Raw genomic sequence first — 115,452 nt, 5'->3', positions numbered from 1 at the left:
ACTGACAGGTTACTATGCTGTATCACTGTTGTTGATGGAGCACACTGCAGAACTCTACTCATCCTCACCAAGGGCTTCTGGAAAAGTTGGAATATGGCCCAAAATTCTTGGCTTTTTGCCCTTGACTTGGCATATGCTAATCAGAAGATATTCATACATAATCTATTTGTCCTTTGCAAGAAAAAGTTCAGTTTATTTCCCTAACATTTAGGGGAATTAATAAAATGAAAATTAGCTGTGCTTGTCCTGATCTGAGTACTAGAACTGCTACTGTCTGCATTAAAAATATTGTCTGTCGTAAAGAAAAGCTACTTTGGGTGAGTATACAAAAGAATATTAAAAATATCAAAGACAAATAAGTATTAAACAAATTCTTGATAATTTGCCCTCCAACCTGTATGAAGCAATGAAAGTGTTTTGGATACGTGAATTCTGTTACTACGGCGACTGTGTTCTGAGTATCAGGACAACTTGTCTAAATGCACTGCCTCCATATTGTAACCTGTCTTTTAGGATGAAAGGCAGCTCTTGGAATGCTTTTCCTGCTGTGCCCTTCCTAGATAGAAGTTTTCTCCAGTTCATCCCTAGTTGCTTGTGGGTTTTTTGGGGTTTTTTTTTTGGTTTTTTTTGGGTTTTTTTTTTAATAATCATCATACAGTATCTAGTTTATCATGGAACCAAAACTGACCTATTCCCAGAAAGGCAAAAAGAAATCACACCCTTTGTTTTGCTTTTCTAGTTCAACCTTAATTATAAATATACCTACCACCTGTAACAATATTTGAGATTTTGTCATATTTAATGATGTTTACAAAGTTCAGTCCTCTTACTGGAGATGGAGACTTGCAGCCTCATATGCAGGGTTTGAGATACGAACCTCCTCTTTTTCCTCTCTGGGTCTTCTAGGACACGTAACACCAATAGATCGTAAGATCAACTATGGTTTGAGATATCCCTGCTAAGCCATTATTATTAACTCTTGGGTGTGACAGCCTCATAGAAAACCTTCACTGATTCCACGTGGACAAGCAGCAGTAAGGAGCCTGTTCCTGCACCACTTTCAAAGTCATTTTATGTCAATTTGTTACCAAATGCAGAGCTGGACAGTCTCCTTTCTTGGGCTCTTCTGAGGTTGTAGGCAATCTGCAATATGGGAAGCTGATAGCAAGTCAAACTCTGTCAGCTATTAAACATACACACTCTACTGTAGAAATAAATATTGGCGTAGTTATACCTAGCTGCTTTCCACACATCATTATTCGTAGCCAATATAGTTCCTAATACAGCAAAAGCCAGATTTTAGTTTAGGGAGTTCTGAGCTATATTGTCCATTCTACTGCTTTCTCACTGTCATTACTGGCCTTAAATACTCAATTTGTGGGTGTAAACATTCAGTCTCCTATTTTTGCTTCAATTCGTGGTCTGCACCACCTGGAAAGCACCATACATTCCAGACACCACTATGGTATTGCATTAGCAATTGCAGGATTTATGTTAAAAATTCTAACATACCTAGAGTTCAGCATGCTTAGGGAGGAGGCAAAAACACACGTGGTTCACTGGTCTATTTTCTATCTTTGTCTTCAGCTCTTACCTGTAAACCACACTGCACCGTTAGTACACTGAATACCAGGAAAAGTTGTTCTTAATGCGACAGTAAAATGCCGTGCTCTGTAAGCCTCAATAAAAACCTCTACTGCAGACAGCAATTCTATTTTAGCAGAAAAATCTGTCAGTTTGAACAAGATCAGATTTGTTTCTTTAAACTTTCTTGTAAAATTTTACCACCAATGAAAACCTGATTTCAACATATATGGGTATCAGGAAGTTGAAGGGGCCAGTAACTCTCTCTACAGTTCTTACAAGTTAATCAGAACACAGGAATGAATCCCCACATCCTATTTAAATGAAGAAATAAAAAGGGATGGGATCGTGAAGGTAATTACACTCTCCTTAATTTAATTAATTAAAAATTTAATTAAATTCCCTATTACCAGCAAGTATTCAGGTAAAAAATGGTGACCACAATATTAAAGTTTTAATGAGTTTATTTAAAAGTCATCCAGCTATCCTTGTTTACAAGTAAACACGACACAATGTATGCAGGAGACTTGACAGACGACCAAAAAGAAGCAACAGTAACAGCACAGGTAACCTTCTTTACAAGGCTCAGTACCGTAACCACCTTCTGTCGGGTTAGACATTTCAAACCCGGCTCTTTCACTGAAGGGGGAAGGCAGCAGCAGGGAGAATTACGCTGCCGTGAAAACGGCTGCAACTCACGGCTATAAACACCCGCAGGTTTTAACACCGACTCTAAAGGCCCCCCTTGCTGAGCCCCCCGCCCCGGCCAGGCCCGAGCCCGGCGAGCACGCCCCGCCCCCCGGCAGCCCGTGCTTCAGCCTCCGCGGGCAGCGCTGCTCACTGAACCTGCCCCGCCTGAAGGCGCTCCTGCTCCCGCGCCCCCCCGCCGAGCCTCCCCAGGGCCCCGACACCCGCACCCGCAGGGAGGGCGCCATCCCCCTGCGTCCCGTCCAGGCGGCGCGCTCAGCCGGGCGCCGAGACCGGCTCCCCCGTTCTCGCGGCCCCGCCGCGCTGACCCGGGCGCTCTCAGCAGCGGTGCCAGCACCACCCAACTACCTGCGGGAAGGAGGGAGGACAAGGACGCTCTCTACGGAGCATTTGTCTCTCTCATGACGCAGAAGACAGGCTTCTGTGGGGTTACAGAATGGCTCAGACTTCCTAAGCAAGGGAAAGCTGGATGACAGTTGCATCCCTGTAAAAAAGCTAAGAACAACTCCCGCATTATCCCTCTTCTTCCCCCACCTCCCGATGGTACCGCCTCAATTGAAGGCGGAGCCATGCAGCTACCGCGAGAGTTCAGTGAGTTGGTCGTCATGGGAACGGCAGCGGCGGCGGCCCTGTTGCCACCGCTGGCCTCCGCGTTGCCGCCCTCCCGTGGTAAGGACGGGGCGGCCACGGGGGTGCCGGGCCCTGCCGGGGGTACCGGCCACACGCCCTCCCGAGCGGGGAGGGGCGCCGCCCGCACTCCCGCCACGTGGGGCTGTGGGAGCTGCGGCTCTGCCGGACAGCAGCCCCGTCGGGGCAGCGCTCGGGGTTCCTCCTGCGGGCACGGGAAAGGGCGGGCTGCCCGGCTGCCGGTTGAAACCTCTTGTGAGATTATTGTTCGTGTGTGCGTTTGGTTTATTGTTCCTTTGGGGCCCACCTGTTGCTTATCGCTGGCTTCTTCGTTTATGTTACTTTGGGTCTTTTGCACTCACTTTTACCCCCGCCCCGCGAAAGTGAAAGAAGCCCTAACAGCCCTCGGGCGCCGCCGTTGGCAGAGGCCTGGGGGCGGCCCCGGCTCGCCCGAGGGTCGGTGGGTTCGGGGCTGCCCCCGCGGGGGGGGGCGGGGGCGCCGCTGCGGGAGCCGGGAGCGCTGGGGTGTCGCTGCCCGCTCTGCGCTCCCGCCGCTCCGCGCTGTGTCGCGTTACGGACCCGCAGACGGGAGGCGGCTTGTCCCGGTTTCTTGGACTGAAATAAACGGTTGTATTCACTTGGGCCTTCTGAAAATTACCAGTGCCTGTCACATACTCGCGTGTCTAGTTCACGTGAATTCACGCCGTTTTTTGCAGAAAGCCATGCGTTTCTGTTGTTAAAACTCAAAACTGAATTGGGACTGGGAAAGTGACTCTTTGGATTCAGGAGCTCCCTCCGCTTACAACTACCGACTATAAAAAGCTTTCGGCTGCTTTATCTGAGATGTTTACAATGTCTATAACATACCCTCACTCTTTTGTTGATGCCAACTTTGCCAGTCCCATGCTTTTTTTTTAAAAAAACAACCAGAGCTATGCAGTTTCCTTTGTTGTGAGATTACTTTTAATATTTAAGCCATTTGAAGTTTCTTTGACACTAAGCAAATTTGAATACTCTGATTGGCTTGATGATACGAATATGTTTTTGTACAAACATTAAAAAAATTATACTTGAGTGGCAAGCTAGGCTATTCTAGAAGAACCTCTCAAATTGCTAGAAAGGATTTGAAACTTTTTTAATCTGTGTCTGAAACATTACTGTGCTTGTGTTGCTTTATTATGAAACCGACAGATTGGAAGGTTGTGTTTGGTTTTTTTTCCCAATTTTAGGTCATAATGGATGTTACAAGGGTGAGCTTGGATAAAATTTCAAGGAGGCCTGCATGTAGCTCAAGAGCCTGTCCTATCTGTAGATCTTTACATACATCCCTGGAATTATTAACACCAGAGCCATGTGTGCCAAAGGTAATTCTTTTCATTGGGTTAGAAACTCTATGCCTAATTCTTCTTAGTAGAATGCCAAAGAAGTAAGATTCTGCTTTTTAGCTTCATGTAGAGTTCTGGCTCTGCAGGTGTGCTGTAAGGGGTTATGGGAAAGTTCATGAATGTGGGGTGCTCCCTATGCATGCGTGGAATGATGTTTAATTTCATTTTTCTGAACCTGTGCTACTTTTATTTGCCACAAAAAGGGTTATTCAGTACTACAACCTAGAAAACATGGTTGTCTTTACAGTTAACCAGATTATTAAATAAACTCAATTTTAAGAAAAAACTTTTGACATTCTGGTAACAATGTGTAGATACACAGCTATAGGCTGTTGATGCATAAGCCAGTATGTATATAATTCCACTTCCATCCCATTTGTGCTTTTAAATTTAAGTTGGAATAAAAAATATTTTGCTTATTAAAAGAAAGCATTTGAGCAATCCTCACAAGTTGAATTTTTGACTGTAAGGTGGTCTCAGGTTGTGTTTGAATCAAGTTTAAAAAAAATATTTCATAGTATTCCAAGAAATATGTCAGCTCCAGAGATTCAACGAAGTCCATTGGGAGTAGATGTTCATCCATCCTCTGAGCAAATTAATATTGGGTATTAACTTAATTTTGGGAACGGGATGTATGATATGGTTGTTGGGTTGTAGGAACTGGGACTTGGGAATTTGAGATTTAGATTGATTTTCTTGAATTAGTCCAATTGTATTGAACCTCTGTTCACCTGTCTGTAGAATGGGCTCATACCTAGATGCTTCACAGAAGTATTTTTTTTATAGGTTCACAGTCAGGTATTAAGGTTAGCATCAGATAACTCTGAATCCAAGTTCTGACCTAAGCATCATAGGCTATTACATGAAAATTTAATCTCTTGAGATTGAGTGAAGCAGAAGCTTTTCAGCCCTTTAAATTAGACTATAAATATAGTATGAGCAAGAGATTGGGATGCTACCTGGTGCAGAGCACTTACGGTGTCAGGAAATGGATGGTGCTGTTGTACACACAGACTCTGAACTAGTTGGCTGTGCCGTCTGCTGCAGCAGAAATGACGTACACCTTTGGAATCATTCCTTACCTTGGCAATTCCAAATCTGGTAGTCTGTGGAATGACGAGCTTGAGAATCAATGTGATATCTAAGAAACAGAACTCTGTATCAAATCTGAAAATGGTTCTTTTATTTAAGAAGTACTCTGCAGTATTGTATAGAATTGTTGTTAGCCTTTGTGATGGTATATAATAAATTCCGATTATCTTTTTTTCCCCTGGAAGATTTCTATTTTTATGGTAGTAATTAATTTGCATTTCATAGGTTGATTCACCTGTCACTTTGGCTGCTAGTCATCAAAGAGGCAGTCTAGAAGACTGCTGTCCAGAAGAAAACAAAGGTGATGACAGAGAGAAATCTGATGTCAGGAAAGTAAGAACAGATCAGCAAACCATAGTGGAGAGTACAACCGTCTTTCTTCACATGTGTATTCTGAAACCCAATGAGTTATCAGGTGTGGGAATGGCTAATGCTTTCTTGTGTTGTGGCTAGACCAAACATGATGTCTGTATAGTTTCAGTAAAATTTTGTTGATGGAGGCAAAAGAGGATGCAAATAGGTAAAATTCTAGAAGAGAAGGAAGTGTCAAAATCTATACCTTGACTTCTTTCAAAGATGGGATTCAGGATAGTGAAGAGAAGATGCCTGATGGAAAAGGACCTGGGGGTGCCAGTTGATGACCGGCTGAACATGTGCCAGCAGCGTGCCCAGGTGGCCCCAGCAGCATCCTGGCTTGTGTCTAAAAGAGTGTGGCCATCAGGACCAGGGCAGTGATTGTCCCCCTGTACTCAGCACTGGTGAGGCCACATCTCGAATCCTGTGTTGTTTTGGGCCCCTCACTGCAAGAGGGACTTCGAGGTGCTGGAGTGTGTCCAGAGGACATTGAAGCTGGTGAAGGGTCTGGAGCACAAGTCTTACAAGGAGTGGCTGAGGGAACTGGGGTGTTCCAGCCTGGAGAGTAGGAGGCTCAGAGGGGACCTTATTGCTCTCTGCAACTACCTGAAAGGGGGTTGCAGGCAGCTGGGTGTCAGTCTCTTCTCCCAGATAATAGGCAACAAGACAAGAAGAAATGGCCCCAAGTGGCTCTGGGGGAGGTTTAGCCTGGATATTAGGAAAAAACTCTTCACTGAAAGGGTGGTTAAGTGTTGGAACAGGCTGCCCAGGGAAGTGGTAGAATAAGAATTCCTGGGGATATTTAAAAAATGCATAGATGTGGTGCTTAGGGTCATGGTTTAGTGATGGACTTGTCAGTCCTGTGTTAACAGTTGGGCTCTATGATCTTAGAGGTCTTTTCCAACCTGAACGATTCTATAATTCTAAATGTGTTATTACTACTGTTGCCACTACAGCATATGTCTTGTGGCATCTAAGCTGTGACCCGCACCTTGGTGATTACCTCAAGGATCAGGACAAACCATGTGCATGTGTTCCATGGAACTGTCTTAGAAAGTGTTTTCAGTAAGGTGTTTTTATCAGACTTCACAGAGATCACGATCATTTGTTAGAGACTTTGTATCCTATTAATGGTCCACCAGTCCAAAAATTTGGAGATTATGGTTGTAAGTTATTGCATTTAACTGAACAATGCTAATACTAAGAATATAATTTAATATAAATATGCAGTATCTCGTTTTAATGAAAGCGTTTTTAGAAGTGCTTCAAATGGCATTCTTGTGGAATTCTATAAATGGTAATAAATTAACTTTCTAGAACTTCTGGCTATTTAAAATCAGAGGAGCAAAGGCCGGTATGTGAAGCAGAAAGTTTGGATACCTTCTTCAAGTTTAGATAAAATTTCATGACAGAATTGGCGTCAAAAGAAATCCCTTGATTCCTGCTTCTGTGTTGAACATGAGTCCTGGTGTACTAGCACATACAGTTTTTTAAACAGTAACCCACTGCAAAGGCTCTGTGGTGATCCCTAACTGACAAAAATGTATTTTTGTTTCTTAATTGTTAACATTTCAAACAGTATATTTAAAAGTTTATCTTATGTCTATTTTATTGTGAAAAGCTTTTTCCTGTGTTCTTTCAGGATGTATCTTTGATTTGGATTCTGGAGATGATAGCATGGGAACACAGACTTTGGAATTCTGTGAACCTTCCCAAGGAAAACTAAGTAGTGCAAAAGCAGGTATTACTTTTCAGGTGTATAAAATGAACAGTGCAATAAAACCTTCCCTGTCTCCACCCCACCCACCTTTCATTAATCCTTCTAGGAGAGTTTGGGAGCATAGTGTATTGGAGTGTATATTATATAGTTATAAAAAAAATTACAAACTAAAAATGTATATGCATTATGATATTCAAGAAGTGTTGGATGAATTTTTTATTTAAAGGTTATTTTATTAAAGGGTATTCACTTTCTCTAATGATATGGTAGTATTTGAGTTTTGGATAGATTCAGCCAAAAGGCAGAATCCAGTGGTGATTCTATCTAGTGCATCTGTGCTGGTCATCTGAGGTAATACTCATTGTTTCAGAACAGAAATTGGACATAACTCAACTTCAAAGCTTCACTCAGTAGTTTTAGGTTTGAATCAACTGCTGGGCTCAGGCCAGTTGGAATAAGTACTCTTTTTTTTTTTTTTTTTAACTTCTGTCCTTGGGGCTTCCCTGGAGCTCAGTTAGATTTTTATAGCTCTCCCCTTGGTGTATTACTCATCTCTTTCATTGGTATGAAGTAGACCAATGCATCATAGTAAATGCCTGGGATCCATGGGTTTGTAAGGCATTTGACATCAAAAGACAAGAAAATGGAAATGTATTGCTGGACTCCAAAACTTGGAAGTCTCTGGGAACTGGACAGCACTACAAGTGTTTGCTCTTGCTATGAAAGCTAACTTTGACCAGAAGAGAGGGCAGAGCATGAGGATGCTATAGGAAGGGGAAAAGCCGAAAGTAATCAAAATTGTGATCTGCATGTTCAGGAAAAAAAAGAGGCAATAGAGAAATCTATTTTAATTAAATAATGGAACTTTCCATAATTTATCACTGCTTGTATTTCTCAAAACAACATTCTTCTAGAACCGATATCAGAATCTGTTTGGCTGAGATGTAAGTCGAGACTGAAACTTCTGTAAGATTTGAAAGTAGAGATATTACTGAGTCTCTCTCAACTCCAGAATTATTAGTTTTAATAAATGACATTTCAACAGGTATTCTACTGGTCAGGCTAAAGAAATTATTTCTGACTTTAAAGCTTATTTTGTCTGTAATTTTTGATGATACTGCGGAGATGTTGAAACTTTTCCATTATAAATTTGAATTTAATAACTTGCCCAAAATTCAGGGTCTCTTCCTCCCCCACACCATAACCAACTGTTGCAGCTCGGTTTGATTCAGCATTCTGTTATAAAGGTTTCTATGTTTTTCCCTGCTACAAACTGGTTTAGAACTGAACATGATATATATGCTTGAGAATAATTGTACTCTTGTTTATGGTTTTTATCAAATTACTTGTACTGCTTTTTACTTTTGCTTTTTTAAAAATTTTGAAATGCTTCAAGCTAGCATTAATTTTAAGTATATTCTACAGCAAACTCTTCCAACCTGGAATATTCTGAAGAAACAGATGTAGATCCTCAGATTCAAGCATCCAGGAAGAAAATGAATGAACTTGACAAAATACTGGCAAAAATACATCTTAAAGAGAGAGCAATTAAAAACAAAGGCAAAGAAATGAGGGCAAAGCTCTGGGAAGAACTTCAGGTTAGAAGTGTTCTGCCTATTTTGTAAATAGTATACCTCAGAGTACTGTCTTCCAGGATTATCATATTTCACAGGCACATTGTTTTATTAAATAACTCAGTTGGCTGATCAAAGTGAATAAATGGATCTTAAAAAGTACCTTTGAATAGGTTTTAATATATTGGCTTGGCTGGCTTTGAAAGAAGGCTGTGGTCCTTAAAAACTGAGATGACCAACAGCCAAATATACGGCTGTCTAGATGTGGTTTACTAGCATAACTAGTGTTAATGCTTGAGCTTGCTGCCTTGCAGGTATGATAAGGCATGACAAGAGGTAATGCCTATGAACTCAGGACTTTTTATTCTGCTCTAGTGTGACCATTCTTAGGCCCATCTATTTCAGTACTGTCTGTTATTGAAGAAATTAGAGATGCTGCCTGAAGAAGCTGTAAAAATACTACAGCACAAATTTCTTCACATTATTCCTATCCTGGTCTCTGGCAGTTAAATATCAGTTTAAGCCTTGAAACATGAGAGTTAGTATTTCTTCTGAGATTAGGCATTGTACAATTTACGTGAGTACAAATGTCTGCAGTTGATTGGACTGCATCTTGTAGTTTCTGTGGATTTGGATTCAGAACCATATATACATCACAGAACTTTGTCCTGTGAAATGTGTTTTCATGTAAGAGACAATATATAACAGAGGCTCCACCATGTCTTTATCATAACTTTAGTATTGATTGTTCAGATAGTCTTGAGAAGAAAATAAAGTGTTAAGTAAATGTTGCCACTGAACAAGGAATTTTAATAGGGTCTGAGTTCATTAGACCTGATAAGCAGACAACATATTTTGCTTTACAGTATTTGAAGTGAATATATGTATGTATCTGTATATTTATGCTTTATTTCTTTTGAATAGTCTATCAGAACCACTGGAAGCCAGATGGAGGTAGAAAACACAAAACTTTTTTTAGCTTTGAACTCATCATGGCAGGATACAGCTAGTAAGTAAGAAAGAGAAGTAAGTCCCTGATATAATTATTGTGTATTTTGATTAAAACTCATATTTTTGTTGGATATTATAGAAATAAAGCTTTCAGACCCTTACAATAAAATAGTCTTCACATGTGAAAGTACATCAAGGAAATATTTGAAACATTAACTGAAATAATGTTTGCGTTATCACAAATGTAGAAGTTGTACTTTTAATTTTGTTTATAGAAACTGAATTTTTTTCAAAGAACTGGTGACTCTAGAAGGGTACAAATCCAGATAAATAAAGCTTGCATTTTGAAAGTTGATGGCAAACAGATATTTCAGGAAGGGTTCATGACTGATAACATCGATAAATTAATGATAGCAGGTATAGGGAAAGTTAAGAGTGGAAACCTGCTGAAAAACTTGACGTCTTTACCATTTTTGAATATTTGGCATTAAGTGAGGAATTCAAAATTGCTGTGGTAAACAAACAAAATTATGAAGTTACTGATGTGTGATTGCTGGTGGTCATAGAGGGTTTGTCAGGCTGGAGTACTTGGTGTAGGAAGGTCAGGCAATTAAAAAGTATTAGGCCTAAAAATGTTACTTAGAAGTTCTAAGGATGTGGGCCCTGCCACACATGTATCTTGGAGAACATTTTCATATGGAGATGGGTGAGAGAGTGAGAAGGATGCAATGTCAATATCATGGTAAGGATCTCATAATATGACAGGTCCAGAGGGAGGGGAGACCCCGAGCTTTTTTAGGAATTGTTAACAGAAGAACCAAAAGAATGGGACCAAATTATGATACAAACTACTGAGTTATATGTTGGAAAGTAATACAGGAAGATGCGTGCACAGCCCAAGTCTTGGAAGATGGTCCAAAAAGGAGTATGTGTCATTTACGTTAAATTTGATACTGATTATGTGGCATTTAATTCACTTCTAAAAGAATCTCAAGATTCAAAATGTGAGAGAGAATTTGAGTAAAAGGGATCATCAAATCATATAAAGTGTGATTCTAAGGAAAAGGTGTGAATATGAAACATGAACTTAGGTTTTTTTTATCAGCTTTTTTCCTGAGAATTCTAGGAGAAGAAGTTTAGGATAGATGGCAGTTATTTTAAAGCAAATGTTAAAGACATGCTAGCAGACTATTCCTAGGAAGAAAAGACCAGGAAGTCTGATAAGATAGTTTATGAGTTTTACCATGATATGACAATAAAGACAAAAATATTCAAAGTAGAAATGAACACACCAATAAAAATATTTTTTTTCATTTTACTCTTTTAATAAAAATAAATTCCATCTTAAATAGCATTTAAACCAGCAAATTCTATAGCTGTATTAAAAGCAGATAAATAACTAATGAAGGATTGAGTTCTTTAATAGGAAAAGTAAACATATAATGACACAGAGAAATGTGAAATGTGATACATAACAAAAAAAGACTATGATCAAAGTTACAGTGAATACCAATAATGTAAAACTATAGATAGAATTGCGAAAGAAAAGTTAAAAAACTACTTAGAAATGTTTTCTCTACTGAGTCGGAAGGACCCAATTCTGTTGGAGTTCTAAAGCCATTGAAGCGTGTTCTGACTGAAGTATTGATAACTTTCTTCAGGAACGCACAGAGGATGTGCATGCTCATAGAGACCTGGAAAAGGAAAACAGTGGGTATTTTTAAATGTCCTTTTTCTTTCTGTGCCTAGGATCCTGCTGCGGGAGACACTGGAACAAACTGTAGACATTCTGATCACAGTGTCTTTATGGGGAGGGGCAGGGGGAACAAAACCAGGCCGTGTCATACCTGCTCAAGTGTGGTTTTAAAAAAAATCTGCTGTTTGAATGCTCTGGTGCTGGAGTTCTCAGAGATGTGTCAGTCATATACACATTTTGCATCCTGTCCTTCATCAGTATACTTACTTCAGTTGAAAGGAAACCAAATTGTGGTGCATCTTGTTTTTTCTTGTTTGGAGGAGAACAAGGATTTGAGATCTGCATGGTTATTGTTGAGCAACAATCTCAACTTGAATGTTGGAAATATGTGCATAATAATGGTAGCAATGTGTGGTTAAAACATTTAAACAAAAATTATTACAAGGTAACCTTTTATTTCTGTGCTAAAGTTTGGGTTATTAAAGGAAGAACACAGAACTTGACATGTGTGATATTTAAGAAGTCTCCAGTAGGTGTCAGGGTATAGTAAAAAACCAGTAAGCAAGCAAGACTGGTTAATGAATTCGTGCTTCAATTCCTGTTTTATTTCAAAGGTAACTCCTTGCTGTAGAGATAATGCACATCAGATGGGTTCTGGTGTACCGTACAGGCAAAACTGCATAGTTTCGATTTATATTTTTCCTCCAGCTTGATCTTTATCTTGAGTTTTCTGTGACATGCCGGTGCCTTACTTTTCAGGAATTATTTATTTAAATGACTGCCCTGACAGCTACCCTGGTTGATACTGAAATGGAATGCAATTCATGATTTGTGTCCCAGCCTTTCAGGCATAAAAAAACCTGCTGACATACTCATGGCAAAAATGTAAATTAGGAGTTAAAGGGCCTTAAATTCATTCCTCTCTATTCTGTGTAACAAAACCACACTTTCAGTTGAATCGACTAAACTTCATTATTACAGGATGTTGGTGGTTTTTTTCATTGTGAAAAACACATTTTTCATATGTGATATATATGGTTCTTTGCAACAGAAGTCCTTTTCTGTAAGTGGTTAAGTGTATAGACTGCAAGTTAATGGTCTAACTTATACTTTTCAGTTGATATGTGTCAAAATCAGTCATGATATTTTATTTGAGTAACTGAAATAACTCTTGCATGCTAGGATGTTTGAACACTTTTTTTCCCCCTAGATTATAACCTTGACATAAGCCACTGGAAGTCTAATAATTCATGCACAGGCAGACACCAGCTGTGAAAATGTGGATACTTTCTTCTCATTCAAAGTTCTAGATGGCTTACCACATGGTGTCTGTAGAGGCTTTTGAACTTTAGGGCCTTGGGCTGTATCTTCTAGAATGCAATCATTTATTCTGTATGGGGACTAGTTGCTAAAAACAAAACACAGCCATGTGAAACAGCGTAACTATTCATGAGACACCTTATACTTTCACCCTGTCTTTATTTCTTGAGAAATGTGGTGGTTATGTAACTTACCCAGGTAAATTCCTTTTAACTTTCACATGTGAGACCTTATAGTATGATACACATGAAACTAGATCTTCTTGAAATAAATTTTAATTAAATTTTACTGAAAAAATTCTTTGCAGATCCCTCCCATGCTAATGAAGATGAAATATGTACTTCAGTATTTCACACAGAAATTAATCCAGAAGATTATGATTGCCATGAAACCCACCATAATCATGGTAAGCTTTATTAATTGTGTAGTTTATATTTTGAGATATGGCAAAACAACATGTACAAGGGTTGATAAAGATGACTTGGCCTTTGTGGCTAGGCCAATGAAATCAGAAAAAGCAAGACTGCTTAGTGGAATGGCAACAGTTTTTATTTTACAAATGATAAAGGAGAATAATTTTTTGTGACTTATAAAATGTTTTATTTGATATGCTAAGAAAACTTACTTTTCTGTTTATAAAAATCTTCCATTGTAAAATGATGAGGTGTGTAACCGATTCATTGTAAAATGTATCATTGGTTCTTCACAGAAATTCTTTAAAAACTTGTCATTGCTGTTATTCTAAGGTACTGCAACTTTCATTAATAGGCTTATATTCAAGAAACCATCTAAAAATGAAGAGTGGTGCTGTGTACAGTTTCAACTGTTCTGTAACTTCTGTTTTTAGGGGAAATTTGTATGGACATTGTGAGAAACCTAGATCTTTGTACAACTTTATATTTTGTTATGGTGATTATTGTAAAGGCTGCATTGCTTTTATGGATTAAGTACTTTCTGGCAAAAATGAAACATCTGTACTGATTCTTTTAGACATCACTTGTTTATGTGCACCGTATAGAGGTTTCAGATGCTGGTACTAGTGTAGTGTGTCCAACATTTTAAAATAAATGGAATTGTGCTTTTGTGCCTCTGTTCTTTCCCTATTTGAAATTCAGATTTGTATGGTTGAGTAACTTCTCGCATGTGTTGTGACATAAGAAGAATAGCTTCAGCTGCCATTGCTATCAGCTGCAATTGTTTATTTCTTTGTCATCTACCATTCTATGTAAACAGAATGACTCTATCTTCCTGGTGACTGGCTAACATGACAAGGACATAATACACAGGCATTCCTTAAGGTTGAGCCATTGATGGCAGCAGAAACTCTGCACTTTTTAGAATGTGACTGTATGTTTTAATTCTTAAACCTGGACCTCAGCTCCCTTATCGTTTTATCAGTTGTCTTAGTTCATCAGTATGTTACCTCTGTGTTATTAAATGTTCTTCACACTGGGTCAGAGCAACACTGTGCTTTGATTTCTTTGTCTTCCTGCCATGTGTCTTCATTCCTCCCTTAAAACAAAGCTCAACTCTCAGCTTCCACCTTCACAATTTCTGAGTTGTGCTGGAGTGTACTTGAATAGCAATGGCAGGTTTCATTGCTAGTATGCAGGACAGCGATGACTTCTGAAGTTCCTGGTAGAGGCATGGTTGGGAGTTGCTGTTGTTTGCACCATTTTGAGATGTTCTACATTCTCCTGGTGTGGGAACACATGTAATGGAGAGAACTTAGAACAATAAATTATTGAACTGACTTTTACTATTTCTTCTGGAGACTTTTGATATAGTTTCTGAATAGCTAAGACATGTTTTTGGTGGCTTTTGGATGTCTAACAGTTGTCATAAAGACAGACCCTGAACAAGAGGAGCTTAACTTGTGAAGAAGCATGTATTTATTAGTTTTATAATATTACTTTAGCAGCCTCATCAAGATTTGTACCAAATCTTTGAAATTTGTACCAAAGCTACCAAAACTCATATGCAAAATTTGTTGAGCTGCAGCCTCTCTTTTACTTACCCATGGCGATCTTCAGAGTATTCCTTGTCCCAGTGATCCCTGTATGTCCCTTCTTTATTGAATGTTCTGAGTTGTTCTGTGTGATACATCCCTCTAAAAAAAAAGCTTATTCTACATTAGAGTAGCTTAGAAGTAACGTTTCATGTATGTTGCATGTTGTGTTGGTGTTTGGTGTGGTGTTTTGCTCATTTCAGGATAGAAGTTGCCATATTTATATTGATTGGTAAATTCTTAAATGATCCAGTTCCTTGATAGATTCGCGATGTTACCTGGTAATGTTATAGATAGTTTGGAATGCTCTCAGTAAACAGTTGTGCATTTGAACTGTGACAGGGTGTTCTTGGTCAGATCCAACACCTCAGTCCTTTAGGGTTTACTTGCAATTTGAGAGTAAGTCTGGTTGGTAAGAATGTTACACAGATTTTTTTATCCATAGCGTGTAAAAGGATACATGAAATTTATTTAACAGCTTTGGGAGTCTGCTTTCAATCTCCTCACTCTGAGAAGTAGTTACTTCCATGTAAACTTCCGTAGTCTATCTTCTGTTATCTAACATGTTGAATTGGGGGGTTTTGTAGGCAAATACCCCACCTATTTTTCAATTCTCTACTTTCCATAAAAGCAAAATGTACCATCCTACTTTTGAAGTAGTTTTTGAGACTTAGAAGTTGGTTGTATTTGCTTAGAATTTTTATTTAATATGATATATATTTGTTGTTTGTAAAGGGAATTGCTGTTTTAAAACTGGTAAAAGTCTCTGAAAAACAGAACTTGTACGCATTTTTGTATGATGGATAGAAACCCATTGTTGAAAAAAACCCATACATGTGATGTTGTCAGAATATCATGTGGCAGTTTAGTAGCTTTACAGCTCTATGATGAATTTTATTTTTTAAAAAAAATGTTTTATAAGCTGTGTTATAATAATATCAACTATATCATCTGTTCTTCAGCTGTTTTATTTTAAAAAATGTACTTGATATGTCTCCAAATAGTTCTGTGGTTTTCAAAAAAACTATTGTCTGATTTTGTACTGATGATAAAACTGAAACAATGATAGGGTTCAAAGGAATGCTGTGGCTTTTAAAGCCACCATGTTTAACATTTTTGAGGTCGGGAATCCAAAAGTATTTTAGCCTTTGCAACACTGAGTGATCTCATATAATAAAAGCTTAAAAGTGAGATTAGATTTTGACAGTAGTTATGTTTTAAATATAGCAATATAGATTATTTAAATAATGAAAACAGCATATAAAAGGTTTATCTATCCACTTTATATGTTTATTAAAGATTTAAATGGGATTGCTGTTATTATAGTGCTCATTGAATCAGAAAAGGAATGATCATAACTTAGCAACTTTTCTTCCTCAAACTTCAGATTACCCAAGTGAATTAGAAAGAAATGAATTTCTTAATCAAGCAGAAAACATGCATAGCAAAAATAAAGGCAATCAGGATTTCATTAAAAAGAACGTTGAGGTAAGCATTAAAGCATAACTTCATAAACATTTTGGTAAATGTTAACTAAAAAATAGTATATAAGTATTTCTGAAGACTTTTTTTTAAACCAGGAACTTAAAAGCTAATTAGGCATAAATGAAAAAAAATCTTGCTGTAAAAAGTGTTGTTCATAGTGGAGTATTGTATAAGATAGTTCTCATCCTGAATGTTCATATTGGTGGGGATAATACTGCTTCTATGAATTTGCTAGAGTACTGGAAATAAAATTATTCTGTTTGTGCCTAGGTATAGCTTGTTTTGAAGGCAAATATCTCCTAAGACTTTCCTTAAATGTATTTCCCATGAAGTTAAAGGCAGATGTTCTTATGCATAGGTATGCAGATTGTTCATGTATAGTAGGTGTGGGACCCTTATTTACAGAGGACTTCTGTATGACAGAAAATAGATGTCTTGATTTTCATGCCCCCCCCTTTTTTTTTCCTGTAAGACCTAGTAGCTATAATGATTTTTCATCCAATGAAAAATATCTGCCTTCCTGCTATGTCAAAGACTGTTACAAGATTATCAATTTATTATATGTAGGCTGCTAGATTTTTCTGTCAGAGGGATAATTTCTATTATGCCAATAAGCAAGATTTGGATGTTAATTTGACAAGCTTTAAAAATCTTTGTTCTGGTGCTGTTTGAGCTAATGGAGTTCTAAAGTCTGTTTTTTATTTTTCTAAATATTTCAGCTAGCAAAAGATCCAGGAAACCAGGTTGTTATGCTTGAGAGAGAAAGGAAAAGGCTAGTTGAACTATTGAAGGATACAGAAGATGGAATTGAATTTCAAGGTCTTGAGGTATGGCAACTTTAATTTGTCCGGTCCTGTTGTATTTGGCTTATTTTTGTCGTAAATCTAAATTTGATTTGATTTTAGTCCTACCATGAACTAATCTGCTGAGATGGGAGAGAATAGCTGAACAAATCCAATTGGCATTGTTTCCAAGAATGAATTTTCATTGGTGGCTTTGTTCATTTTACCAGCACTTGGACACACTTGGCCTCAGAAAAATAGCAGAACTTAAAAGTTAGACACAGTGGAAGGAGCCTTAGAAGCACACTTAGAAGACAATGACCTGTTTTCTTTACATAAAAAGTGAAGTTGGGGCCTATCAATCTGAGTAGCTAGCCTCAGGTAGAAGGGCCAGCAACTACTTATAAAAAACTCCAAGAGTTTTGTGAGGACATGAACTTCAGAATGTAACAGTTGGGGAAATATGGAGCTTATGTGTCCATTTAGAAAGATAACATATCTTTGTGGAGCTTCCAACTCAGTCTTAAAAGTATACAGAAGAGCCAAAGTCTGCTTAAGTATTAGGCATTTATGCTTTAACGTAAAGTTGTTAAACAGCATACAGTCTGCATACTGCAGTGGATAGCAAGAGCTGAAGTAGATAGAAATACCTTTCCCCATAGAGAGTAAAAAAATGCTTGGTTGTCCCACCAGTCACTGCTTCTAGGAGAGTCTGTGCCACAAAATGATTCCCAGTAACATAAAGACATCAAACGGTCTTTTGATCTCCCAGTTACTAGCAGATGGTCTTTATTTCTTACTGCTTTGAGGGGACTATTATAGTGAAGGTGTTCTTGGGGGCTCTGTTTTTCAGAAGTAATCATAAGGCTGCCAGGATGGGAAGATAAAATTTAGTTTGAAAAATGAATTCTGCTAGGAACTTACAGTACTTTTTAACTATATATGTTATTAAACATGCTAAAGATACATGTTTTCATAGAATGAACATCCTCAAACATGTAAACTTGATATAATGCTTCAAGAAACCTGCATTTTAATAAACAAGAAGAAATATTGGGAAAATGCTTGCTTTGTGTCAAGAAATTAGATAATCATTCTAAATTGTTTTACATAAAGTGTACATTGTGACATCTATAGTTATGTTACAAATTTTTTCACAGCATTTGTAAGTATACACTGAATCACAGTGCCTAAGAAGAAAGATGTGAACTCTGTGTAGAATGAACAAAATATATCCAAGGTCCTGTTTATGTTTAATGTATATAGCTAAAAATGATCTGGACTAAATTATTTTTCAGTATGTTAAATAAGAACTTAGGCGTGAGAGAAAGAAACAAAAGCAAATACAATGTATTATTTTTTAAAATTATCTCTTCCCCTATTTTATTTTGGGTTATTTTCTAATAAGGAGGTAAAGACATCCAAGAGGTGATTCTCTTCATTACTCTTTTCTAAAATGAGTCTAAAATCTGTCCTTATAAATTACCATTTCAGGATATGGGGTAGGGAGGTGAGCTCAAGATTATCATTATCTGAATCCAAACTGGTTATGGAAACAGAGAACTAACCAACCCATGGTTTGTGACCTTAAACAAATGTGCAATTTACCCAACTTCAGTGTGATTTCTAGATTGAAACTCATTTGGTCTGTGGTCCAAAACTTTAATCTAGGGAAACTAGTAAATGTACACTATGTTTTGGTATTTTCGGAGCTTTGTAGGGCAGATAAAAGTGGAGTCTGTCCATATCAGTCAGGAAAACCTAATGGACAAATTACTAAGATTATATAAATGTGCAGTATTTTAAAAGTAACTGTTCTTTCACAGTTAGTAACATAAAGTAGAAGCACAGAAGACATAACCTCTGCTGATCATTGGTATGCAAAGGTTTAAACTATCAGTCACAATGAGTACTTGTGTTCATGAGATTAAAAACTTCAACTTCTGTAAGATTGCACCAGTTTTCCTGTTGTCCTGATGTTTATTCCCTTGCTTTGCATAGCTTATTTAATATTTGTGGGCATGAACAGTAAGCTTGCAGGTTGACTTATTTATCTGTAAAATGCTCATCAGTTAATGACATTGCACAGAGATGTTTGGCTTGGCAGGTGTGGTTTAGTGTTTAAGAAAATGCAGTGGAAATCTCTTTGGTCTAATGTAGACCTACTGGTTAGGAGAGTTGATTTTTATTGTACTTTTAATTTGTTGCGTATTAGAAGAAGTTAAAGCTCACTGGATCATTATTTAATTATTTAATTAATCTTTTGTCTGCGCATTTAGGAGAAGATTCAAGGTATTCTATTAGATCTGCTTGCAACAAGTTTGGCATTATGATCCCATGTAAGGGTGAAAAAATATTCAGCTGAAATTGTACTTCAGCCTTTGAATAAGAATGAAGTGTAGGGAGAGGGTTGTGGTGTTGGGTTTGTGATGTTTTTTGTTTATTTATTTTGTTTTCCTCCTCTTGTTGGAAAGGTTGGTGTTTGATTAATTATACTGTCTCTTCTGTTCTTCTTTCCTGATCAAGGATGTGTTTCGATTTGAGGAGATGGTCCTTCATTTGATAAATATCAACATTTAAAGATCTGAAGATGTTTTAAACAGCCTTCTGTTAGTAAACATCATAGCATTCTGACCTAGAGAGGAGTGTCTTTTTTAAAATAATTTATTATTTTACTGATTGCAAAAGACTTCTCTCACAATACATAGTTTTTAGGTTTTCTTTTTCTTTAAGCTAGTGTCCTTGACAAAATTTAGAGGTACTTAACCAGAATAGGTAATGCAAATTCTGACTAGCAATGTATGCCTTTTTTTCCCCACTAATTCTCAAGGCATCAAGGCAACGGAAAAGTATAACACTTATCTAAATGTTTTATTTGATTCATGTCACTATCCTGTGGGCATGTATCTGTAGAGATTTTACTATTTATATCAAGTATTAAATAGATCACTACACAGGATATGTATGTTGCTGTATGTTCTTCATACAGTGGACAAGAATGGGAATGGTAGTTTGTGGATTAGTCTAGTCTGTACTAGATCATCTCTTTAAAGAAAACAGCTCTTAAGTCTACTGCCAAAGGAGAATAAAAGAAAGGATAATAGTTACTTAAACCTGTCTAGTCTGGAGATGGTTTCTTCCTCTCCCATATTTGAATTATATTATGGGTGAGGCATTTCCTGTGGCTGCTTTATAACAAAGATCATAAGGAAATTATCAGCTAATGAGTAATCTAGACTGCTTCAAGCTGGCCCAGGTAACTGTCCAGCTGATGGCCCCTTTCTCTGATTTCATTCTGCCTTTTAAAAAGCTGGTGCAACCACATTGGCTAAAGCAATGTTTTGGAGGTTATCAATCAAGGCAGAGCTGGCTGTGTTGTATGAATTCCTCTGTATAGTGGAACATGGATTAGATAACTTCATTTGACTTGTACTACTAAATATGTCAAATATCCAAACAGCAATTCTCACTTTTTTTAAAGAAGTGTTTTACGAGTATTTAAAATATTTTAGAAGTACATAATGATGCTGACCATCAAAGCTGTAGGGGTATAATTTGTTTCAGATGTTCCACAGTAATAAGCACTGACTGTGCTATTATAAAAGTATTGTTCTGAGTTAACACACGGGAAACATTGACAGGACAGAAGCTTATTTTCCAAGCAAAGTCATCTTGAAAATACAAAAGGGAATGTGTGAGTCCATTTAACCATGGAGTGAAGTGGCTACTGGAGTAATTTGGTTACTTGGAGCATGGGATATGAAAGCATGGGATATGGACACTGAGCTGTAACTAATGAGCCCAGCTGCAGTTTAACTGACTCCCGTACAGTCATTTTTGTGTGTTTGCACTGTGCTCTTCGTTAAGAGAAAGTAGTTAACATGGCACAAGTGTAGTACCACACTGGATACTTGTGTTATGATGGTCATTGTCCCATCTAAACAGATGCTTCCACAAAGCTGGCAAGCTTCTAGAGACATTTCTGAGTGGCTCTTCTTGAGTCGGGTCATGTCCAGTCAGGCTTACTAGTTGTGTCATCATCATACTTGTATGAGACAGCATTAGAAGAACTGATTATTTTTTTTCCCCACAAAAGAGATGACTCCCTTTTCTTTTTTTTTTTTAATTTTATTTAGTATGACAGGTGTTTGGGGTATGCTTTTTTCTTTTTGCAGCCAGTGTGCTTTAGAGTAGTGAGAATGAACCAGGAATGACCTCATAGCAGTGGTATTGTGATTAGAAGCTGATATTTCCTGCTCTTGTGTGGATGTGGCTGCTTGAGTAGCCAGAGGACTAATCTGGAAGCTGTAAAGGAGTGGTGGACATGAATCCCTTGCAAGACAGATGTTGAAGTCTCAGGGCAAGGTGCTGGCCTCCTTCTGTTAGGAAAAAGAAAGAAAACCAGCAATACACTCATGTCCTCTCCCCACACCCCTGCGCTGCCCTTCTGAGGTCTTACTTGGTGTTTCTTTGCAGTCAGGACAGAGATGTAATCTTCTAGTGTCATTCCTGGTGAATGGTGGTTGTGCAGACTTTCTTCCCTGAGTGTGAGACAGTAGTGCCAGGTTGCTGTGGAGAACCTGCAGCTGTTTGTGAATACAAGCTCATTTGTTTAAGTGGGCCAAGCTTACTCATAACATGCAACTGTCTGTGCTAGGAGCACATATTCATGTTGGTTAGTCAGATGTTACTGCTATCAAGAGGAAAAAGTCATGTAAAGCACAACCAGGAAAAGAACTCTGTGCTCTGTCTCTCCCAGTGTTTCTGTGATAGCACACTGAGGGTGGAGAAGGGCGGCAGCTACTTCTCTCAGAGCAGTTCCTTCACTTTCCTATGGATGCCATGTTTTCTTCTTTGGTGATACGTTGCAAGTGTCACATTATGTCTTGTATCCTCATTTTGAGATTTGGCTCCAGGTGGTTTCTTCCATAGCATGAACCTCTGCAGTTTCATTCCAAGTCTGGTTTTGATCAGGCTTTCTCTCTTTTTGACTCCTTATCAGATGGAAAGCAGTTGTCCTATTAGACATAGCTGCTGGTTTTATTTCCTTCTTTGACTTGCATGGGAGTCTGTTGCTTCCACTTCTTTCAGAGGACAGGAGGGAGTAGTGTACAGGTGTGATTGGGTGTGTACCGCAATAGGTGAGTCTCTGCATTTGCTGCCAGACTGTGAGATGCAGGTTCGTTGGGGGATTCTAACAAGATGTGTTCAGCGTGATTGAGAATGTCTCATTTTTATGCCTGTTGACTTGCATTTGTCTTTTAAAAAAGCAAAAAATATCTTGTTATCTCAAGTTCAGTATATGGTCAACTCTCTGTACAGTTCCTTGGACTTAAGCTGTAATATGGTGCCTCCAGGTACAAACAAGGAGTGCTGAGACACAAGGCATAACAGAAGTGATTTAGGATGATGTTGAGGACAGTGCAGTTTGAGGGCTGTGCTTTTCCACTTCCATATTAGCATTGAAGATGTGAGTGTATAGCATATTCTTTGTATATTGTGTCTTAGGACTGGTGGATCTATGTCTGCCATACACTTTCCTCCTCATCTCTATCTTCTCCTCCGTCTTGCAGAAGAGCACAACACTCCTAAATTGATTTTCATGTCAGTGGCATCTAAAAATGATGCTTTCTGTGCAGCACTGAACAGCAAGGTCTATATGCAGGTTAGACCATGACAAGCAATTAGCCGTTCAAAAGGGAGCTGGGACTGCCATGCTGAACATACACAGAAATTGCAACAAGGGAAGAATTGGCATCCATGGAAGGGAGTTACGATATACATGGCCTGAGGCTGTTCTAAAGGTTTGACTTAAAAAAAAAAAAAGAGGTTAGCTATCCAAAGTGTCTCTCTTGGGCATAAGAGAACTTGATCAGGAGAGTTGCATACCTTCAGAAGAACGGATGGGGAACTTGGGACCTATCTGCTCTTTGGCATGGAGGCAAAGCATCTGGCTTTAAGCCATTTCATTTTGGGGCTTCCGAGTGGCTAGTCATTGAGGATACAGGCTTTGGACTTTTATAGAAATAAATAAAATAATAGCAGAAGTCTGTTTAGGTCAACACAACACCTTTTTTGCTGTGACATTTTAATAATGCATGTAGATGTAGATAAATGGATTTTAAATATGTATATTTAAGTTGCTGATTGGTTATATTTAAAAATGAAAAATTTATGTCTCTAATTTTTCTGTCCACATCTGCTTTTGAGTCTGCTAGGTGCATGAATATTTGGCAGATTTCAGCTATATACTGAGGTAGATGAAAACTATAATTTTGTTCTTAAGTACAGTTTATTTGAAAAATACACTTGATGTGTAATTGCCTTTACAATCTGTTTCCTGTGGGAATGAGGATTAAATATTTTCTGTATCTTTCAATAGGAGGATTTGTCTGGCTGGCTAGCACCAGGAGAAGGGTATACACCTGAACTGATGGATTTTCACCTAAATGAGATAGACATAAAGCTTCAAGTACTGCTATCGGATGGGGATTTTTCTGCAATTTCCAGCTCTTGCTCAAAACCTTCAAGCCAGATATATCAGGTATAGTACAGAACAGATTTTATGTTGCAGATTTCTTGTTTGAAGTGTGTGTTGAGATCTGATGTAAATGAAAATACAGCATGCCTCTATATTTGTAATTTTTTTTGTGTTTTTCTTTAGTATCGTCTGTTTGTTCTCAAATGTATGTGTTAAAAGTGAAATCTTTGGCTACAGAAATCATATGGAAAAATAATATGTTGCTGTTTTAAGTGGTATATAATTCAAGGACTGTCTTGTTTTTAACATTTGTTGATTCCACACTTTCAATAAGAAATTTAATATGCAGGAATTGGTAACTCAGATGTTTTTTTAACTGCATGAGGGCCTCAGTGGTTTAGTGAGTATAGCAAGACATTGCCCATGATAATTCAGCTTTGGGAATTAGAATTAGTTTTTTTTAATCTCTGGATTCCAAAAATGCCTCTTATGGTCTGAAAGATAAAGAAGTGATGAATAAGCATGTTGAAGACTGTAGAAAATAGATTGAAATTGTATGGCCTTTGTCTTTCCCCCTTGCTAGCAGTATGAAGAACCTGTGAGGTCACAGCCTTGAGAAATGATTGTTTTAATTTTGTGCATAGATGACTCCAGTTTATCCCCTGCTGCAGTAATGTTGCCCCTGCTATAATGGGGGAAATAAAGATCAAATACCACCATTCTTATTTTGCACTAATTTGCAAAAGACTTGTTTACTTCTGTAAAATTTAAAGTTTATAGCCAAAACAGGTATATCATAGTGTAAGAGTGTACATTGGCAAAACTGTGTTTTTAGTTGCTGGTGTATGAGAAACACACTTTTTTGTATGAAAAACATCTCTTTGAATGGCTAAAATACCTGTGCGGTTTTTTTCTTTTTCTAAAGACACTTTAATGTCATTTTTTTGTATTGACTTCTTTCTGAACTTCAGGTTTTGTTTTACTTATAGTAGTATTTGCTGTTGCTCTTGACAGTTCCCGAGGAGTCCCATCTTGATGTTGATAACTAACCAAGTGGGATATTTAATGTGTGAGACGTGACCCCCTCTAGTGGTTAATGGCTTAGGGAAGTGCAGTTACCCGGTAACCAGGTTCAGGGACCTGAGCTTGCCGATGATTGCTGCTGGATTTGTGTTCGCGGTTGTGAGACATCAGGTTGAAGTTAATGCGACTGCCTATGATAATGAGCTCTCTTTGGGCACATTTGTCCAAGTGGTGGTTGTTGCTTCCTTTTCGGGTAAAAGCTGAGAGGTATTTGAATAGAAACTTGGCATTTATGTGTATGCTTATTAAAGAGTAATGCGTTATCTTTTTGAATAGTGTTAAACTTAACAACCAAAAAGAGATCATTAATTCTGTAATTTGCCCTTCATTAGTGAAAAGCAGTTGCCCTTCAACTTTTGCTTTGCAGCATGTGAAGGGTTTTCAGACACTGTAGTTCCAGGAAACACAGGATTCCATTTGTCTTTTTTTTTTTAATTTTTTAGTTTTTTGTTGTTGTTGTTCAGATAAGCTTAAGCATGTGAGTCATTTTAATAAAGGCTGCCAAAGAATAGGACTATTTAAAGGTGGTTTTATAAATTTAGAGAAAGAGCTAAGCAGAAGAAATATAAATTGAATTGAGTAGGAGGCTTTACTTGTTTAAAACTGGATTTATAAAGACACTAATTGCATAAATGCAAAACTAATGTAAAAAAACCCGACAAAATAAACAATAAAAGCAGACCCTCCCACTCTGCAGCTCTCTAATTCCAGAAGTGTCTTGAGTTCCAGGTGCCTTCCCAGTTGACTCCAAAATCCCGGAGGTGCCTTCATTCCTGTTTCTTTGCTTGTCCAGAGCTGCTCCTCTCAGCAGAGGACAGGGTGTCTAGTGCTTGTCTTAGTTTCATTGTGGTCCAGATTTTAGGCAAGCCAGTGTTAAGTTCTTCATGAAGTCTGATTCGATAGGTGCAATCTGCTTGTATCTAGCACTGTTCATATTTACATAGAATTTCAGCTGTTAACTTTATTTTTTTTTTTTTTTTGGGTGGTAAGTGGAGGATTAAATAGTTGTCTGATCTTCTGATCTTGACAGCCTACTGTGGAAACTTCATACCGGGTCTAGCCTTTAGTCCTGTGTTCTAGGTTATGGTTTTTTTTTGTTTTGGTAGGTAAAAAAATCACTTTTCATAGATAGCAATAAAAACAGGTCAAGTTCTGAATTTGGTTATGTGAGTTAAATCTCAACACCTTTTGCTTTCAAATTCCTTTAACAGTTGCTTTTTCAAAAAAACGGGAAGTAATGTGCAGTGGTAGCTGAGAAATTAATGACTATTTTGAGTTTAGAGAGCTTGTCAAAAGACAGGAAAAATGACCTTTTTTTTTTTTTTTTTCAAGAAATTGTTCTAAGTTCATTGCAGCTCATGGCTATTTTAAAACAGGCTTGTTTATCATGATCAATATCCCCTAATATTGTTATAAAATGGAAGTTTTAATTAATTTGCTTTTTAAAAAACTTGTTCTTGAAACATCAGTTCTGGTATCAGAAAATAGGTAGGTCACAAAAAGATACTAGAATTCTTTGTAATCAATGTCTTTTGAGTTACCTGAACAAAGGCAACTGATACCCTACCAGAAAGGGTCTGAGGAAATAAATTGAATGATGGCTTTTGCTAAAAGAAGGTATTGTATTGTGATATGTTAGCATGAATGCCTCATGCAAGACAAAGGCACTAAGAGTTCTGGTCGTCTGCACTTTGTTGGGTTTAATTTCCAGCGTTTAATGGCAAGACTTTCAATTTTCTTCAATTGACCACAGCAACTAAAGGAGGAAGTAAATGAGCTGTCAGCACTAGAAGGCTGTTACACTCTGTAAAAGCAGTTAGAAGTGGGACACATTTAACTTACTAATAGAATGAATTAAATAAGTGGCAATTATCCTTAGTTATTCACCCTCACACATATTCTGTGAACACTGTGAAAGACAAAATATTTGTTGGTGAGACTGGGAATTTGTAGTATTCAAAACTGATAGTGCTAGTCTAGTATTGTTGAAGTCTAAGATAAATTTCTATTGATTTCTTTTATTCAGAGTTTCAGCTTAGATTGTATCACTGCTTTTCCTCTAACTGAGGTAAATTCCATGAACCTAATTGCTAGATAAAGATGTTTGCACAGATGCAATTGGGGTGCAAATTTGAATGCACTGCAATACTGGTTTCTTAGGAATTTGTTTTTTTTAAAGTTTGGCTTTTTAAATTAAGGTGCCAGGAGAGGGCTGAAAAAAATCCTGAATGCACAGAATTTATTTTGAATGAGTCTAGTTGTTATGGGACACAAGTCTGATTTGGAACATGGATGTCCTTTCCTTTGGAGATGAGGCTGATGTAAGTGACATTAATCTTTCTTTTAAAAATTTGTGCTGAAATTCATTCTGATTTCCCTGAATCCAGATATGGATTTCGTCTGTTGTGGTGGTGAAGGATATAATGCATTAGTGATGGTGAGCATTGGGAAAAATTGTTAGTGTGTAAATCATCTGCTTGTATTTTCCTTTATAATTTAGAAGTAATTAAAATTAGCTTAGTGTTGTGTATCATAAAGCTATGCACTCTTTTCCTCTAAGAATTGCATTAGGTATAACTTTCAAAATGCGAATACTTGATCACCACTGGCTCAATGGGAGAGCTGCCTTCTGCCACAGATAGATGCTTTGGCAGGGTATAGGAACTATGCTCTGACTTCGAAATCTTTAACAACTGACTTTAATTATCCTACAGTACCATAACTGAGCTGTTACAGATTCATCTTTTTGTGCAATGAGTCCAGCTGGATTCAGAATGCTTTTCCATGACTAATGTTCTCTTTTACATGGAAATGTTTCTCATCAGAACTGTATTTCTCTCTGAAACATTTCTTTGTTCTGATGCCAACTTAATTAAATATTTAAAAATGCTTCTGTCTTATTTAATATTTCTGGGGAAGAACAAATTGAGTTGAATGTAATCCTGAAAGAGACATGAAAATGGTAGGATGAAGAATATGAAGTGTAAGACTGTGTGTGGAGTACAGTTACCAGCTTGAAAAACAGGGAAACTACCTGAAAATAAAAGAAAACGGAGATGGTATTTAAAGAAACATTAATATCTCTCTGCTTGATTGTCTTATAAAGGTAATTACTTTAATGTTGTGTATTACCTTGATGATTTCTTTCATAACTAACTGGGTTTCGTTTATCAGAAAAATACTCCATTTTTCAGTTATAGCAATAGACTGTAGTTAACAGTTTAAGACTAAATAAATACTCAAATGATAAAAAATTCTGAAGATACACTAACATTTCAGTTAACAAGCTCTCTGATAGTGTGTACTCTTCTGCCTGCACTTCACCAAAACAGATGATTTTAATGATTACGTCTATTTCAGGACATGGTTAGAAGCAGATTAATAAGCTGATCAGCCAGTTTTGTGGCTCAAAAAGATTGTAATGACACTAATATCTTTGATTAGGTGGGATTTTGTTTTTATTTATGGAATTTTGGAGAAAAGGGAGTGCAACAAATAACTTCAGCCATTTCACATACTGGATATTTCTGTTTTGCATTATGATTGTTATGGCTTTCGCTGTTGCTTATATCTTTGCTTGTGTAACATATTGAAGTTCACATCTTTATTTTCTACTTTATCTTTAAGATTTTTAGATCTTTAATCTCAGATGGACTCCTACTATGTACACATGCTATATAATGGAAAATTAAATGTTTGCAGTATTTGAAACATTGACAATAAAATGTTCTCCATTATACAATACTAACTACGTTTATGTAATGCTATCTTAAGAAAAATATTTAAAAAATTATTTAACTGGGAAAAAGTCTTAACTCTGCTTATGTGGTTCTGGTCAGTTACTATTCAGGAATGAGAGAAGTAGTAGTCTTCCATTAAAGCAACAGCTCAATGCTCCATACTGGTCAGATATCAAATAGATTATTAGGAACAATTATGAAAGGGAATACAAAATGAATCAGAAAGTATCACTGTGCTTTCCTACACATCTGTAGTATACCATATAGCTTGACTATTGTCCAGTTGTGATCCCCAGATGTCATAACCAATACAGAAAAAATGGAAGACTGATTACCAGAATGCTCAGATGTGTATAATGGCTCCTATGCAATGAGTGATTATGGAGAGTTTGGAAAAAATGAGTAAGAAAGAATGTGACTCAAGTGTGCAAAACCATGCTGATAGAGAGTAAATAGTAAGATTTATTTTTTTTACCATCTCATCTAAATAAATTGTATCAGTAGTGGATGTTGATGTTGGAGAAACGTTGAACCAAGTACTTCTGTTTCTGGTAAATGTTCGTCATTCAAGTTCTAGCCAGCACTCTCTGATAAGAATTGGTTAGGTATCATGGCAGAGCTCAATATTCAAGAAAAGTTTATGGAGAATAAAGTTGTCATGTTTAATCCCATTTAAGAATTTAGTTTTATATTGTCTTGCTAGAGAAGCAACCGGCTTAAAATCATACTGAGTGTGATAAAAGGTAAAATAACCGGTGATACCTAGTTTTCCTAAAGTTTGAAGAGGTTACTCATAAGTGCTTGCAGCGGCTGAGCTGTCTGTAAAATGAAACATGTATGCCTGAAACTATTTGAAAGACTAGGACAGAGATTTGCATAAAGCTTTGCTTCAGAAATGTGTGGGAAAGAAAGTAAAAAATTTGAAGTTAATAACTTTTTTGATTTTGTGACTCCTCTCACTATCACCTTTTTTTAATCTAGCTGGTACTGCAGCATAATATTTTTCAGAGATGCTGTGTGCAGTTTGAGCTCTGTTCTTCATTGAAGGCTGAGTTCATATAAAAATATCAAACAGTAGTCCATGCATACAAATCCCAAAATAAACACTGAGAAGTGTAATATAGTATATAGTGACTTCTCAGTACCACTAGTTGCATATTCTTATAGGTGTATTCATAACATTACTCTTTAAAACAAATCATAACTGCAGTTCTAGTCCATGCAGAGCACTAACTGCTCACATGGTAATGTGTCTATATATGCCCAGATGATCAAAAGATTGGATTTAGAGATATCATTGCAGAAACAGTGATAACTGTTTTTAAAGAAAAAGAAATAGGCCATCATCTTCCTCCTTGCCCTTCCATGAACAGTTAAACAATTAAAGATGTAAAATTACTGGAAGAACAATGCCATGTAAAAGCAATTCTCATTAGCGGGTCCTTCAGTTGCTATATTTTGAGCTTTTTTGCGAACTCTATATTTATATTGCAGATATAAAGGTCATATCCTTGTTTCATGTATTAGTAAACACAAGTTTAAATAAATCCTTTGGGTTTTTATGTTCTGTATAGATGTCAGTCATGCAGATTTCTTGCCATTGGGCATCATATTTAATGTAAAAAACTGTGTATTTAGAAGCCTATCTTTAGATATTCAATATTAAGAATTTGGCCTTAGGTGGCCCACATTAAATGTCAATCCAGTTTGGAGAGATTCTAGTCATTAATAGGTGGTGCTGTTGATATCTGTCTTTCATAGGAAAATTTACTGACACTGTGGTACTGCCAGCTATTGCTGATTGTAAATATATATTCAAAGATTTGTACTGTGTTAAAAGTAAGTTTATTTTCAGGCAACTAATATGTTTAAATATCAGAACTCATAGATTTGTTTGATGTTTAGAAAAAATTGTTTACAGATGCTGACAGTTTTTTTCTATATTGTAGTTGGGAATTTCTGTTCAATGTTAAATTGCAAAGGTTGTTTTTCTTTCCAGTTAGACACACTATATAAAAATCTTTTCCTGTGTGTTTTTATTAGGATTGCTTGAGCTGCTCCTAAAAATAAGAATAAATAGAGTATATTATTATTAGATGGTTGCTCATGTTCCTTTGGGTTGAATTGACTAAAAGGCATGGGTATTTTTTGTTTTTTCTCCTCTACCATTATTTGGATTCCTTGGGTTCTTTTATAGGATCTTTGGTTTGCAAGAGAGAGCCCTGTTTTTTTTTCCAATTAGAACATAACTTTGCTGTTTGGCCAGTCCTTGTTTTCTTAATGATCTAAATATGTGTAATATTAAACCTTGAATGTATTGGAGGCTCTCCTCCCTGTATGAGGAGAAGGACTTGGGTGTGCTGGTGCACAAAAAGCTCAACGTGGCTCAGTAGTGTGCACTTACAGCCCACAAAGCCAACCATATCCTGGGCTGCATCCAAAGAAGCGTGGTCGAGGGAGGTGATTCTTCCCTCTACTCCCCTTTTGTGAGACCCCACTTGCAGTACTGCTGGAGCCCCCAACATAGAAAGGTCATGGACCTGTTGGAACAAGTCCAGAGAAGGGCCATGAAGATGGTCAGAGGGCTGGAGCACCTCTGCTGTGAAGACAGGCTGAGAGTTGAGGTTATTCAGCCTGGAGGAGAGAAGGCTCTAGGGACACCTTATAGCAGGCTTCCAGTTCCTAAAAGGGGCTTATAAGAAAGATGGGGACATACTTTTTAGTAGGGTTTTAAACTGCAAGAGGGTAGACTAAATATTAAGAAGAAAGTCTTTACTGTGAAGGTGGTGAGACACTGGAACAGGTTGCCCAGAGAAGCTGTGGATGCCCCATCCCTGGCAGTGTTGAAGGCCAGGCTGCATGGGACTTTGAGCAACCTGGTCTGGTGAAAGGTGTCCCTGCCCATGGCAGGGGAGTTGGAACTAGATAATCTTTAAGGTCCCTTCCAACTCAAACCATTCTGTGATTCAGGACTGATACAAACTTCAGGATCTGATCCAAAGCTACTGAAGGATGTAAGAATATGTAACCCAAATCTTTACTAACAGTTGTGCATCCAGCTCCAACTTAGAGAGGGTTATTTCTCATTTACCATGGTCTCTAGTAACCAAAACACAGAGTCATTTCAGTTCAGTTCTTCCTTTCCCTTCTGGCCTAATTGTGATCCCAGTGTGGTTAATAGGAGAAGGCTTTGAACCCCTCATTCAGTCTCCTCATGTTTTTATTGTAGTAAAATTTAAGCGTAAAAATCTTAGCTCTGGAGACTAAGAAATTCCTCTTAAAATGCGAAGAGAAAGAAGTTTTTTATTGAAATAAGTCCAGCGTGGTGTTTAGTTATTGTATTTGAAAATGTGCATAATGAAAATTTAACATCTGTGAAATTTGAAATTGACACATTATTCTAAACATTTAAATTTTTTCCTAATAGAAATAAAAAGAACATTTGTCTGGTTTTGAAGCAGTATAAAGTCATATGTTTAACTTCTGCCTGGTCTTCCTTTTGTTAGGAGCCTCTGGTTTATGCAAACAGAAGCTTAGAAGCAGTTCCAGGTGAAAAGGTTCTGCGAGACAATAAGGAACAACGGGATCAACAAAATCGTCTGAAAGAAATAGATCATCAGCTGAAATCCCTAGAGAGAAATCTTGTAAGTCTCCTATTTTTGTCATATTTTTCTCCTCTTGGTTTGAGAACTTTGGAGTTTACCATTCCATGTGTCTTAAAATAAAATCTAATTCTGCAACCTTGTGTAAATTCCTGAAGGAATACCCAAAGAAATATACAAGCAAAAGTCTCAAATATATGTTTCCCGGACTAAGAAAAATTTTTTCAGTTGTAATGCCTGTTTCCCATGAACATAGTGTTTTAGTGTTTTTCAGAGTGAAAGAAGTTATTTTCCTCTCTTCCTCCCCAGAGGGAGATAGCATAAACAATCATATATAAATACATCCTAAAAGGATTTTTTTTTTTTTTTATGGCTCATATAATTGTGTTCTTTGAAGAACCAGGTCTGGTGGGAATGTTGTATACACTAAGTTATTGGGTGATTTAGCTTTGCTGAATTCATTTAGTGTATTTTTGTAACTTAATTTTCATTTAATACCTGGATTTCATAGGTGCAAGGGCCTATAAATAGGATCACGTAAGTAAAATGGTAGTAAAAAATCATTACTGTTTTAGAATAAGTACATCGCATCTCATTCTTCTTACTACTTTGAGTAAGAGCAGGTAAGGAAAGGCAATTTAAAATCTAAGAGGATCGTTAAACATAATTTTTGCCTCCTAAGTTATTTCTAAGTCATAGAGCCAGGACTCACAAACCAAAACTTATGGGCCTTTCTCAGGTAATATACTACTATTCTTTTCTCTTTCAGCGAGTATAATTTATTAAATTACTCTCAAGTTACAATAACAAAATCTAACTAAAAAGTAGCGCTGGGGAACCTGAAGGCCTTCAGGAATCTTTTTATTAATTTTTAAATATACATTGTAAACATGCTGTTTGATCTGCGCTGAAAGAGCTACAAAGCAACCCGTACAGAAGAGAATTAGGGAGAAAATGTATACATTAAAAACAGATGAATTCAAAAGGAGAGTCCTAAGATGATAGAGTTGTCCTTTGTTTGGCATGAAAGGCAATGCTGGTATTTGTTTTTTTATGTTGGATCTCACATAGATCTTAAGAGCACAGGAAGAAAATCTCTTTCAATTTTTAATTTTTTTTTGCTTTTTTTTAATAAATCTTTGAAGGTTTCCCTTGCTTAGGTGAAGTCAGGAACGAAACTGCTGAATACTTAAAAGAACATCACTGCATTAGTGTAGCTTGGCAGTAGTCATTAAAACCTGGATATATATATGTATTTTTAAGATTTTAACGTCTTTGTTTAGTGTTATTTTTCTGCTTTGGGATGAGAAAGCTTTTGTTTCTCTATGGAATGTGCTATGTGGGGAAGACAAACTAGTATAGTTGTGTACAAGAGGCAGGTGAGATGACAGCTGGTATGGGTGACCTGATGAAGCTGCATTTTTACTAGGAAACCCCAAGAATTTTGGTACATTAGCAAGAGGCATCAGTATAGGTAATTGACATAAAAGAGGTGTGCAAATGGAGGTGGTGGTGACTGGAAATAATGAGCATGGATTTACCGAGAGTAAGTCATGCTTGACCAGCCTGATTGCTGTCTTTGATAAAATGACTAGATCTGCTCTGTAAGCTGGAGGGCAGGGCTGCCACTCACTGGGAGTTAGGCTGGAGGAGGGAGCTGACAGGAACAGTGTGAAATTCAAGGACAAATGCGGAGTTTTGCATTAGAGTGAAATAACTCCCTCTGACAGTGCAAGGTGGAGCCTGCCTGGCCGGGGAGCAGCCCTGCTGAAAAGGACCTGGCATTGTTGTGGGCAGCGGACTACACATGAGCCACCAGCAGTGGCTTAACAGTTAAGATTAACAGTGGACTTGGCTGTACGTACCTACATGAACTTAGCCAACAGATGAAAGGAATTAATTACTCCCCTTTGCCGGGTACTCATTAGACTGGTCTAGAGTATTGCATCCAGTTTTGGGCTCCCCAGTAAAGAAAGGTGTTGACTTACCTTAGCAAGTTCAGCAGAGGGCCACTGAGATGATCTGGGGCTAAAGCACTTCACCTGTGAGGCTAAGGAGACTTGGTTTGCTAAACCTGGAGAAGAGATGGCTCAGGCAGACGTAACAGTAGCTTCCTATTAATAAAGAGGGTGTTACAGAGAAGACAGAGCAGCAGTATCTTTACTGAGTTACATGGTGGGAGAACAAGAGGCAATATTAATAAATTGAAATGGGGAAGTTCCAACTGAATTTAAAGAACAAGAAAATACCTCTGAGGGTAACTGAGAATGGGAAGCAGGTTGCATGGAGAGACTGTGAAATATCCGTCCTTAAAATTTTGCGGACCTGGCTGGTCAAAGCCATAAGGTATTTGATCTGATCTCATAGCTGACCCTGCTTTGAGCAAGAGGTAGGACTAGAGACCTCTTGATACTCACCCTTCCCAGTCTGATGATTTTTTTTATTCTACAAGGAAAAAGATCAAGATATTTTATGCATTTCTCAGGTGGTTATCTTTCTTTAGTATAACTACACTGAAGGAAAAATAGTAAGACTGTGCATTTTAGGAATGTGTTTTTTGTGTGTAACTGATGTTTAGTGTTTTTCTTGTGTATTTATGGTTTTATGACTACGTTTGTTGCGTCAGACCAAAAAAATCTGTGTAGGCTACCCTTGGCTTGTGGAGGTCTTTATTCAGCAGTAGGGCTACCTTCTGCAGTAATCAGAGTTAGGACAAATACTGTTCTAGTTGTCTTTTATTGCTCTCAAAGTGATCTCCAGTGCAGATCAGAAGCTTTGTAATTCAGACAGTGCCATAACCACAGTGGTATAATCTGAATTCCTCATACAACTGTTGCTACAGCTGCAAAAACTTCAGCCACTATCTACATATGCAGGGTTTATGCTGGCAGTGCTTGAACTGCACAGCCAATATGGAGTACTTATGGAGTATAGGAACAGACTTCAGATGTCTTGGTCTTAGTGATCACGAGATGATAGTTTTTGATTTTTGGAGAAGTAAGAAGAGGGGTCAGCAGAACTGCTACCTTGGACTTCCAGAGGGCAAACTTTTTCCTATTTAGGAGCCTCGTCGACAGAGTCCCTTGGCAGGCAGTCCTGAAAGGCCACAGGGTCCAGGTTGGCTGGACGTTCTTCAAGAAGGTTATTTTAAAGGTGCAGGACGGGGCTGTCCCCATGTGCCAAATGATGAGCTAGTGGGGAAGACCAGCCTGGCTGAACAGAGAGCTTTGGCCGGAACTCGGGGAAAAAAGGAGAGTTTACCACCTCTGGGGAAGGGGCAGGCAACTCTGGAGGACTGTAAGGATGTCACGAGGTTATGCAGGGGGAAGATTTGAAAGACAAAAGCCCAGCTAGAACTCAGGCTGCCCACTGCTCTAAAAGATAAAAAAAATGCTTTTACAAATCCATTAGAAACAAAAGGAGGGCCAAGGAGAATTTGCATCCTTTATTGAATGTGTGGGGGAACATTGCCACAAAGCATGAGGAAAAACCTGACGTACTTAATGCTTTCTTTGCCTCAGTCTTTAACAGCAAGCCCAGCTTCCCTCTGGGTACTCGGCCCCCTGAGCTGGAAGCCAGGGACGAGGAGCAGAATGAAGTCTCCACAGCCCAGGAGGAAACAGCTGGGGACCTGCTGCTCCGCTTAGACACACAGAAGTCTATGAGGCCAGTTGGGATCCACCTGGAGGTACTGAGGGAGCTGGCAGAGGAGCTCACCAGGCCACTCTCCATCATTTATCAGCAGTCCTGGCTAAGTGGGCAGGTCCCAGCAGCCTGGAGGTCAGCCAGCGTGACACCCATCTACAAGAAGGGCAGGAAGGAGGATCTGGGGAACTACAGGCCTGTCAGCCTGACCTCAGTGCCGGGGAAAGTTATGGAGCAGATCAGCCTGAGCGCCATCACACGGCATGTGCAGGAGAACAGAGGGACTGGGCCCAGCATGTGTGGGTTTATGAGGGGCAGGTCCTGCTTGATGAACCTGATCTCCTTCTACAAGATGACCTGCCTAGTGGATGAAGGAAAGGCTGTGCATGTTGTTTACCTGGACTTTATTAAAGCCTTTGACAGTCTCCCACAGCATTCTCTGGGGAAACTGGCTGCTCACGGCTTGGACGGGTGCACTCTGCGCTGTGTAAAAAGCTGCTGGACGGCCGGGCCCAAGGAGTGGTGGTGGATGGAGTTACACCCAGCTGGTGCCCGGTCACAAGTGGTGTTCCCCAGGGCTCAGTGCTGGGGCCAGCTCTGCTTAGTATCTTTACTGACAATCTGCATAAGGGGATCGAGTGCACCCTCAGCCAGTTTGCAGATGACACCAAGTTGTGGGGGAGTGTTGACCTGCTGGAGGGCAGGCAGGCTCTGCAGGGGGATCCGGGCAGGCTGGACCCATGGGCCAAGGCCAGTTGTACCAGGTTCAACAAGGCTCAGTGCTGGGTCCTGCACGTGGGTCACAGCAGCCCCACACAGCGCTATGGGCTGGGGGCAGAGCGGCTGGAAAGTGCCTGGGGGAAAAGGGCCTGGGGGTGCTGGCTGACGGCCGGCTGAACGTGGGCCAGCAGCGTGCCCAGGTGGCCAAGAAGGCTACTGGCATCCTGGCTTGTATCCAAAATAGCACGTCCTGCAGGACAAGGGCAGTGATTGTCCCCCTATACTTGGCACTGATGAGGCTGCAGCTTGAATACTGTGTTCGGTTTTGGGCCCCTCACTTCAGCACCTCAACACCCTTCTTGAAGTGTGTCCAGAGAAGGGCAGCAGAGCTGGTGAAGGGTCTGGAGCACAAGTCTTATGAGGAGCATCTGAGGGAACTGGGGTATTCCAGCCTGGAGAGGAGCAGGCTCAGGGGAGACCTTACTGCTCTCTACCTGAGAGCAACTGAAAGGGGGTTGCAGGCAGCTGGGTGTCAGTCGCTTCTCCCAGATAACAAGCAACAGGACAAGAGGAAATGGCCTCAAGTTGCACCGAGGGAGGTTTAGCCTGGATATTAGGAAAAATTTCTTCACTGAAAGGGTGGTTAAGCATTGCAACAGGCTGCCCAGGGAAGTGGTGGAATCACCAAATCACCATCCCTGGGGGTATTTAAAAAATGCATAGATGTGGTGCTTAGGGTCATGGTTTAGTGATGGACTTGTCAGTCCTGTGTTAACAGTTGGACTCTATGATCTTAGAGTTTTTTTTCCAACCTGAATGATTCTCTGATTCTATGACAAGGAGGCAGTGATTTCTTTAGAGGCTGTTCACTTGGGGGTGTGTGTGTCACTAAAGTTAGGGAGCGTTTTTAACTCTGATTTTTTCACAGTTCCAAAATAATAGTAAAACTTCATATTAATACACTGCTTTAATACATTAAACAGGTAAAAGATGAGGGGGCAAATAAATAGAGGAGTTCTGTGTAACTTCAGTATATTTTATATGTTAATAGGCAAAGAGGTAAATCAAGTTGGCTCATTGTCATCTTTTCCTAGTCATTGACCTTTATATCACTTTTTGTCACTGCTGACCTTGTTCATGAGGCAAACACAATCTGAGGAAGTGTGTCTGGGACTGTACGATAGTCTACGGCAGGCCTGGGAAATGCAGTGGGCTGCTGACTCATTCAAATATTTTGTATATAAATGGGTCAGTTCCAAGTCTTGGTTGGATTATAGCAGTATTGTTTGGTTTCACATTACACAAAGAGTCTTGCAACATACCACACGTTTTTCCTTGGCTAGATTGTGTGTATTTAAAACTCTGAATTGATAGAATGCAATGCTAATTTACAGTGCTTATAAACATAGGGTATGTTGTCTGTACCAAAGCGTAACTCATGGCCAGACTAGCGTTGCTGTGTGCTATGCAGCATCGGGTAAGGCTTCTTCAGGGGGACATACTGTGTCATCTTAATCAGCTGCTGCTCTGTAGCATGACTCTAAGATCACACAAATATTTCATATTCATATGTTGTATTAGGTCCTCCGTGAGATACTTTGATTGCCAGTTTAAATTAAGAAGTATTCAACTCTAAATGTAGGTAGGTTTTTCCTGCTAACAGCAAAGTAAAACATATAGAAAATGTACACTTTTTTTTGTGTGAACAACAAAGAGCCACCAGAAAATACTGTTGGTTTTTTTTAGTTTCGTGTCCTTGATACCATGCTGTTTTGTCCAGTCTTCTTTAGAAATAACTGTATTTTCCAGAAATAAGAGTAGAAGGTATCTCCTTCTGTTGCAACATACATAATTGAATAATGTTTTTGTTATTTGGTGTGGGAACGTCTAAAAATCAGGTGACTTATGCAGTGTGGATTGGGCACCTTGTTTCTATACTAAAGTAGTATTTTGGCCATCAATTCTGTAACAATGTTAGCAGCAAAACTGCTCTCTGCCAGGAAACTGCAGGATGAAAGGCTAAATAGAATGCTTGGGTTAAGGACGTGTGTGTGTGGGAATATGTAGGTGGCATGTTTCCAGAATAATTTAATGATATCTGGAAATACTGTTTGTTATTCAATAGGTGGCACTCTTTGCTGTAGGTCAGAGGAAGAATGCCTGGGCATGGTTCTAGGAGATATTATTACTGGTGAAAACATTGCAATTTCTGTGGTATGAAATACAGGTTGTGAGAGATTGCCTCTCACTTTTGACCAGACTCCAGGTATGCAGCTTTTAACATTGCTATTTTTCTAGCTTAGCTAATTAAACAATTCAATTGTCTATTTAAAATTAATGTATTTAAAATTCACATTGCATTTCAATTTCTCCTTTACTCTTTCCTAAACCACTGTAATTTGCTGTGTAAAACTGGAAATAAATTCTCTGCTCTGAGTAGAGGAGGTGATTTGTCACCAGTTAGGAACGTTATTTCTGAATACGTGGTTATACTGGGCTTTATAATTTTAAAATATAGTATTTTACAATTTTAATGTTTGTGAGACAACTTATTTTAAAATGTACTTCAAAAAAAATCCCTCAGATAGAAGCTTTTCTTGTTGTTGTTTCTTTTGTTTGTTTATTTTTGTTTCCTAGGTAGAAATTATGGCTAGTTTAACTAGAGCAGAATTTAGCTCTGTGTGTTAGGGAGTAAGTTACAGTAGATATAAAGATAACTTTATTAATATATTTTTTTGTGTATGGTAGAATGCTGTATTTCCTCCACTACTGCAAAATTAATTATTCAAATGTATTTGTATAATGGTAGCTTTAATCTGACCCCTTCAAGGGGAACACATTCATCATATTTCTTGAGCAGTCTTTTTAGTAGGTGCTGGCATCTGAAATTACAACATTTATGAATTCCTCCATTACACTTTACCTCATGTATGCTGTGGGACTTCATTGTTTCAGGGAAGTCTGGGACTGAGCACACAAAACAAAGCTGGAAGATAAGACCTTAACATACTTTACAATTGATATAAAAACACAGAAAGTCTGCTAAGTATTATGCTTGAAGTAATGAGACTAAGGGCTTTGGACTCTGAGTTCCTCCTTTATTTTGAAAAAACCTGTCCCCAGTGAATTAATATACCAAAGAATGTATTGTATGCATTGAAATTTCAATCCAACTCAAATGTATCTGTACCGTGGTTTCTGGGCCCTTGCTGAATTTCTTTTAGGTTTTAGTTTGACCTTAGTTCACTACTTCTTCATTTGAAACCATGGCTGACTCTCTCCACATTCTTTCATCTTTCAGTTTCCTGGAAACCATTGAGCTTATCTTTGTTTTGTGAATTGCATTGTTAACTGCTGCTTCAAAAAAAAATGTTCAGCTGCCAAATGCCTGTTGCTGAGCATTAAAGAAAAGAATTTTATATAGAAAGAATAATAAAGGTAGTTATTTTTCAATTGTGGCTTCTAGTAGTTGGCCATTTGTGATAATCCAGTAGCGTGTTTGATGATGTGTTGAATTTCTTCATGGCACACAGTAGGTTTAGATACCCATCCAAGCGAGCTTTTCAGTAAGATAGTTTCACCTTTGTTGGCTAATATATGTGTTTTATTTCAAATGTCTTCAAGTGGAAGCTGATTCTTCCCTGCCAAAATCTAGCCACAGATGCCTGTTTTGTGGTTTTGGTTAAATATATAAATTTAAAAATATTTCAAATGCATATTAAATATATATGCATGTAGTTGTATGTATATACACACATATGTATAAACACTGTTACCTCTTAGCATGACTGAGATACTGATACCTACTTTAAAAAAATTAGTCTGCTTATTTGTGGTAAGTAATTTTAATACACAAGCTAAATCTGGTTTGCCTAGTCTTAAATTTAAATTTATCATCAGATGTCCATGCATCTCTGGAAATTATTTTTTCATAAATTTATGCAATCTAGTGGCCAAATACAGTATGTGATTGTCAGTTATTGAGGTCTTTTTTTTAATATATCTGATAATATGAAAATAAACATATTCTGTTACCTGAATAGCTGAACTTTGCAGGAAGGTGAACAATTGGTGTGGATGATGCAGGAAAAAAATTAGTAAATATATTGATGGTGTCAAGAGCCTTGATCACCTGCAGGAGCTTACTCTGAAAGGCATGATTCTTATCTTATTGATCTGTGGGGAAGGAAACCTTAGGATAAAATTAATTAATGTTTAGTGCTGGAGAAATTCTCACAAACCTTTTCATCATTTACTTGCATCAAGATGATGAGCGGGTTTGCTGTTGTACATGATTTTATTCCAGCGTTTTCCCTGAAACTGATTGAATTCAGTGCACCTGATCCTGACTCTGTATTAGGCATCTTTGAGAAAAGGAGAATAATTTGTTTCTGACTTCTACCATAATTCCTATCTTCCCCTTTAAAGGGAAGAAGAGCGCAAGGTGAAGTCCTACCATGTATTTGGGGAGTAATTTGTCAGCTAGACAATCCTATAATATAGTTTTCAGTCACAGTGTCTGCAGAAATTAATTGCTAATACTTTTGAACACAGGAATATAGCTGTATTTTTTGACCACGTTGTGCATTGGTAGTCCTCTAGGTTCTTCTGGGATGCTGTGCCGCAACATACAAATAGCAAACAACTTTATTTGAATTCACATAATATCATGTGGTGGCTCATTTCTGAATAAGCATACGTTTGTCCATACAAGCAGAACTTGTTTAATAAAACATTTTCATAACATATTTCATTGCACCAAATAAAGGGGAAAAGGACAACTCACCAAAGGAAGGCTGAGATGTACCAATTTCTACGTTATTCCTTCAGAAATTATCTACCAGGTTCTAAAGTCACTTGCCAAGTTTTTCACAAGCTTCATACAGATCTTCAAGTTTTACAGGAATTCATTCTCATTATGTGATTATCCAAAGTTGTTTCAGAATAAAATGTGGTAGCATTTCCATCTGGGAGAGAATGTTAGTGTGAACACCTTATTTTCTTAATTTAACAGCTACTACATGCATGAAAAGAGCAATAAGATTAATAGCAGATTGCTTAAAATTCAAATATTTCACTTACGATTAAAATAAATTTCCTATCTGATTGTTTTTCACAGTACTGTGAACAAGAATGAAGCAGCTTCTGAAAGTATTTATGATAAATAATTTGAAAACTATATATTGCATTAAGACTTAATAGAATCCAATAATTTTTAAATGAATGTTAAAGTTTTATTCATCGGTTACAATCTTAATGATGCTTCTAGTTTATATGGGAAATTATTAAAATAATATTTATATACATGCTGGAGCCTGTTAAATTGAACTACATCCATATGATGGTAAGTAATATTGCCAACTTGCATCGTAAGTATTACTTATGCATTGATACTCTGTATAAGAAATCATTGCTGGAATTTGATACCTGAAATGAGACCTCTTTAAAACATCCTGGGTTTCTAGATAAGAATGATCAAATTCTCTGTCCATTCAATGTACTGATCCTCCTCTGAAAATGTAGAGAGTTTCCAGTTAAGATGATGACTGTCAATCTACTTGCCCCAGAATATGTAGAAGAAAACTGAGAAGCATTTCCCTTCTTGTACTTCTCTCAGCTAATTTTGAACAAAGGAAGCCTTTTTTTCTTCCCCCCTCAACCTCTATATTTGTTCCTCTTCTGTTGCCCCATATCTTGCATATGATCTCTGTAGAGTTGAGCTTTCCCATCCTTTTTTTTTCTCCTCTATATTATGATGTTTGCCATCTTGAAATAACAAACCATCTTTGACTACCCACTATCTCTAAATTTATGTACTGCTATTTATAGTGATTGTTTGATCTTCCATTTTGTCTAACATGATTTAAATTTAACTGTAACAGCACTACTTTCTTAATTGTCTTTTATAAATGGTATTCAACACCATCAGATTCTTAGTAGAAATCTGTTTTGTCTTAGACAATGAGAGAGTTCATGAAAACCGATTTGCTTCTATGCTTTTATATTATTCCTTCAGTATATCCTTTTGTCACACTCTCTGACCTCAGCAAATATGACATAACGGTGTTCTTGTATTTGCATATTACTGTTTTTACTGTGCCATCCATTTATCTGCCCCCAACCTCTCCCACAATTATGTCTAAATGAGGTTATGTGTATCCACTAGCAAGACCCTTTTTCATTTCTTCTTAACTCTCCTTTCTCCCAAACTGTCATTTTCAGTTCATGGTTGAGATAAATACATGGCTTCAAAGCAGTACAGTGCTCTTCATCACTCAGTTGTTATATTTTTAAGCAATTGCATATTGCTCCACTTCCCTCATGCCTAAAGTCTTTTCAAAATACTTTTCAGTGAATTGATGAGGACTGTATTTCTGTTTAAGACGGTCAAGCATATTCAGTGGCGTTTCAGTGTTTTCCTAGTACTTGACTATCTGTGTATACGTAGCTTTTGTATGAATATACTTACAGGTTTGTTTGGGATTTTTTCTCCTTTCTCTTCCTGTGTCTGTACATCTAGCATCACAGTGCAATGCAATGACTATGGCTTCTAGCTGCACTGGTATTAAAATAATAATGAACAATTTCTCTGGTTAGTACAGGTGTCCACAGCGTAAGATTTTTATCACTGAAGTTTGCATGTCCTTCTGAGGCAAGGAGAAGGTGTTTACTTGTTACACATCTCAACTGGCAAACTTAGGAGTTCCTCATTCCTTGCTGCTAGTTAGCACTGTTCTTTAATCTCTGTAGGAAAGAAGCCTTGGTTTTGTTGGCCTGCTTGCAATCTGTGTACTAAAGAGAAATAGTCAGGAAAAAGCCTCTTTTTCTCCGCAAGTGTTGTAGGGGAAGGCTATGTTTCTTCTTTGCCCTAAGATGTCCCATTCAAAATGAGAGAAGAAAAACAACAGGACAGTGGTGGAGGAAACCTTCTGCAACATGTATGCAGGTGTAGTTTGTACTTTGTGGGTGAGTATTAATGTCTTGATCTTTTGATAAGTAGCATACAAGTGCATCTTTCCATCTCAGGGTTGGTGTTTGTGTAACGTAGTCTGCAATAAATGTAAACATAGGCATTTTTTGGCTGTGAGTCTCTCTTATACATGTGTGTCTGCATGTACAAACTGTGTAGTGGAGGTTTAATCTTTTCTTGAGACACTTTAACTTGTTAGGCCAGGATGGATGTGTAATCAAACAGCATCTCTAAAAGTGAAGGATGTAAAGCACATAGCAAATGACAGGGTGCTGATATTCTTGTAAATTACATCAAACTATTTGACAGCCACATGGGACTTCTAAGCCAAAAAACATCTTAAATGTCATAGCACAATGTGACTTTTATAATAAATACTTGTAATATTTTAGTGTTGACTCTCATATTTCAGTTTAAGCTATATAATAATTTATGCATGTTCACCTTAAAAGACAGTAATACTAAAGAAAAAAGTTATTTTTGGTATGATTCCTAAGAATATACAAATTCTATTAAATCTATAGATAAGATGGATATTGCAATTAATATATTAACACAAACTGATGGCATACTGTGATAAATCCAATAATCAGAGTTTTACAACAAAGCTTAGTTGAAAACTAGAAGTATTTCTGATGGATTTTTGGCTCCTACAAAACAGATTCCTGAGGTGACAACAGCAGTATTTCTAGCATGAATGCAATAATTTTCTTTTCAGAAACACTGTAATCCTGTTTACAGAGTCAAACAAAGTAGGTTTCAGAAATGCTTTGAAAGTTTTGTCTCATTGATCTAAATAGTCTAATTACACAGCATATTTTTTAGTTATGCTGCACAGTGCAGGCCAGTATGAAAAAGTACTTAGGAAGTTGGGATGTCACTTTTCCAGATCTTTACTTAAAATATTCCTCTCATTAGGAATCTGAAGAGCTAAGGGCATATAAACTTTTGATGGGAGAAATACGTAGATACCTAACACTTTGCTGCTGAGTGTTCATACTGGTTGCCAGTTTGGCAGAGTTGAGCATCTCGTGGCCTGTCTCATGCCTAAGTTTATATTTTTTTATTCCCAGATCGAGCATTCCTTTGTCCACAGGCTCCGTTTACTAGACGGGCTCAGAGCATGCCAATACGCCCAAGCAGCCATAAGTACAAAGCATGTTACCAGTCATGATCACGATTATGCCCGTGTTCTTTCAGAAACATAACCTAGGAAGTTAGCATCTGCCTTACAGTATTCCGCCACTTCCTTCAATGTCAACAATTTCATCTAAGTAGCTTGGTCTCCATTTTTCTTCATGCAAGAGAGTGACCTAACCTTCACATATAGTTTTTGTAACTTTGAGATGAGGAAGCATGTAATCTCTCCAGTGATAAAGTTAAGATATTCATCTAGGAACACAAAATTCAGGGCCAAACCAGCACAGATTTGAGGGACAATATTTCTCTAGCCAGTGATGGGGAGGAAGCTCCTCTGGAAGAAAAGATAACATTCTGAGAACATTGTGTTGTGCAAAATACATAAACAGATTATTGTGTGGGGAGTAGGAACTTTTTGCAGGCGACCATCTCATTTTTCATCTAGATGAATGGTTTCTAACACCATGAATTTTGTTTTTCCTAGTGGTTTGTTTCAGGGCTGTGGTAGAGAGTTTTTTTTCCAGACTTGCCTATATCCTTGTCATTGAGGTGTCCCCTCATAAAAAAGTGGACGTATATTGAGACTTCGAAATCACTTTCTGGGCATGTACTTTTATAACTACGAAGGGCAAGTGTAATTGCCATCACACAACTGAATGTGTGTACCTAAGAGGCATGGCTGCATACTTTGTGATTAATCCTAATCTTTTAACACAGTCCTCTGATTCTGGAAGAAGCAGGGTTGTAGGCTCTTTTCTTTGGCTGTTTTTTCTGTTGTCTGATTAGTTTCGGGTTTGATTTCCCTTCTCCCCATTATCTCTTCATGTTGGCACTGTCCTGCTTACAATTATTGAGAAATGTACTTTGGTATATAATATTGCATGATAGCGACCGTTCTTTACAATTTTTCATTTCTAGAGTACTTATTCATGGAGATATGCTTATTAAATGGTGTGTTACCTTTATTTTCACCTGTTTGGGTAGTACCTAAAAAAAGAAGCCCATTATAATAAGTTGACATTGGAAGGCTCAAGATATTGACTGGGATTTGTAAGAAATGTTTTCCTCAAGTTCTTGATATGACCCATTTTTATTTTATTACTCTGCCAATTGTATTTTAGGAGAGAATAGGTTTATTTTAATTCCTTCCATAGAAGTGCCACGCTTTTAAATTCTTCATTTAAGAGTACTTGCACTATCTTCATAGGCTCTTTTTTTTCTTTATTTTTTGTTATCATTTAAAGATTAAATCAAATAGTGTAGTCAATTCTTTTTCCCAAATGCAAAGAGCAGTCAAAATTAAACACACCTCTGTACTAAGACTCTCCCTTTGTATGCCCCCTGCGACTGCCCTCTTTTTAGAGCACGTCCGCATTCTTCATGTGTTGTCTTAATTTTCTGACATGCAGGGGGCTCCCCATCCCTTTCTGGTGGGATCTAGTCTTTGTTCATATCTTGGTCATGTGGTCTTTTCTGCCTGGACTATTGATAGTCTTTGGTTAGAGGGTATGTATTTTTATTCTGTGTGAATTTATCTTCTGTAATGCCTTATTGAAAAACAGTGTAATTATACTGTGGGGTGTGTGTATATATATGTATGTATTGAACACTAAACAATATTTGTTGCTGAGTATTCAACTCTAAATGTTCTGAATGGTTTCAGTTTCTGGGATGTTCATAGAAAAAAAGATTAAAACTGGATAACTGCTTATACAAACATGAACGTTTGGTTGTAGCAGACCTTTTTTGTCCTAGCTGCTTTTCTTTCTGTAAATCAAAGCTTTCCCTCAAAGAAATCTCAAGGAAAAGTGGTGTCTCTCAGCAGGGAGTCTTCATTCTACAGGAAATAAACATTTTGTGCCTGTCCTCAGCTATTGGCTTAACTGTAATAGAAGCTTATTAAGAGAGTGCTGGAAGCCCCTGGTTTGTGAGGAGCAGTCCACAGGACTTCACCCGTTTTGTTGGAGCCACATGTATTACTTTCTCAATTTCACAGAATCTTATTGAAGGATCTCTTGTCAATGCAGACTTTCGTAGTTAGTACTATTTCTATTAAAAAATAATAATCTGAAGATTCACATATTAGGATAAGGTTTCCATACAAATGTAGCACATTTAAAAAGTTTTTTGATTTATCATATATTTAACAGATATACCTGTGTAATTGGGAAAGTAATTAGAGTTGTTTATTGCTAGAATTGTCACTCATGCAATATCTTATACTAATTTTTTGTTTAAGATAATTGATTTGGGATATAAAATCCAGTGTAAATACAAGTGGTTTTATTACTAGTATTTATAGGGACAAAGCTAGAAAGCAATAATGAGGAAAGTGACTTTAAAGTGGTAGCAACATGCAGATAGAGTTTTTAGTGTAATAAAGCATCAAAAGAACAGTGACCTTTTTGGTATTGTGTACAAAGGAAGGCATTATGGCCTTGTTTGTAAGAGTAATTTCAAGTACATTGTGATAATGGGTTCAGGGTACTTTCTCAGAAAGGCATGTCTTTAACTTGAACTTACATCACAATAATAATAAACCTGAATTATGTGAATTCAAAAAATGACAGAAGTCTTTAGAATGTAGAGATTATGGACTGGTTTGTGGAGAAAAAATATAAATTAAAAATTATGTATATATTAATCAAACTCTTTATAAGTGATACACAGAATGTAACCTGTAGATAGATCAGGAGCATTGATATGAAGTGAGAAGTGGTGTGTAATGAATTTGTGCAGACAATCATTATGCAAAAAAATGCCTTTACAGTTGTAAATAGTAGGAAAACTGAATTATCAGTGTTAGAAATTATTGTATGAATAATTTGATAGCTGGTTTATTCTGCCTTATTACCAGGTGACTTTCTGTAACTGTCTTGTTTCTGAAGGCGAAAGTGTTGCTTGCTTTTGAATGGATACACCTAGCAAATAATTTGGAGGAGGAAGAGTTGTGCCATGTGAATTAATCTTTTAGTATAAGTTGTGATACAGAAGTGGCCTTTTACCTTTTCTTTGTATTCTTTATTTTTCTATTACCCATATTTCCTTATCTGACAATTTGGTTTTTAAACTTTTATAATAGAATGTTTCTAACTTGTTTAGATGTTTCTAGGTTTGGTACTGAAGCCAGAGTTGCAGGTGCAATATATTAAAGCTAAAAACAAACAAACAAACAAAGCATAGTATTGGAAACTGAATTGATAGTATCAGCAGGAAAATCAGCTGCACATTTAGATTCCTTACATTAATGGCATGTTTTTAATCTCATAAAAATTAACAGAAGATAAATTAGATTCAATTTGTTCTATTGTTACATACTACAGGAATTGCTTTTTTTTTTTAATGCGAGTGTTAATAAGAGGATGTTCTTAAAAGGAAAAGTAGTATCTGTATCTTCCTTGTTGTAATACCAGTGGCTTGCAACAGCATTTAGCTACAGAGAAGAGTGAGTGAGCAAATCTTTTAATTAACCTCCATGATTATGCATCATGCCCTCTTCATTAAATAGATCTATCAGGGAGAAAAGCCAGTTGTTTCTAATAATTTTCTAGTGCTTTTGTGGTTTGTATACTTCAGTGTTCTGAAGGTCGGATAGAACTACCAGACCATAAAATCCAGCCAGCGAGAGATCTGGAGCTAAGAGAGCTCAAGGATTTATTAAGTGATGTGAAACTCTATTGTTTTGTGCATGTGTTACATAATTGCTGTCAATGCAAGGCTGTTAAAATTCCCTGCTAGTAATAACACGAATACCATTTTATAGCTTCAAGAGGAGATAAAAGAAGCTTCTTAGTCAGCACTTCAACAATATCACAGCACATGTCAGTTTTATTATTCTGGGGCCTTCAGTTTTGGCAGATGCTCTCCATTCTGGCTGTGGTGTGGTAATTACCATATAAATTAAGCAGTGAAATAAGCTGAGTGCAGCCTTATCCCTGCTGCCTGTAACCAGGTTGCAAGTACTGCAGTGTGAAACAGGCATAATTCAGGCTGATTATATTTAGAAGGCCACATTTTGAAATGCTGGCCCTTTATCTCTATTCAAGTCAATTTTAAAAGTAAATTGAAGCTGTTTAGTTGCTGTGCAAACAGAAGGATCATTCTTTCTCCACAAGGTACTCGCCATAATAGCATTTCAGGAATTAGTTTAATCCATCCAGGTTTGATTCATAGCCACTAATTATATTGCAGCATACATTCTAATGCTTCAAATTATATGTGTCCTTACTTTAATGAGTTATAACTAGTCCTTAAATTAGGAGCTTTGCACTTTTCTTTTATATCCAACAGGCTTTACTTGGGATTTCATGGGATTAAACTACTATGGAAAGTCTAGGAAAGTGAGCTAAAATGACTGGATTTGGTTTCTTTTGCTTTGTGGTTTTTTTCCTAATTCAGTGAATTTTGCTCATTTGGGAAGCCTTGGAAGTTATAAAATCGAGTCCAAATGCAAATTCCTCTGGTGATAGTGATAAACAAGACATATTTCTCCATGCAATAAGTTAACTGCATGTGTCAAGAGTGGGCAAAGAAAATAAAGATGATGTGAATGACTGATGCTTTTTAAAATCAGAAAAATTGTGTTGGAATTTAAAAACCTCAAAAGAAAAATAGTGTATTATATATTTTATCCCCCCCCCCCCCCCCCCCCCCGGTATATTATTACAGAAGTCAAAGCATTTTAGAGAACTGGGTATGTTATGAATGGTGGAGTGGACACAAAGAGACATGGCCAGGGTCTTGCTGAGCTGGTGGCAAAGCTGATGATGTCACTGCAATCTTTTGATTTAAATTCTTCTTTTAAATTTGGTGTCATGGAAAGAACTAGAGCAGAAGTTCATGCCATCAGTGTCAGGCTACAATTTATTATCTTTTGCTTTGCTAGACTATTTTCTCTATAGAAAAATGTGAATCTGCAAAGCTGCTGCTTCAGAGATAACTTCTGATCTTTTAAAAAGATGGAAAGTAAAATGAAGGATTTTGATTGTTATGCTTGCTGTTCACCTCTGAGGGATAAGTTACAAGATATTAGTTGCAGTTATTGCGTTTATAAAAAAATATCTTTATTATAGTCAAAACAGAATAAAATTACAGTTCCTATCTTTTCAAGGTACTTTTGGAATAAAACCTGTTTTCCCTGGTTTGGTGACTTTTTTTCAAGTAAAACATTTGGATTTCCTTTAACATTCTTGACATGGCAGTGTGAACAGTGAAACAGAACTGAAATAATAGGATTTTTAATCTTTAAATATCAGAATTCTATTTAACTATAGTAGAAATAAACACCAATGCCAGAACCAATTGCAGCTCAGTGAATTTTATTATTCCAATTTAACCTCTTTGGTGTCAGGGTTTTTTTTTCTGCCAGTTGTATGTTGTTTTGTTTGGATTTTTTTCTTTTCTTTCTTTCTAATGATATGTGTTGCTCAACAGTTGATCGACATATGCTTTGAACTGACAGTTTAGGTAGTTTCATGCAGCACTTCAATAGCCTATAGGAATAAAGGTGCTATGTAAAATTAAGCTGTTATTTGAATAGCTTGATTTTGAATTGTTGAATATTTGAATTCTTAAATATTAGGGTCACCTCTGTGTGTGAGCATATTGAACACATTTTGATATACGTAAACAAGGAGAAGAGGCACCTCCAATCTACCAGACAGATGGTACATGACATTAAATGACACTTCCTGTTTTAGAGAATCCTATCTTTTTCTCATTTTTGTAAATCCTTTCTGAGGAAAAGAGAAAATTAGAGAAACTCTTTAAATAGCTTCTGTATGTGTGTCTGCTCTGTGCATTGTTATTAATTCTTACCTTCATTAGAGCTCTTTATTTACATTTTCTTAATGATTAAATCAATGAAGGCATGCTGTAATCCCACGGAATCTTTTGGGAATTCATGGAGGAGTATGAGTGGTCACAGAGATCTGCCTGCGCAGAATAATTTTAAAATTTAATGCTGAAGATGCTACTTGGTTTTGATTCTCAGACCTTTCAGTAAATGGTTAGTTTAACAGCCATGCTTGGAATGTCTGGTTTGGTAAGACCTTCACAGAAGTATTTTCTGTGCTTGACAGAAATCACCTGAGAACGCAGCTAATAGTGGATAAAAACAATGAACTGATGCTGAGAATATAGAAAGGGGATACCTTAGTTAACCATTAGAGATGTGTTACACTTAGTTTGATATGCTGTTGAGCTTGCTTCACAAGCAAATATATACAACAAAAACAACGGCGAGCTACTAATTATATTATACTACTTGACTTACTGTCTGGATTTTTGCCAGAGAGAAAATGATTAGGCTAAATCTTGTACTTTCACAGTTGACCTCCCTGTAATCCCATGGAGGAGGGAAAAAAAACCCCCAACAAAACCCAAAACCCAGGAAAACATAAAAAACATGGGAAATAATGTTTATTGGGGGAAAATGTGTTTAAGTATTGGCAAACTTAATATCTGGAGTTAGCATGGAGTAATATTTTTTTACTTTTATAAATTCCATGGAGCATGCAAAAACCTGAAAATAAATGTCACTGTGAGGACAACAGGTTTTAATGTACCATTTTAATCTCAATGTATAATTTTTCCTCATGTTATTTCTAGAAGATAGCATGCAGCAAACACTTTCTAATTCAATTTTTTAAAAAATCTTCTGCATTTTAAAGCATTTCTGTAGTTTACCTAGTAATAAATTATTTGAAACTGTAAACTGCCAGGTGATGTGTAAATTTACTATGTAAACTTTAAGGTTAGGTTAAATTGAGTATTGTTGATATACACTTTTGATACAGGATACCAGAATCTCATGCAGAATACAGTGAACTTACTTATATTTTGATGAAAGCTAGAGAGAACAGTCAAGTTTTGTGTTGATTCATCTCCATGCATATTTAGGCCTTACTAGGCCATTTTTCACAAAAAAAGAAAAATTGTTGCCTAAAGTCTACACTCCTCTTCTAAATGGGGCCAAATGTGATGTAGACAAAAGGAAACAAACTGTGCAAAGGAAAGATGGGAATGACTTTGAGCTCTTTAGTACAATGAAACCACTCATGTCTTTAATAGAAGCTCTAAAAGAGGGTAGAAGCAAGTAAAACAGCATCGTATAATATATTACGCAAGATTGAAAAATGTCCATTCTTGTGGGTTTTGTGGTATAGCAAGCTAAATTTTGAGTTTAGTGATTTTAACAATTGGTCTGACTGAACTAGTTAAACATTATCTATAGGACAGCATTTCAAGTGCAGTCTAATTAATCATTAACACAACTTTGTGAAATGAATGCCCCCTGCAATGAGTTTGCTTCATCTACACAACAGCCTGTTGTCAGCCACCGTGGAAAATTGTAGGTATTTTACTTTGAAGCAAAACACTCAATTCTTATTATGTGTTATTTTAGGAAAAAAGAGAAAAAGCTTCCTAAAATCACACTTAAATATTAATTTGGACTAAAATGGCAGGAAAATTCTTTGAATCATTCTTGCATAGCAGTCTAGTGTAAAATGCTTTAAAGTAGTTAACATGCATATTTCAGTGTGGTAAACTAGTATTACATTGGCATGAAAAAATGCAGTCTGCAAATAATTAAACAAGAATTAAAACAAGAATAAACTAGATTTCTTTTAGTACTAAGATCATACTTATGAAAGCTGATGTTCTTTCAGCCTTTTGAGTTTGTTTTTGTCAAGAAAGTGGAATTCTGCCCAAACTTCTCTGTACTGCCAGATCCTTCACAGAACAACTATGTACAGAAAGCGAAGCGGCTTATGCATATTGCTCTATTTGGAAGGTTTTAAGTGTAGATGTAGAGAGTTAGGCAGGTGTCAGTGTCAGGTAAGTTCAGAGAGGGAGATCCCTTAATTTGTAAGTCTGTATATTATTTTGTTCCCATAGATTATTAAGATTTTTTTTCCCCGGAATGATCTGGTAATTCATATTCTATTAAAACACTAAATCTGTTTCAGATTATATACATATAAATGCTTAAATCATAATGGGAATGATCGCTATAGAAAATCTTGATATATAAGCAAGCTCACAATGCAAGAAAGTGGAATTCATTTAGTTTAACGTAGCCATAGTCCTGCATGTGCATTCATATGCTGTCTGTGAATGCTCTTTGTGCTTGGGCATCAGGTTGCCTAAAAGGTATGCAAAAAAACCCCCAGCCTCATGCAGTTTCATAGTTTGTACTTGATATGTTTAAGGCGCCTGCTAAAGTCTAAGTCAGTTTACAGTTCTAAGCTAAAGCTAGTCATAATCTATGCTCATGACTGCCATTAGTAACATTAAAAAGTCTGTTAGACTGATTTTTACCAACTTAGCTTCTGAAGAACTAGAAAGTAGAGAGCTGCCCTTTCATTTTAAGCAGAATACTGTTATTCTATGTTTTGAGTACAGGATGAGTATTATTGCTTGGATAAAACAACTCTTTCATTCTCGGGCCCATCTAGTTTCAAGGAATGTCATTTATGTGGTAATTTCCTTCAACATTTATTGCCTGTCTAAATCTTGAATGAATCAAATGGAATACATTACCTGTGGCACAGATTTTAAAATAAGATCATCTTGAATATCTTGCAGGGGGCGGGGAGAGGGGGAGCGGGGAGGGTAGCCAGTGATACTCTGCTGATTCTTATGCTTTCTTAAAGCTTTGTAGATTAGTCATTCAGAATTACTACTTCTTTTGAAAGCCAACAATTTTATTTACTTATACAGGCAAATAATCTTTACAGGTAAACTAGCTAATTATTTGATGGGCTGTAATCTTTGTGGGTTTTGGGACAGAGTTCATCATAAATACTCAAGCTGGAGTTTCAAAAGCCTTGTTCTTTGTTATGTTTTTGTTGTGATAAAGAGCATAATATCTATGTGAAAAAGGAGATTCCAAACTGAATAAATTTTCTTGAGAACTTTTATCTTCTTCCTCTTTGTAGGTAGGTTGTTTGAGCACAGTAGTATTTACAATGAATTCTGCAACACGAATCTAGTGACAACAGAAACAGTGGTATCGTATCTTGGCCTTCTCTAGTGAGCTGCTAACATATGAGTTGTTCAAACATGAAACATCACAAATATTTTGGTTCAACATAGTATCAAATAAAAAAAAAATACGATTGGTTCTTCTTCCATGTAGTATGTTTTTGCTAAGAATGTTTTCATAGAATCATTCACATTGGGAAGGACCTTTAAGATCATATTGTCCAACTTTAAACTTAAGCCTGCCACGTTCATCACTAAACCATGTCCCTAAGCACCACATCTATGTGTCTTTTAAACACCCCCAGGGATGGTGATTCCACCACTTCCCTGGGGAGCCTGTTCCATTGCTTAACCACCCTTTCAGTGGAGGAATTTTTCCTAATATCCAGGCTAAACCTCCCCTGGTGCAACTTGAGGCCATTCCCTCTTGTCCTATTGCCTATTACCTGGGAAAAAGAGACTGACACCCAACTGCCTGCAACCCAACCCCCTTTCAGGCAGCTGTAGAGAGCAGTAAAGTCTCCCCTGAGCCTCCTCCTCTCCAGGCTAGACAACCCGTTGCCTCAGATGCTCCTCATAAGACTTGTTCTCTAGACCCTTTACCACCTTCAGTGTTCTTCTCTGGACATGCTCCAGCCACTCAATGTCCCTCTTGAAGTAAGGGGCCCAAAACTGAACACAGTATTTGAGGTGCGGCCTCACTGGTGCCCAGTATAGGGGGACAAAGTCATGCTGGCCACATGGATACAAGCCAGGATGCTGTTGGGTTCTTGGCCACCTGGGCACGCTGCTGGCCCACGTTCAGCCGGCCGTCAGCCAGCACCCCCAGGCCCTTTTCCCCCAGGCACTTTCCAGCCGCTCTGCCCCCAGCCCGTAGCGCTGTGTGGGGCTGCTGTGACCCACGTGCAGGACCCGGCACTGAGCCTTGTTGAACCTGGTACAACCGGCCTCGGCCCACGGGTCCAGCCTGCCCGGATGCCCCTGCAGAGCCTGCCTGCCCTCCAGCAGGTCAACACTCCCCCACAATTTGGTGTCATCTGCAAACTGGCTGAGGGTGCACTCGATCCCCTTATGCAGATTGTCAGTAAAGATACTAAGCAGAGCTGGCCCCAGCACTGAGCCCTGGGGAACACCACTTGTGACCGGGCACCAGCTGGGTGTAACTCCATCCACCACCACTCATTGGGCCCGGCCGTCCAGCAGCTTTTTACCCAGCACAGAGTGCATCCGTCCAAGCTGTGAGCAGCCAGTTTCCCCAGAGAATGCTGTGGGAGACTGTGTCAAATAATAAAGTCCAGGTAAACAACATGCACAGCCTTTCCTTCATCCACTTGACTACATTGAGGTCAGGCTGACAGGCCTGTAGTTCCCCAGATCCTCCTTTCTGCCCTTCTTGTAGATGGGTGTCACGCTGGCTGACCTCCAGTCTGCTGGGACCTCTCCAGTTAGCCAGGACTGTCAATAATTGTGTAGTTCCATCCCCTTTGCCACGGGCAGGGACACCTTCCACTAGACCAGGTTGCTCACAGCCCCATCCAGCCTGGCCTTGAACACTGCCAGGGATGGGGCATCCACAGCTTCTCTGGGCAGCCTGTTCCAGTGCCTCACCACCCTCACAGAGAAGACTTTCTTCCTAATAGCTAATCTAAATCTTACTTCTTTCATCTTATAAGCTATTACCTCTTCAGTTATTTTTCTTCACCACAATAAATGGAACAGCTCTGTTTAAAATATGTGGTCAGTATTTGTGTATTTGAATGCTTCTGTTGTACATGTTTTATAGATGTTTCCATGATGTACTGGCATTTACTGTGAAGTGATAAAATGGGTGTTTTGTTTGTCGTAATTATGTGCACATGCTTAAGGTTGTTCGAGTACACAAAGAAAGCTTTACTTATTCCATATTTTTAGGGTTTGTCACTCTTTCTTCACTACTTAAATTGATATTATAAAGCCTGATCCTGCAGGTTCATGCTTGTAATATGAATTCAAAGAAATATTTATGATTGAATTTTGTTCTGTGTGTATTTAGCATTAGTTCTGTAATTTGCATTACTGGAAATTATGGAAGTGACAGAAAAATAACATAATTCATTACTGTGGCTTATGCCCAGGAGAAAATATTTTTATATAATTCAAGAAAAGGCTTAGACCTTTTCAGAGATTTCCTAACATGGTAAAAATGCATAATTCTAGGAGAAAAGTGTAATTTTCTTGTTGCATATAGTAAGTGCAATAGTTTGATTTTACATTTTCTTTACGACAGTAACTTAATTATGAGCTTGCTCCTGTTACACTAAAAACTGGACAGAAATATCATGATGGTTCTATGTGTCAAGTCTGAGGTGTTTGTAGTTTTAAATTATCATCAGATGAGATTTGTACACATATGTGTGTATTTAGGTGTGTATGCTTGCTTAGAATGCCTAGTCAGGCAAAAGAAACCGAGGCTAAATTTTGAAAACATCCTATCACTAAACTGTGCATAGTGCACATATGCTGTGTGCAGAGTCATATTCTCATGCAAATTAATGTTTGCATATGTTGTTACTGCTTTTAACGTAGTAACATGGAGATTTGCTTTCACAATAGGAAAGTGGCCATTCTGTATACATAATAAATTAGATGCATAACTCTAATAATGTGAAAAGAGTTTTTACATGACCAAATGAGACATTGCAAGGTAGCTATAGCCCCTTGAGATGGCTGGCTATGAAAACAACCAGTGAAAACAGTGAAAAAGAGAGTGAAAGCAGGATAGATATTCCTTTGTTTCTATTTTGGTAGTTGTCTATTATATTCAGTCATTTTGTACATCTGACTTTAAAAAGTTTGTTTTATCTCTTTACTGGTCAAGAAATATCAGGGTTATGATATGTAAATAATATCTTTGCTTAAATAATTGTTCAAATGCATGAATTTCATATAAAAGAATAAGAAACATTTTTGCTATAGGTGTATTGTTTGGCTGGATGTGGTTTCTACCTACACTTTTTAGATGGACTATTACTGATCTACTTTAATACCAACTATTTTCTACTTTTATGGGAAACAGACGGAATGTCTGGAATTCCACTTACAAAAAGGAATCTGTATCCTGCTGAGTAATAGCAAAATGGTTGTCTTTTTTTTTCCTAACTGCAGATGTAAAATTCAATACCAAAGGCATGCAAAATATTGAAGGTGATTTACTGCTAAGATTTACTATTGTTTCTGAAATTACATAGCTATAAGGAGTATATGTGGCTGCAGGATTAATTTCAAGAGACATGGCATAATCTTTTGTTGCTCAAATATATTTTGAAAAGGTAGAAATAAAAGTAATAAATTTAAATCTTTCAATCGCTCATATTATTAGCATTTTAGATTTTGTGTACTTGTTGCTGTTTATAAGCATTCATTACATGCATGTGTACTTCCTATGACTTAAACAAGTTTAGGTATGTAGTGCAAATAAAATTGCACCACATTACTGAATGTGTTTTGCTTATGTTGATGACAGCGGAAACTGGAGATGCTCAGAAACTTGTTGAGAAGATGTTGGCTTATCATATTCTGAAGGAATTTAAATAAATTATTCTTAACACTTAAATATCAGGTACTTATGAAAATAGCAATGAGCCAAAATGTAGGTCCACTTGCATCACTAACTGAAATATAAATAAGCAGCACATCTATAACCTCTTCTTATGAGCTAGACATGTGGCATTACTTTAAGGAGATGGTAGTTTATATTTAGCCAGCAAAATCCCTGACATTGTTTTTATTGATAGATGTTGGAAATAATAGATTAAAAGAACTTGAAACCATTACTCAGTGAGAAGCGGATGTACTGTGCTGAAACAGCAGTTATCCTGTAGTTAAAACCTGCTCATGTTTTCAAAGTCATGTGGATTTTGCATAAAATTAATATGAACTCTGTGACTGCATCCCCTGGATTTGAAAATTTTAGCAAATTATTAGTGTTTTTATAATTAATTTAACTCTTCTTCTTTAATACAATACTTGAGTTGGCAAGTGAGGAAATATGACCAGGTTTTATGTTACTGGCATTAAAAATATTTAATTGAACACCATTTTTATGTTAGCAGATACCCAATTTAAAATTTGAAGTTCTATATAAAAAGTTTTGAGCACCTGTTTGGTTTTTTTTCTTAATATTAATGACAAGTAGAGACAAAAAATAAAACAGACGAGTTGTTGACTACTGTTCAGAAATACTCCATATAAATACACAGTCGATAAAGATCTTTTTTGAATTTAGATGGAAATCTTCAGAAGTAGTTTAGGTTTTGGATAAGCACAGGAACAGCTGATCTTTTGTCTACAACCCTGTGGTTGTAGAAATCGCAGTAATCTGTTAAGGACATCTAGCAGTTGGAAAAATCCCAGGTCTCTAGGAAATAGAGTTAGGAAACACATCTTTTGCATGTTGGGAGAACTTTCAAATTCACAGTATTACTGTAAACTCTGGTTATAAAGTGCTAGTACAGGATCATGATACACTGCAATGCATATTGTGTCAAGTTTCTAATAAAACAAGTACATAAATCATCTTTCTTCTATTATTGTCTGTATTTTTAGGAATCCTTTTAATAACATCTGGAACTTTTATAAACGTTAGAAATAAAAGTGTGTGAGAACAAAATTGGCGCCAGTTATATAGGTCTAAAGTCAAACACTTCATGTCTCTGAAGAAGTAGCAATGAGATGTATGCGTGCACTGTTTTAAAAGGGGAAATATGATTTCTGGGGCTGGAGGTTTTTTGGAGTAATTAAAACACACAGCTCACACTGAAGTATTTGGAATTTGGTTGCCTAACTAGTTTTTATAAGTCTTATTGTATAGGGTTAAAATACTTGGTTTATAGACACGTTTCTTTGTGTAATTGAGAATAATCATTCTATTAAGACTGACTTACTGAGTCATCTAGACCCTATACTTAGGTCAGAAGGTTAGAACATGAATACTTAACTGGTTACCAGTTTGCCTTCTTTTTGTAGTTTGATTTGTCATTTTTGGACTGCTTCCATAGATTTTGGGTTTTGCTTTTTAGATTATTTCAGGGAAATAAGTTTATTTTACTCCTTTATTTGTGACTTGAAACCGTGAGTGTATTACCAGGACGGTAAATCATGCTCAATAAATTGATATGGTTAAGTCCAGAAGGAGGAGTTCTGTGTAGGTGCACTTAAATAAAGAACGAAACTTTTGGAGAGAATGCTGTCATATTAGGAGAAAAAAACACCCAAGCACCCACCACATTTTTTTTTAGTGCAGGGTTGCCTCTTGCGCTTTGTCTTTTTTTCCTAGGTGTGACCTCATGTGGTAAAGTAGCAGGGCAATCAAGGTAAGCAGAGCTGTGGCTTCTGGTTCGTGCCTTTTGACAAAATTTTGAGATAAACCAACTGTTTTGATGAAGTTGAAAATAGGTTTTATTTGTGTTACCCCCCCTCCCTCCTTGCTTCTCAAATCTGAGTTGTTCTATTTCTTAGTGTTTCCTACATCAACTTCTGATTGACCATTCTGATGTCATATTATCATCCTCTTCCCCTCTTTCTCTGTTTTCCTCGCAATAGTGAGAGTCTTTTTTGTGTTGTTATCAACCCGTTAGGATGGTTGCAGCCCACTCATCCCTTCATTTCTTACAATATCTTTCCGTCATTAGCACTGGCTCATGCATGTTGTGTCTCCTTTACTTGATCCCTGTGTGTTCCTTCTCTTCCATGTCACCTGCAAAAAATTTCTGATTTTTAATCACTGTAGAAACTAGTCTTTGTAGAGAAGATAGAGAGGGAGTGTACAAATAGATGAGCAAAGCATAGATTGTCCTTCAAGCTTTTTCTCTCCTTGTGGCAGAGGAGGCAGCAGAATCAGAATAGGAAATTCTTTCCCTGCTCTTACCTTCTTAGAAGCACTTCTTTCCCTAGTAGAGAAACAGAAACAGCTTGACAATCTGTACCCAGACCAAATAAGGAGGCCTGATTCCCTTTTCCAAGTCATTAAAAAAAAAAAGTTCGAATTCTGTTTCAAAGGTTTGGATCTTCAAATCAGCCAAAAAAGCCAAAAAAATCCACCAAAACCAAACCAGATTACTAAGTTAGGAATAAAAAATCGTAATCTATTTTGTAAAAAATTTGCTTTGTGCAATGACTATTATAAATATTGCTCTCACAATTTCTTATTGCCATTCAACTGGATGATTTTTTCATTGCCATTGACACTGGAATTCTTAATATTTATTTGAAATTATAAATGTCAACATATTTGTGGGTGTGGTAAAAAGAGGAAGAGAGTTAACTGAAGTCTTGAAATGAAAACTGTTTAAAAATAGAAGTTATGATTACTGTATCCTTCAACAAGGTATAAAAGCATTCTATCTCATAAATCAGAGACATTATCTATTACAACTGTACTTTATATAATTGTTTTGCTACTAGATTTCTAAGAATAGTAGAATAATTATTCTGCAGTTCTTGAAATTTAAAATCCTCTCTTCAGGTCAATCCAAGCATGCCACTTCCCGTGCTTCTTTAAAATACAGCACAAATCCCTGTTTGGTTAAAGCTCCATTGAGGCTGTATACATTTATTCCACTTGTAGTCTGTAAAGCTTTTAAATTCAAGAAGCTTTTAGTTGCCATTAGTGAGACTGGATTCAAAACCAGGTGGCAGAGATGAATAGACAATGTCTGTGGACAATACTTTGTTGAATTCCACATCACAATACCTACCCTGATGAGATTCTTTTCTTCATACTAAAATAAGAATTAAGTAGCACACAGTGGATCACTGAATAATGGTTTAAGAAATATTAAAAAAAAAAATATGTGAAGTTATTCTTTTGGTATCTTTGTCTGTTTCTTTGTTGTCTAAATTCAAACTGTTTTTAATCCTTCAACCCCTGTTGTTTCTTGCATTGCTGCTCTCAATGCACCACACATTGGTATTTCTGCCCAAGTTCCCTTCAGTGAGGAAGGCTTGGTCCGTTGTCACTTCTAACTTCACATTGTGAGGAAGTGTGACTATGAACTACAGAGATATTTTTTTTATGTGGAGTACTACTGTGATTATTAATATAGCTGTATTTTTTCTTGCTTCTTTTCAGTCTTTATTGATATGAACCTGCAACTGGGTGCTGAATTTGGTATTTGTCCTGAATGCTCGCCTCTCTAGAATATGTGACTCCAGGGGAGGAAAATTCCTCTACTGTGACATCAATTAATGGTATTGTGTTGTACAGTAAGCACGAAGAGCAGAAATTCAGCCAGTCAGAGAAGGCATGTAACTTCAGCTTCTTTTGTAATAGTTAAGAGTTGGTTTAAGCTGGATGTAAAGCTTTGGTTAGTGCATAAGATTACATGACTTTTGAAAATTAAATATGATTTAGCTACTAATTAGAGATAGGAGTGGATATGAGAGTCTAGAGTTTACTTAGTTGTGGGCTGCTTAGCTTGGATAATGTATTTCCAGAGAATAAGGTGAAACTGGGAAGCATTATTTACATAGGTGACCTACTTTTGTTCATAGTGATTATAAAGCACAGTATAAAAAGTGTTCTTGGCAAGTTTGAAAGTGATACCAAATTGGAGGGGGGAGGCAGAGGGGCATGACACCAGTCAATACACTTGAAGGCACTGCTGCCATCCAGAGAAACTTCAGCAAGCTGAAGGAACGGGCCAACAGAAACGTTATGAAATTCAGCAAGGGTAAAAGCAGTCCTTCACCTGGGAAAGAGGAACTGCCAACAGCCATACAGGTTGGGAAGCAGCTGCACTGAACAGACCTGGGGGTCCTGGTGGAGGGGGCCTGTCAGGCTGCATGCGGGCCAGCAGTGCGACTTGGGAGCAAAGGCAGCCAACAGCATCCTGGACTGTATTATATCACTGGGAGAGTGAGAGAAGTGATTAACACCTCAGCTCAACACTTGTTAGACCACATCTAGACTTTCTATACAGTTCTGGATGCTTCAGTTCAGGAAAGACATCACTAAACTGCACAGACAGAAGTCTGGGGGCTGGAGTACTTGCCCTGTGAGGAGCGGCCGGGGTAACTGATCTTGTTCAGCCTGGAAAAGAGGTGGCTGCTGATAGTAACCTTTCAGCACCTATGAGAATTCAGACTCTTTCTTCATGGTGGTAGGACAAGAGACTGTGGGCATAATGTGGAACAAGAGATTCAGACTGGATGAAAGAAAGCTTTTTCATAATGAGATCAGTCATGCGCTGAAACAGGTTGCACAGAGAGGTTCTTCCACCTCCATCCTTGGAGGTTTTCAAGACCCAACTGGATAAACCACTGAGTAACCTGGGCATAAGTTTCATTTCAGCAAGAGCAAAAAAGAAAGATTATTCTGAATACTGAGGACTAACATACCACCTCTGCTAGCTAGGTGAGGATCAAGCAAAATTGAGAGCTCCTCTCATATATAAAGCTAAAATCAGAAGCAAGAGGTTGGGGCTCTGAGTATATATTAAATGGCAGCTGAGGAACTTGAACAACCACTTCCATAATTGTCTTGAATTTGCCTTTTGGAGTATTCAGTTCTTCATGTGTTCACATCATCTGAATATGATTGAAAGGGTAGTCTTAAAATCTATTGAATAGCTAAACGTATGATGTTCTTTAACTTATTTCTGAAATGCAAGTTCATTTCTTTACCTGTTTGTTTGGAGGTTTAATTTGATATGGAAGTAATTTTAACATCAGGTTAGTTTACAATAATTGATAGATTTTCTTCATATGATTCTTAATATTTTCTCGTTTAAAATTATTTGTCTGTCTTGCTTTTGTATACATACACAATGAGAACATTGTCTACTACCATTTATGTTACTGTCCACTTTACAGATTTTTGCTTCTCCAACTTTGGGCAAATTTCCTTCCTTTTTGAGGGCAAACATTTGTATGTATAAAAAGTATTGCTGCATTGCAGCATATTCACTGGAAGTTGGGAATACTTCACATGAAATTATTGCCTCTCTCCCAGAAATAATTCCTGTTATTCTAAATTTCTACATCTTAAATTGAGGGAAGACGTATTTGCAAAGTGTCAGTCCACCATGGTACTTCATTTTGTGTTTTGCAAAGAAAAAGCTTTGTTTGAATGCTTGCCCATTTAACTCCCAGTAAGTAGTTGCTGAGAAATGCTGCAAGGCTCTTCAGGTGCTTTTTAAAAAAGTAAAAGACTGTACAGGTATGTAAAACATGTATTGGGTATTCTTCAATAGTAATCGACTCTGAACTTACTTAAACTCAAATCAAACTTAGTAGTTGCCCTGCTAGTGACTGTCAGCCTAGGGCATTACGAGGGTGAAAACATCCCTAGCAAATGAGAACCAAGCTGGATAGGAACAGCTTTCCCCACATTACTGCATTCATATGTTTATTGATGTGTTTTATATACAAAGATTTACCCCCTCCCTCCAATTTATAACACTTCTAAGCCCTACTGACCTCTATTTTAGTTAGGCTTAATGCCTGGCACTTTTAAATCACTTTTACTGTCTTTTACCACATTTAACAAAAAACTCAAACCAACCACTAAATGTAACCCTTCACAGATGTTAGCAGGGTTATATCACAGTTGTTTTAATAGAGCACAGCAACAGCTTTATTGCAGGAAATGAGGGCAAATATCTTTTCAAGTGGAAACTATGGGAAGAATTTAAATAGAAAGAATATCACCCAAACTAGAATTTGATTTTGTAGGTGGTAAACCTAAAACCTGTGTGCTTAAATTGCCAAGGGATCCTCTAGCACAGTTGTTAAACCCCGCAATTTTAGGTATCATTCCAAATAACGCTGGTCATATTACAGAACCTCCATATGTCTCCACAGGACAAAGATCCATTATTTATTCAAAAATCCAGCTCAGTCACGAACAAGGAATTAATAGCATCTCTCTTGTATGAATTCTGAGCTGAAGCTGATTCTTCTTATAGCATGCAAGATAACACAGATGGGGGTTTCTTTTCTGATGTATTTGTGTCAAATAATGTGAAATCTTTGAATTTGAATATTCTCTCTGATGGCATCCTCAGGTTTGTGATATCCATCTTTAGCTTCCTTTAGGAAGAAAGATTCCAGTATAATTTACTATCACTTTAACCATTTAGTCTTTCTAACTATTTTGGCATCTTTCTCATTAGTAATAGGTGATGCATTAGTGCAGAAAAAGCCAAGGTATGGTTGATGTTTTACAAAGAAGTTTAATAAACTGCCAAATTTTAAGATATCTTGCATATGGCAAAGTGGTACTTTTATTAAAATATTAATTCTGATTTATTCTTCTATATTCCTACTAATTAGTAAGAGAGTCACAAGGGGAATTAGGTCACAATATATTCATGAGTATATCCACAGGCATAGCATATTCAAAGAAGAAAGATTCCAGCCGGTTAGAAAAGTTTGTAATATCAGTATTAACAGGAGAAACTAGCTACTGCAATTTCTGATATCATCATCTTAGATCTGCATTGTAGATGCACCAAAAGATAATGGTGATTGATGTTTTTATCCTGAGAGGAGACCCACCAGCCTAAAGTACTCAACTGGCAGGTGAACTGCTTCTTTCTGGGATACTTAAGGTGAGGTAATCCTGAAAGGCTGTTGAGAGCCATCAGGTGATCCTTGCTCTGTGCTTATCTGTATAGGTTGCTGTTAGTGCTTTTAGTTTTTGACCTTAGGATGATGTTTCACAAGCTATGCATAAAAAAAAGTAATGAGGGGTAGAGCAAGCAATGGAAGTCTGTAGGTAAGCAGAAATGGCAACATGAGGATTAGTCCAGAGTGGATATGTATTTTGACAACTGTCAGGGGTGTGTGTGCCCAGGAGCAGTACATGGATAGGTAGGTGGATGTTAGATAAGAGTACTGTTGTAAGAATTATGCTGAATAAATAATATAGTTGGAAGTCAATATATATGATTAAGGTATGTGATACAATTGATGTGATTTAGTGAGAACTCATATGAGTGGAATATTACTATAATGAGATACAGCCTTTTCAAAGATAGGGCAAAGAATCAGCAGGAAAAAACATATGTATAAAAAATTTAGAGGAACATAGAATTATTGAAGATCTGGTAAAGCCTGAAGGGAAAATATCATAAAGTCAAAATGAGCAGACCAGCACAGAAGAGCAATAAATGGATGTAGCATTTTGTGAGAAGTTAGCAAAACAATGTAGAATTTGGTGGTATGAGGAAATTTTTAATTACCCAGATATCCTTTGAGAAAGGTGTAATAGAGTAAATTTAACAAGCATTCACTGGTGACTATATTTTTCTTTTATTGTCATAGTCCTCTCCCTCCCTTCCCCACACCCTTTTTTTTTTTTTTTTTTTTTTAATAAGGAAAAAAGAACTTGCTGGAAAGTTTCTATAGACATAATTTTAAATAGTGAGAAACCAGCTAGGAATGGGTAAGTGAAAGGCAGTTTGATTGATATGACAGTGAAATGATGGTACTTACATTGTTTAGTAAAGAAAACAAAATAGAAACACTGGATGTCAAGAAGCAGATTCTGAGAACTAACAGAACTAAAGATCTCAGAGGAATAATGATTGAAAGGAAAGGTTTTTAAAAAACAACCCTCCCCCACCCCCCCCTCCCCCAACTTTTGAACTCATTTGAAAATGTAAAGGTCACAAGTGAAGGTAATCCAATTCCAAAGGAAGGATTGGGACTCGCTTGTTGATTTCAAACACGCTAAAATAGCATGTAAAAAGAGCTGTGCAGATCTGCATATGCTGTGCATAGACTGAGTGTTTTCAAATGAGCTGTTTGATGGACCTCATCAAACTTAAATTACTGCATGAAGAAGTCTCAGAAATATCAATAACCAAAATGAAAGATGGCCATAAGAGTGGTTACTGAAAGACTGGAAATAGCAAAAGTAGTGCTTATTTTTACAAAATAAGGAAAAAATAACAAGATGCATCAGCAAACAAGTTTGTCAAGAAAAATAGTATCCAGACAAAGGACTTCTTCCTATGACAGGGTAGCTGACAGAGACCATTTAAATAGAAATAATACATTGAAGTTGGGTTCAAATCTGTCTACACAAGCAGGCTAGAAATATTATTGGTTTGCTGTCAAAATGTCAGTGCAATGTGGCTCGGAGGATTTGTCCTTGGCTCAGTTTTATTCCAAATTTTCATTTATGACCTGGACATTGAAATGAGCAGTATGCTTATTAATTTTGGTAGCACGAAGTTGACAGATGTGTCAATATCATGAAAAATTAGGGTTGTATAGAAATGGTCTAAAAAAGGTTAGGATGCAATTCAGCAAGGTGCTATGATTAGAAATAACAGCACAAATACAAAGCAGAATAACTGTTTAGGTGGAAAGATTCTCAGGTTTATAGCAGATCATGAACTGCATGAGTCATCATATTGCAAAAAATGTGAACAACATACTGTGGTGTATAAAAATTAAGATATATTTCTGCTCTGTGCGGCTTTGTTAGGTCTCAGTTAGAATCCCACATTTTGTTATGTGAACCTTTGTAAAAGACCCGTGGACATTCTGGCGAGAGTGCAGAGGAGAGCATCAAACAATGTCGAGATGCCTAGCTCACAGTCCTAGAAAATACCTAAAGTAATATGGAAAGAATTGGAGTGAGTTGGAATGAATGAGAGAACTCCTGGGAGGATGCGGTAGCAGTCTTCAAGTATGCACTTCTGTGAAGTGGAAGGAAAGAAATTGTTTTCATAGTGATAAGGCAAAAGAGCAATTGTGCTTGATTTGAAGAAGAAAAAAATCCAGGCTAGATATTAAGAAAACAATAGTTAGTGGTTTTATGTAACCTTCATCCTCTAGAGGCCTGAAAAGAGATTCAACAACAGTTGTATTGGAAATGGCATGAGGATAGGTTAAATACTTCTGGAGGGCTTGAAATAGGTGATCTTCTGTAGCATCTTCTAGTTGATTTTTCATGTCTGTTTTCAAAATGTCTAATATTCTATATGGGCAAAAGGAGATGTGACAGAATTTCTTACAAGCTAGAGCTAGATGCACTCACAACATGGCAGACAGTAGTAAAAGGGAAACTGCAATCCTCCAAAGAATTAGTTACTACAAGACCTGGAGTGGATATGCTGTGTAAGACGTTGTGGGGAAGCTATGGTTTCCTCAGATTGTCAGTACAGCTCTAACTGTAAAATGCTGGAAATGAACTGTTGTACATCTGAAGGCAATCCAGTAACAGTCATCTGTGAAGTGCATGTAAAATATCCTCAGGTAGTAAAGGAGAGAATTAAGATAAGCATTCTTTCACTAAAAGAAGACAGATCAACATGTACTCTGTAATGTAATTTATTTTATTATGGCATGTTAACAGTCTGGATAACATTGTCAAGTAGATGTTTTCTTTGATGTATTTTATCTTTTATTCCATTTCTAATTCTGTTCCATTTGAAAGCATTAAGTATGGATTTGACTCTTTGTGCAGTCATGAAGCCTCAGTAAAAGCTTTGCATTTCAGGATATGTAGTATTAACTTAACCTGAGACCTGGAACTGGTTTCATAATGTGAATACCTTATTGTTATATAATGAATCACTTAGGAAAAAATGTAACCCTGGTACAGAACAGTATTTCCCCACCCTGGTACAGAACAGTATTTCCTGGTTCATTAAATAGAATTATTGGTCTACTAAGGCACATCTGGTAAATTTCTCATTGTCAAAGAAAACTCATAGAATTAGTAATCAGTGAGACAAAGTTCTTCTACTAATACTTAAAAAAGGAGACAGGGAGAAAAGCAACAGGGATGATGACTTTGCGCAAATTAATTGAGTGTTAGTATTAATTTATGGTTTTGTGAATAAAGTAAGAGCTTCCAGCCAAGCCTGAGAGGTTTAAAATAATCTTTGAGCTGTATGATTCACTTGGATTTCATGATGGGATATAGCAAGCATCAATTTATTTTTATTGCACAGATGTCATATGTCTAGACTCTTATACTAGAAATCTCTGGAGTTTTTCCTAACTTGCAATCTGGGGCTTGTTCTTTGGTTGAAGAAAGAAACACTGTGAACTGGAGGAGACTGCAGCTGTTAAGGCACTTGCCTGTACGCTATGGGAACAGACATGATATTTAGCACAAATCCAGTAAGTGTCTGGTAAATTAGCTGGCCCTAAAAATATCTGGAGGAAAAAAAAAAAAGTGTATTTGAGGGTAGTGATTAGCAAGATTGGCAGACAGGACTCTGTCCCAAGAGGTTTGGGAGGTAAAGTAGAAGTATGCAATTTCTGTATGGATTAATGCAACACTGAGAATGTAAGTGTTGTGTTGTATCACTCTGTGCCATCTCTCACTCTAGAGGGTCCAGAAGCATGGCTGCAGCAGTGGTACTAGCGCTGGTAATGGAGCTGTTGTTAGAATGTGTTCAGCAGGGACTGCAAATGCTGTTCAGGAGATCCTGAGTAGGTCCACAATATCTGGCCCAGGCTGAGTTCTCTGTTCCCACAGTTTTCCTGCTAACAGCGGTTTTGAAGATAGTTTATGTATGGCTTGACAAACAGCACCCATTCCATTGGATGGCAATCCAGACACAACTTTAGACTTGCACATGCATTTGATATATTTGACACAGAGCAGTTTTGTGCTAAAAAGTTCTTGGTAAATGTTTAACTTGACAGCAAACTGCAGTGTAAAACTCAGATGAATTTCATCTATTCTTTCATGTACTTAGAATTTAGGAAGTCTGGGGTTTTTTTAAGCTTTGTTTTGCTAGCCATCTTGTGTAACACAGCAATTGGCTGATACTTTTGGTTTTAGAGTAGTCAGGAAAATAGTAACTTTAGCAAGCCCAGAAAAAGATGTTAATTTTGTTAACAATGCATTGTTAAACTGTTATGATGATTTACTGAGACTCTTAAAGGAAAATTAACTTGATGTTAGAAGATAAAATGTGAGAAAGGTAATTTTCCTTGTGCTTATTGATTGCGACACATATTGTTTTAGTTTTTTAAGAAAGTACTTTCAAATCTTATGTTGGTTAAGATTATTGAATTCCTGGCATTGTGTGAATTTTTTTCAGATGCTCCTTTGTAAGTATTCAAGTTTATTGTAGTTTAACTAGAATCAGAATGCAATTGGTGGAAACGAGCTCACAAGTCATGCTTCACAAGCATCATTTCCCTATCTTTTCCTGCAGAAAAAGAGAGATGTGTGCAAATTGAAATACAAAACATTCCTTTTAAACATAAGGGGAAAAAAACCCCAACCCTGTAAGAGTGATTGAACACTGGAACAGGTGGTTAAGAGGCTGTGGAGTCTCTATCCTCAAAGAAAGTTCAGAACCTGACTGGACACAGCCCTGAGCACAACTTCAGTTGACTCATGTTGAGCAGGGTGTTTGGACTAGGTAATCTTCAGAAGTCTCTTCCAACCTCAACTATGCTATGATTCTGTGATTCTATATCTGATCAAATGTGTTCATATCTTTGAAGAAATCTGACTAAATATTTGATATCTACTTACATTAGTTTCTTTGAAACAAATTATTTTTGTATTTCTGTATCTTCTTTATACTTTTTAAATTTTTTTTTATTGGACATACTATATTAGTCAACTGTTTCATGATGAATAAAACCAGACAAGACCAGTATTCTTAATGATTATCAAGAAAGGAGGAAACACTTTAAAAGCATGAATGTGAGGCTTTTGTTTACCATGTGTATGAACAGCATACTTCACGTCTTCCTTCTACAAATTTCATCACGGTAGTGTATAATAATAGTGATCCTTGACTTTTGGCAAATTTTGGATAGGATGCATGTCTGAAAACTGAAGGTGGTATTTTGTCTAGATACATTTTTCTGGGGAAAATACCCAGTAAAACTGCCAGAGGATATACAGGCCTTGTGTTTTACAGGAAGAAAATCCTCTCAAGCAGGGAAATACAAGTAGGTATTTAGTACTGCTTTAGAATAATTTCTTTTGTATGTGGATGTCAAGGGAGGTGATGAGCAGGAGGGGCAAACTACAGTGGGTCATTCTGTAATGGTTCTGAAGGACCCATCCCCCCAGCAAACCCTGGAACAAGCCAAAATTAGAAAGGAAAATAAGTTTTTTAGAACCTTTTGCCCTTTACCTTCCATAGGCAGTGAGTTCCTTGATACTATTAGATGACCATGATACAATGTCACATCTGGATGTTTTCTATGGCTCTACTCAAGCTTCTTGCAGTTGTATGACAAGAATACTGAAATACACAGGTGCAAAGAACATATCAATATGCCATTGCATTACCTCATAGTATTTTCTATCATCTGAATTGTTCATATGTTCAAAATGTAATGTTCTCTTCAGATAGTACTGTAAAACATGCAGGCTTATTGCATTCAGAAAGCTACCTTTGGCAGTCATCTTTAGGAATGGTTGTAATATGCTTAGTAATGCTGTAATTTTAATTACAGTTCTGTACTTTTATGGGGTCAGACATACTGTGCAATAGCAGCTGTGTAGATAGTTGGCAATAGTAGGATATATAGCAGTCAGGATTAAATAGCAATAAAGGATTCACTGAACTGCACTAACAAATCAGACGTGATTACAGTCTATGTCAATGCAAATGCAGAGATTAGAAGATGTGTGCTGATGAATAGGCTGTGGTCCGTTTGCTTATGTTATTTTTCTTTGTGTGAGGTAAGTGAAGAGAAAATGATAGCCTAAGTATATGGTCCTAAATTACATGAAATATTTTTTGAAGGCAATAATAACTGAGGCTGGATTAAACATTCCTTCATTTTTATGATGTATGTCACCTCTCATTTTTTGCTCTGTTCATCGTTTTTCTCTTTCCATTATTTTTTAGTAATCTTATCATTATATGGTTCTCAATATAATAATTTAACTTTCAAATAATTTGCCATTTAATTACTTGTGTCCTGCTGTTTCTAATTTCTGGTTTCAGAAGAAATACAGAATGCAGTTTTCTCTTTGTTGTTTGACTTTTTCTGTGCTCACCTTTATCAAACTCTAATATATGCTTTTTTCTGTAATCTTAGTGTTGCAATCACTTGTATGAATAAAAACAGCATTGTGTGAAGTGATTTGTAGGTCTGAGTTCTCATTCTGAGCATATACAATTTTTCATAGCTTGCCCATATTAGTATTCTTTCTTGCCATCTTATAATATTTTTTATTCAAGGAACTCAGAGCTCTCCAGAACTTCAGGCTTTTTGACTGAACCATTTTGTCCCTTAAATAGCATTTTTTTTTAGATAGGTAAACTGAGATACAATAAACGATTGAACAAAAGATCTTCAATAGAAAACCCAGGAGTAGAAATTGGATGGTAAATATAATTTACCCTTTTGTGATTACAGTATCTTTGGTCTTTGTTTCATGCATGATAGAAACTATAGAACTTCTAGCAGCAATTGAAGTCTAGCAGGTTAAACTCCTCTTGTCTAATTTTCAGCAGCTTCAGAATAGCCACAGATGTGTTTTAAGTTTAAGATCAGGTTCACTTTTGTGTTAGGATAAGAGATTGAGTAAAATAGGCTGTTAATTCCCTGACTGTCAAACTGTTCTTGTCCCCAGATCTGTTGTCACCTTTTATGCAGTGCTGTAGCTTTGGACGGGCATGGCTTTATACTGTAGCTATGACCAGATGTAAACCATCTGAGCAGGGCAAGGCTTTCTCTCCCCTCGTTGTTACAGTATGCCTCTTGTTGCATAGGCACTTGGCCCTCGAGGCTATCCAAAAGCCTCAAGAATCCCTCCTGGTAGAGCTTTCAACCAAGTACTGCTCATCAGAAATAAAAGAGGCTTCATTTGGAGAAGCAAAGCTGTCCTTTTAGTTCTTATCTCATTCTATTTGTTGTATGAGCAAATATCCACCGCTCCTTTCCCCCTCCCCGCCCCCCCCCCCCGCCCCCGAGTAACCTTTTAAAGTTTTCAGCATGAACTTTTTTCCTGTTTCATGAGAAAATAAATCTGAAGTTCCTCATTATAGAAATTACTAGAATTCTTTGATGACTGTCATTGTTATTCCAGGATATGTTTTAAAAGATGGATTTTTTCCGTATGGTTCGTTTAATGAACATAGGGTCTGTTTTGTGATTTTAAGAAATGCTATGATCCAGATTTTCTCTGCATATTCTAGAGTCAAATATTGGGAATTTTAAATTTAATTATATAATTGACTACCTAAACCTGCAGAATAGTTATTTGCATTATATGCATCCGCTGCACTTACTAATTTATTCTTAATACTTTATTATTTTGAACTGTTTTCATTTGCAGCCTCTTCCTGTGCCTGTCCTGGTATTTCTGGTTTTGTGAATAAGTCAGTAAATGATTAAATTAATTCATTAGGGTGCTAGTGGGTATATGCATACATACTTCACACCCTCTTCCCCACTCCACGTATATAAGTACAAATCAAGTGAGTAAGAGAGACTTAAATCACTGGTTTCTTGTCACTAGTGAGGCTTTTGTTTTGTGGCAGGTTTTTTTGTTTGTTTTTGTTTTGTTGTTGTTGGTTTTTTTTAACAAGATGTTAATTTCTACCAAATAGGCCCTAGAAACATCATGAGAGAAAGGTGGGTACAGTGGCTGAGCTATCTCTCTGCCCTCCCACCTTGGGCAAGTCAGTTAAAGCTGTACTGAGTGAATGCATGTTAATTCCTGAGCTTTCTCTGCAGTTCAGGGTGAGGATTATGTGGGTTTAGAATAATAATTCAGAGCAGCCAGTTTACTGAGCTGGGAACAGCCTGAGGCTAACTTGTAAAAGCAAAAAAAAACCCCAAACCTGCCTGGACTGATGTCAACCTTTCTGGAGCTTAGGTATATTACGTGGGTTCCAGTCAGGTGCCTTTGTCATCTTAAGATCTAAAATCTAGAGGAACTTTGTAAAGCAACTTTGTAAAGCTAGGCACATTTAAAACATTTTTATTTCAAACAGGGAAGAGATCTTCTAATTACTTCATATAAACCAGGGTTCAAACATTTACCTAGCACTGGTAGAACTAAATTTAATGTTCCAAATGTAAGAGAAAACGATCCATCCTTAATAAACTATAGAATAGATTCAGTGCGGTACTATTCATGGCTGTTGTTGAAACTGGGCTCTACTATGTGAGGAAAGCCAAACCAAAGACAGCATGCCTGAAAAGGTGAAAGATGTTATGACCTAGTGCTCAGTGCATCCAGCTCTGAGTAGGGAGACTGAAGCACTTTAATCCCTTTTCCCAAGAGTGGTTTGAGGATAAAATACAAAAATACCTATGTCCCTCACCTTGTTATTCTCTCTGTACTCCATTTTGTGGCTTTTTAGTATGGGGACCTACAGCCTTTTGCTCCTGCTAGGCAATATTAAACTGGCTCATGTGAAACTACAAATGAATGACCCACGTAAGGAATTTACTTCCAATAATGCATAAAGTAAAACATAGACTACATCAAATACATCAGGTGCATTAAAAGAATTCCCATATCAAGTTGTGCTTAGCACCGTTCGGGGATGCATGTGTGAACAAATTTCACAAGGCAAGAACAAGTTGGTTGCATCTCCTGCCAGGCAGACCAATTACAGTTGAATCCACAACAATTAATTCTTAAAATTCCAAAAGGAATGGATTTCTGATGTCTCTGAAAAGGATAGTATATCACTGTGTGGCTCAGAACCATGATGTGTCTTTCTCAATTAAAACTCACTCATTTTGGCAATTAGGTATAGCTCTCAGTTTGTGCCGGCCAAACTGGTATACACACTTGTAATCCCATTGCAGAGGCTATACCACTACACAGCATCATCCTTCCAGATTGCAGTTGTATCCTGTCTTGGTATTTATATAGATTTTTATGTGTCTAACAACAAGAGGTTAGAAAATTATGTATATTTTTATTATTTTTATTAACATAAAAAACCCCAGATACTTAGAACTTCCATCTCTTCTAGTGTTTTCTTACTGCATCTTACGTGTATAGTAATGCCAGAAACTGCCACTGAACTATGTGTTTTCAGAGGTGTATATCTTTCTATGAACGTCTGTTGTATTTGTCTTAGCTTGATATATGAACTGTATTTCAATCAGAATCTTAGTACCTTTAACTTGAGTAATTTGCCTGTCTATCCTGAAACTCCTTTAAAAGTTTGAAATATTTAAAAGCTTAATGGAAAAGCATGTTAACCTAAGCAGTGAGTGTCCTTCATTGAAGAAGTTATGACTTTTAAATATTTATCATCCACCCTAAGCTTCTACTTTTTGTTTCTGTTATGATCTAGTCTTTTTCTTAATGTATTTCGACATGAACTCTCTATCTGGATTAGCCTACATGAACAAGTAGCTTTCTGCTAACTGCCTGGGAGAAGCACACAAAACACTTGATTCTGTCGTTGTCTACTGATTCAGTAGCTGTGATTCCACGTAACTGAGAGTAGTGTAGTGTCTTCTAAAAACAACGTCATCATTAATTCATCAGAAACACAGCTGTGAACTTTAGGTTTTGTTTTGTTTTTTTTTTTGTTTTTTTTTTAACCAAAGCAACTGGGCAAAAACATTCCAAAGTGCAGTAAAGAAAGTTCCAAGCGCAACTGGGGTGCACAGAGCTTTGTGTTTAAGCCATTGACCTTGTAATGTGATCACACAGACTTTTTGTAAATTAATCTTTCAGATCTTATGAGTGACATATGAACTTTGACTTCATGGGCAAAAGAAGACAGACTCCAGCTCCAGAGGAGTCACCTGTATCCCAAATGCATGATAAATTTACATAAATTTCTTTTGAAAAACATAAGTCTTTTGGTGCTTTCATGTCTTTTATTAGGGGAAATACTAGATTTTTTTTGCTTTTTGTGCAGTGGTGGACATCATTGAGTATAAAGGAGATTTTCCCAGGCTTCATTTAAAAATATATTTTAGCTATTCCTATAGCAATTATGTGTTTCAAACTGCAAAACATTAACTCTTCTGTAAGCTACATGAAGCTGTACCATTTTACATTTTGATAATTAGTTTGTTGTTTCTAGGATTGTATTAATTTTCCTAAAAGCAATATTTCTTAGAATCAGTGTTTATGCAGCTGTTCTGAATTACATTTTATATATTAGCATGTTCTGCAGAAGATGATTTTTTCATTCAAACACTAAAATATTCCTATATCAAGACATTATTTTTTTAAACTGTGTCTTTTTACTATAATGCCTTTAGATTTCTACATGATCATAATTAGTATTTTGCCCCTGGTGCAGGAAAGCTGGTATACTTATGATTAGTGTATGCTATTTGAGCTGTCTGGTTTCCTGTACATCTGTCACTTGGCTTGTGACATTCTCTTTGGTGATGAGGAGTAAGTACAGGAGCCTGCCCAGTGTGGTTGTGTGACCTGTTGAATGCCATCATTGCTTCTAGTTACAAACATGTAGCCATCTCTTACTTACCAGGCATGGGTTTATCAGGAAATAAGTGGAAGGAAGGAAACCCGTGTACTACAGCATTAAGTTATGTACCTATTGGCCTATAGCTTCCATAGTCAAATCAACGCACTGTCTCTGTAAAGCAAGTAAAGGCTTTCTTGCTTTTTATCTGTATGGAGATACCTGTGCTTCTGCTTACATGAACCAGGATAATAGCTATAAGGAACTGCAACACTTGGAATGCGTGTACTTTTCTAGATGTTTGTTCTGGGACATGAGAAAGGAGCTGTGGTTGAGAAAAAGAACAACAGAAGATGCCGAAAGGGGTTTTTATTTCTAAGGCCTAGAGAATTTAGAAGTATTATAAACTTAGTGGCACAAAGTAACTGTGAGGTTTTTCCTCGTCACCTCAGAAGGAGGAGGAGGAGGAGGAGGTTGGCTCTCCTACCTGCTCTTATAATGTTTATTCTGTTTCTAGTTTGGCAAGGGAGTATGGTCTTTGGAGCTGTTGCTCATTTACTATATGTTAGACAAACCTGAGGAAAAACAATCAGGGTTTTAATAAACTATCAAAACTAAGGTTTACATTAACAGCTAGACTTTCTGAAGAGGGGCCTTTGTACTTAGACAAAAATATTAATAATATTATCATTTTACATTTCTAATTTTTTAAAGACATTTGTCAAGCATCAAGTAATAATAATAGATCAACACTTGTTTTATCTCAGTCTTAGCTTTTTTATTGTTATGTGGTAAATTTAAATTTTCTGGTAATGTATAGCTGGATGTTTCAAGGTTTAACTCCTGTTCTTGTACTTACGGAAGGGATTTTCCCCCTTGCTTCCTCAAAATCAAGAACGGGTGCAGGCAGACTTGAAACTCCAAATAAAATGTTTTCCCTGGGGCAGTATTGTTCATCACATTCTTCCTAAAGGCTTTTGGGTTTTCGTTTTGAATGGAAATAGAAGAGCCAGATGCAGGGTATCTCATTTCAAAATACCCTTCTGTTCTTTAGAATAGATTCTACATTATTCTCTTTCTTCTAAAAAAATGTTTTTCCAGCTCTATGTAAAATATATGCCCACACCGACAAGCACAGCTGCAACCTGACATTCCCTATTGAAACTTTGCACTTGCCGTGTGGCAACAAGGCCCACCAAACACAAAAGGAAAAATCAAATTCTTTATCATATCAAATTCATAAGCAGAGACTGAGATGTAGCAAAACTATCCCTACCCTTACTCATTTATCTATACTCATGAACAGTGATTCTCCTCTAAAAGGCAATGACAGTTTCATAGATTTTAGATGGGATGTTCCTAAGTGAGTGTGATTATTCATGCCATGAATTGAAAGGGTCAAAAACGTTTCATGAGCAGTAAATGGGAACTTGATTTTTTTCTTTGGTTAAGATACTTAATAGTTCTGCCATTGTGAGGTAGGATTACATATTTGCAATTCACATAATACAAATATTGTCAACTTCTCTTTCCCACAAGTTGTGTAATTTTTGGTATGTTAAACCTCCTGATTTTTGCAGTGCCATAATTGCACTAAAATCTTTGCTTCTATTAAAAAAGAGACAAAACCAAGCCTTTCTTTAAAACTGTAACAATTAAAAGATCAAAAGAAGAAAAAAATTGCAGTTTCAGATGTACTAGACCTGGTATTTTTGGAAAGGTGTCCTGGCTCGCAGTGTTCAAGTGCTTGCATTTGCCAGTACATGGCAATACTGTACATGCTCTTTTATTGAGCTTGTGGGGTGGACTACCGCAGCAAGACAATGAAAGCTAAGCTTGTGTGATACATTATGGGCCTTGTTATTTAAAACTAGGTGTTTTTACAATTCTGTACTTCAACATATTTCTCAGAAACAAGTTTCTGAAAAGTAGTCTTATATACCTTTTTCTAATCCTCTGTCATTTTGCCAAATTTCTGGTGTAATACTGATCTCTACTTCTTCCCTTTTCTTGTCTTTTTGCTTAGAATCGTTTGAATCATATTGTCAGAAAGGCTTCAGTTTTAAAACAGTAATTTGTAAGCAGAATTCTAAGCATTCTGTCTTTAGATGTTAGTTGGGTTGAATTACAATCTGAGGTGTTGGTGTCTCTCTGCTGCCTGTGAGGACCTTGGGGAACTACAGCTGACATTCACACTTGGCTGAGGCTCTCTATTTAGGTGGCATGACCGTGAATCAAAGAAAGGAATACTATCATCTGTATTTCATACAGAGTCAAAAACTCTGTAAGAAAACCACATTTATGAAAGAAACTGCATGCTTTGTTCCTTGACTTGGATAACTGAGATTGTATACTACTACTCCTTCACTAGGAAACGCTGTGGGTTTCTGTATCTTGTTATTCCACATATAGCAGAACTTCCTTCATATCATATACTTCAGCTATTGGGAGAGAACATTTCTGTCTCCAGAATATATATCACAGGTCAGGTTTACCATATACATATATATGTTAACATAGAAAAAGTCGGTATTCAGAGGTGCCTGTTGCTATTGATACACAGGGCCAATTAAGGAGGGTCACTTTAAAAGATATCCCTAAAGAATTATCAGAAAATATGGCCTGAACTCCTGAAATACATAAACTATTATTTTGTTGTTTTTTTAAGCTTCTGACTATAGTTACTTTTGATGAGTCTTCATGCTTACTGCTTCTTGGGCCAGTCCTTGTTTTCAGTGAGACTGAACTACACCTGATAAAGGTCACTACACAGGTCTTCTAGATCATGTGCTTGTGGCTTCCTTCTTTTCCTTCTTATTGGATGGAGGCATTTTGTTAATTTTATTGGTGTTTTAGCACTTGCAGTGAAGTTTCTTAGGTTATGGACAAACAGATCTCCATGCCCTTAGTTTTATTACTATTTGTATTTTCTGTTCCCCCAGTAATTATAGACCTGTCAGTATTCTTAACATCTCAAGATACTTTGTTGCAAAATTTTAAAGTCGCTATAATAACATACTGTAGTACCATTATGCTACACTGTATCCATTTCTTGGAAAAATGAAAGCCAACGTGACCAAAAAAAGAAAAATAAATGGAGTTTTGTAACAGAAAACAGCTGCAACCACATCAAGGCATTTTTGTCTACTCTGCTGGCTTTGCTGAAAATTAAAGCCACAACTTAATAATATTCAAGGAAGATATTTCTATGGAATGAAATCTGTTAAATGCTTAATAATAAACAGTTAAAAACACAAAATGGGATGTTTAGGAAAGTAATTTTGAATGCTAAATCGCCTAGGCTGCAGAAATTCTTCTTCTTCAGTAGAGGCTAGAAAATGAAAGTCTTATTCAGAATGATGGATTATAAATACCATTTCAGGAATCTGTCTTACATTTTTTCACACATTCAGTGTGTTCATTTAAAAGCAGCTTGCTTTCTAACCTAAGAATACTTGCAAGTGTATGAAATGAAGTGCTCTAAACCCAGGGAGCTATCCATTTGTTGAGAAAGATTTTAGAAATGAGAGAAAAAGTTATACAGTGACTCATATAAAGTACAAATGCATAGATTAGATGAGCTAAACATTGAACTCATCTGAAGCTAGAAGAGCTGAGTTCTTGCAAAACATCTGTTGACAACCTTGGAGTAAATGGATTTTAAATTCAAAGTGATCTAAATCAGAGACTTCTATCATAGTCTAGTATTTAAATCAAGGGGGGTTTTACATCATTATTTATGCAGCTTTTAAAATTCTTAACCTTTTAAATTATTTTTCTAAATAATATTTTTTTTTAGAATTTTCTGTTATTGTTTAGTTACTACCAGGATATGTTGATTTTCAGTTAAATATGCCCATTATATTAAGTTAGTACATCTTTGCCCTAGCTAGGAAAATATACTCTATGGACGCTTAATTACACACTTTAATGTATGTTTACTTAGAACTGTAGTTCTTACCTTTTGTTCTATTAAAGGTACTGAATAAAAACTTCTTCCTTTCATGATTCCCACTCTACTAGAAATTTGTGCTCTGCTGCTTATGATGGAAGCTGGAGTATAATTCAGCAGCAAGACAACAGTGTTTAAAAACTATTGAAATTTAACTAATGATTTTTTTGAATAATACAATATATACACAACTCAAATATGCTATACAATTACAGCTAGGGTTTGGAACTTATGGCAAGAGTACAAGAACACTACAAACACTGGTTGCAGTTAGGGGGGAGAATAGAATAACATTATAACTTCTTAGGATATCTCTTGGGCAGAACCTGATATCATTATGATCTTGGAAATGTTAAAAGCAAACAAACAAAACTGTTTAAAACTACTTACTTTCTCGTTAAAAGTACTGCAGTTAGTGTATTGATCCTATTGCCAGGAAAGTCCGTGGTTTTACAGTACCGAATCACTTTTTGCATTTGTTTTTATTCATCGTCAGAAGATCAAAACTAGTTGCTTGTCCTGTTTGGTTTCTCAAATTCAGATGAACCAGGATTGAATTAAAGAAAACAGAGTAAATTCAAATGCATAAAGTACCTCTTAGTACCTCTGAAAGAGAAGATAATTATAAAAATTTGACTTATCAATTCATTTAACTCAGCAGACTCAGCTGCTTAGGTAGTAGCAATTCCCAGCCACTAATAAAACATTATGTATGACTTGCTTTTGCTTGCATATAGTTTTTTATTTAATGTATAATAGTTTATGTTTTAAGAAGGTCAGACTTTACCAGATTTAGCGATAGTTTCATACTCACCAGTATTTTTTGAAAGATTAGGTAAATAGGAAGAATATGTCTAATATAATTCTAAATAATTTCTATTAACCTTTATTTGCTTTTGTATTTAGGTATTATATACAATATATTCAGAATTTCCTTTGATATTGCTTTGTGAATCATTTGCTTTGTTGTGTAAAACCTACTATTCATAAGTTAATTGGGTAATAAAATATAGGAGTTTTTGTAATAATTTACTGTTTTGTAACAGTAAATCAGAACTCACTTAGCTTTCTTTTATAACATGATGCCTAAGTTTTATGTTGTATTAGCTCCTAAAATGACAGAAAAAGCCAGCATGCTGATGGCAATACAGATATTAATGAGTTGTGTTTTCGTATTTTAACTGTTTAGGTTTGAATCCAATACTGGTAAACGTCTGAAGGTTACAAACACCATATATGGTTCAGTTGATGAAAGCAGAGCTTCAAAATCATAATATTCCTCTAATGCATGTATATGCAATTAAGAAATTTAAATTACTATAAAAATAATTTTTTTACTAATAAATACATGTCTGATATGAATATTAGAAACTTTAAACCTGTGTGACATTTCACAGACATTTTCAAAGTTCTTGAAACTTTGGTGAGGACACACAAATTTAGATTTTGGTATCCATAGGTGAAAACTTCCTTGCTAATAATATGCAGGCACCTAGAAAATGTTATACAACTTGTAGATCAAAAGCTACCTTGAAATGAAGCTAAAATTGGAAGTAAACATCAGAAAATTAAGTGTAAAAAGTACAACTTGTAGCAATTCAGAAATAAAGCTTTTTGGGTCTTTAAAAGTCACAAAATTATTTCCATGTGCTTCCAAGAAGAAATTCATACTTAAAGCCACCTTCATTAAACCCTCTTCATTATATCCTGGTGCAGTACCATGCAAACTCTGCACCTGTGAGTAATGTAGCTTATTGTCTATGGTATCAAATGAGAAGAAAAATATCTTGTAAAAGATATTTTAGCTTCCTCTTTTTTTCTACTTCTGTCACCTCTGGTAACCAGTTGGTTTCTCCTCCTAATGTCTACAGGGTGTGGCATAGCTGATGAAGCATAATTTTTCATTATTTGCACATTAAAACCACAAGCATTGACTGGATATTTTTAAGAAAGATCAAATAAAAGCAAGTATTATGCCTCTATGTAATGACTAAAATATGCATGTTTAAATTAGTTCTGCCTGCAAGAACTTGTCATAATTATTTTTACTTGTATAACCTGTGGGCTATCTTAAAAAATCAAAAAGAAATGAACTGCTGCACTTACTGTGTCTCTTCTTCACAATTTTCACCTACTTTGCTACTGTAAATAAGAGCAAAATTGTATAAACTCATGTTTCCTTTTGATTTCTGTTAAGATGTCTCTTTGCCAGAAAAGGGGAAAAAAATCCTTTAGGGTTTTTATTTCCAATGTATTATGAAGTTCATTTTATTTTCTGAAATTTTATACTCTTTTAAAATTACTTTTGTAATAGAGATTTTTTATGATTCCATGAGGCTGATAATGGCTTTGATGTTGTGGTTCTGATGGCTCATGATTGTTACAAGTTGAATTTTCTTTTCAGACAGTGATGTTACCAGATGCTCACTAATCTCTTTTTTTTCTGGTGCTTTTGTTTTCTTGCCTAGTTACTTCTGTCCTTTCTGCTTTCTGGCTCTTAGCAGCAGCAGTGACAGAAAATTGACTACCAGACCTTTTTATTCTGCCTTTACACAAACAGAAACAGTGGAAAAAAATAAGGGAAAATTGTAACTAACAGAAGGAAAGATAGCAGAAGGAAAAGAGCAAAAGCAGGAGAATTTCTCTGTTGGCTCAGGAATCCTGTTCATTCTGAAAGATTTATGTCTTTCCTGAAACGGTATAGAAGTCCCCAAACCAGACATAAGCACAGGGCCACCAGATGGTGAATCATGATCATAGCACAAGGAGCTCTTAATTTCTGAATCCATTATTCAGCTTCCAGTCTTAATTTTTGACACCATCAAATCAATACACATTACTGTCCTCTCCAGAAATATGCTCTACTGAGTTGTAAGCATGTTTTCAATCTACTCTAGTTACATTTTCTCTCATTACATTCTGAAATAAACCTTCTGAAATAGCCTTACAGAGGAAAGGTTAACTTTTCTTTTGCATTTGTTAAGCTCTTTCTCATGAGGCAGTGGTTTTAAAACAAACAAACAAGCACTAAAAGCCATAACATGACATGATGGATACTTCCAAATTTTTGTAAAAGTGGATATACTGCGTCTGGCTGGGATGGAGTTAATTTTCTTCATAGCAGTTAGTATGGTGCTGTGTTTTGGATTTGTGACCAAAACAATACTGGTAAGACACCCCTGTTTTAGCTGTTGCTAGACAGGGCCTTCTGTTTCTGGTTCTGCCCTCCCAGTGAATAGACTGGGGATGTGCAGTACCCTGGGAGGGGACGTACTATGGCAGATGACCCAGACTAACCAAACAGATATTCCCTGCCATATAAATTCATGCACAGCAATAAAAAGGGAAAAGAGAGGGTTCTAGAAACTTACCCATCTTTTTCTCAGGAAGTGGCTGAACACTGGTCTTTTCCTTTCCTCTTTCCCTGTCCCACTGTGGCAGGGGGGTGAGAAGTGAGCAAGCAACTGTGTGGTGCTTAGCTGCCTGCTGGGGTTAACCCACAACAGTCCCATGAGGACATATTCCCATAACTGAAATTAGTTTACAAGTTATGAACAGCAATCCTGACTTTCATGGTGCCAAAGAACTTTGGGCCTTTAACATTTCTGGAATGTAAGAAGCTCTTCCACAATGACATGATTTGTCTGGTTTTGTATGCAGCACGATAACATCCTACAATAACACTGACCAGTACTGTTCCTAGGCAAGTGCTTCAGTGTGATGCTTAAAGGTGATGGTACATGCTGAGTTGAGTAGCGTGGAGATACAAGGCAAGGGTTGCCATTTCAAAGCTGTTTGAGAAGTCATGAAATAACTAAGACTTACAAAACCTTCCTGTCCTGATATGTCAAAAATGTGAAGGTTGTCTCAATACATCAGTATACTCTTGAAACTGAGTCTTTTTATCAGGAGAAGAGAGCAGTTACTTTAGAATTGACTGTTGCAGTCCTACACATCAGTAAAAATGTAAATTAGAGCATCAAAGTAAATTGTTTCAAGCAAAAAAAGTATCGTGAGAGCCGTTGATTGTAATACTTTCTGATTAAGCAACAAAATATACGTTTGTAGACGTGAGTCCTTAAATAGTCCTGGCTTTCTAGTGCCTGTTCATTTACTGTGTATCATTTAATGATTATTTACTATAATTAGAAATAATCCTGACATATTAACTTTCTCCCCATGCTAAAATCTGATAAGGCCTTTCCATGTTAGTCTGTTTCTGTATGTGTAGATGTGGAAAACAGGCCCAAAGCTTGAACTTGGAGCTGGTAGTCACAGCAGGTCTGTCCGCAGCAGTCTATAAGTTTGCATTCCTACCACATGCGGTAAGATTTTCTCTATAGACCCATGTCACCAAGGAACAAGAAATCTTCAGTCAGAGAAGGACTACAAGTGTGTGGAAAAACTAGCCACACATAAACAGTAAAGGTCATTAGCAAGCTCCTAAACTCCTTAGTTTTTTGGATCATTAACGGTAAAAAGCCTAGGAAATGAATAGGGCTCCATGTCCTATTAAAAATTAGCCAGAATAATTAACAGGATTTCCAATTTCTGATGGGAACCAGACCTGATAGCTCATTTTCCCTTGTCTAGTGGGCTGTTTCTGCATTTTGAATTACATTAATTTATATCCTTGTATTTTTAAATAAATAACTTGAAGTATTTTTTCTGTATAGGAGTTATAAATTATTTACAGTTTGGGGCAGTAAAAGCTTGGGAGAAGTAGAATCTAGTGTCTCCCTGAGACTGTGTTACTCATTCCAAGTCTTGTGACTCTAAAGTAGTACAATTAGCTGTGACAGGATTTCTTCTGGTGTGTGCAAACGTATACTTTACAAAATCCTAATACAGTTGCTGTATTATGTGACCCGTGAGCTAAAATGCTCATTTGCTTGCAAATGCACAGCCTTTCTTGGTGTGAGATGTCTCTCCTTAGGGTATTACATGTTTCCCTAAACTAACTTTTCTGATTTCAACAGCAGCCTTTCTGCTTCTATTGCAATGTAAATTTCTTGCTGCTGAGTGGATGACTGATGGCTATTTGCAAGCTATCTTCTCCTCTGCTGTATATTTTTCCCTTAACCCTGAAACGACTTTGGCACAAGAAAATTGTGAACAGTGAGCCTTTGATACTTTAAAATGTAATTTCTGGAGAGGTGTGTTAAATACTTTCTCTTTCCTTATCTTTGCATTCTTGCAAGCATGACTTAAAAAACGATCCAAAGGGAGGAAGAGATAAAGAAAGAACAAAAATAAGTAATGCTCTACACTGTCTGCTTTGCCTGCAGGCCTGCCACTCTGGAGGAAAACAAGCCCACAAGTTACCAAACTTTTTCACTCTATAGCTGTTATACTCATTTCCCTCCCCATGCGCCTTAGGCTCTAAATCTTCCCCCATAGCCCTCTGGTAATAATCACAGTAATCTATGAACTAATTGTCAATACAAGCCCTATGATTTTCCTGAAAGGAAAAAAATAAAAAAATAAATTTGGACAAGGAAAAATAGACTGCAGATAAATGGGGTGGGGATGAGGGGAATAAAAAGACAAAAGAAAAGCAGGACCAGATGATCTTCCTCCCTGTGCTCATTTTGTACTCATTCATTTGCTCCAGATGCAGAATTCCTTTCTGCAGTGAGTGAATTGCCCTGTCATTAACAGAAAATTAGAAAATTGGCACCAAATGATCTTGGCCAAGAGTTTGAAATATGTTACTATAGAACCACACACTCAAAAACAAGTTAGGAATCCATGTGGGTTTCCAGATGTGAGAATCTTCTGTGATACAAATATAGTTATGTTTACATAGCATAATGTTCTGCTCTGTGGATTACTCTAGATGCAGCTGTGCTTCCAGTAGTGGTATAACTATGTTACTGTGAAGCTCTGCCTGAGTGAATGCATCCTGTTTCTTTACAGCAAATCCATTCTAATAATGACTACTTGTAAAAAGATGTTGTCCTGCAAGTTAAAATACTCCTTCAAGGAATGTAAGGAATTCAGCATGGGCTAGTAGATTAGACTGAGAGTGAAAATTTGAAAAATTCCATGTTTCATTTTTGATTTGTCATGAGTTTTGCTCCTAATTGTTTTTCCCTGTCTGACTTATTTTTCATCAGTGAGTACTTTCTGCACTAGGATTAAAATTTAAAAGCCTGAGAAAAATTTGAAGAGGTCATAATTTTTTTCGTTATTACCTAAATAAGTGCATAAGGTTGTGGTTTGATTTCAGTTATATTATCAGAAGTACTTTGATTGATACCAAGATAAGCTGAATCTCTACATAATTATGTTCATCTAAATAAAGCTCTCTATATGTAATGATAGTCTGTCAGTGCTCTTTTTTTGGTTTGGTTTGTTTTTTTAAAAGCCCTTAACATATCAATTTCTTTAATGCAGTTGTCTTTTTTTGTATGTGTAGAAAGTGAGCTCCAAGTATCTTTGGGAAGGAAGTTGGTCTTTGGAGGAAAAGACTAATGGGTTAAATGAATCTATAAAACTGAGTTTAAGTGCATAAGCTAGTGCCTGAACTGTAATCTATGGTAGTGGTAATTAGCTGTTATTAATGATTGAACATGTAAATACAGAATGATGACTGAAAGTAGCCTAAAATGGCTTTCTTGTTCATTGTGTAGTGTCGCCTTGTAATTTTTAATAGCCACAACAAGTTTTATGAAAAAATACTATTTCCTTCTTGACTGAAAACTGTCCCCATTCATGAACAGTTTTCAGGTGTAATCCATACATCCTGTGCTACTTAGGCTGTGATCTCTGCATGTCATATACGTCCAACATGGTCATATCATTCCTGTGATGTCACTCTTGTCCAACTACAGGATATGACCTATATACTCCAGGTCATATTCTGTAGCTGGATAAGAGACCTTTAGGGAGAAAAAAAATCAGCTAGACATCTGATACTGATCTTTCCTCTGAAATTACAGTAGCTCCATGCTTTACACAATGTGAGGTAAATTCTAATAGTCATTACACAGTGAATACAATTGTTGTTTGACATAAATCACTGAAGTGATCTGATCCTTTGTCTCTTGGAGGCTGGGTAAAACCAAGGTTTTGATAGTAGAAAGCATCTTGTTACATTAAATGTTGCACAGTATCTATAATATTTATAATATATATTATTATATCTTCTATATCTCATATTTCATGGGCAAATGTGTTATGCATATCTAAAATATTTCTGGTACATTCCATTATAATCTAAATGTTGCACAGTATCTATAATATTTATAATATATATTATTATATCTTCTATATCTCATATTTCATGGGCAAATGTGTTATGCATATCTAAAATATTTCTGGTACATTCCATTATAATCTTTCAGTTGTCAGGGGATATTGTGCGTCTGTATTACCAAGGAGCATTAAAGATTATAAAGGCTAGAAATAACTCCCCATTGCAGACTTCCTTAAGCAAAATGTCATTTGATATTCTTCACCATTACCACCTAATATCAGTCATTATCTTTAATATCAAATTTTAAGAAATGTCCAGTAAAGAAAATCTGCATGATAAAAATGATGAGAGTGTGCCACTGTCTGAATAAGAAACTGACTGAAAAGATAAATCTGTGAGCTATCCAAGCAGTGACAGCTTGTAGAAAGCACTAAACCTCTTGTACAGAAGATGAGGCTTTCTTCTGTCACATGCCATGGGACATACTCGACGAGGTAGGTCCTGTAGATGAGTAACTGATATGCTTTTTGTGATATGGTTGACAGAGGCTGTGTTGCATTTCTACAGCGAGTGGCTGGGTATACTTCAGTTAATATTTGACGGTCTTTGTGGGCTGGTGCTGTCTAAAACCATTTTTGACCCCAGATGTGTTGCCCCAACAGCTGAAAGTCTTTTAGCAATGTGCTGTTTTGCTTTCGGTAACTAAAGTGTGAGTGTGTGTCTGTATGTATACGCAACACACCGAGCTATGTGAAAAAGTATGTGTTTTGGTAATTAAAAAGCAGTGATATCTAGCGGAAGACTGACCAAAATCAAAGGCCTCTCAGTGTCTTGTGGGCATCAGACTTCTTTCCTAACTTTCAGCATCTAATCTGTCTAGAACCTAGTGAAGATGTTACATAAATAATGTAATTGTGTAAATGTGTATGTAAATTCAGTTTGAATTGAAAAACATTGATATCAGTTTAAGAGTTCTGCCAGTGCTTTTGTATCTCTCAAAGTGTTTTATGGCGCTGCTTTTCATTAATTATATTTTGACAGAAGAAATTCTTGCCCTTTTTTTTCAGACTGAAGAACAAACGGGCCTCTCTGAAGAGCAGCTTAAGACCCTTCTGGAAGAATGTATGCAGCCTCAGAGAACAATAAGCAACGTTACCATGCCAAAGTCTCAGGAATCTCTTTCTTTTGGATTAAGTCCCCCTTGTTACACAAGTCAAGACTCCACTCTTCACTCCACATCTACTCTTTCCAAAATGTTAGTTGAAGACCATATTGTAGGGATGTTAATGGCTCAGGAAAAGGCTGGACTTGGAGACAAAAGCTTATGTGTTAATGCAGAGAGTGAAATCCCTGGCTACTATATCAGCAAAGCACTGGCTGATAGTCACTTATCAAAGGATTCACTGGCCCAAACAGAGGAACCTGATGACCTAGAAGGTTTACAGAAGATGGGTGATAAGAGTGTTACTGAAGGTTACTTTATGTCAAGAGCACTCAACACAAAAAGGTTGAAGAAACCTTCTTTCTTGGGTGAACCATTATATTGCATCAGCATGAACAATGAGCCATCCACGGAGGCTGACATTCTCAGCATACCACTGCAAACCAAAGGAGGTGAGACTCTTAACAACCCTTTAGAAAAGGCTTTTGATTATGATGAAAAAAAGCAAGCAGGTTCTCACCAAAGGTATGCACCAATACACACTGGTTGTTATGGTGAGGCAAGGATGTAATTTTATAAAACATAAAACTGGCCCAAAAATAATACACACAAAATAACAGAATGTTTATTAAAATTCTTGCCCTGACATAGCTGACTATAAGACTAGGACTCTTATGAAATATAATATTGATGTTGATTAATTCTGTCAACCGGAAAACAGTGTTGACAACACATACGGATTACCTTTTTGGTAGTCGAAAGTCATGTTCACTGTTATGTGGAGAGCAAATATTCTCCCAGTAGTTGGTGTAATGATGCACACAAACATCCAAGTGTTTCTTGAATTTTTTTAATAAGGTAGACTTGGTAATATAGAAACAAACATGACCTACCTACATTAAAAATAATGAATTTCTTTCAGGGAGTTCAAATTTACACATAGAAGATACCAAAATGAATAAATACTGCATAGTTTCTTTAAGTTACTTTTAGTTCAATGAAAGAAAGAATAGACTTTAACCAACAAAAGATTAAATTTACTCTGTCTGGTACTATAAAAATATTTTGGAAGTGTCTCTAGTTTTTATGTCCTTTACTTAAGTGCAATTTTTAATAGTGATTTTTTAAATTCTATAGTGATACTGTAATCTAAATCTACATTTATATTTTCAGCATAAGATCACTTCTCTTTCTAGAAAGCAACTGTTCATATAAGCCAGATTTTAGGCAGGTACATTGACATCTTCCATTTGTTTCATAAAATTTCTGACAGTATGAAGTTTGTGATTAAAGTGCTATAGTTTAATTGTATTAAAAATCAATAAATTTTGCTAGGTTTGTCAAGGTAGACCTTTGTTGTACTGGTAATCTATTCTGAATTTGGAGAAACGCTTGTTCACATTCATTGGTAATTTAAAAGAACATCCTAATACCTCTTTACCACGTTGTAATTTCTTAATTATGATTACAAATGCTTTTTTGATTGTTCACACTTAACCTTTCTACAGTGAAGGCAATGTTAATATTTTTTTCAGAGTGATTCCACCTAACCAAAAACAAGAAGGCCTGTTATTGCTCTTTTTACACTGCTAGACAAACTTGGTATCCAGACTCACCTGCCATATTTGCCCATTATGAGATTTAGGCCATAGTTGCAATAGGAAGAAAATAAGAATACGATACCTCTAGAGAAGGTTGCGTTTGGGTTTTTTTTTTGGTAAGTTAGTTTTCATCTAACTCCACACGGCAGCTTTGTACTTCATGAAGACACAAGCATCAGGAGAGTGGAGCAAGGGAAGCAAGAATTGGTCTGTCCTAGAGGAGGGTAAGGTGGCAGTGGTGGTAACGAGCAGCACAGAGAATGAGCTGTGCTGGGGCGACCTGATCTTATGCAGGAGTAACATGACAACGTACTGCAGCAATCAACAGTGAGAAAAACTCAGGTTTAACTTGCTGCCTTCACATGAATTAAAGTTTTCCTTTAGTCTGAAGAGATGTAGTACAGTCAGAGTCAAGTGTGACTGAGCCCCAGCTACCATCTCTCTTTCTTAGTGTATTTTAAGATGTGATGTGTTAAATTGAGGAGAACACCATGCACTGTAGCCACTATGCAGTGAAGTGAGCAGGTAACTGTTTATACCTGTTGGGGTAGACATAGTCACTATGAGGTAATTTTATTGCACAAGAGAGAAAGGAGATTTCAGCTATTAAGTAAATTTCTGTATAGGACATCTCATGGTAAAAGTCTTTAAAGTGAATGCGTTAATGTTTGTTGCATAATAATCTTTGAGCCATCATCATGCATTGTGTCATAGCAATGCAATAGGGTGTTTTGATACTCTGTATTCACTAGTGGCTGAGTAATGTTCAAGCATATAGACCTCAGATCTGTATGGCTGATAAACATCTTGGGTTCATTTTGCTTACCTTTTTTTTATTTTATCTGGGTGGTGGTGGGGAAGTGTTCTGAATTTTCAGTCTTTACATCCTTTTCACTAAAAACCTGAAAAGAAACCAAGGATATAATTACAGGTATGTAGCCTCATCAGGCTTTGGGTCTTTGCATCAGTGTCTGATTTTTAAAATGGTGTAAACAGGTAATCTTTAGGCACAGAAAAAGTAAGTGGAAAATAAAACCCACTTCAGAGGTTTGTAATTGTTTTTACATTAGTGCTAAATATTTTGCAGTTATCCATAAACTTGCTTAAATTAATTATAGTCAGATTTATTGTATTCCATTAATAACTCTCATGCTAAAACATACATCCAATATTGGCATTTAATTAGATAGCAGTCCATTCTTATTATTTTTGTCAATATATTGCTCATGAGCAAGTGTACAGCGTAAAACGTAAAACCCCAATACCTTTCCACAAAATTGTTTCCTGCAAAGGTGACTCAGTTCTGTCTTAAGCAATTATTCCTGGCCATAAGCAAAAGGTTGTGATGTTTATCAAATTTATAAAGCTGCCTAATGTATTCTATAGGTAACCTTGTTGTTAGTTCAGACATGATTAGATGTGCCAGTTGCATTGAGGAAGGAGATCCCAGTGGAGTCCAGTTTAAGGCAAACACATCTGCAGATGAAGGTGTGAGAAGTGTCAGGTGTTATTTTTATCTTTAAGAGACATTTACATAGTTGAACTTTGTTATGGTCTTAATTCTAAAGGGCATTTAAATATGTATGCACAATCTTCTGTAAATAGCTGGATTTTCTGGCCTGCTACATGTGGTTTAAGCTGTGTAGTGCTGCGTAAGCAAACAAAACTGTGAAACTGGTTTAGCAGAATTTAGTCATTATGGTACTGTACTCTATGATACAGATTTACTGTAATACATTGTATGTATTTTAAGGAAAGCATAATTATTAACATAACTCATACACACACACACTCTTGTGTATGTATATTTCTGAAGGAAACTCTCATGTGCCTTCAGATATAAGTAATTCCTGTTTCTTCACAGAAGCAGTAATCTACATCAGGGTCATATGCATGTAAATGTAAGCGATGTTTACTGAGATAAACAGAAGACAGACTTACCTACATACAGATACGAAAAGGCTGCTATTTCTCAGTTATATGAACCAATTGGTAATTATTTCAAGGTTTTTTTTTTTTTTTCCTCTCGTAAGTTTTAAGTAGTAGTTGTATCACAAACTGTTGTTGCTGTTTCATCTTGCAAATAAGTATTGTGCTTACAGCAGTTCACCATACGATTCTTGTCTTTTTTACAGATGATATGAAGATTGAAAGTTGAGGGGAGAGTGATTATATACTTCTTTACACCAATGTTTTTCTGAAAGTGTGGTTAAACCTCCATCGGTGATATTATGCTGATGCAGTATCATTTCTGACAGCCTGAAGGGAATGAATTATTGTCATTGAAAACTGTTCCATTAGCTGATTTATTCTTGAGAGATAATTATTATTGTCATTATCATATGTTATTGGAGTTTGATTTCAAAATGAACTCTTGCATTTCCTTAAATGTCCTGGGAGAGTTCTATCTAATAAATTAATGTACATACACATTTGTGTAGCTGTGCAGCTGATAGATGTGTATGTCTTTCTTCATGAAAAGTGTAAAATAAAACTTGCAAAGTTCAGTTTCTTCTGATGAGACTTTACTAGAGTGGATGTGAAATGAACATAATTATTTTTCTTCCCTTACACACAATCTACTTTTTTCATGAAGTTAGCTAAAACCTGGCCTCTGTTATCACAGTGGTTTGCTGGAGCTTGCAGCCTGTCTGACTGCTGAGCCCTGGCTCAGTGAAGGACCCAACATGTACCCAGTTTCCTGCCCCAGGGCTGTCTGCTGGACCACTTGTTTGATTGAAGGAGACTTGCACAGGTCCTCTGCTGGATCGGAATATCAGCACCCATTTGCTCAGCTGTGTCTCATTCTAGACCCTGTGAAGATGGTGACCATATAGCAGTCTTATCCTCTAGTTAAGAAATGGAGCTGAATGATGAAAGATTGCAGTCCCTCGTGAAGGCTTGGTGTGGTTAAAAGTGAAGGAGTTTGCCCTAGCAGTTACTGGATTGTGAAACCTTACAGTGATGCCTAGCTGGGGGTGGGGGTCGGGGGGGTGGGGGGTGGTAATACAGCTGTTTTGTGTTTGGGATAATAATAAAAAATCGTATACTCTTTACCTAATGTTTCTCCTGAATTTTCTACTTATTTACTGAGCTGATGGTTAGTTTTTTATTTGATGCACTGTAGTGTCAGAAAAAGAAGACATGAAAAAACCCACAACCATGGTTCTCTTTAAAAGGTTGGGGTTTTTTTTGAGGGGACAGAGATATCCTAGCAGAGAAAACTCAACAGATTTTCCTATTGACAAACTCTCATTTGACACAAACTAAAAGGACAAATTATTTCTCAGATACTGTACTAGCCATTTAACTTTCAACAAGAAATGATGTATGAATAGAATGTTAACTACACAATGGCTGTGTTATGCATAGGGCTTACTTGAACTAATCTGAATGTTTAAATTAATGCACATATTGGCACAGATTTTAATCTCATTTAGAGTTGCCAGTCTGAGTGGATGTACACTCCTGAGGAAGTGGTAATTCTCTGGATATGTCAGTGATCAGAATCTAGCCTACTTTCTTTTAAATAAAAACATCAATGGGGCATTATATTTGTGACAAGCAAGTGCTATTTATTGTTTCATTTTCTGATATTTTTACCTGTTCTGCAACAGCAATAACAAACCCATTGATACTGGATGTTCTGCCTAGTCCCATTGCTCTGCAGAGGATTTCTGTAAGCATGTTTCATGGAGCTCTGCAAATCTCACCTAGATGTATTTCTTGTCTTCCTTAAAAATTTTAAGCCTGGGTCATAATTTCTTTACCATATATGTAATCAAAGCAGTACCAACAAGTATTTTTTGAAGAGTATTTTCTGTGCCTGTGTGATATTCATGCAGGACTGTCCGCTGGCTGTAATCTTTCCACAGTCCAGTTATTTTCACATGGAACTTGTGTTTTATAGAGTCCTCCTCAAAAACAGTGTTAAAGTGCTTGGATAGTTTTTGAAGAAAACTAAATTCTATTTCAAGGTTTTATGTAGAATATCTACAATGTATATGAAGGGAAATACTACTTAATTCTTACTTTTCTGGTGTATTTGTTACCTTAAATCTCTCACTGTTGCAAAGAAGCTTTTCCCAGCACCCTCAAGGAAGAGCCTGTCGCTGACTAAGTCCTGAAGCCATGAAGCCAACTTTTTATTCACATCTGGCATTTCAGGGACAAGCAAGTAATTTTGAATGACTATTGACTTGAAGTGTATATTCCAACAGGGACTCTGTTACTTCACTTCGGGACTTGGGAAGTGCCGAGCACCCTGCAGTGTTTGTAGTCACTGCAAACCACAGGGACCCAGTGCTCATGAAAAGCTGTTCCAAGGGTGCATAGGACTGATACCCAAACTCGGACACTGTCAAAAATTAGTGACCTAATATTTGTTGTGCTTGGTTTCTACTGCATTATATTAAATGGCAGGTTCTCTGGGAAGATTTTATTTGTTGCTTGATGTTACAGATGAAATATCAGTTTCAAGCCCTCCTTTATTTTCAGTTTTAAGTAAAACTGTAGGAAAAAAAATTATTTAGGAAAACATGGTCGGTCACTGGTATGAGGTACAGAATAATGGAGGTACTATCTAAAACACAGTGACAAGGTCATTTGCTGAAACATCACCAATATCAGGGTAAAAGGAAAGTTGAGCCCGGGAGGATTCATGGGTTTTTCTTTGTTTTTCCAGTGTCTCTCTATTGTGACCTGCAATAACCCCTCTGTCGGGCTTGCCACTGGAATTCCAGCTGCACTGGAATGTGGCGGCTTCTCGGGGTGTGATGCAGCAGTGATGATTAGGATATTCAAATGAATTTTCATTTGCAGCTTAACTCAGGAGTTGGAAACAGCTTTTCCTAAATACATGCCTTCATTCAGCGTCAGTTGTATTTGGTAAAAGATTCTGATAACTAGCTTCTTTACAAGTCTTCCCTAGCTCTGTTTGTCCCGAAACAGCAGAGCGTGGCAGACTGATTTTTAAAGTTATCGTTCTCACTTTTGGGCTTTGGGACGTTTTAAATTGAGGAATAAGAAAGGTTGTGTATGCACGGTAGTTTTGTGCTCGGTATTTCCCACTATGATTTTACAGTACAAGGTAGATAATTTTGTTCCAAAAACTTCAGATTGGTGAAAGTAACATACCTATGAAGTGAAGATTGAGGTGTGCTTGCATCTGTTTGCTGAGCAATATGTGACCAAACTAGTCTGTCATTGTCACTGAGACTCCTCAGAGATATACATACAGTGCTGGTGTTCATAGCGGTCAGTGCTCAGCTGTTAGTACTGATTTAGTTCAGTGTGTATATTTTGATCCTGCATGTTTGTATTTTAAATTACAAACCATGTTTTCATCTGAAAGAAGAAAATAAGGCTGAGTCAACCATTTTAATGAATCATATGTGTATAAATATAAATGTATATAAATTATATGTATTAATATATATTATATACAATATGTACTATATATACGTATGTTTGAGTAGGATGATTTAAAGAGCTATAGTTTTGATTTACTGCAATGGTACTAGAAGTTCAGTCCAGTTTTACAGTTATTATGCAGATTTAGAGCTGTTGAGGGTCTTTTCCATTTCAAAGAGAAGTGACAGACTAAATATCCTGATTAAAAAAAAGTTTGTTGACTATAGACAGCAGTGATAAAAAGAGTGAAGTTGTTCTTGTACGTCCTGATTTCCAGTTTAAATTAAAGTAATTCTATCAAGGTGTGAAAAAACTTCCAGCTTCATCATAAAAAAAAAAAAAAAAAAAAAAAGGAAAATGTCCCATAAAAATTCTCAGCCAAATGCTTTTTTCCCAGCCAGGCGATCTCTACTTTGTGCATCTGTAGTGCATGCTTTCCCTCTCACTTCCCGAGCAGAACTCCTGCAGCGCCAGTGGACATGCTGCGCACAGAGTGAAAACAGGCTGTGGAAAAATTATCTGCTGCATAGATCAGAGAGGAAAGGGCTGCTTAAACATGTCATCAGAGTAGTGAGGGCTGGTCTAGAAGTGCAAAAAAGTATGCCAGTAATTCATGTGCTAGAAAGGGTGCGATTTTACCTCCAGATCAGGGAGGGCTGGTGAGAGGCTGTGGTTTGCAGCTCAATTTCTGTAATTTCAATAATGATAAGAATTTTGACATTTTATTACCCCCCCCCCCATTTTCTAGACAAAATTTCAGCAAATTATGACAATGCACCTCTTCTCTTTGTTACACTTCTTAGAAGGACTTTCTAACCACAGCTTTAAATTACATCTCTCTTTCTGGCTTTTTAGGTGCAAAATCTGCTACGATGTTTACACTTCCAAGATTACTACCTCCCCCAGTTACAAAAAAAAAAAAAAGACCCTTACCTCTGGGAGTCTCACAGTTTGAAGGCTAGACGCAGAAGGACAAGGTGGTTTGGCAGATGCTTGGGAAGTTTCTAAATTATGAAGGGTTTTGTAATCTAGGAAAAATAACAACTCATTTTTTTTCTTTTTTAAAAAAGTTTCAGCAGATGTATTTATTGAGAAATAATTGCTCTCTTATTTGTAGCAAGATTTAAAGGTCAGGAAAATGGTTTCCTTTTTAAATAGAATAGAGATGCTTGAATACTACTAATGCTATAACCTACAGTTATCCAATTATACGTTTCATTGAGGGATTGGCTGGAATCCAGGTGCAGTAGTTAGAATAAAAGGCTCCCTGTCATTTAAGTCTATGTGAAATAGTTCACTGCTTGGAATTGAATCTGCAGTACCTTATCTATTAAGCTTTAAAAAACCCCAGCAAACTGGAATATTCACAAGTGTGTATTAATTTTATAGAGTGCTGAAGTGCATGAATAATTGAGATTTATAGGCAGGTATTCTGTATTTAGAACTTCTTTTCCCACTTAAAAATTTGCTGTCTTCTTGTGGAAGTACTGTTCTATGCTATTATTTTCCTATTGTTTGCTTTGTGTATTTGGTATGCATAGTTTTGGTGGGAAGGGTATTGCCAGAGGCATTCTACCCTAATTTTACAATAATAATGTAATGGTCTGTCTGTAAGCACTTTCTGAGTGGAGTCATCAAGGGAGACTGGCGCAGTATCTAAGCAGCTCTCGGTTTAGCTCTTGTATGTGTTGCCTAGGCTAGCAGTCCCTGAATCTGAAAGCAGTTGAAATTAAAGACAAATGATAGCTGGGCTTCCTGGGATTCGTCTAAATTTGAAAATCCAAGTTTCTCTGGGATAACTTGACTAATGTTATGGATTTCCTGTGGAAGATTTTGTCTTTAAGACTTTTGCTTGCCAAACACTTTTCTCTAATGAATTCTCTTCTTCTGGTTATAAATCCACTTAAATATTCACACAACTTGTGCACCTGTTCTTTCTGTCTTGGAAAAGAAATAAGAGCTAGAACTCCCCCTGTGAATATATTAAGATGCTTTCTTCTATGATTTCAGAAATCCTTTCCAAAATGAATTTATGTTGAAAATCAGCCAATTACCACGCTATGGACTTTTTTTATTTACTACAAATTCATGGCAGTATCAGTAAAAAGTGCACTGTTGTCATTAAGATGCAGATCTTGCTATGGTTATCTCAGTCTTTATCCCCGTAAGTTATTAATATCTGCAGGTTAAACTACTGCACCTCCTGAACGTAGGTTTGATGCAGGTGACCACTTGAAAACTTAAGCTACTGCATTTGCATGGGCTCCGAGAAGAGCGTGCTATGGTAAGAAAGCATTATACTCTCTGCAATAGCATGAAACTCAAAGGTTATTTATGGAAAAAGGTTGGCCAAGTACCCGCTAACACTGGAAGTGGCATGCATCAGCTGGTATGCTTACGTGTCCTGCCGGTGAGTCCCCAGGGGGCTGGGAACAGCATACTGCCGCCAGGCTTCACCTGTGGAGGTTTTGCCCTGTGAAACGTGGCCACCTTCCATGCTTTCCCTGTTTAGTTTTTCTTTGACAGGGATGTCTTTGGGCAAGCACAGGCCTAACTTACCTCAACTATAGCTGTGTCCCACTGTACGCACGCTCCCCAAGCAACAGGCGGGTGGACTTAACCTATGAGTTAACACAAGGCATACGTCTTGCCTTTATAATTCTAAGTTATGTATCTATCATTCCCAATTCAGGTTCTGCACTGATATAAGCTACATAAATGTAAATTAGCCTGAGAGTCTGGCTTGGGCTCAGGCGGGGCCTTTGGGATGGGCTGCCAAGGCTGCCTGCTCCCACCAGCAGCAGTTCTCTTTTCGAAATTGCTGATCAGACCGATATGTATCTCCAGAGATAGATACGTCTGTCCATGTAATTGATTGGCTTTCTAAATCCTGAGTATCTCATTTTACCTACAAGTCCCAAGAGCTTTCTCCAGGTGGCAACTTTGGGTTTTTTTGTGGTTCTCATTCTTCGTGGTGCCCCTGGGAGGCAGGCGGAGAGTCCGAGGCCGCAGCAGCAAGGCGGGACCCGGGAGAGCTCACAGGGTCATGCCGGCGGTGCATTCCCACAGGAGAATGTCTGTCTGCAGAGAAGTGAAGCAGACAAGGGCAGAAATTCAGCAGCTGCTCATGTTTTGGAAATGACAGGTCAGGAGTTCTTTTTCTTTTTTTCTCCTTGTTCTCAGTGGAATAAAATAAAAGGGACAGGACTGGCCTTAAAAGTTCAGGGACAGAAAAAATAGACCCCCCCCCCCCCTTCATATAACAAGACTTTTTCATCCTTAGGTAAAGGAGATGTAAAAATTAATTTTGAATATCTGCAGATTCCCCTAAATGTGCTACTTATGGACATCTAGCACTCCTAGTACTGCACCTAGCTTTGCTAAAGGGCTCATGGGACAAACTGCTTCTGTAAGTAGAGACTGAATAACTAGTCTTAACTGCTTTTATTTTTAGCAGCATGTTTCAGCAGTTGGTATAGTGCCACATCATCAGCTTTTTGAGCACAGGAGCAGCCTCAGCCTAGAGGAGATGCGAACAGATACTCATGTACCCCTGCAGACAGCCATCACCCTGCCTCCACTCAGGTGAAAGAAAGAAATAGGGGCTGAGCCTGGCTGGGGAATAACTGAAATCCCTCAAGAGTATTTTGCCCGTGGCTGTATTAAGGGCAGCATGGCTGGGCCTCCAGTATTGAATTTACCAGCTGTCCATGCCATCCAGCTGCAGCCTGTTAGCAGCCAGGGTGAAAGCTGAGGTACAGCTCCTTAGCTTAGTTTTAATGTAAAGAGTACAGACGTGTTTTGCTTCAAAGCAAATTTGAAATGAAGATTATATCAGCAATACCAAAGTGTTACACCACATGAATAAAACTAGAGCACAAATGTGTAAATATAAGTGTTCTTGTTGGTTTATTGTTCTTTGTATGTAAAAGGAGCTTTATTGTACAACTTACACAACTTTAAAATGGAAAAATGGTTAAAAATGTTTACAAAAAAGCATGTTCTTAGAAAATGATGCTAGCAAAAACATCAGGAGGAGGGAAGCAAAAAAAAATCTTCAGTTCAGTGTGCAAACATTTTATAAAAATAGAAATACTAACTCTACAGGTAGCATTTCATGATAAATTATTTAAATAGCATATCTACACCATTATGTGATTAACTATTACAATGGCAATGAGAAAAATAATTTATAAAAATACAAGCAATGGTATACAAGATGACAAGAAAACATATAACACAACATTAGAAATTGTATTTGACATTTTTTCTTTTTTCCAATGCCATTTCCTTACTGGGAATACATCTGCAAAGAAGTTTTGACTATGTACAGCATTAACTTTTTAGTACTACAGTAGCTTTAAAGTGTTAGACATTTGAACTCTGCTTAATCCAAAGGTTTTTCTCAGTCACACAACAATGAGGTAATATTTGTACGTAAAACTTTCACTGTGTTCATTTCTTTTCCTTTTTTGAAAGGACAAGGAAATATTATAGGTATAAGGATGCTGCCCCTTCTGTTGGGGAAAACAGTCTTTTCTTGTACAGCAAGCCCTCTCCCTCTTTTTGCAAGGAGCTCCTGAAATTCTCTCTAGTCCATGAAGAATTCCTTCTTCTGTAGCTGCGCATCACTAGTTAACAATAATTAGTGTGCAGTGGCACAAATAGCTGGTTTGAATGGTTACAGATTGTGGTCATTGTGCCTCTCTGCAATCTCCTGGTTTTGTGTCAGGCCCACTGACCAGCGGTCAAGCACTGCAGACATTTCACAGCACTAAATAACCGCCAAGATGGTAAATGGCATTCCCTCATCTCTAGCACTATGGATGAGATGGGAACTTCTATGGTCTAAAGGGATGCAATTTTAGCACTGCAGGACAGCTGCCTGCCAGGCTACCAACTGCCTTGCACAAAGAAAGGAAAAGCCAACACCGAGCTCAGACTGAGAAAAACAAACATCCCATTCCCCACCCCGCCGCTTCTCCCTGCACCTCAAAGCCTTTATGGGAAAATTGCTCTTTGTAACAAACACATCACCACTATCTGCTCCAGACAAGATTTTTTTCTCAACTAAACCCCCTCTAGTTTCTATATAGAACAGACTTAATAAATAATCTATATTTACAATCTTACAGTCATTAAGACTTGTAACAATGATTAGGTGGATAGTCTTGACGCATTTCTTATTGTTTTAATCAATAATCCCTCAGTCATTATAACATCAAGGATAGGCAAAAAATAAATATTTTACAATTTCAGTATTTTATCTACAGGCCCCTTTCCATCCCCTCCAAAGAAGGAAGGGGTTTAAAGCATCTGTGGCATGTAGAAAAGGAATGTTTTTCATTACTATTATTTTTGTGCCTTTTTAACCATAAAAAGTGATGCACATGCTGGTTTCCTGAAGGACAGCATAGTGCTAGCTGAGATGGCAGTGCTTTCTGGCATCATGTCTGAAAGAAAACATTTAAAAGGTAAGAAAGATCTGCATCTAATCAGGAAAAAACAGTATCTAATTGTAACTCATGGTTTTCGCAAAGCTGATGTGATCCAGTGTGCCAGTTTTTATCCTCTTTCTCCCTCCCACCACGGAAGTCAGTTTTAGGATATCTGTTTTGTCCTGTGTAATAGAGCAACTGATCTAGCTCACCACAAATAGAATAAAAGGCTGCGTTTTCACGTGAAAGATAAGTCATATAAAACAATAATTTCTCCAACTGATGTAAACCAAGGTAGCACAGCCCTCATTAATAAATTCCTCTCCCCATAAAGACTTAAAGAGTTCACCCTCCCACCCAAAACCCCTTTTCCCCACACAATGAAAGGTCTTCAGTTTAAGTAGTCCACAGCACATCCAAAGATGTTCTTTTTACAAAATGCTACTCCATGGGACCTCCAGTTAGAGAGGCAGTGACACTGCACTGTGATAAACAGCAAACAAGTGTCTTTCCTACTGAAAGAAGTGTGCTTGTTCAGTGAAGACAATTCTCATTTGCAAGACACATTTGTTTCCTTCCACTTCAGCAGAGGTCAGATACCAAGCACGTTCTCACTTTCATTCTCTCAAAAGCATTCTCTTGAGGCAGGTCATGTGTTTCGAGTCCACTTTTATGCAGAAAGAAGAAAGGAAGGAATAATACAATGGTCCCAGGATTTGTAAGGCTAAACGTTTCAGAAGGTGCAATACCAGCATTTTTAAATAGTCTCTGGATCCAATAATCTTGTGATTATGGATCTGTGAAAAGAAAAAAAATAAGATATTGAAGTATTTGTGTGTTATGCACGATTATCTTAAAGACAGTAATCCCTAGAGATATTTATGACTTTGCTTTTGAGCAAATCAGGTTTTTTTGCATGTCAGACACTACCCTCTTGCTTGCTGAAGTCAGTTTTTTATATTTTCACACTGGACAGTCAGCTCTATTGATTTATTCTAGTCGGCATTTTAGAGGAGAATCAAGATCATTTCATATCTGGACCTTAACAGGTATTTCCGATACTTTGAAGTAACAGGATAGAAATATGCTTAGATTTCATATATTTAAGATTTTAACTGTGAAGATTGTATCAAGATGTCCTGTTTCTGCCTTCAGAACTTGAGATTTACCCATGGTCTTTCATGACTCACTTTCCCTCTTAGCTCATGTTTCTTGATCTGTACTATTTTTCTTGAGAACAGCTTTCTTAAACCAACTAACTTAGGTAGCATATCTTAAACCGAGACTTTCCTTACCTCTGCATTCATATTTAAGATCTGAGAAAAACACCATTTCTTGGGAGAAGACAAATAATCCTAGCCGACCGCCAGCATAGGTTTTATCATAGATTGGTCCCGAGTCTGCCATGATTTTCTTCCCTTCATACATTACAACCCTACAAAGAAACAACAGGTCAGCCATCTTCAGCAAGCTTTGTCTTCGGTTCATCTTTACAGACACCTAGTTTTCTTGTTATAATTACTGAAGATAAGAGGATGATGCTCACCTGATGTAACCAGTCTTTGGTCTATGGCTAAGACGCCATCTGTATGCAGTGAAGTCTTTCCAGCCTATGTGACGAGGGTCATGCCACAAGGTTCTCACCTGTGAAAGAATATTTTTTTCCCCCCATCAACTGAAGGCCTGAGACAACATAGCCATTATTTTGACATGGAAGTGTCTTGGTGGTCATCATCATGATTAGTAAAGGCTTAAATAACTCATTAGGCTCTGTAATAGGGTCTTGAAATCAACTGCATTTAAATTTACTTTTAAATAAGTAAATAGGACACTACTCCACAATTCCAGAAAGAATTGACTCGCTGCTGCTGGAAAGCCTGTCTGAAGCATGCAGTCCTGTTAGTTTTATACAATATTTTGCATGACTGCGAATAATTACAAAGTTATTGTTCTTTGTCAAGACTACACCATTCTGATCAGTATGTACAGACCCCCTTGTAAGCATCTAACTTGCTGAAAGAACAGCCTGCCTCACAACGCAGAAGAGCAGGTTATCAAAGCACCACTCTTACCTGGCCAGGTGTGTTTCCTGTGTGCCACAGAGCATTACGAAGGTGTTCTCCTGGACCGGTGGTGGAATTCACAACTTTGATGGAGAGACCCGAGTAACCTTGAGCTTTGGTTGGTGTGGAGTCCCAGTAAGATTGGGTGATCTGCTTCCACATGACAACATAGAAACGACTGCTAGATTGGTAGCCAAATACAAAGCCAGCATAGTCGTCATCCCTTTCTGTATTGATGAAGAAGGTGCCACTGAAGTCCACAGCATTGAATTCATCAAAACCTACAGGGGCATTAGAGGAGAAAGTTTTAGGCGCTGCTCTTTTACAGTTCTTAAACAGCTTCTTAATGGTTTCCCATGTTCTCTTTGCCCCCCTGCCCCCAACCGAAAACCCCCCAAACAGTGTGATTTTCACCTTACCGACTGCAAGGCCAGGGTCACAGTTGACTGTCTGAACCAGTTCTTTACCCTGGTGACGAACAACCCAGTTTGGATCGTTTTGGGATGTTCCTTTGGGATCCAAGGGAATCATCTGAAATCTTCGGAAATCAGTCTCACTAATGTCCACATTTTCAGGGCAGATATCATCAATGTCTGGCACGCTGTCCTGGTCAAAGTCATCTTTGCAAGCATCTCCACGTCCATCACCTGAAGGACACACGTAATTTCACCATTACATCATCATTGTTGTTTGCTTCTGAGTCTTACAACTTTGAGTTTAAATTTTAATTGCAGATCTCTAACTGCTCAGGTACTGCTAGCAGACCCACTACAGAAGCCACAGCTGCTACTGTATAAATGCCCTTTCACTCCAGCCTGATAGCAACTTATTTCTAAGTTGGATACACGGTCGTTTTCCACTGCTTGCTACTCTTGAGGTGCACTATAACAACAGTACAGACATTCTATCTTTGTTACTTCAAAGTTTTGTCCAATCCTAAACAGTGTGGAAGACAGTATCAAACTATTAGAAGTTGCTCTTAAAATGTCACTATGATACTGGCCATCTTACCATCAGAATCAGCTTGATCTGGGTTGGCAACCAATCTGCAGTTATCTTTGTCATCAGGGATACCATCGTTGTCATCATCATGGTCACAGGCGTCACCTTTTCCATCCTTGTCATGGTCAGCTTGGTTGGCATTGGGCACATAGGGGCAGTTATCAAGATTATTTTGATGGCCATCTTCATCTATGTCCTGGTTGTTGTCACACTGATCACCTATGCGGTCAGAATCAGTGTCTTCCTAAGGAAGGTGGAAAAAAAAATAATCCTATTTTAGCTTTTTAAGTGGCTTTTGAAGACATTCTTAATTGCTAGAATTAATTGGGCTTTCTGCTTGCTTTAGCAAGAGCAGAGGTGGATGTAGTGAGGTATTAGGATTAACACATGCTTACTTAAAGCTGCCTGTGCCAATTGCTTTTGGGCTGCTTTAGCATTGCCCTGGTTTTAGTGTGAATACACGAAAGCAGTGTGGTCAGTAGCTTCTCCTCCCTTCTGCCACATGATTCTTCTGTCACTAGTCTACCATACTAGACACAGGGTACTCTACCTTCCACCTCCTCTAGCAGCTCCCTGGTTCCAAGGGCCAGATAAGGCAAGGACTACTGCATATCTAGCCAGTAGAAACTATAACATTAAAATATAGACTACCAAGTCTCGGTTTTTACAGCTTCCACACCATATAATTTTCTTCATCAAAAAAGCCTACAATGCTCTTCATGCCTGTGACTGATCACACAAGACAATTATTCCCTTAGTGGTCAAAGACTGCATGAACTGCTGTCCTTGCTGATTACATATTTTAGCCAGTCATTTGCTTAGTCAGCTTATGAAATAATTAAAACAATCCCGACTTCCCTGAGGCTGCCTCAAGGTTTAGTCTAGTAGTCTTGTCAGCGCACTGGTGGATGACCCTGGTGTTGGTGCAGACAGAAGGCATACCACACAGTTTCAATAGCTACCAATTCTGCCATTTGAAATCTAGTATCTCTTCCAATCAAGCTCTAGAAGCAAAGTGTTCAAAACCAACATTAGAGTCCTATACTAAGATTTCAAAGCGTTAGGAGAAACGTTGCCTGAAAGGATCTTCAGGCAGTTTCCACTCAAGTGGGGAAGCAAAGCAAATTATGAAGACCAAGAAATCTTGTATTATTTGTTTAAATCCTTTAAGTAACACTGATTTTAGGCTACATGACCATAATACACTAGGTTCCACTGATCTGCAACAGCTTTTCTAACCCTTCAAACATTCCAGTTATAACCATGAATTATTAAACTTACAGCCTTGTACTTGACAGGATGGCACAGGCTTTATCTACTTCTGCCTTCAAATGCGGTTTCTTTTTGTTGTTGTTTTTTAACTAGCAAGTTGTGCGAGAGCATGGACCCCCCTAAACTTTTATTAAAAGGGTAGTCATAAAAAGTGTCAGAATGTATCTTTTCCTTAGAGGAAAGCAACCTGCACTGCCTTCAGCTAACTACTAGAAGAGTCATCTTTTGAAATGCAGCTGTTTTGAACTTACGGACAAAGACAAAGTCATTCTTTAATTTAAGCAAACACAGCACTATAGGCTCTGAGGAGGGTAGGTTCGTACCTACCTAGGTTTCAGACAATGGTCCCAGGAATCTCATATCCTCACTATGAGGATCTTGACAACCAACCAACCCAAAAAATGTTTAGGAGACAAGTACACACAGTAGTCTCACAGATCTTCACTAGAGTTACTTTTCATAAAATATCTATCAGCTCTTTGAACTCTGAGGGCATGTTATTTGATAAAGGCACCGTTTGTCACAAATCATTCTTATTGATCTTCCAAGTCAAGTTTAAGCTGTAACTTGTTATTCAAACATCTTCTACAATACACAACATACTATGTTTTATATAGATAGAAGACTAGTATTATAAAAAACAAATCCCCCACCTGGTCAGGGTTGTGTTCCAGTGGACAGTTATCACACTGATCTCCAATGCCATCTAAGTCTGTATCCCTCTGGTCTACATTGTAGACATATTGGCAGTTGTCCCTTTCATTAAGGACCCCTGCAAAATTAAAGAGAGTTGATTAATAAAAGTCAGGCATCTAAATGCTGCAAGAGGACTGTATAAAGCTACCACATACTTCCTGATACGTTTTTGAAAGCATTTTGAGCAGCATTTGAAAGCTTTGAAACTTGACTCATTAGTAGCTATGCCACACTTCTGTCCCTACTGCCTGTGAGAGTAGAGCTAGAAATACACACATTTTGGCACAGTTGAATTCAAAGCAAATTTCCGTTAGCTCAAACTATTACTTCAAGTAGTTTATGTACCGAGACCACCAGAGGACAACTTTTATGTGTTCAGGGATGAAATTCTGGTAGGAAATCAATGGTATATTGGGTACATTTGATCAATTTGTGGTTGGAAAACCATTTAAAATGAGTGATTAGAGGTCACCTACCATCTCCATCAATATCCACTGCACAAGCATCTCCTTCTCCATTGTTATCAGTGTCAGTTTGATCAGGGTTGTGATTGTAAGGGCAGTTATCACAGCGGTCACCAACATCATCCCTGTCATAATCATACTGTTGTGGGTTGTAGATGAATGGACAGTTGTCCTGCAAAATCAAGAAGTCAGGCTTTAAAGAGAGTCAAATTACAGCTTAATGGACTCTGTCTATGCTTGTGCTGCTACACGAAAGGAGAAATGAAAGGCAGGGAAACAGTTAAAGTTGAAATGCTTCCATCTCAAGACACCCTGTGGCTTGCACAAGTGCAGGAATGGCTGAATAAAGATGAAGCTTCACTCCCAAAGCTCAGCCAGCTGCAGAAAGTTTGTCTGCACACAGTTATGCATATTTATGGTTTCTAGGAGACTGCTGGCACTAACAGCTATCCTATGGCCCTCTCAAGATTAAGGTCAGAGGCTAGACCCTAGCCTTAGAAAGGGGAGTGGGAGAGCTACGTTCTTGAAAGCTGTTTGTGTGGTCTTACCCGATCATCAGGAATGCCATCATCGTCATCATCGTTGTCACAGGCATCACCAATCCCATCCTTATCATAGTCTTCCTGCCCAGAGTTGGGCAGATTAGGACAGTTATCCTAGAAAGGAGAAAATACACAGATGTGTTTATTCCTGGTATGATTACAATAGGGATTTTAGCAGGTAAAATTAGGAGTAAACTAAAGGCAAAAATCATAATGCCTTGATCAGGTAAATGTCATCTTACTGTAACTATCAATTTTAGCTAGTCATTGCTGTGAGGATAATTCTTAGAAAGCCATAGTTGAAGACATTTTTAAAACAAAGACTAGGCTGCTTTCGAGACTTACCCTCTTTTCTTCCCCTGGAGATTTACATCTGTCAGGGGAAAGCTAATATGGGTATAGTCTAAACTAGAGTCTTCTGAGAAGATTTGTAATGAGCATATATAAATTGTGAGGCTTTCTGCCCCGACCCCTATTGTAGGGGTATCTAAAGAAAGAGCACGAGCTACCTAGCAATACCTCGACAATAGTACCCTGACACAAAGGGGTATTTTACCGGTTTTATTTGCAGAGTTTAATAGCTCTAACTGAAGAGACTTACTTTATACCTCAAACCTAAAGATACTTTGTTTATTTCTCACATAGGCTGTTTTAACAGTAGATAGGAAAACAAGATAAGCTTACTTTTTTACAGTGGTAAGTAGCATTAGCAACACAAACAAGGTTCTCATTTGGCCATCCATCCAAGTCAGTGTCTTCTCCACAGATTATGCCATTGCCAGCATAGCCTGGTTTACATTCACAGCGATACATGGGGTCACTGAAGTGGCCAAGGTAATTACATTTGGCATTCTTGTTGCAGTCATGTGTTCCATCTGTGCATGGATTACGTGGTTTGCAGACCTAGAAGACCACACAGAAATTAAATCCTATAGAAACATCTTTTTATCCCTCATTTTTCCACAGACTCAAGTAAAACATGGGGAATACATGCTTGTTTTGATCAGAGATCCTTCATTCAGGAAAAAAAAAGCCCTATACATTACTTCCACTCTCCAACTCCAGCAGCAGTCTTATTACCAATTATTTTTCTTGTTCAAACCTTATTCATTTTCAAATGGAACCAAGCACTGAAATATCTAAGGCACATATTGTTGTATCCTAAGTGAATACTGATTAAGTTCCTGTCCTAAAATTAACATATAACACTTGAACCTTCCATGGCTGGGAAAGGCGACAATTCTTAAAACTCTTTTTGAACTCCAATAGAAACTGCTTAATACTCCTCCTGTTCTTAATCAGAGAAGATGGTGTTTTAGTAACTGTCCCAAGTCTTTCTTCCCTGAAATGCATAGGTGCTTTCTGTTGTTTAGAAACTTTGTGAGATTCCATAACCCAGAACAGTTCTCAAGTTGATGATACCTGTTTATTAGCCATAGCATCCTCAACACTGCGACCAAATGGCTGAGTCCCAGTGAAACGTGGTGGACAAGGCAGACAGTTGTACCCAGGTTCAGTATTCTCACACCTATGGACTCCATTGAAGACAAAGCAGGCATCAGGAACCTCTTTACACTGAAATACAAGTTTGAGATATAGGAGAACAACAGTTAGCATTATAAAAAAAAACTCGTTTTATTCTCCCTTCCCATTTCCTTTCACTCGCTTTCAAGAGCAAAACTAGTTCTCTTACCTCATCAATATCTTGGCAGTGGACACCATCACCATGGTAGCCAGCAGGACAAGCGCCACACTTCCAGGAACCATCAGGGGAGCTGGTACATGTTGTGCCCGCAAAGCAGGGATTAGACAGACACCCATCTGAGAAACAAACAAGAAAGTGTTAAGACGAGGGATGCTCACCATGCTACTACACTACTGTATTTGGCCAATGTGCTGGTTTAAAATTCTAGTACTTGTGTTTCACAGGCTTATGTCAAATTTAACTAGTGTCTTCAAGATTGTCCACAACCTTTAGATGTTCATGCAAAAAATGGATACTCACCAATTGGACAGTCCTGTTTGTTGCAGACCTGAGTCCCTCTAGCTTCACCTACACAAGTCTTGCCACCATACTGAGGCTCAGGATTATTGCAGAGACGGCTACGTTTTTGAAGTCCTCCTCCACATGTCACTGTGCAAGCATCCCATGGAGACCACGGTCCCCAGTTGCCATTAACTAAAGGAAATCAGAAGTTAGAAGATGTGTAGTTTTAAGTTCAGTGGTACAGCTAGTTTCTACCCAACAAAGGACGATTACTTTCATAGTGAGAACACTTTAGGCATTGTTCAGCCATAAGTGACAGAATTAATGGACTCCATGGAAGAGCCATAGAAAACAGTTTAGTTTCATCTGAAGCTAACCTGTGATGTTTTACCTAGCCCACCTCTAAGTTTAAAGAGAGGTTACTGCTAGAACTAGATTATATAGCAACTACTCACAAAGTTCACAGTTTAAGCTACTGAACAGTAGTTACCACCTGGACATACTTACTTGGGCAAGGATCTTTCTGGCAGGATTTGTTTTCTCTTGCCTCACCCTCACAAGGTTTGCCATTCAGCTGTGGTACTGGAGAGTTGCAGAGACGAATTCTAGTGATGATGCCCGTGCCACAAGTGACAGAACATGATGACCATGGTGACCAGTGACTCCAGCCACCATCCTGTTTAACTAAAGGGGAGAGATGTCTGTTATTAATGAGTTTCTGAAGAACACACTTCAGCTGTGCAGCACCTAGGACATAGCCAGTACTAGAACTGTACCAAAGACTCCATATATATTGGATGGCCTCAGCACCATCACAGATGGTTGTTTTGTCACTAAAGACACCGCATACCTTAACTGGCCTCAAATCTGTCCTGGGAGCAGTACCCAAACATGCCTATTTACCGCATTAACTATCTGTTCCCCTTTACCCAATTAATATAAGCCCTTAGAACTAGAAGGCAATGCTCCGTCCCAGTGACGGAGCTACATTGCAATCTCTGCTGTTAACGTTAAGCCAATAGAAGCAGCCTGTCTTGGTGTGATTAGATTAAGTACTTACATCTCTTATCGCATTCCTGAAGGTGGCAAGTCCGAGTCTGTACAGAAGACCCTTCACAGCGGTTATTGAGGCTGTCACAGGATCGTCCTCTCTGCTGAATCCCATTTCCACAGGTCACAGAACATGAAGTCCATTCAGACCAAGGAGACCATCCATCATCTGCATAATCGCTAGCTGCAGAGGGGATACAGCTCTGAATAAGACTCCAGGAATGTGTTCTTCCATAGTCCTTCCTCCCACACCTCTTTCCATACACACACACGCAAAGACAACTATCCTCAAAAGCCAGACACATCTTCCTTTTTTGTACGAGATAAAGGCCATGAACTCAAATGTTTCAATGCTCATGTGCATCGCCTAGATGATTAACCTCAGGGAAGCATCAGGCTAATCTTACTCCAGCGGTGCAAGGCTATATCCAGTTGTGGCACACTTTAGGGCAGCACACATCTCACTAGATGAAGCCGACTTCTATAGAAGTGTGAAGGTATTAGGTACTTACGCCAGCATCGGGGGCAGCACTCTCCATCAGGCACAGTGGCATTGGAACAAGGCATGAGAGGACAGGACACTTTCCGGCATATAGTGGCAGAGTTCTATAGAGAATTGTGAGAACTACAATAAGCAAATGGAATGTAAACCATGTCTGGAGTCTGGTCAAGTGATAAAGAGATCTTTTCCGCAGCACATCTAAAGCAGACGCCTGTATTTAGAGCCATATACATCCCAAGGGTAGTCCCAGGTATTTTTAGTCAAACTTCATCTCATTCCCATTCTCACCCCTTAATTTTCAGTCAAGAGCAGAAGTATTTTGGTTTTACAGAAGCTGATCCAGAGTAGCTACCAGATGCTGGCTAGAGTAACAGACTATCACTCAAAGTATAAGGTCAGACTTCAAGGGAATGAAACAAGAATGAAAAACCAGCTTTCTTTTCAGTTAATATGGATTTAAGCTGATTATATGGTAAAGATAAAGTGAGTTTAGTGGACTCTGCTCAAGAGCAATGAAATCTGTGACTTATACTTAGAGGTCTTTGATCTTCAAGCCAAGCAGGCAGGGTAAGAACACCCACCTCCGATCTCAATGAGAGCTAAAGGGCAGCCTGTAGTTTTTTGCTTCTTGAAGACAGCAGCTCAGTCAGAAGAATGCTCTTACGATTACTATTTTAATCTCACCAGGCAAATTACTATATTAAGGCAATTACAGCTAACAGAGTAAGAGGGTTAGTAGGAAAGAGGTAACTGTGGAAGTCACAGTATAATTTGCTGACTACAAGACAGAAGAAGTAGAGACCTATAGAGCCAGATGCAGAACTTTGTGAGATGCCTTGCATTGCACATGTACAAGTACTCAGCCTTTGGTTTCTAAACAGTGGCAGGCTAATTAACCCACTCTTTGGTAGACTGGTACTTCAAGATGGTTTTGCTGAAGGTATGTTTTAAAGGGAGCAAGTAAAAAAATTTAAAGAAACTTTGAAACTTACTGTTTTGGTGTACTTCTACAACATTCCACAGAAGTGGAACACAAAGCACAAATGTCTTGCTAGGTGATCCTGAGATTTGAACAGCTAAACTAAAGTCTGGAAGGGATTGCTGTTCTATATAATCTGCAGCAACTAATAGGACCCAGCTAGAAGCATTTGTTAAAGAAAAGCCCCACAAATACGTTAAGAGCCTTTACCGAGCACTAGAATGTCTTTTCCTACTAAGCCAGCAGGAGGTTCACTGAGGACAGAAGGTGGATCTAAAGTATTCCAGGGAGCAGAGTTGACAACACTATAAATTTTTTCTGTAGATACCAATGTTTAGTTTACTCGAGAACTTATGTAAAGAATACAGGTATTCCCCAAATTAAGGAACTAAAAGTGTGTTAACAGCTGTATCAGAGTGATGTTTTGTATAATTTTCTGAGATATGGCTGTTGTAACACTGTGAAAGTTGCATTTATATCAGAGATCTAGTAGGATGAAATAACTACTCAGTTTATCTGGCTACTGTAGTATGCCTAGTTCTGTTAGAAAAAGTGAATCCTACACAGAGAACATGATTTAGAAGTGTCTGTTAATTTCAACTCATGAATTTATATACACAGGATTTATGAATATGAGGAATCTTACCTGACAGGTACATTCCGTGCAGCTGTCAATAGTCCACTCTTCTTTATTTTTGTGCAAGATTCCATTATGAATGCACACTCCAGGAGTGATCTGGACCACTTTGGCAATGATTTCATTTTCTTCAGTCTTGGAAGGGGCAGGCAAGTGACAGAAGCAGAAAAATACTAGAAGTTAATACAGAAAACACCCTTTTTCACAATGTCACAGTTTCACAAAAGTCATGAAGTTATTACTTTGATTATTTTATTATTTTGATTTTATTACCTTTATTCAGGCTCTCAAAGGACAGGTTATAATTCATTCACTAAGTACCAGTTAATGAAAGGTACCATGAATTTAACCAACTCACCACTTTTCGAACTCTGTCTTGAAGCGTTGTTACCATGGACCGGAGCCCTTGCAGTTCCACAAACATATTTGTTAGTTCATCACAGGAAAAGCCACAGACTGCTTGGATGTCCTTTGTTTTGTGGCCAATGTAGTTAGTGCGGATAGCTGGGCTGGAACCGTTGATGGGGTTGTCCAAAGTAATGATTGCACTAGTGGCTAAGAGACAAACACACATAGATCAAGTTTATTTTTTACCGTGTGCATTTATCATTCCAGGGTAACACCTGCTAAAACAGCTGCCACCAGATTCATTAGATTAGGATGCCTGCAGAAATATAATCTTATTTCTTATGCAACGTGGCTTTGCATGTCAGCATACTTCCAAGTTCTGTTTCAACTTGTCTTTCTAACGTAACGAGGAATCTTATTTTTCAGAGGCCATTGGATTCAGAAGATTGCAAACTTACAGCTGGAGCAGCCTTTGTTTCTCAGGATAGTTTCCAGAGTTGTTCCGAACACAAACCGCACATTCTGCAGCAGTCCCTGTGGACAGAGGAAGAATTACAGCTACTTGCAGTGTCTGCAAGGGAAAGAAGTACAACTTGCCTGAAGAGAGCTTGTAGGCACTTGAGGTCATGCGAGATCATTAGGAGTAATTTCATGACAGACAGATGGGCAAAGTGAAACACGTTGCTTTCTTCTTCTTAATGATAACAAGCCCCGCTTCCTAACATTCTCAGCCTTGACAACAGGGACTGGCAACTCCCCAGGCAAGAAGGAGAAGCCCCATGAATTTATCTTAATCACATAGCTGAGCAATGAAGCTACGGCTACCTGCTTGGAAGCTTCAGTACCCTCTTATTGCTGCAGGAAGTTCTATCCTTGCAAATCTAATGCTTCGTCCTTCCAACTCCTTTATTAATGTTTAGTACATTTAGAAGTGGCCCGTATTACGTGTACACAAACTAGTCAGTGGTAGAACCCTTTATCCCTATTTGTTACCCGTGGCTTTGCAGTTATTTAGGCTGGTTGAGTAGCTAACACACCTTCAAGGCAGATGACTGAAAATACTACGCAAAAAACACAAGTGGAAGTCTTACCTGAAAGTTGTCATTGACTCCCCCTTTGGCAATGCGGAGCCTGGCACTGCTGGCCAGGTCCCTAGTGAAGATGTTCTGGATGGGGATATCCAGTTCAGCATTCTCCATTTTCTCACATCCCACGTAGAGCTGAGCTCGGTCTTCCTGCACAAACAGGGTGATATTCTTCCAGTGTCCTGTAGCTAGCAAGGCATCCTCTACTGACACTAACTGCTGCTTGCCATCACCAGAAAGGCTCAGGTCCAGGGTGCCTGCCTTGCCATTTGATACTAGGCTGAAGACATGACCAGAGCCATCTTTCTGTTCCACAGACAGCAGCGTGCCTCTACTTTTCTTGGCTTGCCGGAGAGTAGCCAGGAGGATGAAGCCCTTCTCAGCATGGATGGCATCTAATAAGTCTTGGAACTTGGAGTCAGGGACAGCAGGAATGCGACTGGCATCTTCAATGCGGTAAGCAGGGCTGGAGGATTCTGGTCCCTTCACCAGGTACACCCCGGGTGCCCGACGCCCAGCTCCCTTCCGAATGAAGCCGATGAGTTCAAAGAGATCAAAGACACTATTATCATCACTCCTGGACTCTGCAGAGAGATCAGAATAGGCATCATGAGCAAGGGACAAGATGCCGAGTAGGTGCGTACCTCCCATTACATATTGGCTCTTGGTGCACATCACACGAGGTACACACCTCACACCAGAGCACAGACAGAAGTTCTGGTGGTACGGCAGCCCCACCAGGAGCTGCTGTGCAGCAGCACACGCACATTCTCGTACAGGAGCCAGTCAGCACCGGAGTGCCAGGTACCCACTGACAAAGGTAGCGGCCGCTCCGGCACCTCATTAGACCATAGCTGAGCAGAAACAGCCAGCAGAAGCCCAGACACCAACATGCCCACGCTAGAATACAGCAAAGTGAGTTTTCTTCATCCAGCTGGGTGACAGCAAGCACAGCAGCAGCTTCCCTATCACACCATGACGGTGGTCTTCGTCGGCTGGTCCGTACCCCACGTCCCCCCTTGCCCCTACTCAGCGTGGAGACAGACGAGCTACGTGCTCCAGTCGCGGCAGCTCTGCGCTTCTGCCTGAAGGTTACACAAATTCTGCACCAAAGTTTCCTGTCCCAGCCAGCTAACGCACAGGTTAAAAAGTTCTGGTTCATTGAAAGCTCTGGAGCTCTTCAGCACCGAGCACAGCTTCAGCTGCTTACACAGACACCAAGAATGCGACCCCCTCTCGTCCCCCCGTCCCCGACGGCTCCGCGCACCAGCCCCGAGCCGGCCTTACCTGCGGCACGCCTGGCCTCCGAGGCGCCGAGCAGCAGCAGGAGCAGGAGGAAGCCAGTCGTTGCCCCCATGGCAAAGGTCTGTCTCTGAGCCAGCCTGGGGACAGGCACAAGGAAGAAGGTCACCGCGCTGCCGTCGCACCCTGCGCCTCCGAGGACGGGCGGCGGGGGGCACCTGCCCTCTCCTCGCCGCGCAGCCTGCCCGCCTCCGGGGGCCGCTTCAGAACTTACCTCCGGGGAGAGCGGTCCGGGCGGGCAGCGCCGGCCTCCCGCACCTCTGCGTACCAGCGACTAACGTCCCGAGGCAGCCCGCGGCCGTGCCGGTGAGGGCGGGCGGCGCGGCGGGTCCCGGTGAGCGGCGCTGCCGAGGCACTGCGGGCGCTGGGTGCCGCGCGCGCCTTTAAAGGGTGGCTCGCATTCCTGGGCGCGCGGCGGGCCAATCAGCGGCGGCGGGGCAGGAAGCGGGAGGCGGGCGCCGGGCGGCGGCGGGCCCGGGACAACTTTCCACAGGGGCCGGGGGCGGGGACGAGGCCGCCGCCGCCGCCCTGCCCCGCCCCGCCGGGCGCTCCCGTTGGGCGGCTCCGCGCCCGGCCGCGCCACTTGGGGGCGCCCCGCGAGCTTGTACGGGGCCGGTGCTGCGGGGCCCGAGCCGGGCGCGACGCCGCCGGCTCCCCCGTCGCCTTCTCCGCCTGCAGCGGGGAGCCGCGGCGAGGCCGTCGGCGCCCTCGTCCCTGACCTGCGGCACACCGCCTCTGGCACCCGTTCCCCACCGCTCCGCGCCCGCCCCGCTACCCGCCCGGTGTCCCAGCCCTGCCCTGCCCTCGGGCCCCTCGGCTCCCGGCCGCTCGCACCGGCCTCAGCCCCGCGGCGAGGGGCAGGGGTGCCCCGGGCCGGCTGTGCCCGCCAGCCAGCCGTGCTCCCGGGCAGCGCTTGAGGGGGCGCGCCCGGCCGCAGGTGGCTACCGGCGGCCCGGCCGGGACCTGGGGGCGAGGTGTGCCTGAACGCCGCCGATGCCGGCTGTCCTGAGTCACTTAATGAGCGCCATTAATTCACTTAATGAGAAACCTCTCCCACCGGTCGCAGTACATAGCGCCCGGGGCGGCGGGTGCGCACGAGGGGGAGCAAGGCCGATTCTCCCCAGCTGCTCCTGCCCACCCGGGGAGGGCCGCGGGCCGCGTCTGTGGGGGAAGGGGGCAACGCTGGCGGGGGGGATGGCTGGCCGGCCGGCCGGAGGAACGGGGGAGCCCGGCGCCTTCCCCTTCCCACTCCTCCTTGTCACTGGAGCGGAGTGCCTGGGGATGACCCTCGGTTAACGACTTCACTTCAGGAATGAAATGACTAATGCTGTGCTGCCGCAGCTGAGAGTCTCCCGTAGCGGGTTTCTTTAGCGAACAAAATGACTAACATTACCTCAGCCAAGAATTTCCCCCATAAACTGGATTTCAGGTAAGAGGAAAGCTCTTAAGGGTTAAAAAGGCAGGCTCCCTACGTCATGTCCTACTCTCCTATAACCAAAAGTAACTTCAGTGTGTGAAACGGCTTTGAAGTAATTGCATTCCAAAAATGGTTAATTCCTCCGCATTCCCCGGTCTTTGTATGCTTGGCATGTGCTCCTGTGGAAAGCCGAGTGTCAGCGAAGGAGAAGGATCTCATCAGGCGATTGCGTGTGTGGTGAGGGAAAACTGGAGTGAGCTTGGCAGCCCTGAGCAGTGGCTGAGTTGGACTCTCAACAGAGCTATGCAAAATGCATCAGGCAGTGGGACTGGCTAGTGTAT

At 38.2% G+C, this 115,452-nt stretch overlaps 2 protein-coding genes across 8 annotated transcripts; one reads left to right on the top strand and one right to left on the bottom strand.

The window, feature by feature from the left end:
• The first annotated feature begins 2,881 nt into the window (after positions 1–2,881).
• On the top strand, positions 2,882–91,920 carry FSIP1 (fibrous sheath interacting protein 1). 7 transcript variants are annotated; one of them, XM_055817684.1, is made up of 13 exons: positions 2,968–3,174; positions 4,149–4,283; positions 5,622–5,811; positions 7,393–7,491; positions 8,896–9,068; positions 9,969–10,053; positions 13,319–13,417; positions 16,407–16,507; positions 17,224–17,331; positions 23,669–23,830; positions 32,097–32,234; positions 87,220–87,766; positions 91,542–91,920. In XM_055817684.1, exons 2-13 carry the CDS (start codon positions 4,155–4,157, stop codon positions 91,568–91,570), a joined length of 1,860 nt encoding a protein of 619 aa, XP_055673659.1. In that variant the 5' UTR covers positions 2,968–3,174; positions 4,149–4,154; the 3' UTR covers positions 91,571–91,920. The 7 variants fall into 7 exon arrangements, with proteins under 7 accessions (XP_055673666.1, XP_027633070.1, XP_055673659.1 ...); XM_055817685.1 differs by lacking the exon at positions 91,542–91,920 and adding an exon at positions 91,051–91,345; XM_027777269.2 differs by lacking the exons at positions 2,968–3,174; positions 91,542–91,920 and adding an exon at positions 2,888–2,961 and having other exon boundaries at positions 87,220–91,345.
• Positions 91,921–98,213: 6,293 nt separating this feature from the next.
• THBS1 (thrombospondin 1) lies at positions 98,214–114,093 on the bottom strand. The gene is made up of 22 exons (XM_055817063.1): positions 113,909–114,093; positions 113,680–113,774; positions 112,399–112,976; positions 111,766–111,841; positions 111,318–111,514; positions 110,969–111,094; positions 109,354–109,447; positions 108,852–109,025; positions 108,299–108,475; positions 107,810–107,983; positions 107,498–107,625; positions 107,227–107,379; positions 106,489–106,707; positions 105,811–105,918; positions 105,275–105,434; positions 104,756–104,874; positions 102,840–103,074; positions 102,248–102,475; positions 101,838–102,109; positions 101,312–101,409; positions 101,061–101,200; positions 98,214–100,562 (listed from the first exon to the last, which is right to left on the bottom strand). The coding sequence occupies exons 2-22, from the start codon at positions 113,747–113,749 to the stop codon at positions 100,555–100,557; spliced, it is 3,534 nt and encodes a 1,177-aa protein (XP_055673038.1). The 5' UTR covers positions 113,750–113,774; positions 113,909–114,093; the 3' UTR covers positions 98,214–100,554.
• Positions 114,094–115,452: the final 1,359 nt, after the last annotated feature.

This window comes from Falco peregrinus, chromosome 1, assembly GCF_023634155.1.
Source record: "Falco peregrinus isolate bFalPer1 chromosome 1, bFalPer1.pri, whole genome shotgun sequence".
Classification (NCBI taxonomy): Eukaryota; Metazoa; Chordata; class Aves; order Falconiformes; family Falconidae; genus Falco; species Falco peregrinus.
This window is presented reverse-complemented; position numbering and strand designations above follow the sequence as displayed.

Coding starts and splice junctions, on each gene's coding strand:
- THBS1 (XM_055817063.1), bottom strand. CDS start 113,749: ATGGGGGCAACGACTGGCTTCCTCCTGCTCCTGCTGCTGCTCGGCGCC. Junction 112,977..113,679: donor GGAGGCCAGGCGTGCCGCAG/GTAAGGCCGGCT, acceptor ATCTCTCTGCAG/AGTCCAGGAGTGATGATAAT. Junction 102,110..102,247: donor TGACCCTGGCCTTGCAGTCG/GTAAGGTGAAAA, acceptor ATGCCCCTGTAG/GTTTTGATGAATTCAATGCT.
- FSIP1 (XM_027777269.2), top strand. CDS start 4,155: ATGGATGTTACAAGGGTGAGCTTGGATAAAATTTCAAGGAGGCCTGCA. Junction 13,418..16,406: donor TGAAACCCACCATAATCATG/GTAAGCTTTATT, acceptor CTCAAACTTCAG/ATTACCCAAGTGAATTAGAA. Junction 17,332..23,668: donor TTGAATTTCAAGGTCTTGAG/GTATGGCAACTT, acceptor ATCTTTCAATAG/GAGGATTTGTCTGGCTGGCT.